This window comes from Diadema antillarum, unplaced genomic scaffold, assembly GCF_040938485.1.
Source record: "Diadema antillarum isolate AM-2024a unplaced genomic scaffold, OU_Dant_1.0 scf00000066, whole genome shotgun sequence".
Lineage (NCBI taxonomy): Eukaryota > Metazoa > Echinodermata > Echinoidea > Diadematoida > Diadematidae > Diadema > Diadema antillarum.
In genome coordinates this window covers 872862-1017040 of record NW_027270955.1, presented here as the reverse complement: position 1 = coordinate 1017040, position 144179 = coordinate 872862, and the positions used below count along the sequence as shown (strand labels likewise).

The 144179-nt window shown below is 39.5% G+C and overlaps 7 protein-coding genes across 7 annotated transcripts; 3 read left to right on the top strand and 4 right to left on the bottom strand.

The window, feature by feature from the left end:
* The first annotated feature begins 27681 nt into the window (after window positions 1-27681).
* LOC139716497 (uncharacterized) lies at window positions 27682-33295 on the top strand. Its single transcript, XM_071628039.1, has 3 exons — window positions 27682-27717; window positions 29715-30456; window positions 31662-33295. The coding sequence occupies exons 2-3, from the start codon at window positions 29721-29723 to the stop codon at window positions 33170-33172; spliced, it is 2247 nt and encodes a 748-aa protein (XP_071484140.1). The 5' UTR covers window positions 27682-27717; window positions 29715-29720; the 3' UTR covers window positions 33173-33295.
* A 17309-nt stretch (window positions 33296-50604) lies between these two features.
* Window positions 50605-70468, bottom strand: LOC139716561 (ATP-dependent RNA helicase cgh-1-like). Its single transcript, XM_071628096.1, has 10 exons — window positions 70445-70468; window positions 63894-64847; window positions 62568-62628; window positions 61529-61763; window positions 59551-59694; window positions 57735-57829; window positions 56958-57080; window positions 55818-55946; window positions 54908-55088; window positions 50605-53864 (listed from the first exon to the last, which is right to left on the bottom strand). Exons 2-10 carry the CDS (start codon window positions 64196-64198, stop codon window positions 53578-53580), a joined length of 1560 nt encoding a protein of 519 aa, XP_071484197.1. The 5' UTR covers window positions 64199-64847; window positions 70445-70468; the 3' UTR covers window positions 50605-53577.
* Window positions 70469-80043: 9575 nt separating this feature from the next.
* LOC139716496 (cilia- and flagella-associated protein 68-like) lies at window positions 80044-83222 on the bottom strand. The gene is made up of 3 exons (XM_071628038.1): window positions 82966-83222; window positions 81605-81689; window positions 80044-80213 (listed from the first exon to the last, which is right to left on the bottom strand). Exons 1-3 carry the CDS (start codon window positions 83182-83184, stop codon window positions 80044-80046), a joined length of 474 nt encoding a protein of 157 aa, XP_071484139.1. The 5' UTR covers window positions 83185-83222.
* A 4992-nt stretch (window positions 83223-88214) lies between these two features.
* LOC139716538 (ubiquitin-fold modifier-conjugating enzyme 1) lies at window positions 88215-91433 on the top strand. The gene is made up of 4 exons (XM_071628078.1): window positions 88215-88337; window positions 89448-89579; window positions 90019-90186; window positions 91281-91433. The coding sequence occupies exons 1-4, from the start codon at window positions 88215-88217 to the stop codon at window positions 91368-91370; spliced, it is 513 nt and encodes a 170-aa protein (XP_071484179.1). The 3' UTR covers window positions 91371-91433.
* A 10304-nt stretch (window positions 91434-101737) lies between these two features.
* Window positions 101738-102877, bottom strand: LOC139716495 (trace amine-associated receptor 8c-like). The gene has a single exon (XM_071628037.1). The coding sequence runs from the start codon at window positions 102875-102877 to the stop codon at window positions 101738-101740; it is 1140 nt and encodes a 379-aa protein (XP_071484138.1).
* Window positions 102878-106907: 4030 nt separating this feature from the next.
* Window positions 106908-111595, bottom strand: LOC139716537 (large ribosomal subunit protein mL41-like). Its single transcript, XM_071628077.1, has 4 exons — window positions 111388-111595; window positions 109939-109967; window positions 109102-109166; window positions 106908-108426 (listed from the first exon to the last, which is right to left on the bottom strand). Exons 1-4 carry the CDS (start codon window positions 111489-111491, stop codon window positions 108232-108234), a joined length of 393 nt encoding a protein of 130 aa, XP_071484178.1. The 5' UTR covers window positions 111492-111595; the 3' UTR covers window positions 106908-108231.
* Window positions 111596-115093: 3498 nt separating this feature from the next.
* Window positions 115094-135728, top strand: LOC139716494 (uncharacterized). Its single transcript, XM_071628036.1, has 7 exons — window positions 115094-115180; window positions 123193-127645; window positions 127857-128026; window positions 130206-130346; window positions 133116-133205; window positions 135426-135549; window positions 135598-135728. Exons 2-7 carry the CDS (start codon window positions 123316-123318, stop codon window positions 135726-135728), a joined length of 4986 nt encoding a protein of 1661 aa, XP_071484137.1. The 5' UTR covers window positions 115094-115180; window positions 123193-123315.
* Window positions 135729-144179: the final 8451 nt, after the last annotated feature.

Genomic DNA, 144179 nt, shown 5'->3' with positions numbered 1-144179 from the left:
TTATACGTTTGGTGTCCCGATATCAAGATTTAGTGGACCCGGGCTGCTACCGACAATGATGAGCCCTGATTATGTTAAAACACATGTAATACTGTATCCATGAATCATACTTAATTCAGAATAGTTAATGAACTGTATGGAAAGTGTTAAAGAAGGAATAAATAAGAACACAGGTTATCCTTTGGCGAAACATTTACAGTTATTGCTATGAAGAGAGTTTTCAATATAAAATCTATATGTCGAAATGTATGGCACATGTTCTGGAAATTGTGATAGCATATAACGTCATGTAGGGCCTACATGAAAAGTCAAATGTAATGTAATACGGCGAATTTTCTCGAAATTGTAATAGGAACACAATAGGATTGTTTAAACGGCAAAAGAACCCATACATCCTTATTTCAGAAATACGATATGAAACATTGTATATCATGGCTAGGCTGCTATGAGTAATGAAAATACATATGGAATGAAAATGCTGTGATATGAAATGATGCGACATTATGTCGTGTAATTTCATGTCAGGCAATATAATGTAACGAAAGATGAAGTTATGTAATGAAGTGTGATGTAATTTGATACGCTTTAAGAAAAATAGGTTCAACTTTGCACCTTTTGTCACACTGGAAGCACCTTGACGGGTGCAATTTTGCACCTTCCGAATCAGAAAGGTGTAAAGTTGCACCTTTAAAGTTGACAACTGGTCTGATTGAAGGTGTAACAAAGTAACACCCATAAATGTGCTCCAAGTGTGATACTGCATGGTAAAGGTGCAAAACTGAACCCATTTTTCGAAGAGAGTAGGATGTGTTGCGATGCTGATACACTTTGAAATATTTATACTGTATTTCCAAACGATTGTTATTACTGAATAGATGTATAAGTTAACTTGAATTGAATTTGAAGTGGTGTGATGTGATGTTTTGTTATGTTATGTTATGTTATGTTATGTTATGTTATGTTATGTTATGTTATGTTATGTTATGTTATGTGATGTGATGTGATGTAATGGTATATGTTGTGATGCCATGTCATGTCATGCCATTTTAAGTCATGTTATGTGGTTTGATGTGATGTGATGTTTTGATGTTGATATGATGTGATGTTATGCGGTATGACGTGATGATGTGATGTCATGTGATGTGATGTGATGCATGTGGTGTGTGGTGTGATGTGATGTGATGTGATGTGGCGTGACGTCATGTGATGTAGTGTGGTGTTATGTGATGTATGATGTGAGTGATGTATGATGTGAGTGATGTGATGTTATGTCATATGATGTGATGTGGCGTGACGCATTATGACACGGTGTGGTGTGGTGTGGTGTGGTGTGGTGTGATGTGATTCAGAATGTATGATTTGGTGGGATTTGGTGCAGTGCAAGTGTCTGATGTACTGTAATGTGGTGTGAAATCGTGTGATGTGACATGATATGATGTGATGTGATGTTATGTAATGTGAGGTGATGTGATGTGATGTGATGTGATGTGATGTGATGTGATGTGATGTGATGTGATGTGGTGTGATGTGATGTGATGTAATGTGATGTGATGTAATGTGGTGTGGTGTGATGTGATGTGATGTGATGTGATGTGATGTGATGTGATGTGGTGTGATGTGATGTGATGTGATGTGATGTGGTGTGGTGTGGTGTGATGTGATGTGATGTGATGTGATGTGATGTGGTGTGATGTGATGTGGTGTGGTGTGATGTGATGTGATGTGATGTGATGTGATGTGATGTGATGTGATGTGATGTGGTGTGATGTGATGTGATGTGATGTGATGTGATGTGGTGTGGTGTGATGTGATGTGATGTGATGTGGTATGATATGATGTGATGTGATGTGAAGTGATGTGATGTGATGTGATATGTGATGTGATGTGATGTGATGTGATGTGATGTGATGCAATGCGATGTGAAGTGAAGTGATGTGATGAGATGTGATGATTTGATGTGATGCGATGTGATGATTTGACGCGATGTGATATGATGTGATGTGATAGGATGTGATGTGATGATTTGATGTGATGTGCTGTGATGTGCTGTGCTGTGCTGTGCTATGATGTGATGTGATGTGATGACATAAAAAGAATGTGTGAAAGTAAAGGAGTAAGTCATCAATAGGCAATGTGCTTGACTGGGGTGACGACCAGGAGTAACATGATCTATAGGAAAAACCAAAATTCTAATTGGAACTGAAAAAAAAAATCACTTTAACATATACGGTTAGGATTTAAGAATATCGCTTCAATCACTTCAACCACGTGAAATCAATGAGGGAAGTTTGAAGGCATTTCTTTTATATAATGGAAGTAATTTTGAGAGAAAAAAAATAAAAGCATCATATTCGCACGATTAAACCATAACCTATCTAACATAACTTTAGTAATTATCGACCTATATGTATCACCTGGTGACATGACATTTGCTCCTGCGACAATCGCTCCGGACTTAGGGTTAGGGTGAGGGTTGTGATAGGGTTTTAGATTTTGTCTGTTGTTGGGATTAGGATTAGTGTTAGGGTTATGATTGTGGGTAGAATTAATGTTTGGCTTATAGCGTGCAGATTTTTCCATTGAGTAATTGCTGCAGGAGCAAATAGCATGGAACCATTTCACTTACTGGCCTTTTTTTCATATGTTTTGCTTCATACCATAATCAACCACCTTCTCTCGAAATCAGGCATAATGTTCATGAACCAATTCATTTCTTCTATTCTCTCGAACATCATACAAGCTTGAAATATACAGTCGTCGACTTTGTCAGCTGCAATATGCTGTCAGTTAAAACCAGTGATAAAGAGGAGGAGATAGTAAGGTAGGGGGATGTAATTCTTTTTTCTGATCTGCATAGTCTTCATAGTCATCACTTTTTACGCAAAGTCATGTAAATTCTGCATATAGTTACCGCATGAAACACACCATGCACCTAACTCACGCTCGATTTCATATAGAGCGTATAGGGCGCCTCCACTTGATCGTGTATTCATAACGATGTATAGAGCTTGTCCGCTTACATGAAGGTAAAAATGGGACAGCTTAATTGGGTCGTAATTTGCGCACGTGACGCCATTACTAGCGGGCGCTTTGGGTGCTGCAAGTTTGGTTTACGACGGTTCATGAGAAGTAATCCGCGTTTTGGTCACATGCCTTGATCGATAGTTCATGCGTTGAGGAATATTGGTATGAACCTTTTCACATGACCCCCTTTTCTATCAAATATGCAAAATGATGCATGTTTATAGACTTGTTACAGGTGCAGGCTTTCTTATCTGAAGTGGAGCCGAGGCGTCCTCTATTTTCCACGAAATGGCCGTCATCTGTCATTTTATACTTGACGTTTTATATTTGGCATATCATTAGTTTTGTAACATAATGTTAATGGAGGGATAATGGTTTATTTCTTCTTTAGTTCTGCTGTGTTATAATGGCATAGAAATAAAGATTATTGCAGGACCTGTTCAGCGAACATTGGGGCAAACAAAAGAAATAATGTCATATCTCAAAGTTTGTAACGTTTATTCATGATTTCAAATTTTAATAGTGGATTCGAGAGTAATGATGGCTTTGGAAAGAGGTCAGGTGGAGTGCCATCGATCCCCCCCCCCCCTCACCCCGCATTGATTCCATAAAGAGGAAATCCAGTCCAAATACAAGTTAGTCTGATAAAAACGAGTAAATTTTACGACTTCAACGATAAAAATTTGACTGAAATCGGATGAAATATAAGGAAGTTATGAAATTTTCAAGTTTTGATAATTTCTCCAAAACAGTTCTTGTACAGTGGGTATGAATATGCAAATCAGTGAGCTAACCATGTCATACCCTCACAATTTTGCATTGATCGTGTACAAAACAATAATGACGAAAATTAAATGTTTCTGTCATTGAAGTCTGAAACATGATGTTATTCCTGGTTGAATAACTTCAGAATAGTGATCAGATAGATATATCAGGATTTGAGCCTCGGGCATAATTGTATTTGAATGGAAAACATGGAATTTCAAAATTTTATGTACAAACTATATGGTAAGTTGTGAGGGAATGACATGCTCACTTTGCCATTTGCATATTCATATTGACTGTTCAAGAACTGTTTCCCTATAAAATAGCGAAACTTCAAAGTGTCATAATTTCCTTATTTTTCATCCGATTTCGATCAAATTTATACCGTTTAACTCGTATTATTCTACTCTGTTTTATCAGACTAACTTACATTTGGACTGGATTTCCCCTTTGAAAGGAAAGTTGTCCCATGCTCCAGGTAAAAGTTAGTCTCGAAATAAAGTGTAAAGCTTTATAAGAGCAACAGCAACAAATTTCATCAATGCCGGATAACAATTAGGAAATGTATGCAATTGTGAAGCTGTATTTTTTCAAGAAAGTTCTTTAGCAGATGATATGAATATGCAAATGAGCGAGATGATGACGTCATCACCTCACAACTTAACAAATACCCTCTGGCTGTTATCTATGTGCAGTGGAAGATCCAGGGAGGACCACACCGGGTGCCCCCCGCCCCCCCCCCTTTATTTTATTTTTTGAAACAAAAGAAATAAAAAGAAAATGGGGAAAGGGGCGCGTGAGCCCCCTTTAATTTTGTAAACGCGCCCCCTCTTTACGGAATTCCTGGATCCGCCCCTGATGTGGGTAGTTGTCATTCGTATACGAAGAGGTCACGAAGGTGAAGGCACCAGATAAAAAGACTTGTACATCATGTCACGTCTTCCATACCTTGCCGCTTGCCCCTATCAGGAAAGTCAAATCCCCATGTACCCATGCGTGCTTGTACGTGTATGGATTCAGGAACGCGTTCTGGAGTACATGAACCTCTTGCTGTTCGCATGGTTGGTTATTATTCGTATAAACATGGGGTGAGTTAGTTGTTGCCTTTTGAAAATATCGTTAGTCTACTTCATTTCTCCTTATTTGCTAGGGTGTGCGTGCGCTGACGTGCGCGCGCGCTTGTATACTAGTAATGTGTATGTGTATGTGGATGTGTGAGTGCAATGTGTCTGTGTGTGATGTTGTGTGTGTCATCAGAAATGTGCTCTATCACACACGCACATACACACACACACACACACACATACACACACACCACATCATCATCGAAACTCTCCGAGCAGAGCAACGCACTTTTGATTCGGTCAGTACACCTTCAAACAAGTGGTATCAAATTGCAACCTGGATGTGCTAATAGCCTGTGAGCTCAGTCCGTAAGACCGAGCGGAGAAATTTGTAACCAATGCTATATGAAGCGTGTTTGCAGGAATTACATGAATCCACGCCGAGAATGTATGAAGGCTGAAATACAAACACACACAAAACACACACCTGGCGTTGCCATGCTGCTATACTGCTACTTTGTTGAATTGCCATTTTCCTCACAACCATTTCAGTAGTTACACATCTGCAGTAGATTACACTATAATACCACCCCAGCGAACACATAACGTTTTCAGAACGTTTCCTAAACGTTTTTGTGAGGTTCCATACGTCTTCGTATAAAATGTACGTTTTTAAAACGTACATACAACGTCAAAGTTGGGACTTAGCATTTACCGCAAAGCACAGGTTTTTGGGAAACGTTTATATAAACGTCAATGAACGTTACAAAACGTTTTTATTATGTCTGCTACGTCGACTTTGTCTTTAATGAACGTTTAAAAAAACTTTTTATTTGGTCCGCTATACACGTGTTCGTCATTAGTTTCTTTATTATGAATATCCATGCCTATTTATGAATATTCAAATAGGAAAATATAAGATTTGAAAACTAGTGGAAATAGATAAAAGACATTGAAATCTAAAAATTTATGCTGGGTTCAAACTTTCTGTGTAAAAAATAAACTTATGCATACCTATACGTTATTGTTCAGTTATTCACAATTTCAAATTGTGTAATGAATAGGTATATTTTCATATGTTAATAGGCCTAATTAAGATGTGTGTGATCTAATTTCAGTAACCATGTCTTCATGCATTATAACATTTTGCTGGTATATGAATGAATGTGATACAGATTCATCAATTGGGAATAGGATGTAATATAGGTAAAGGTGGTATGACATTAGGTATAGGTTAGGATAGGATTAGGATTAGGGTACACTAATCCCAGATTGTGCCTGTATAATCTCAAAACTATATATATATATATATATATATATATATATATATATATATATATGTATATATATATATATATATATATATTCAGGGGCGTCACCAGCTTTTTTTCAAGGGGGGTGCGTTTTGACCCTAATGTAAGGGAGATTCTTTTTTTGACAGACATTTGGAAAAAAGGAAGCTCTCAATCCCTAGACTTTTACTGTTTTTGAGGGAAACCAAGCGGGGAAAGGGCACCGGCGTAGCTAGGATTTCATCTTTTTTTATTTTTTTATTTTATTTATTTATTTATTTATTTTTTTTTTTTGGGGGGGTTGTTAGTATGCGAGGGAGCGAGCAAGGGGGGGGGGTGGAAGTTCCTGTTGCCCCCCCCCCCTCCCACGGTGAGAACTTTTTGCATTTTGATGTTGTAAATGGTGCAATTTGATGCAGGCTTTTTGCGTGTTTTTATCGACTTGAAACAGTCCCATTTGTTTAAGGTAGCAGTACATTTTGATGGAATTTGTTGTTGAACAATGTGCCTATAAACTATATCATTTCAATAAACTTATTGTATTGATTCTTTAATACACTGATGTCATGAACGCGACCGAGCCCGAGCAAGCGGAGAGAGCGAGGGGGGATTTAATGCATGCTTTGCTTGTTTTATCGACTTGAAACAGTCCCACGTGTTTAAAGTGAAGCAGTATATTTTGATGTAGATTATCATCAAACAATTTGCCTATAAAAAAGTATCATCCAAACAAACTTCCTGTTTTAATATTTACACTGAATATCATGAACGCGGCCAAGCAAGAGCGAGAGGAGTGGGCGAGGGGGAGGATGTGGGAGGGAGTGTCCCCCTCCCACGGTGAGCGCTTTTTGCATTTTGATGTTGTAAATGGTGCAATTTGATGCAGGTATTTTGCGTGTTTTATCGACTTGAAACAGTCCCACTTGTTTAAGGTATCATTACACTTTGAAGTAAATTATTATTGAACAATTTGCCTATAAATGGTATAATTCAAATAAACTTCTAGTAATAATTCTTACACTGATGTCATGAACGCGACCGAGCCCGAACAAGCGGAACGAGCAAGAGGGGAGGTTGTGGGAGGGGGTTGTCCCCCTATAAATGGATTATGGAATGACGGTGTAAAACGACAAATTACTGGCAGCAATATCGGGAGAATGACTTAACGATTACACGCGAGCGAGCGGAGCGAGCGAGCTTTAAAATTTTTGGCATTTTTTACAGTCCCAAAACTGCCGTTAGTCGCCATATTTTGTTGCTTTGGAAATTAAGGGGGGGGGGGGCGCACCGGGCGCAACTGCAGGCAATTACTGGCAGCAACATCAGATGAATGGCATAACGATTAAATGCGAGTAAGCGAAGAGAGCGAGCTTGAAAATTTTGACATTTTACAGTAAAAAAACTACCATTTGGAGCTTTATTTTTTTGCTTTAGAAATAAAGGGGGAGGGCGCACCGGGCGCAACTGCAAGCAATTACTGCCAGCAACATCAGGAGAAAGGCATAACAATTAAATGCGAGCGAGCGGAGCGAGCGAGCTTGAATATTTTGACATTTTACAGTAGAAAAAAAAAAAACCCTGCCGTTTGTTGCTATATTTTTTCGCTTTAGAATGTAAGGGGGCACATCGAGCGCAACTCCTAGCAATTACTGGCAGCAACATCAGGAGAGCATAACGATTACATGCGAGCGAGCGGAGCGAACGAGCTTGAAAATTTCACATTTTACAGTCCTGAAGCTGCCGTTCTCAGCCATATTTTTTCGCTTTGGAAATCAAGGGAGGGGGGGGCGCACCAGGCGGGAACTGCTGGCAATTACTGGCAGCAACATCAGGTGAATTGCATAACGATTAAATGCGAGCGAGCTTGAAAATTGTATATTTTACAGTCCAAAAACTGCCGTTCTTAGCCGTATTTCTTCGCTTTGGATTTTTTTTTTTTTTTTTTGGGGGGGGGGGGGTGGAGCGCATGCCACCGGGCGCAACTGCTGGCAATTACTGGCAGCAACATCTGGACCCTGTCTTATCAAAAGTTATAATCTATTTTAAATTTCCTGAACACACAGGCTGCCATTGACTTATGATAGAAATCAACTTTATAATCAATTTTAACTCTTCATAACACAGGGTCCAGGTGAATTGCATAACGATTCAATGCGAGCGAGTGAAGAGAGCGAGCTTGAACATTTTTGACATTTTACAGTAGAAAAACTGCCGTTTGTAGCTATATTTTTTCGCTTTGGAAATTAAGGGGAGGGGGGCGCACCGGGCGCAACTGCAGACAATTACTGGCAGTAACATCAGGGGAATTGCGTAAAGATTAAATGCGAGCGAGCTTGAAAATTTTGACATTAAACAGTCCAAAAACTGCCGTTTTAAGCTATATCTTTTTTGCTTTCGAAATTAAGGGGGGGCGCACCGGGCGCAACTGCTGGCAATTACTGGCAGCAATATCAGGTGAATTCAAATGCGAGCGAGCGGAGCGAGAGAGCTTGAAAATTGTGACATTTTACATGCCCAAAACTGCCGTTTGTAGCTATATATATATATATATTTTTTTTTTTAATTTAATTTTTTTTTTGCAGTAAGGGGGGGGGGGGGGCGCACCGGGTGGAACTGCCGGCAAATACTGGCAGCAACTTCGGGAGAATGGCATTACGACTAAAATGCCAGCGAGCGGAGCGAGCGAGCTTGAAAATTTTGACATTTTACAGTCCAAAAACTGCCGTTTGTAGCTATACTTTTTCGCTTTGAAAATTGAGAGGGGGCGGGGACGCCCGGTGCGCCCCTCCCCCTGGATCCGCCACTGGTAGTCAAGGGTGTCGGTTTATGTTCATGACTGGGGGAGGTATGACCAGCGAGGTGGCGTCGAAGTGGCCAAGCATGGGAAGATGTCCAAAATCTATCTAAATAGTAAACACTGTATAGAATACACCTGTACTATACAGTAGATATGTATAAAATCAGTGCTGCCAGAACCAGGGGTGCGAATTTTTTTGCCCATGATTTTTTTTTTTTTTTTTTTTTTTTAGGGTCTGAAGGGGGGTGCGTTCGCACCCAACGCACCCCCCCCCCCTGGTGACGCCCATGATATTTAAATACCCAATAAAAACTAAACATTAGACGTTCTTAAAATGTTTTCTGGACGTTCTAGACGGATATGAAAGGTTCTCTAAACGTTCTGGAACGGGTCATAAGACTTTTTAGACGTTCTTAAAACGTTTTTGAACGTTCTAGACTTTACTGACGTCTATAACGTCCAAAAGGTTTTCTGCAGGTCCTTTAAAAATCCGAAAGGTTTTTTATTGGTTTTAGAAACGTTTAAAAAAACCTTTTTGTAACGTCCATTTGAAACGTTCTAAATACGTCGAAAACCTTCCACAAACATACATTCTAAAAACGTTTTGACAAAACGTCCAAACAACGAGCTTTGAACGTTTCAAGAATGTTCAGAAAACGTCTAAATGTTAGCTGGGACAGGACTAACTATACACAGCCCAGTCGCTTTAAAATGTACGGCGTCTGGTCGGGTTATACCAGGACGAATATAAATGGAATTTTACTTATAACCATTACTTATACCCGAATAGCATTTTAAATATCCATCTGTGTTATGATGTCTTGTTTTTATGGTCGTTAGGTGATCCGAGTATTTTTTTTTTTTGCAATTTGTAGGGTTATTCATAACTTTGACAACAGAATTACCGCAGATCGAAGAACTGTGTGGCGGTGTATCGATCACAATGATTCTAGGCCTATATCTTTTCAAAGGAAGCGTCGGTGGATATTTTTAATCATTTTGTTTTAATCATGCCATTGCAGTGATCAGCGTTCAGGGTACTAATCAAGCTAACAAAACAATTGGGTGGGGATTGGGCATACCCCTCCAATTGTAATCATTCTTATTTTTAGCTGCTCGTTAGGTGCTGATTTTTTTAAAGACTTTTTAATTTGAAATTATAGTCCTCTTATTTCAGAGGTAATTAAACGTAGTCCAAATTTACCAAGTAGGCCTAGATCACGATAATTCAGATTAAAGTTGTGACTTTTTACTTGCTACGTCTGAAAACTCGTTTTCTTACACTTAACTGATAATCTTTGCTTTGAAAATGGTAGGGGCCTAAAAATTTATACCAATAAAGTTTAGTTATAAGCAAATCTTGCGAGGAACGAGTGTGACAGACCCTATTTCGTTACAGGATGATAAGTACAAATAGATAATCAAATCATGTTAAACTCATGATAGAATTATGTATTTCTTGATACGTTAACATATTGCTGTTTTGTCAGGAAAGAAAAAGAAAAGATCTGAACATGATGAATACTATAGTGGACGGACTTAGTTCTGCAATTTTGCATTGTATCTTTACAAGAAGACCACAGAAGACCTTTTTTTTTCAATATTTTTGTATCCTCTTTGGTGAAGTGATTGCTGTGGATTAGGGATCGGTGTGCTAAAATTTAGAGCCCTTACCCCTTCAACGTGTTTTGAGTACGAAGATACATGGTACATGGTTATTATACAAAGAGCGAACCGACACCTCCTCCCATGCAGCAGTGTACTGATGGTCTAAGAAGAGCACTGAGAGCTCTCTGTTATTGGATGCTTTTGGTGCGATATGAGACTATAAAGTATGTCCCAAAAAATTACAACGGGGCCCTCCGCAATGATATCTTTAAAAATAATGAATCAATCTAAATACAAATTCAGGGTATGAAACTATAACTCATTGCCCACATCTTACATTAAACCCCATTCGATTTGCTTTAGTGGTCAAAGAGAAATGAGGAATTTTGTAGAGGATGTCGGGAATCTCTTCCGTCCAAATTCTGTCTATTATTCACACACAAGAGCATTGAATTACTAAAGTTGGAAGAATCAGACTCATGACATGCTTTACAACAATCCATATTTCTCTGTGACCGCTTAACCAAATTGCCAAATTGAATGGGGTTTTCTGCAAAATAGATCTAAAATGTGATATTTTAAGACCCTGAAGTAGCATTTAAAAGAATTAATCATATTGGGTGTTATCAATGCGAAAATCTGATTGTAATTTTTGGGGACATACTGCAGTAAGTCGCCCAAAACATTACAATTAGATTTTCGAATTGATAACACCCAATATGATCGACTTGTCTCAATGCTACTTCAGGGTCTTGAAATATAACATTTCAGCTCTATTTTGCAGAAAACCCCATTCAATTTGGTTAAGCGGTCACAGAGAAATGTGGATTGTTGTAAAGCATGTCATGAGTCTGATTCTTCCAATTTTAGCAATTCAATGCTCTTAGTGTGTGAATAATAGACAGAAATTGGACGGAAGAAATTCTCGACATCCTCTACAAAATTCCTCATTTCTCTTTGAACACTGAAGCAAATCGAATGGGGTTTTCTGTAAAGATGTGGGCAATGAGTTATAGTTTCATACCCTGAATTTGTATTTAGATTGATTCACTATTTTCAAAGATATCATTGCAGAGGGCCCCGTTGTAATTTTTTGGGGAACAGTTAGCGGAATGAAATCTGTGATCTGTATCAGATCTGATAGAGACCACATTAACCCAGCTTCTGTTTATTCGGTATGTCCGTCGCTGAAAAAGGATATATATTCACTGCAATAGTGATAAGTTGGGAGGGGGACCTCCCCCCCCCCCCCCCCGCCTGTAACGCTTGGTGACCATGATGACACCAAATGCAAAGTCGCAGATAAAATTTCGCGGGAAATCGCGAGGGCCTGCATAATTTTACTGTCACCTTCCTGAGAGGCCCTTTAACACGTGCCAGTTTAAAAAATAGTGTTTGGTAATTAGCTGGTGATGATAGCGTCATTGTGGGCCCAATTTGTGCGAGCGTTAGTCAATTAAAAGATGTATTGCCAAAATGGCGTCCCGATCACAGACTCCCTATTGCAGTGTATACAGTCGTTTAGGCATGGTGATTATCATTACCCTTTTGAATACACTGCGCTTGAAGCGCAGAGTACACTGGACATTGCTGGAATCTCAATGTACGCTGAAACATTCGTTATACAATGCACAGCAAGAAATCAAACAACAACAAATCAAGATAATGCAACAAAGAAACAGAGCTGTACCTGACACACTGTGACAAAGGAATTGAAGGAAACCAAGACCCAAAATATAAATGGGGATTGAGTAAAAGTAGCATTGTGTAGCACACATCAGTGAGCAATCAATGATGAAAGTTTGAGGAAAATTTTGGTGCCATCACTGCTGGATAAAGAGACTACTATTCTTCGTGATGTCATTTTTACAACGATATAAAGAAAATAGGAGAGTCCCATAAAAATTGTATTTCTCATGAACAGCGAACATTCCATCAACTTGATACTGACCTATTGTGTTAAGGGTAATATCATCCCCTCTTCATGCTTTCTGAAAGAGGTCAGCCAAGTGCTCTTTCATTATGCTGGAAAAGTGGAAATATGTTGATTTTTGGGTCATATTTCTTGATATTGTTGTCCATAATGAAGCCATTAAGTGTAGAAGTCTCCTTATCCAGCAATAATGGCACCAAAAAATTCAAAATTTCATAACTTTTTAATCGATTGTCCAATTTTCCTTAAATTTTCACGGATGTGTTCTAAGAATATTGCTGCTTTCACTCAGTCCACATCTATATTTGGACCTTGATTTCCTTTAAGCTTGGAAGGTATAGTACCTTCGTAATAGGCGCCTTTTCCATTCAGAAATAGATGAATTTCCAGGGACTTTATCCAGTCACTTTCGTAGCATGGTACCTGAGAAACTGCAACGACAAAGGAATAAAGCCTGGGCGTTCGTGACTTTTTAAGATGCATTATTATGCATTATGATTATTTCCCTGCACTCTTTTACAAAGTTTCAGGCAGTAACTTGCGTAGCACTGTACGTAATAAAGTGCAACTCACGCCCCCTCCTAAGCTAAAGGAATTACAAGCAAACAAGCAAGCCAGCGGGCGAGCGACCTAGCAAGCAAAGAAACCAAACACAAATAAAAACAAACAAGCAGATAGACAGACAACAAAAAAGAAAGTCGAGGATATTGCTTGGATGGGTCATTAGTGATTTGCCAAACCAAGCACCAAATATGACGGGATTAGTACTGACGTCATGAAATAGGAGTTACTGAGGCGTATCGAGCATAACGAATTGGTTTACGGAGAGAGCGATTTGTTTTTCCTTCCCGGCGTACGCGGGATCGTCGGCTTCATGTGTTCCAATTCGTCCCTACAACTCAAGCAATTCCATATCTAATCGGACTTGACCTTGATATTAGTTGGGAACCAGGATGCCGCTCGTTTTATAAAGGCAGTCGATGTGGTTGTTCTTGTTTTTTTTCCTCTCGTCTTTGTTCATTCATTAAATTTCATCAGTACTTTGTTGACTCATCTCTGATCTATCTATTTCTCATGGCAGTCCAAGAACGTTAAGAGTCAGACGTCTATTATGATTCATGTTGTTCACTATATTCGGCAGAACAAAATGCGACAGTCAATGAGCAAAAATATCTACCACAATACATCCTTTCATAATAATAATAATAATGATAATAATGATAATTATGATAATAATGACAATAATGATAATGACAATAATAACAATGATTATAGTAATAACAACAATAATGATAATAATAATAATGATAATAATGATAATAATAATAAAGATAATAATTGAAAATCAGTTTAGACATGTAGGTTTTTCCGAGGGACATTTCATTTATACCATTACGGGGTTCCATTCTGGTACATTAAGTTACTGCATGAAAATATGCCTACTTAGAAATATGTAAAAAAAAAAAATGGGTTTTTCTTCTTACCATCAAAAATAGATTTAGCACCTCTTGGAAATGAACTCTTTGGTTATAAATGAAAGTACTTTGAATCGAGACGCCTCGGCAAACTTTCCGATAAAGATAATTCCCAGTAATAATCATGATCTCATCTGGTATGAATTGTTGATGAGATAAGTAGAGGTATGGGATCTATACGAAACAATCGAGGAGGTGTTAATTGAGCACGTGACAAAAGAAAAAGCCCAACAACAATAATAACAAAACGCACTGTCGATTCTTAACAGGGAAAACAGTACTAACAGTTAACCCACTGTGTGCTAAATTATTCCTGTCCAAAGAATACAAGTCATGTGAAATTTGTGCACATTAATTTTTGACTAATTGGCAAGACTAGATTAGGTGAAAGCATCAACATAATAAATCAGTGAAAGTGTGAGGAACACTATTTCATCGATTAAAAAGATATATAGCCTACATATGAATTTTTAAAGTTTCAGTGCCAACATTGCTGAATAACAAGACTACTGCAGTTCATGACGTCATTTTGGACAAAAGAAAATATAATGAGCATTTTACTAAATTTCATCTTTCATGAAAAGAACACATTCCATCGACTCGTTACTGACATGAATAAAGGGTAATACCATCCCCCTACGTGTTCTTTCGTTATGCTATAGAAATGTGATTATGTTGATTTTTTTTACATTTTCTTTATATTGTCGTCCATGACGTCATGAAGTGTAATAGTCTTCTTATCCAACAATGACGGCATCAAAAGTTTCAAGATTCATAGGAACTTTTAAGTCGACTGTCTGCTTTTCCTCGAACTTTCACTGATGTATTCTACCATTGCTGCTTCAATTCAACCCACATTTATATTTAGGCTTTGGTTTCCTTTAACGCAGATATTTGGTTACGCAGTAATTTGAATGTATACCGTTCCCCGAGGATGTTTGCTTTCTAATGTTTTGTTTCAGCACACCTATAGAATGTGTTCTAGGATAAATATCCCTGGACAATTACCCCAGACCATTCACCTGAACGTAATTCTAATCCTGAACGTAATCCTAATCCTGCGCGAGCGTAATCCTAACCCTCACCCAAAGTCTAACCCTAAATCTAACATTAATCCTAATCTTTACTCTAACCCTGTCACTAACTGTCGGGGGGGGGGGGGGGGGGGGGGTAGGGCCTATTGTAAGGATACCCTATTACGCAAGTAGCCTGATTGATAAAGTATAGCCACACTGCAAAAAGTCCGGTGTTAAATAGTGAACACCGAGCTGGTGTTAAATTTTCGGTGCTCATTTATGGTGTTAAATTAACACCTCCGGGTGTCATTTCCTAATTTTAAACTGTTTTTTGAAGAGTTTCTTAGTAACTGCACTTCTTGTTGATTTTTAATCTAAACAAGACGATCAAGAATTTTACATTAAAATACTAGATTTTTGAAAAAATGTGAAAATAAATTTACACCACAGTAACACCAGCTGGTGTGGTCTCTTATTGAAGCTGGACGGGTGTTAAACCATTGATATTAACACCAACAAATATCAAATCAACACCATGTGGTGTCATTTTTTGATTAACACCAGTACGGTGTCAAAATAACACCAGATACAGTGTCAAATTAACACCACGAAGTGTCAGGTGAACACTTTTCAACACCATCACAGTGCATTTTCTACACCTGTGGGTGTGGTCCTAATTTGAAGTTTGATCGGTGTTAGATTTAACACCCGTGGTGTTAAATCTAACACCGATGTTTTTAAAGTGCACCTCCCCCCCCCCCCCCCCCCCCCCCTCTGGATCCATTTCCTCGTATCTACAAAATGTCAAATGTTCAGGAGAGCCAAAACACATGGCGGCCAAAGCACTATAGCAAATGGGATAGCCTTTCCTTTGATATGCCGTAGTGGCTTCATTTTTGGAGTAACACAGTTGGGATTTGGCCAGGATATCACTTAACCCATTATTTGACCAATAATCTAAAAAAGTCATCTTCACCAAAATTTCAGATACAAGGTCTTGTCCCCCCAGCGACGATAGATGTATTGAACAAGATCGGAAGCGCCTGCAGTTTCAACTTGGTGTGGAATCGCTTTGAATAATGCAGTGTGTCTATATGGCGGGGAGGGAAGGGGTCGGGAGCAGCAAGATCAGAAGAATGGTCCTTCCTGCAAGGGTAAACAGCATAAAAAACAACGTTATTGCAAATCTTTACTTTGATTCAATGAAATTCCATCACTTTATTCTTATGTAATATAATGGAGACACGGCACACAGCTAAACTAAGCACCAAAAAACGAAAGAGGAGTTACTTTTGCTAATCTGTGTTAGGATAGATTCCCGCTTTGCTCTGATATTTAGGGATTCACAGAGAATTAAGTCCAGGTATAATTTGTAAAACAAATAAATCGAAAGTTGAGGAAAGAAATTAAGAGGCGCAATCCAAGCAAAACAGTGTACAAAAATAGACAAAAGTAGGAATAGTAAACCCACGACAAATACATCATGATAAGATGTTGGAATTTTAGAAGAAAAGGTCGCCTACATTGCACAGTTTTCTTGCACCAAGGAACCTGCAAGTGGGCCATTGCCTCACACAGAAAGGCAGTAATAGGTGAACAGTGCAAGGTTTGTTTCGGCAAATGTTAAAGTAGACCTGAATAAGGAAGACCCGGTGCACAGCAGTAACAAAGCAACAACGACGACAACAACAAAACGAAACAGGAGTTACTTTTAATACAATTACATCTTCCATGCATGTTTCCGCAACAACGGCAGTGCTCGGAGATGTCTGTGTGTCCGGTGGCTTCTTACACTGTAAAAACATCGGTGTTAGATTTAACACCATGGGTGGTAAATCTAACACCGGTCAAACTTCAATAGAGGACCACACCCATAGGTGTAGAAAATGCACTGTGATGGTGTTGAAAAGTGTTCACCTGACACTTCGTGGTGTTAATTTGACACTGTACCTGGTGTTATTTTGACACTGTACTGGTGTTAATTAAAAAATGACACCACATGGTGTTGATTTGATATTTGTTGGTGCTAATATCAATGGTTTGACACCCGTCCAGCTTCAATAAGAGACCACACCAGCTGGTGTTACTGTGGTGTAAATCTATTTTCACATTTTTTCAAAAATCTAGTATTTTAATGTAAAATTCTTGATCGTCTTGTTTAAATTAAAAATCAACAAGAAGTGCAGTTACTATAAAGAAACTCTTCAAAAAACAGTTTTATATTTGGAAATGACACCCGGAGGTGTTAATTTAACACCATAAATGAGCACCGAAAATTTAACACCAGCTCGGTGTTCACTATTTAACACCGGACTTTTTGCAGTGTATATAGGCCTACCTAGTTCAGCTATGCCCTTTGGGGGATCATGCATTTCAAACCGCTCGTATGTACTGTTTTTTTTTAAGTTTGTCTTGTTTGCCTTTTTTCCACCCATTTCGTCTGTCCTCTTTTCTGCACTTTCTCCTTTGTTCCGGTTTTGCCAGGATACACGCGTCGCTGATTGATTATGTCACGTCCATCACTGCAATGTGTCCCGGGAGCGGAGAATAATTTGTAATGTGTTGCTCTTCCCATCCGCGTGCAGTACAACATTATACTAGTAGATGACAGCATAAGAAGTGAGACGAACCAGCAACCCTTTCCTATTACCCGTGAAACAACATGACATGAATCAAAACTTAAAAAGAGTCAGACGTCAAAAGGAATTCGTTCGATAGTGGTTAAAGGGACTGTACAGCACTGGTTGAGGTGGGGATTCATGTTTTGAACATTCTAAGGTGAGATAATGAGAAACTTCTTATGAAATATGAAAGAGCATGTAATTTTAAGAAGGATTCATCGTTTATTTGATGAAAATTGGTTTTCAAATGGCTGAGATAAAAAAATGATGATAATAAAAGGCGACATGCCACAACTTTATTAGGATCTCTTTGTTTCACCTTGTTTTGGGATATCTTAGCCATTTCAAAACCGATTTTCATCAAATAAACTTTTGATACCCCTTAGAATCGCATGCTCTTTGACATCTCATAGAGTGGTTTCTGAATATCTCGCAAAACGTAAAAAGCTAAATCCTCACCTCGACCAGAACTGTACACACCCTTTAAAAACATGCAATGTTGAGAAATCCCCAGCGTCTGACATCACAGCTACAGTATATAGGCCTGTATACTTGTCACATATATGTATCATATCGACTTGTTCAAACATCAACAGAACACTAAAACAGACAAACAAACAAACAAACAAAAATGCAGCAAGGAGCATGTGTTATCAAACCTTTCTGTATAGCGATGCCCTGCATGTACTCAAATTGCGTTACTGCATGAGTATTCTTCAAAGCACATGTTAACAATGTTTTCCCTGTGAAAATCTCAGTTGCAATACGTATTACCAGTGTGTCTGGTATATGTGAAAAACTTTGAAAAATTATATGATATGGGGTTGAAAATAATGTATGTGTTAGGCTTACTAGTGTACATGTTGTGTGAAAGGATTTTCTGTATGACTCAATTAACAAACAGACGGTTGAAATAAACCATAATATAGGCTCTATAATGGTTTCTTAGCGTGGAGATATTAGTATCATGTAGCATTGATGCAGTTTGGACGCCAAATTGCAGCTCGTTCGACAAAATGATTTCTGAAAGAGAGCCCACCCACCGCCCCCCCCCCCCCCTACACCAAAAAAAAAAAAAAAAAAAAAAAGATATGAAGAAAATGCACACATTATGCATCAATCTGCAACTTGGCAGGAAAGGGTTTAAAAAGGTAACTATGCATGTGAATGAATGTGTTTACATCAATGTGTGTGTGTGTGTGTGCGCGTGTGTGTATGTGTGTGTGTATGTGTGTGTATGTGTGCGAGTGTGTGCATGTCTGCGGGTGCGTGTGTGTATGTGTGTATGTGTGTGTGCGAGTGTGTGTGTGTGCGTGTGTGTGTATGTGTGTGTGCGCGCGCTCATCATGTTCTGCCTTCCATTGATGCTTTGTAATTAAAATGTATAGGTGTTTGTTTTTTTCGTATTCCCTCTATTTTTAAAATCTTATTCTATTTTGATACACTCAGGATGATCTCTCACTCATGAAATACAAAACGCAATCAATATCTACCCAGATCTCTCGCCATCTCTCCCTCTCTCTCTCTCCCTTTATCTGTCCACCTATCTATCTATTGTATCTATCTATCAACAGATATATGGCGCTATACAAGTGTTGTGGATCATCATCATATCTCTCTATCTATATTTATCTACCTATCTCTATACATTATCTATCTATCTATCTATCTATCTATCTATCTATCTATCTATCTATCTATCTATCTATCTTTCTACCTATCTATCTATCTCTATACCTTATCTGTCTATCTATCTATCTATCTATCTCTATCTATTTATCTATTTATCTATCTATCTATCTATATATCTATCTATATCTATATATCTTTCTATCCATCTATCTCTATCTCTATCTCTATCTATCTACCTACATATATTGGATTTTATCTATCTACCTAGCTGGCTATCTCTCACCCTGTTTCTTTGTACTGGTATAATGTTCTCTTTTCGCCATTGTCGTTTAACGTTCTGTTTCAAGGTTATTTGATAGCGCTTTCGGCCTCATGAGGCGATAACGAGGAGAAGCAAACATACTAAAGTCGCCATGTGAAATGATTGTCTTCGAAACCACTAAGAACTACATTGCCAACAATCACATGAGTTAGCCGCAGTCGACACACGACGCAAAGTATTAACGCCTTTTGAAGATCGCGTTAGTCTGGTGGAAACAGTCCCAGTTGCAAAGTGAGTGGCGTCGGCTCTTTCGAGAGCATTTTTGTCAGACAATAGAATCATGATCTTTGTGTTGTCGATTTCAGACAGGAAACCTGGAAGAAAGACTAGCGATGAGTGATCAGGACAAGGGGTGTTTGGCTTTTTTTCTTCCTGCTTTATATCATGAATATGTTGTCGAGTGTTTCGGAATTGTCTGCATGCTACTTAGGCACGCGCCGAATGTTTTGAATAATTTAAGCAGTAGATGCTTTGGTTCGACAGGGAATACTATTTACTGCAAACAGAGGAGAGGAATCATGCATACAAAGTGTTGAAATAAATACAGCCCTTCCTTGTTTTTTTATTTGTTGTTGTTGCTTTTTTACGATGAATGCAATACAAAACTGTCGGTTCCCACGCAGACAACGCATGGATACATTCCATTTCATGTTCATACAGTAATACATCACAATTTTGTGCGTGGTCAGTGGCGAGCATATATGCTGCGCTACGATTTGGTGTACAAGTGACGGCAACACTTGATGACTTTGATTGCAAAAGGGGGTTAAGTGCCATTTTCAAACATTCCAAAGTAATTCCATTGTAAGATGGAACATATTAAAGCCTTTCTATACCTCAATCTCTTGCTGCACCACAAGGAATATTCTTGAAATTAAGATTAAAAACGCCCCATATGTTTTTATACAATTTTCTATGCTTTGTAGCGGCTTTAATCCCAGAATTTTCAAATTGGCAAAGAATGGAGTTAGCTCTTTTTGCCATCAAACTTTTCGATTGTTTCCGTGGGTTTTCAATTACTTAATTACATTAATTACCCTTGAATATTGTGTTGTCACGTCACAGACTGCATCATACAGCAAACGTGTGAAATCCTTTTCGATCTTGTATTTGATATTTTTTTTCACACTTTTGCTTTCTTTTTTTCTCTATTCCCCGCTTCCCCAGTTTCCCGCACTCTTTGTAGTTGTAAGTTTTCACCCCATTTTCCCCCTTTCCCTCAGAGGTATCCACATGTTACAAGCTTAGTCTTTTGAGTGGGTACCTCCACCTCCTCAGTGTGTATATATAGAGTGTATGTATCTTTATTTTACTGATCATGTAGACAAGAATATGTTGTTAATCCTGTCTGGTTATATATATTTACAACGAGTCGCATGTCAAGTTCATGATATTGTTTCTTATACATTCTGTTGAAGAAAGAAAGTGAAAATAAAGTTTGAAGTTTGAAGTTTGAAGATATTACTAAAATAATAATACCACAATATTCATATCATGGTATCATTACTCTTTCAGTATTACCACCGATTTAAAAAAAAACAGAGGATGTGAATATGGGGTAATATACGCACCATAGGCGCCGGAAGTGGGGGGCAGGGGGGTGGCAAAACGCATTTTTGCCCCCCCCCCCCCAAAAAAAAAAGCCCCCCCCCCAAAAAAAAAAAATAATAAAAAAAAAATAAATAAATAAATAAATAAATAAATGATAATAATAATGATTAAAATAAATGAATAAACAGAGAAAATAAAATAAATATGTATATATATGAATAAAAGGGAAAAATATGGCTACAAACGGCAGCTTTTGGACTGTAAAATGTCAAAATTTTCAAGCTCGCTCGCTTCGCTCGCTCGCATCCAGCAGTTGAGCCCGGTGCGCCTACCCCTTAATTTCTAAAGCGAAAAATATTGCTACGACGGCAGTTGTTGGACTCTAGAATGTCAAAATTTTCAAGCTCGCTCGCTTCGCTCGCTCGCATTGAATCGTTATGCCATTCTCCTAATGTTGCTGAAAGTAATTGCCAGTAGTTGCGCCCGATGCCCCCACCCCTTAACTTCCAAAGCGAAAGATAAGTATAGCTACAAACGGGAGTTTTGGGACTGTAAAATGTCAAAATTTTCAAGCTCGCTCGCTTCGCTCGCTCGCATTGAATCGTTATGCCACTTTCCTAATGTTGCTGCCAGTAATTGCCAGCAGTTGCGCCCGATGCCCCCCCCCCCTTAATTTCCAAATCGAAAGGTATAGTTACAAACGGGAGTTTGGGGACTGTAAAGGGCTTTTTACACTTGTAAATTTTTGCTTAGCCCCGGACCAACGGTGGGGCTAAGGGGGGGGCCTTAGCCCCACCGTTGGTACGGGACTATCCTTAGCCCACTTTCTGTTTACACTCGTTTTTGCCAAAGTGGGCTAGCCCCACCGATAGTACGGTACTATCTGGCCCTGCAAAATAGCAGGGGTTAGCACCGCAATTGCGGTGCCAAGCAAGTGAGTGTAAACAGAACGAAAAAATAATCCTGGGCTAAGCGACGGAGACGAAGTCTGACCCTCACTGACCAATCAGAAACGAGGTAATCAAGTGCTGCCGGTGCGTGCGTGTACGTGTACAGTACACAGCGTAATTATGAATATTCATGTGGTTTGGAAAGTCCGGGGCTAAGAAATACGAGTGTAAAAAGGTCAGTTTTCTCCTTAGCCCCGGACAAGAGATAGTACGGGACTAATTGGCGAGTGTAAAAAGCTGAAAAAATTGGTACGGGACTAACGATAGTCCTGGGTCAGAGAAAGTCCGGGGTTAAGAAACACAAGTGTAAAAAGCCCTTAACAATCTCCATGTCAAAATTTTCAAGCTCGCTCGCTTCGCTCGCTCGCATTGAGTCGTTATGCCACTCTCCTAACGTTGCTGCCAGTAATAGCCAGCAGTTGCGCCCGATGCCCCCCTTAATTTCCAAAGCGAAAGATATAGCTACAAACGGGAGTTTTTAGATTGTAACATGTCAAAATTTTCAAGCTCGCTCGCTTCGCTCGCTCGCATTGAATCGTTATGCCACTCTCCAACATTGCTGCCAATAATTGCCAGCAGTTGCGCCCGATGCCCCCCCCCCTTAATTTCCAAAGCGAAAGATATAGCTACAAACGGGAGTTTTTGGACTGTAAAATGTCAAAATTCTCAAGTTCGCTCGCTTTGCTCGCTCGCATTGCATCGTTATGCCATTCTCCTAATGTTGCTGCCAGTAATTGCCAGCAGTTGCGCCCGATGCGCCGTCCCATTAATTTCCAAAGTGAAAGATATAGCTACAAACCCCAATTTGGGGACTGTAGAATGTCAAAATTTTCAAGCTTGCTCGCTTCGCTCGATCGCATTGAATCGTTATGCCATTCTCCTAATGTTGCTGCCAATAATTGCCAGCAGTTGCGCCCGATGCGCCCCCATTTATTTCCAAAGCGAAATAATAGCTACAATTAAAACTCCAGTTTTGGAACTGTAGAATATCAAAATTTTCAAGCTCGCTCGCTTCGCTCGCTCGCATTGTATTGTTATGCCATTCACCTTATGTTGCTGACAGTATATAATTTCTCGATCGTTTCACACCGTCATTCCATAATCCATGTAAGGAAAACTTACAATGTTCCTCAATGACTGCGTTGTTGAATGTATCACATTCCGTAATGTATTGTAGTCCCATTATTGCTTACGCACACACGCACAAGCATGCAGACCGTCAAAATTACTTTATGGTTCCCCCCATGTTTCGACCCACCGTACGCCACTTTACATAATATATATATATATATATATATATATATATATATATATATATATACATATATATATATATATATATATATATATATATATATGATAGATGTGTGTGCGTGTGTGTGTGTGTGTGTGTGTGTGTGCGTGTGTGTGTGTTTGTATGTGTATATTGTGTAACATATGCATGGTCTAATCTTGAGCCCCCTCCAATGTTTGCCCCCCCCCCCCCCCAATCCAAAACTGCTTCCGGCGCGCCTGATACGCACAAGAAATGGTGCCCTCTTCACATGTAGAATTCCCCCCCCCCCCCTCTCTCTCTCTCTCTCTCTCTCTCTCCTTGGCTGTCTCATTTCGCAGGTCATGGCATGCAGAGGAGAACAGTCACAAAGGATTCGAATGTGGTCATAGAACTTTTGATGAGAGTTGTACTGATGCAAAATATCAGTCATTAAAAGCAGGACAATAGATTGACCATCATCCAATAAAAGTGGTAACCTTACAAGAACCTCATGTTTGTTCATTTGTTTTCTATCCATGAGTGCGCCAATCACTTTTATAATTCGATTTTATAGGAACTAGATGCGATCAAACCTAAAGGGAAAGTTCAAGCCATGTTGTCTTTGACCTAGATAGACATCCAGAATAGATTAAAAAAACAACAACACAGTGTAGATTACGTTAAGATCATTATTGTAAGAGAAAACATGTAATTGTATCACAAATTTAATTCCAGATCATATGAGATGGTGATGTTCTAGATAACATCAAATAAAAGTTAATGATATTCTACAGTAGTGATAATTATTAAATTTTAGATAATTGTACTAATAACAATGGTAATGCAAATTTTGTATGGATAACCTTCCATCTTTATCTTATATCTATTTTCTTTTACAATTACACCATTTTTCTCTACTCCCTTTAAATAAGACAAGATACGATTTGCGTCTTTTTATGAGTAGAACCATGGTAAATTTGAGTTTAGTCTGCTGTACATGTTGTATACATACATGTATACGACTGACTCTTGTTATCTTGATGTTATTTTCTTGAGACCTTTTGAAATCGCTTTGGTACTCCACATCGATAGTGTGTCTTTTCCAATATACATATTATTTTGAACATTGGTTTCACATCTTTATCTGTGTATTGTTGTAATACATGTTACTCTTCTCTCCTTGAGCGTGTATCAACAAAAATGTGCTATTATTATTATCATTATTATTATCACCGTTCTTATATAGCGCGTAATACCTTTGGCAAGGTCTCTATGCGCTTTGGAGGGAGACAAAGAAACATACAAAAAAGATTAGATTGGAAATAAAATCCCACCTGAATTGAATTTTATGAGCTATCAGAAAATAGATATAAGACTACAAAGCAAAACTTCACAGCGAAAAATAAAAATATTTAGTTTGTGCTGGTTTGTCAATGTCTGTGTATAGCATAATTCAAGCAATCAATTTAGTGATGTAACATCTATTTCAAATACAAATCAATGGTTTCCAATGAGTCTGATCAGAACTAATTCCCTTCATCCTGCTCATATACCTTTTTCCCTCCTCTTTTCCCCACTAGCCTTAGGATACGCTTCCTTGCTTTATTTTGCATTACGGATGTCCGATTCTCTCACGACATCGACATGACATATTAGATGCATGATTCATGCTTTAATATACTGCCGTCGACTTTATCCACAGTAAGGCCGAAAGATTCACAAAAGGCCCGCAGCACCTCCCTTCCTCTTTCTTTCTTTCTTTCTTTCTTTCTTTCTTTCTTTCTTTTTCTTTCTTTCCTTCTTTCGTTCTCCCCATACCTTTCCTTCTCCCCCTCTCCCTCCCTCTTCTTCATTTTTCTCCCTTCATGTTCGAATAGATGCTCCAATAAAGTAATTTACTTGGACATGATGAGCGACCTTCATTTCGGCATCGGTAAAGTAAAGGTGACTTGGTTATTTGTGTACGTGTGTGCGTGGTGTGTGATTTTTAGCACACGTACGTTTGTGTGTGTCTGTCTTCATATGTAGCTGAGCGTCCTTGTTGTCTGTCTGGGTGTCCGTCTGTCCATCTTAATTAGCTTTGCCCACCCTGCTGTAGTATTGTCTATACATTCATCATCTGCAACCTTGAAAAGGTATGTTCATGGAGATACACACACCTCATACACGTCTCTTTGGTGTTAAAGTTAAATCGTTGATACGAGAACCTGCAAGTTGATACTGCAAGGAACGTGCGTAGTTACTGACCTCGTAGACCAGTGGGTGTTAAATGTACTTTCGATGACTGTACTTTTCATGTAATGTCAATATCCGTCGCTTCAATCAATTCAGAAGATATTTTAGTATCTTCTGAGACAAACGGAAAACTGATCATGATGATAACAATAGCAATACAATACGGAAATTTCCATGAAAATATCACACGTGGAAAATTAAGCAAAAAGAGAAATTGTATTATACGTATTGCTTTATCAATATTGATTGCTTTATTACTGCAATCATCATCATCACCATGGTACTTATCAGCGTTTTATCACCATCAGTTGCTCTATTACAACATGTAAAAACTCACTTGTTTCAGTAATGATCCCATTGTAAAGCATAATATGGATAATGCGCTATATTAACAGATTGTATTATTATTATCATCATTTGTAGTAGTACAGTTGTAGTATTTGTAGAAGTAGTTGTAGTATCACGGGTATTGGTAATAGTACATGCAGTAGAAGTAATAGTAGTGGAAGTAGTAGTAGTAGTAGTAGTAGTAGTAGTAGTAGTAGTAGTAGTAGTAGTAGTATAGTAGTAGTAGCAATAGTAGTAGTTTGTATAATAGTAGTATTAGTAGTACAATAATTGTAGTAGTATGTAGTAGTAGTAGTAGTAATTTGTAGTATTAATTTGTAGTAGTAGTAGTAGTAGTAGTAGTAATATAGTTGATAGTAGCAATAGTATACTAGTAGTAGTTTGTAGCAGTAGTAGTAGCAATGGTAGTAGTAGTAGTAATAGTAATAGTAATAGTAGTAGTAGTAGTAGTAGTAGTAGTAGTAATGGTAATAGTAGTAGTACTAGCAGAAGTAGTAGTAGTAGTAGTAGCAGTAGTAGTAGTAGTCATGCAGCAGCAGCAGCAGCAGTAGTAGTAATAGTAGTAGTGAGTAGTACATGTAGTGGTGTAGTCGTAAATAATACTGTAGTTGTGGTCCACGACGCGTTGAACCCCCCCCCCCCCCCATTGTCGTTTGGTTGCCTCGCTTTAATCTTCGTACATCATTTTTGTGTGGTCATTGTTGCACCTGCTCCCAGCAACATCACTGCCCATTTTCATCATCATTTATGTTTGGTAGTCCTATTGTCAGATTGTATGAAACAATCCTTTTCGGTATTTTACCAGAGAATATTATCAAAAGTGATTATTGGTTATTTCAGCATTCGAATGTGAGGAGGAAATAATAATTGTGAAGAAGTTCTTTTCATCTGTAGCAATCTAATATTTATGTCTCCTGCTTACTATCTATATCTATCTATATTTCTATCTATCAATCCATTTATCCATCTATCTATCTATCTATCTATCTATCTATCTATCTATCTATCTATCTATCTACCTACCTACCTCCCTACCGATGACTATCTATCTATCTATCTATCTATCTATCTATCTATCTATCTATCTATCTATCTATCTATCTATATCTATCTATCTATCTACCTATCTATCTATCTATCTATCTATCTATCTATCTATCTATCCATCTATCTATCTATATCTATCTATCTATCTATCTATCTATCTATCTATCATTGTCTATCCATCCCCCTTAAATTCTCTCTCTCTCTCTCTCCTCGCACTCTCGCTTCTTCTCTACCAATATCCACCTTTACCTATATACCTATATCTGTATTTGTGAGATCTCCCGCTCTGGTGCCACTTTCACAAAATATCCCGCTCCCCAGATGGAATTTTGATTTCTCCCCCTAGATAGCTGTGCATCTCCCGCTGAAGATTTTCTGATAGTATTCCTCCCGCCAAACTCCGCACTCATCAAACAAAAAACAACAACAACAGCAAACAAACAAACAAACAAACAAACCAGGTGTGTCTGAGGAAAATATTCGTAGAACACAGACAGATCTCTAATATTGTAAATCGTATAAGAGTATCAACCCGTTCTGTACGGGAACCTGGTGACCTGCGCATTAAGTCTATGGGTATTTCAGAGTTCAGAATGGACGGGTTAACACACAGATCAGTCATCGTGGTGAAAACACCACCTGACTGGCTGATTAGAGACCGACAAGGGCTCGATCTGATCCGACATCGCGTTGGAAGCGTAGAGGGCAGCATACACCCAAGCGGTCAAATCGGCGTTGCCTACTTTTACGAGTAGGACTAGGAGTTTCCTTCTCGTAATAATGTAAGTTTCTTGTCCATGTTGTTTTGTATATTACAAATCTATAAGAAGTTGTTTCAGGGTGTGCCCCAATATTGCACAGTGTATTTCCATTACCTTGTAAAATCAGCAATTTAAGCTGTTTCAAGGTAATGAAATCCATTCATTGCTAGTAATTTATTGAAGGTGCGAAGGTTTATATTGCAGTCCCACGCCTACAAAACTACGTCGTCATTGACACTACTCTCGTCTCTATGTTGTTCAAAAGTAAAATTAAATCTACTCTAACTGTTACTACTCTAGTTAGGGCCTACCATAGAAATGAGTAACGAAGTAGAGGGTGTAACTGTTCTATTCTGTTCTATAGGACTTACAGCTAGAATTCTAGGGCACATAGCCATTAGAATTAGATGTTCTATAACCCTAGTTTGGGCCCATAAAGTCTTAACAGTTACAATCTAATCAGACTGGCTATCCTATAGAGTAAAATACTCCGTTTGCGGCAGGTTAAGGGTTTTTCCACACTGTAAACAAGCCAGGCAAATTATTTTCAACCATTTCAGATATCATAGAAAAGATCATTCATTAACGCTATTGTTTTCATTAAAAATTTGACCAATGACAAGCGCAGTTTTCATGATTTACCAGGGCAAAACCCGGCACAATTTTCGTCAATATGCGCCGTAGTAGCTCTGCTTGCGGCACGATGTACAATCCCTATGCAATATGCGCGTGCTCGCGATCTTCAGCTGGGGCCCGTTTCATAAAACTTGTCATCAGTGACATCTCCCATATTTCTATGACAAATTTGCTCTCGGTTAATCAGATGCAAGGATTTCAGTAGCTCGTCACATCTATGACAACTTGTCACTGATGAATGCCTTCACATGTCTCGCGAACATTGCCTGTGCAGCTTTCAAAATTTGTCTTGTGAAATTGTGTAATCGTGATGCTGTGCCGTCTGTAGTATCTTGTGGCTATGGCATATGCAAAATAAGTTTATGAAGCTTGCAATGAGGTAACCATGGCCAGTCCAGTGTGATTGAAGTTGCGTGCCACTGTTCATACTTACTAGTCGTACTTCAATCTTGAGTCAATAACACCCCCCCCCCCCATTCACAGACTTTAAAAACAAAAACAAACAAACAAACAAACAAACAGCTCACAAAGATTCGACCTGTGCCAAATTTTGACCGCACGCAAAAGCATTCATGTAGGTTTCTATACGGCCATCAGTCATATTGTTTTAAGTGCATTATGGACTGCGTTATGGTAGAATTTATGGGTGGCTTAATTTACCTTCACAGGAATCCTTTTTTCTGTTCCTCTGACTCTTCAAACAGGTTAGAGGGGTCTGGAGACATAGTTAGAATTGTACAAATTAGCAAATGTTACAGCTGTAATATTATAATCTACTAGACTTTGCTGAAATTCCCAGGTCTTGCCAAAGAAGTCAAAGCTACTTTTTGTCAGACTTTGTTCTTTTGCTTTTAATATACACGTAGAGTGTTTGTTTCTTATACCAGGTAATCACACTACAATTATTCAAAAGAGCTTTCTCAGTTTAGGAAGATCTCATTTTTGTTGAATGAGCTATCTATGGTTTAAGTACATTAGACATCTCTTATATTCAAACACAGTGATCATATTATTTCTGTAGTTTGAAAGACCTCATCAAAACGTCTTTCAAACTTTCCCAATGCTTCACCTGAACAAGCCTTTGCATTTGCTGCTCCAGTATTATTGAATTCTGACATTTCAATACACATTGACAGTCCCCATGAACTGACACACTCAATTAACAATAAGTAAAAGTCATCTTTCTTTCTTTTCTTTTTTTTCACAAATCTTGTTAAGGATTAACCTTGTACAGTTTTTATGCAATGTCACTTTATCTCCTGCGATGCACTTTTAGAGTATCCTTTTGTGCATGTATTTAATGAGCCTGCATAATGTGAATGACTATTAGTATTAGTGTTTTAAGTGAGCACTGACAATATTTCTCTCATATCTGTGTTAAGGACAGTATGGAAGAGACGGAAATGAGCACTGGATCGGACGGAAACTCGGTCAAACAGGACCTCTTCTACTGTCGTTTCTGCAGCCATCCTTTTGACAGTCAGTACCGGCTAATGACTCACGAGCACATTCACTCGGGCAGCAAGCACCACCACTGCCCAACCTGTGGACGGGCCTTCAGCCAGCCCATGTACCTGCGGTTCCACATGGAGCAGATCCACGGCTGCACCCAGGGGGAGGCGGAGGTAATGGTGGAGAGCGCCTCCAGGATGCAGTGTCCAACCATCATGAACTCCATCACCATGGCGATGCCTCCTCTGCCTCACCCCACCGTCATCCAGGAGCAACCGCCAGCTATGGCTTCCCCAGAGCCCATCGCAGACATCATGGACTTTGCGCCGCTCTTCCACGCTGACGACATTTCCCCACCTGCGATTTCCCAAGCAAACAGAGAAGAAGACGTTAACGATGCTACAGGAGACGACGTAGCAAACAGAGATTTGATGCAGACAGGCGCAATGTCCAATTCTGAAGCTCGCGACGAGAAATTGCCAGAAGGGGAGGCAGGTCAGGGACTGGCGAGTTCGGAAAACTATGGTGTAAGAAAGATTCGCAAGCAGGAAACCCCTCTGAGAACAGTCAGCACAGCTGACAGCGGTGAACAGCATCTATTACCATTCAACTCAAAGTCGAACCCTTGGGAGTGTGTGAACGGTGACAGAGACCATCTTGCTCATTCAAACGGTAATTAATTCTTCCAGATTTGTAGATCAAGGAGCATCTTGGTCAGCTGATGCAAATTCTCTCTCATTGTGGTGCTACAGTCCACTTCAGTGTTTGTTCCACCTCATCAGCTGAGGAAATATTGATTGCATCAATTGCACTGATGGGTCTATTGCATCCATACTAGCCACATACAGTTAGCCTTGCCTAAGTCCAATCTATTTGGACTGAATATAGCATCGACTTTGAGAAAATTTGACTAAAATTTTGATTTTACAGACCGTCGACTTAGGCAATTATTCGACTTATGCAAGGTCGACGTACAAAGCAAAGTTGACCATAGCAGTAAATAAAATTGAAAGAAACAATTACACATTGAAGCATTGTCATAATGCTCAGATCTTGAGTTCAATGTGAGTATGATCTACATTTTAGGCATCTTAAAGCTTTTGTTTTTCTCTTCCTAATTGCTGTGGAATTTGTGTGTGAAATGTCTGCATCCTTTCCTTTCTGTTCACATTGTTTTATTGAGACAGGGAAGCCAATTTAATTTTTCCCCACATCAGAGCCTTTGATTTTAAAAGAAGATATATGCCATCAAATTAATAACAAAAAGTTACCCCTGAATTTAAAACCCTCTGTCCATCAGACTGAGGTCAATTTTAATACTACATGTACATGAAGTATGACCTCAGGTCTGAACACTCTGTGGTTGTAACTTTAGGACATACAATATCAGTCGTACAGTGCAAAAGTTTTGAGAGTCTGAAATACGACAAGGTAAAGGTCATGAAGTTCATGGTAAAGAGATAACATCAATCAAAGAGAATGACATTAAAATGAGGATATTTGCATCCCAAGGATAATATTGTTCTGTGACAACTTTACACAGTATGTCAACTTACTGTCTGTAAGGAGAGTATGACTGTTTCTGTGATGTATGAAATTTGTATTCTGTTTACAGGTGAGCTCTGTAGCTTCCTACAGCATAGATATGGATTGTCAAATTCACCTGCTCCCTCCAAATAAGTTCCTTCTGCAAGGCAGGAATTCACTTGCATGTAGCCTTCAGCAATTGTTACTGGTAGGGCAAGCCTCCAGCAAGCTGTGTGGCTGTCAAAGCAATATTTTGTGAACAAAGCATGCATAGAATTTTAGTACATTACCAAAACAATCTGTCAGATGATGATGATGTGTTAATCAGTTGCTTTTTACTCTCTTTACAGAAGTCGCAGATGAACTCGCCAGGCAAGGTGGAGATGGATTTGTGAACACTAATAATGGGGCTACTACTGAGATTGTCATGACAGAGAGAGTGGTTACAAATGCCGCTGCTTCAGCAGTCTATCACTTTGCATCTGAAATAAATGACAATGCGCCATCGTGCAGTGGAGACTTGCCAGACAATTCTCTGGAAGGATATGACAGCGTTGAGGACTCTTCCGCGAGTGAAGAGATGAGCTGTCTGTCTGGTGGTAGCAAGATCTTGACCTGTGAACTCTGCGGCCAGACGTTTTCCCGCACATCGTGCCTCAGGACTCACTTTAGACAGGAGCACGGGGCGGAAATTGTTGGAATCGAAAGTGACGACGAGGGTGGTGTTGACAGTGTTGGTCGTACTCTGGGGGAGGTCGCCACATCGTTAGTGCACCAACCAGATCAATTCATCTCTCTCGCAAAGACCGCGCAGCATGAGAAAGATAGAGAGGGATTAGGGATCCGTGAAACGTTGCTCTCCAAACCCCCGAAAGACAAAGTCTCGTTCTTGGAGAGTAGCAGGGGAATGAGCATCGAGGAGTTGCACAAGCGCCTGCAGGAAGCCAACGAGGCCACAAGCCAGCATGGAAAACTCATCCGAAGTTGCTTCATTAGGAAACATGAGAATGGAATGGAGCAGCTGCCTGAGCCAGGGGTACTCAGTACACTGTCGGTGAATTCACAACCATCAAGCTTATCCGGACATGCGGGATCGTATACACCATCTGCGACGTACATGTATGCAAAGGATTATGAGAATAGCGAAAGAAATGCTCCTCGTCATCTGCAGAGGTACTCAAATGAGAAGCTAGAGCCGTTCATTGCCAGCAACATTTCAAACAGAAAAAGCAGAGGGAGGCCTTCTGGGAGCAGCTCTCTCTCAAAGTGTGAACTCTGTGGGAAGGAGTTCACGCGGAAGAGTGACCTAAAGCGGCATGCACGCACCCACACGGGCGAGAAGCCATTCACTTGCCCTTATTGTGGGAGGAAATTTACAGACATCAGCCATCTACGGGACCACCAGAAACTGCACTCGGGTGCAAAGCCGTACATTTGCAAGGTCTGCGGGATGACGTTCGCACAGTCCAATGGACTGTACTCCCACTCACGCACGCACATCGACAGGCAGTACGGTTGCAAGCTCTGCTCCAAGAAGTTCACACGGAAGAGCGACGTGCAGCGGCACCTACGGACACACCCCGAGATCAAACCGTTTTCGTGCGCAACCTGCGGCGAGGCGTTCCACACCAAGGAGGGGCTGGCCCACCACAAACAGGAACACGGAGAAGATAATCCCTACGTTTGCGGACTGTGCGGCATTAGCTGCGCAGGCCCCAAGGGTCTCAACGCACACCTCAAGGTACACGTGGTGAAGATGCACGCGTGCACGGCATGCCCGAAGTCGTTCAAACGCAAGTGTGACCTTAGTCGGCACGCAAAGACGCATGCCCCAAAAAGAACTCGAAAGAAATCCCGGTGATTGTCACCTTTGGCCGTGTGCTGCCATCATGGAAAAATCTTCAGGGAGAGTCTGTCTATCATTGTCTTTACAAGTGTACTCATTCGTGTGCCATATGTGTCATCACTCCCCCTGATTCTCCAACTGCTGCCAAATGCTTGCATTTGTATAGGGTCTACCTCTTTTGAGACAACAGTCACTTGTTTTGGGCCAAACCATGACAGAATGGCATTGGTCAAGTACCAAGTTCTGTCAAGTTCTTACACAACAATGCTGGCACCATTGCCAACCCCAAGTGATACGATGCCAATATCATTTGGTATTTAGGGTTCCAACCATTTTGTGGAAAGCTTGAACTAACTTTCCTCATCAAGAAAGTTACAAGGTATGCCTGTGTGTCAGTAAAATAACTCATTGAGAAGCTCAGACTGAAGAAGCCATAGAAAGGCCCATGAGTTTCTGATGCTAGGGTGTGTGTGCTAAATTTGGTATTAATCTCATTCCTTTTTGAGATACAGTAGGACCTCTATTATCTGGCCATCAATTATCTGGATTATTTGTTATCCCGACGCCGACTGGCTGACATTCTTTCTAATATTTTCATGTATTTTCAGTGCCAAATCTCACTCAAAACAAACAAACGTTCAATCGTTATCATGCGAATACATGACAGGACTGTATTATATTCCAATCATCGCAGCGGACTGTAGCTTTTAAGTCAGTTCGTGACACTATGCCAATGACTGGTGTTGCCCTTGTCACTGGCACTGAGTGCACAGCAGTGGCTACAGTACAATGCAGCGGGAATATTTGACGAGTCACCATAGCGATGCAATTGTCGGTCAATATCAATCAAACAAACAATACATGAAAGGATATTTTACTTATACAGTGTAGGCCCATTTCATTTTATTTCCATATCAACTTATGAAGTATGAAACATGTATGAAGTACAGCGTGTATCTGTCTTATCCGGCCAAATCGATTATCCAGATGCCTGCTGGTCCCAACAGGGCCAGATAATCAAGGTCCTACTGTAGTAGCTAATCCAGCTACCTTGTCAGGGAGCAGGATTGGAAGCACAATTTGTGTGCATTCTGTTATGGACACAATATTCCTTTAAAAGTTCAGATCCTGAAAACTTTCACTTTCTTTAGAGTGCTGTGGTATGGTGGTAAAGGCTCTATGTATTTGAACATTGGTTCTTAGCTCTGAATCCTGTTTAACATGTACTCCTTTTAAAGCCACCTTTTACCATTGGGAGCAGTGATTGAAAAAAAAAAATTATTTAAGTTAACCACCTTTGATTGTAAGTGTAGTTTGTAGTTATATTACAAAACATCCTACCACATAAAGATTTTGCAATAAAGCCACAAATGTAAGGAAATATCACTAGGCCGGGGGGGGGGGGGGGGGGGGGGGGGCCTCTGAGGCCCCCCCCCCTCAACGTTCCGCGCAATGTATCGCAATCGCAAAAAGCTATCACCGCGACGTTTCATGACTTTTTTCTTTCGAGTCTCCCGCATCTTTTGACACCAAATTTGCGACGCCCGGGCTTGTGGTTCCGAAGTTACGCATGAATATGTACATGCATGTCAGACCAAAAATTGCTCAAAAACGTTAATTCATGTACAATTTCAATGCAAACTGTGCTTACTGGCAAATTTCATAAAAGCATGATTATTTTGGTGTTTTATTGATTAAAATCAATGAATAACATATTTTCTTGTTCGGAGCGATGTCGCGGACAAATTTCATCGAAAAAACAATGAAAAACATAAAGTCGAAAAAACAAAGAAATACATAAGAAATTCAAAAAAACAATAAAATACTGAGGAATTTTTTCTGATATCACAATTTTTTTTAAATTACATTTGCTAAGGACACTAAAAATAATATTTACACAAAAATTGTGCCTGTTTTGAGCTTTATTTTATGATTTATACCAATTAGTCTGATTTTATGCATCATCATGCATAAATTAGCATAATTTAGCATAAATGATGATTTTTTGAAAAATTAACTTCATGGTATTTTAGATTACATCATAGGCAATGTGTGTGCCAATTTTCGTCGCGATCGCGCGGTCGACGGCCGAGATCTGGAGGGGGGGGGGGGGGGGGGGAGGGGGGGGGGGGGGGGGGGCTTCCCAGGGCCTCCCCAGGGCCTCCCAATCAATGAATAACATATTTTCTTGTTCGGAGCGATGTCGCGGACAAATTTCATCGAAAAAACAATGAAAAACATAAAGTCGAAAAAACAAGGAAATACATAAATTCAAAAAAACAATAAAATACTGAGGAATTTTTTCTGATATCACAATTTTTTTAAAATTACATTTGCTAAGGACACTAAAAAGAATATTAACACAAAAATTGTGCCTGTTTTGAGCTTTATTTTATGATTTATACCAATTAGTCTGATTTTATGCATCATCATGCATAAATTAGCATAATTTAGCATAAATGATGATTTTTTGAAAAATTAACTTCATGGTATTTTAGATTACATCATAGGCAATATGTGTGCCAATTTTCGTCGCGATCGCGCGGTCGACGGCCGAGATCTGGAGGGGGGGGGGGCTTCCCAGGGCCTCCCAGGCCCCCCCGGCTCTATCAACTAAGTACCTGAATAGCCCGGCCTAGTTAGGGTTAACGATACTTAACATTGATTATACCAGTTGAGTAACACATTTTACATTGGTTGTTTTTATCCCTAACTCGCATTTAAGAACTATTTCAAAGCATTAAAGCTGGGTTTTTGTATCACCTGCAAAGGGTAAATGGTGGCTTTAAAGGACAAGTTCACCTTCATAAACATAAGGATTGAGAAAATGCAGCAATATTAGTAGAACACATCAGTGAAAGTTTGAGGAAAATTGGACAATCGATGCAAAAGTTATGAATTTTTAAAATTTTTGTGTTGGAACCGCTGGATGAGGAGACTACTACAGCTTGTGAGTCATATGCGTACAACAGGATAAAGAAAATGTAAAGAAAATTCAACATATTTTCACTTTTTTCGCATAATAAAAGAGCACTTGACTTGTCTCTTTCTAAAAGCAGGGGGAATAATATTACCCCTAACATATGTCGGTAACGAGTCAAGGGAATATGTACTTTTTTCAAAAGATGGAATTTTGTGGAAATTCTCTTTATATTTTCCTTATATTGTTGTACGCATGTGACATCTAAGTTATTCATACACTGCAGTAGTCTTCTCATCCAGCGGTTACTACACAAAAACTTCAAAAATTCATAACTTTTGAACGGGTTGTCCGATTTTCCTCAAACTTTCAATGACGTGTTCTCCTAATATTGCTACATTCTCTCAATCCTTATGTTTATGAGGGTGAACTTGTCCTTTAACAAAGAAATTTTATCCTAAAAGTCCTTCTTGACATGACAGAATTGATATACATCGTAGCTATCTAAGGTACAACTGTAACATTTAAGAGGCTATCCTTGCTATAATACCGTTCCTATTAAGTATGGATATAACAATAAATTCATATTTTTCTCTTATTTCCTTTGTGGTAGAAAGTGTTCGCTGACATTGTTAGCCATTGAAAAAGGAAATAGGCCATTCTTAAGAATTTCTTGTGCTGACGTTTAGTATTAGTAAACTTGAGTATATCATATTGATAAAATTTGTTTTGTTTTGTTGTGTTTCTTGTTCAGGTGGTCATTTAGAGACCTATTACTTGTAGGGCACACATGCACAATACACTGTATCACAAAACTAATAGGAAGACTTCATGATATTAAAGAAAACTGGCATACAGACAAATTTTGAAAATCCTACCATAAATCAAAGTTTATATCATTTTTTTGAAATAATTTGAAAATAAACCATAACAGTCATTATTAGTCCCTATATATTCAAGTTCATGAGGGTGATATTTTTTCTCTTTTTTTTTAACTGTGCTGCAGTGGACTTTGTCTTTTGTTTTGTATATTCATAATTTTCATGTGTTTTTTTATACGTTTATAAGTATACATAATCAAACATTCAGCACAAGGTAGATTCTCCTTGTGTGGGAGTAGGAAGTCATTTTCAATGCAACACAAAAGTTGTAACAATAGGAAGGGATATGTAGAGCATGTGTGTTGATGAGTGTTGTGATGAGAAACAAATAGTAAAGAAGAGTAACCCTCCTGGGATGAAAGGTTAGATTGTCATCTATAGTACCTGTGATATTTTCAGGCAGCGGTCCTGAAATGGCTAATATTCTAACAGTCCAGGGAAGAACAAAAGGAGATTCAGGCTCCTCCCAACTTTTAGTGATTTGCTGGCTAGCTTTAATTCACTACTGTGGACTTCTTTTCAGGCCCTGTGACTGCGCCGTTTCTCTAGCACTGCAATCACTTGGCCTGAAGAAGTCCACAGGAGTGGACGAAAGCTAGCCGGGAAATCACTAAAGGTTGGTAGAAGCCTGAATCTCCCATTGTACAGATCTCCCCAACTGATGAAAGTTTTCTGCATCAGTCCAGGGAGGTGTTACAGAAGGAGTAGAAACTGTCAGTAATCTGTGCAAACATGTACAGTGCACTCCCGTTACAACGAACACGGTTATAACGAAATTTCGTTATAACGAAGTAAATCCTCTGGTCCCAAAATTATCACCATGAAAGTCTATGGTAGAAAATTCGCTTATAACGAACACGGTTATAGCGAAATTTCTGTTATAACGAAGTCTTTTCCGAGCGCCACCAACAAAGAAAAACAAAGGAAATGTGCTCCGTTATAACGAAATGCGAATTGCTTTCAAAAATACGTAGCGGAACAAGCATTTATAGCGTCTCTGTATATGTGAACACTTCACACCACTGTGTGTTCGCTCCTTGTGTCACGCACAATTTCTGAGGGGAACTTGCGTTTATGATTGTAATACAGTTATCTCATCACATTTCACATAGCTTTCCAGTGTATGATGAGTATTCAGCAAACATACCATGATATATATACGTGGTTCCTTGTTTTCGTTATATATTGTATTTGTTCGGTTATAACGAAATTTCGTTATAACGAAAGAAAACTGCCGGTCCCGAGCATTTCGTTATAACGGGAGTGCACTGTATTCTAAAGCTTTACAGTGAGATATACTGACATTCTTCTTCGCTTTTATCCCATGCTCGGAGCCACTCCTTCTCCAAGACAAAATTTGAAGATGAGGAAAGAATTATGCATTTCATTAAAATTACAAGCTGTATTTCAAGGTGAACATTTTGAATGGAACACTAGTATTTTGTTAAGAACAGTTTAGCAAAGAATTCAAAGTTATATTTATGTTCTCCTCGTAATGTGCCATAGAAATGGAATAAAAATTAGGTCCTCTTAACCATAATATTTTTCCGTGTGATGTGCACATTTGCACAATGCATGATAAATTCTTTTCTTTTTCTTTTTTTAACTGGCACATTTGATCTTTCAAGTCAAGTACAAAGTACTGTACTTTGATTAAGCATGTTCCAGTGTTGTTTTGTTGTTGTTGTTGTTGTTGTCGTCGTTGTTGTTTTTACTTTGTGTAATTTAACACTGCATTTTGCACTTGCCGCTCCAGTTTTAAAGCCTACACATTCAGTTTTGCCAGCACATAGGAAGAGAGAGCAAACAGCAGCAGGGGAGGTATGTTCTGCTGTGAGAAACCATTGAAATTAATCAATTTCTAATGTAGATAAGCTTGAAAAAGGGCCTGCAACAAATTTTGGCAAAAAAAACAATAGAAAACAAAAGGTTGAAAAACCAATAAAATACATAAGAAATTAACAAAACAATAAAAATCAAAAGAAATTGATTTTGATTTTCGCTATTTTTTTACAAGAAAATTGTTTTGACGTGTCTTGAGGAATTCCGACACAAAAATTTAGGGATCCTTCAGTCATTTTAATGGAATCATAGATGAAAATATGATTTCATGTGTAAAGTTGCATAATTAATTTACTAAAAATAGAAAGCCAATATTTTTCTTTTGTATGACCATGTAATCTTGTAGTTGACATCCGGCTCTATCTTCAGGCAAAATTTTGCGGCGATCGCGCGATCAGCGGCCGAGATCTGAAGGGGTGGGTGGGGGGGGGGGGGGGGGTTGGTCTGAAATAGCCCAGTTAGAATAGGGTTAAGTGCATAACTTTACTGTGGTGTAGCACACAATGTTTAAGGAGAGCAATCAGTGTCTACTCAATTTGTAACACCTCCCATTTCCAGTCACATTTCTTAATCTCAAAGATTATTTCCTTGAACCCTTGATAGTGTGTAGTGTTGAGTACCATAAAAACATTAGCTTTTACACAGTGTGCAAGTTTTTCTGAGTGTCCTACAGACTACATGTAACTTTCTTTTGGGGACAGTAGCTGTCGTTTGCATATCATTTTCATGGAGGTAATGAATTCAGATTTTGCATTTCATGTTTCCACCCAGTAAATGCTCCATGAGAAGTTAAAACATGTATTAAAAGATATTCTTACATTTGTACTTTCATAGGATATTCAATGCCAATTCAAAGAACATTTTCAACTTATGACTACTGCTCTACACAAAGTAGAAGGGGGATAATTAGTCTGATGTGTGATGTAACAATGCCAGCAAGAGGCAATGGCCATATATGGTTATTTGGAGCATACAAATCTGAGTACAAAGGACTGCTGGAGTACAAATTAGGGTCTATAAAAATGGAAATACAGTGGAACCCTGTTATAGCAAGGTTGGATATAGTGAGATACTGGTTGAAATGAGGTAACCCACTGGTCCCATTCCTTTGGTATTCTACTGTTTTTATCCCTGATATTATGAGATACCCGATATAACGAACTTTCAGTATTCCAAAGCAACATTTAAGAGAGGCTCCACTATACTACTGGTAGCTGGTAGAAAATGTAGAAAAATGGCAAAAAGTGCTATGAAGGATTAACCAGTTGATACATGAAAATTCTGCTACTTCCACAAACTCCTGGGTTATTTGTGCATATGTCGCAGACTATTTGAGGGCAGAGGTGTAATAAAAAAGTGATGTACACTTTATCGGGTCAACACCCCCATAGCAAACAGCAAAGAGAGTGCATTATTCAAGGTGATATTACACTGGGTGTAGCATCAAGGAGCATTCAGTGCAGTGAGCTGCGTATCGCACATTAAAATGAACGACCGGTCGGGCAACAGACATGGTGACCTTCTTATCTGTGATGGATCAGTGAAGAAATATAATGAAGTTTGAGTAATCATTTGGCTCCGATGCTCGCAATGCCTATTAAAAAGGACATTAGTGCTGGACAAAGTGGATGGATTTTAACACCCTTCTGCTTCTCATGCAAGCAGTGGTGTAAACTGATCCCTTTTGGTGCATTTTAATGGGCAGGTCTCCGTATTTATCATCAATGCTGAGTTTAAAAGGGTGGTATAGTTTTGGCTTGGATTGGAATTCAGGTTTTAACTTTTTAGGAGATAATTAGGAACCACTTTATCTATATGTTAGGTATTAAAGAGCATACAATTCTATGTCGGTTTTGAAATGGCCAAGATATGCGGAAAGCAAGGTGAAAACAACATGGTCCTAACAAAAAGGTCTGTCCCATCTTTTCTTTGTCATGAAGTGGGCTCTCGATTACGTTGTGCACTTATTTCATCTTTTTCTTACCTTCTTTGTTTTTTAGGAGAGATACGGTCTAGACAGTGTTTTTGAAGAGCTCTATATTTTGCATCTGTCAGTGCAGTTATTTAAATGAATTTAGGGTATGTGTTGTATGGAACATACATGTATGCATATACAGCATGTGTTCCAGTTGTAAGTTATTCCAGTTGCTATGGCATCATTTTTGCAACAAGCGATTTGCTACAAGCCCTGGAGTTGTTGACTCGACTACTGCTGTAAAGTACAGTTTGTTTTTGAATGTAATAGGCTCCAAATCTCAAATGAAGGTTTGTGTTGGTTGTTCTGTGGGTTATGCCGCCGACCCACTTAGTGCTTGTAACCACATTTCTGTGATCTGATACTGTATCTTTTTATTACAATTTCTAAGTTCATAATTAGTGGTTTATGAGGTATGTATATTGTAGAATATCTAAGAAATACCTCGATGTTTTTACCCCATTTTGTTGCTACACCACTGTCTCCTAGTAGCAGAAATTACACTGATCCTCATAGTAATATATTTTAGATTTGTAGATTAGATTATACCATGTCTGTTATTTTAAATGGGAGTGCACTGTATAAGAAGGAATAAGAAAATACCTGCAGAAATGTCATTTGTCCTCAAAATGCCAAGATTCTGCTCTTTGCAGTAGATCTGCCATTTACAATGGAATTAAGAACTGATGAAATGAAGTTACTTAGACAACTACATGTAGTTTGCCAACGCTGCACACTGGCACTTGTCCGACGGTCCCTGACCAGTAAAAATCACTGTCGGACCAGTCACTTTTTCAAGAATGGACCAGTAAAGCATGGAAAAACTGGGTACCTACTGGTCTGACATACAGGTGGGACCAGTAGAAAAAATGGGCTAGTCTGCAGCCCTGTATTTGCCATGGTAATACAATTTGTATCATAATTGTCACTCTTGTAAGTATATTGTACATGCAGTTGCTGTTTCGATTCCTTTATGTGACAAGGCATAAAGGAGACAGCTTAGTCAGAAGTTATTTAAAGTCAGAGTTTTTGTGTTTCTATTTTTTGTTTATTTTGTTCCTGTTATCTCTTTGCTGATTACCATCCCGAGTGGGAAAATGACTAAACCCAAAATTGTACCAAAATAGACATCAGTGATACACACCTTGTGGTGTCCTCTTTCGTGGCTATTGTGTAATGCATTATGCCATTGTTTATGTGTGTGTGTGCGCGTGTGTGTGTGTGTGTGTGTGTGTGTGGATATGGGCATTATCGTGTGGGATTTTGAAGTACCCAAGTAAGCATTAAAAAAAAAAAAAAAAAAATCAAGAGAACTGAAACAGTGTTACACATGATGTAATTGACATAACCACCATCAAATAAACTTTTCAATGGCACTTAAAGGGGAAGGCTAGTAACTGATCAGTGGGAATCAGTGGAAATGCTGGGAGATGATTGTTCCAATCCTTACGGGATTCATTCAAGAGTTCATTGTATATCTATTGCTGTGTGAAAATGATTTGCTTCAGAATGGTCTCATATTCAAGTAATGTGCAGTTTAATGCTTCCAGGTTAGCGTCCCTGGTCAGTGACGGAGCATTAATCTGCACATTACTTGAATATGAGACCGTTCTGAAGCAAATCATTTTCACACAACAATAGGTATACAATGAACTCTTGAATGAATCCCATAAGGATTGGAACAATCATCTCCCAGCATTTCCACTGATTCCCACTGATCAGTTACTAGCCTCCCCCTTTAATGAAATACATTCCCTACATTTCATTTTCTTTCTTTTTTTCTGGATGGGGGGGGGGGGGGGGGTTGCTGATGTGACAGAATTATCACTAAGTACACCCATGGACCTACAACAACCGTAGGTCCGTGATACACCTGGTTGATAATTAAAAAATAAAGAAGAAGAATAGTCCAGGTCGCAGTGACCTTTTGACAGGGTTTCAATAAAATTACTGTACCTCTTTCCGGGCAAATCCACACACGACATGCACTGCATTCAGATTCACTGGGAATATACATAAATGCAAGACAATTGCCACCATGCAACTACTAGCTTTACAAGGAACATCGCAGCTACTGCACATGCCATATATTTAGCCAGTCTAGAGCCAGTTTAATTTTTTTTCTTTTTGTGACTTTTTAAAGACTTTGCGACAATTGCGCGATTGGTTAAATTCACGATTATGGAGTACAATACTGAACGGAAATATGCGTGCACGTCACATTCGTGTTGGAGTCTTTTGTATACAGTAGAACCAGATTCATGACAAACTTCCTTACGCTGTATGTTCATTTTGTTGTTTATGAGGGGGTGGGAGGTTTGGAATTTGATTTTGGTTATACATACAGTGTATAACGTCCATGAAGTTGAATGTAAAGTTTTGTCATAGTCAAGTTATTCTGTATGTTACACTGTACCTTCTACAAAAACAAATCACCTGTAACTTCTCTTAACAACATGCTTTAAAATGAACAGAGAACTTTTTCTTTGTTTTTTTTGTTATATTTGTTTTTGTTTTCGTTGTATTTTTTTTTTTTTTTTTTTTTTTTTTTTTTAGGGGGGTTACTTCCGTGCCCAGTCACATGAAACAGGCATATACAGGTACAGTTTCTGCTTCATTGTCCTTCACTAGAAGGGAAAGTACAGTACCAGGTAAAAATTTCGCATTTCACTTTTCTCTTCCCCCCCCCCCCCCCCCCCAAATTCTCACATTACAATCACACACACTTGTATAAGAACCAAGATCTTGCAAGACAACAAAGAAAGAATACACAGGCAGCACAAATCAAAAAGATATGCTGGTTCACACATTTCTTCCATTTTATTTATCTGATATGTTTGGGATGAAAGATTGTGACATCTGTGATAGTCAAAGGGCCTGTTACGGGTTTCGGGTTACTACTTGTTATTCTTAATACATGTGGGATAGAACTTATCAAAGAGAGCTGCAGATAAATTAACATAATGGATACTGATTTGACACATTTTTTTTTTTTTTTTTTTTTTGGTTGTTGTTGTTACTTGAAGAATGGTAACAGCATCAACAGCTGTCAGTGGAATTAACATGCACCAGCCCATGGTCTATTCACGGGTGCTGCAACGTCAAACCCGAACTTGAACAGCTGGATTGGAAACAGTGTAAATCTGACTGTTACATCAGAACCAGTGACCACAGGACAAAGCACAAGGTGACATTACTTTGTTACTAACCATACATCTCTGAATATTATAATTCTTGTACCACCCTCGGATGCTCCAGGGAAAAAAAAGAGAACATACAAATTGTAGGAAAACTGTAGAAGAAACTTCATGAAAGCAACTCCTTTATGGAAGACCTCTGCAGTATTCATGCTAGAATTAATCAAACTGGTTGGGTGCAAGAAACAGAAAAAGAAAATGTTTCTGCTAAGCAAACTAACACTGGGATTTCATGCCTGTAGGGATATTTGTTGTATTTTAAACCACTTTGGAAAATGTCAATGATTGTCAAAGGTCAAACTAAAGAAGAAACAGAGTTCATGTTCATGCTAAAAAAAAAAAGTTAAAAGTTGTCTAAGGGTTTTTGTTTCATGATCATTTGTGGCATTTCCCTGAAAAAATGAAGAATTAAAAAAGCAGCATTGCTTGGATGAGCACTTCAAGGTGTCAATATTCATGGCTTCAAACTTAAAAAGCATTATCTGCTTTTAATTATGTGAAAATACAACTCTGAATGGACAAAAGTTTAGAAATTAAGATATACCTGGTCTGCAGTATCTATGAAGAAGAATAATGCCATCTTCACATCACACGGGGTACAAATTTTGCACGATGGAGAGAATCATACGAGGACCTGAAAACCCACAGTTGTCATGCTAGCAACACAGGATGTTAGCTGCCTTCACATATAAACATCAGTGATGCATGAACGGTAAAATTGTCTTTAAAAGGAATTATTGACAATACTTGTAACTTCAGCATACATCAAACAGCTAAATTATGATAACTGAGGACTCAGGTAACACTTTGAAATTTTCGTATGGAAAATACAGACTTAAGTGCAGCTTGTAAGGAACGTCAGATGGGGAAAATACAGAAAAAAATGTCTGTCCCATCATGAATTCTGGCAATGTTATGAACTGACCATAATTCTAAAAATGAATACAAATGTATAGTAAAGGTTTGCTGGTTTATGTGACTGGCAATTACAACAGTCTCACAATCATTGTATTTGCTGTTGATTTTTTTTTTTTTCTTGTCTGTAAAGACAGAAAGACTGACAAGGCAAACTGAATAAGATTCTGCAGCAAGAGTCAAACTTTTCCCGTACTCAGAACAGATGTTCAAATTCATCCTCCCGAAGGCTTGATATGGGGAAATGATGTGACAGACATTATTTTTACAGTGTAGGTGAATCTGAGTTCTGTGTTCACTTGTATCAATGGAGAGGGAGTGGCATCTGAGAAGACTGTACAGATTGTTCATATCAGATAAATGAGACGCAAAAAAATACAATCACCCTGCTAGATGCTTTATTCCCTTTCTAAGTCTCTGCTCTGTCTTGTTGGGAGACCGTGACTTTCAGGTCCTGGAATGTGTGAAGGACAGCAGTTTAGAGCTGATTGTTGACAAATTCCAGGACAAAAAAGCATTGCTGAATTGTGCACAGCCACTAGCAGAGCTTTTGAACACTCGACAGTTGAATCTTCACTGACAGCATTCACACTGTACAGTCTACTATTAATCAACCCCCTACCATTATGGCAATTCACGTCATGAGGTTTGTGTGTGTGTGTGTGTGTGTGTGTGTTTGAAATGTATGCATATTTTGTTCTGTAATGTGTGTTCCATGTACAGTACACAGACGTATGACAGAATATCTGATGAAAAAAAATTACATTAACATGTCCCATTAAAATGGGTCTCAACAGTTACAAACTCGGTTCTGTTTTTTGCTGTGGATACATACTACACCAGTACTGTCATTCCACTCTACTTGTAAACCCAGACCAGATGTTCATGGGTTCTAAAAAGCCTAAAATGGACCACCTCAGGTTCACACTCGGTCTGTCTGATACACCAAGAAATACAGTCAGCTATCTCTTTGACTCACAGAATGCCATCCAGTGAGACAAACGACTGGACAGACATACAGACCAGAGGATGTTTCCAAGGATCAAATCCTCTCATTTCAGGAGAGTGGCATGACAAGTATTGGTGGAGGGGGTCGAGTCCAAAACTCATGGGGCTTTCAGGATAATGAAGCATACAAATTCATGTGGAACACATTTTTTTATCCATAATCTTCACACTGTGAACCAGCTTTTTTTCTTTTTTTTTTACACTTTGTTTCACTTATTCATTTTGTTAAGTCTTTTTTTTTTTTTTTTTTTTTGCTTTCAAGTTACTTGAAGTATGATGGCTGTTTCTGCAACAACAACAAAATAAAGAAGAAAAACATGAGACGGACATTCTGTAGGATTATTTGACGGACGTATTATTCAAGATTCAAAATGAGAGAACAACATGATTACTGGATTTCGTTTTGTTTTAAGTTTCACAAAAGGCTTGCCAACTATAACACTTTTATGCCGGTAAAGATCTTTTTTTTTTTCTTCTTCTTCTTCTTCTTTTTTTTTGTGAATTGTACAGTACATGTAATTATGAAAAACGATCTCACTTGATAATTAAGTACCAGCGCTAACAACACTACAACAGGACTGCCTGTTCTGGCACACATTTTTGTGGATAGGTTAAGGTTGTAGTCTTTTTTCTTCTTTTTTTTTTAGGAGGGGGGAGCATTGACAGCCATCATACCTCAAGGACAATGATTACACAACATAAGAACTTTTGAACACAAATCAAAATTGAAAATGCAATGCCTTTGCAGAAAATGATCGCCAACACAAATATTCATACACAGAAGGAAACACAAAAACATACAAACTTGTAAAATAGTCAGTGAGGTGACCTTTACTGTGTGCTTAAAGTGAGGGAAAAAAATATTTAAAATAAAAGAAATTAATCAGGCTTGAATTTGATGAAAGAACACATGGAAGGTTAAGAGGCAACGGACAAATGGGAAGATTTTTGACTGTATTTGGTGTGCATCAATGTCGTCTTACCATCTAAGAACGAAGGAGTTGGCGATCATTTTCCCAAAAGAAAACAACAATGCAACCTAACTGCACAGCGAGTGAAACAACCCAGTAATACGGGTGGTGGGGTGGGAATGTTGAAATGTTAAGGCCGCCATCATTCTCGCTGTGCAGTTTGGTGGACACTAAACAGACATTGCCTTGTGAGGGCAGTCTCTCTCATTTCCACGGCATGCGGGGAGTGTAGACATGTCTCCCAATTTTGATTTGCGCCTCCCATGAAAACCGCAGAAATGAGAGACAAAAGCAGACCTACAGAGGGCGCTAGACTCCTTTCTCAAAACATTGCTATGAGATCACCGTGTTCCTTCAAAACTGCCTCACGGGTGGGTGGATGCTGCAACTTGCACCCTGTGTTCGTGTTTAATGCTTCAATGATCTAGCAACAAGTTGAGAAAGGAGTCACAATATACCATCATAATATAGCAACTTTTACTGCAGATTCCAACGCGGACTACCCAATCTCATGTGCAGTGCCACTGAATATGGTGACTGATACAACTGAACAAATATCCTTCTACAGAACCTGCAGTGACAGTTTTACTGATGGAATTAAAGTAACAATAGCATTGCAGTCATGTTCACCATCTTTCGACTTCTCTCTAAACAAGGTATCACAATTTCCCCCACAGATCAAAAAATGCTGCACATGACTGCAAATCAGAGTAACAACATTGGTCATAAGAATTTCTACTTTCTGTTCTCGAGGAGTGGACATACAACATGAATGCAAAACCTCCAAGAGATTTTACAAATTAAGATGCAGCACTGCTTATACTTACATCAAAATTGACAACTTACACACCTGGATCTTACTTTAATGGTGTGATGACCAATGTGTTGCATATCATTTCTCAAGAGGTAATAGCTTTTGCTCCAATCAAATATTAGAGTCATTAACTCTTGTTCTTTAGACCAGACCAAACAAATCTAAATTCACTACATGCTGCTCCAAGACATTCAAAAGCACAATTGCCCCTCATTTCTGGCTCCATTAAGTTTCCAACAAACCTTCTAACTGCACATATAACTGACCCAATGACAATCTTGGCCAGATGTAATTCATTTGGTTACTGGCCTATAATCCATGCATCTTCCTTGTATTCAAGATCAGCGAAACAACATCTGGCCAGAGATACCGACATGAGGTACCCTTTCATGTTTTGCGTGCAGCCCTGGACGGGACGAGTGCGAGTTTCGTAGCCTCGATGTGCATGCGGGCTCGGAGCAAGAATCAAATTAGACTTCGTGATCGCGGTTTGTATGTAAGGGAGCAGCCTGTAGTGAATTCAGCAAGGAAAGGCTCACACAATCGGCAGCATGCAATGATCGTGTCACATGCTCAGCGGTGTAGAAGAGCCTGCACACCCCAACTTACACACTGCACCCGCTGCCGCTGGAAAGAGGAGAGCTAACTATTTCTCCCATCAACAGGGGTATGGCACTGGGCCCCTGATGAAAGTTTGGTCTGGGTGCAGCGACAACAGCTGCACAGCAGTTAGCTCTCTCTTTCCCTGCCTTCCTTTAATTTAAGTCTGTGTGTGTGTACTTCTTTTTCACACAAACACTTGCAGTATATGCACGGAAGCAGACCATACAATTACTACTAACTTATAGAAGAAGCAGCGATCTTTAAAAACACTTCTTCGTGGAACTGAACACTCCTTCCTACATTTTCATTGTTCACCAAGACCTCAAGTCATTGCATCAAATTTTCTGAAACTTGACAGAGGAACATAAAAAAACAAACTGTGCATGCCATGACATTATCTTCATGTTACACACTGTGCAACAACACAGTGACTTAGGGGCAATGCAACTATCTTGATGACAATATTGTAATGGGAGTTACTTTACTCCCCCAGGATGCATCGTGTAGAAGAATATGAAGAAAAGAAAAGAAAAAAAAAAGAACTATGTTAGTGTAGGCAAGGAGTTACTGACGGCTGACCTAGCGGTCAACACCTCCCTACATCATCACATCTGTGAAAAGGAGTGACCATTTAGGAGTGACCATTTGCTCCAGAAAGTTCATGTTTCCCTTCTGGTATTTCTTTTCTCAATTTGTTTTTGCCTTGCATGGAACATCCATTTCTCTTCTCCTGTTCAAAAACGCTTGGACACGTACAGTTGTCTCAATGCGTAAACATTAAATGGCTATATGATCACTCCTTTTTGCATTCACTCATACAGTAAATCTGTTACAAACAACAGTGACATTGGCCAAAAAAAAAAAAAAAAAATGGTCACACTTGTTACGACAAAAAGCTTTCAGAATAGGCTTTGAAGCATTGCAACTTGACAGTTTTCTCATGGTTTTCACTTCTGGAACCACTTTTCTCTTAGCCCCGTTGTATTCATGAAAGTTCTGACCAAACATCATCACTTCCGTGACACTTGCTTCAAAATCTCACATGGAAGGAGGCGAAATCCTTCCGCATTGAATGCGGTGCCTTCGTGCTCAGACGAATCAAATGTGCAAATGTCATTCCTTGACCCCCAAGAGATGAGGGCGGGGGCTAACAGAGTAAAAAAGAGACATGCCAAGTCTGAAACGTGGCAGCGACACAATGTGCTTTGTTACAGTATCGGGACTGAACAAGGAATACTATTTTGCCTTAATTTTGCTTCTGCATCACAAAATACAGAATGTATGGATGAATGCCCTTTATTGTACAAATGTGTAAAAAGAAAAAAAAAAGAGAGTATTGACGCACTGGAGTAACTCACAAGCTGGTGGTACCTTAAATCCCACAAAAATCTAATCATGTTTGGGGGAATTTTCAAAACTTCCCTGAAACAGGTGGAAAAAAACATAGGTTTGCTTTACAGGTCTGCATACTAACCACAAGCTTGTGAGCTAGTCATTACAAAAATAGTAGCAAATATATTGAGAGTACTTTGCCTTATTGTGACACTTCAACAATGAACACGTAACAAAACCAAATGAGCCAGAGGACATAGACTGGAGGGGTCTATCGACGCTAACCGACACGCTCTCAGGAGGGCTGCTCTTTTATCTTTGATGCATTCAGAACACTTTGGAAGTTCAAATTAATCTAGACTATGTACATGTAGGCACCCCACCCAGAGATGCGTGTACAGTTTCGCTGCGAGGTCGAGTTTGGTATGCACGTTCTCATCTCTCCACCCTGGGCCATACGTCCGATCATCGTCACTGTCAGCTGGGCATAAGGTCTCCGACGCGGTACGTCTCCTTTATGATGCATTCAACACCTGACTTTATGGAGGAGGGGGTTCAGTCAATTTTTCCGACCACACATTTTGATTGCGCGTGTGTTCAAGTCCTCCTACAGTGATTGTCCTATTTCCACTCTGATGTGATTTTTCCGACTCCTCAAAACTTTTAGTAATCCCCTCCTCCATTTTCTTTCGCCAGCTGTTCGTTCCTGCTACACTGGACTGCGTTTTCCCGCCAAGTCTTGCTGAAATTGCGTGCTCGCTACTCTTTTTAAAAAAAAATGTATCGTCCACTGTTCCTTCATGAAATTCGCCAGCGCAACAAAGCATCAAACATCTTAGACCTTTTGCATCTTTGCCATGTGTCTAGTGTCACTATCACTTTATGCACAGGTCCAATCAATATTTCCGTCTCCAGGGTGCTGGCATTGTGGTATCTCTTTTCTCCCGTTCAATGGCTCAAATTATCCCTTCAATCCCAGACGTACACCCGCACCATCACACTGGCAGAGACACGCTACTTTGGCTGCAACATGCAGCAAATCATTTTTTTCCACTTTCGTGAGTTTTTCGTCGGTTTTATCTCGTTGCAGCATGATAGTACATCAAGCAGTGATCATTTCTCTTTCTCTCTTAGGGTCAGCCTCAGTTCACAAAGTCTTGTCCCATTCCTGATATTATTCTTTATGCTCCTTTTTTATGGTCTTTTTCTCCTATTTATGCATTCGAAGATCATGGTTGAAAACTGATCGTTATTGCACAAGCCGTTTTGCTGAATGGACGTAATGAACTGCTTTCTATTTTTTCTTCTGTCTTTTTATTTTTTTCCGGCAAGGGCTTTCTGCAGACGATTGGAATATTCTTGGCATGCTGAACAATACCATCTCTTTGCACCGACCTTCTCAAGATCTTCCTCTCCCATTTCTGCCATCGACTTGGCATGGTACTTGTGCATACCAAACTTTCCCCAAGGTCAATATCCCCCAAACAGATGACATCATACAAACAAACAAACAAACAAACAAACGAACAAACAAATGACACAGCATGACACAGCAAGGGATGTACAGAAGGGGGGTAAAACGAAGGGGAAAAAAAACAACATTGAATATAAGCGTCCACAACAAAAATTCGGAACACTTTCAAAAATGTTCAGGTGCTGTGTGCGCTTCTCAAAGATTTCTGGGCTGAATAAAGAGAAAGGAATGGCCGAACACAGCTCACACTTTACACTCTCATACTATCAACAATCCCCCCCACCACTCCAAACACACACACACACACACACACACAATCATACACACAATCACTCACACTTATATACTCTTGCTCAAACTTACACACTCTTGCTCAAACTTACACACTTACACATACACACACCCCCAACACCTACACAACCATGCTTGCACCTCTATGATGCACACTAAATGCCAGCATGTGCACCAATGTGTGTTCCAGAACACCGACGTGCTACATACAATGAAGACTTGGACCCTTCTCTCTCTCTCTCTGCGTCATACAGAGATAAGGGCCTCTGCAAAATGGATGGCGACGCAAAGTCCCATTAATGAACTCTACTCTGCAATCCTATAACCTCAGCATCTTCGCTTGCCCGTCAATACAAGTATTCACTATAGCGTCCCTGTTTGCCCTCTTTGATCAAAATCAGCGTGATCTCCATCTTGCTGGTCTCCCCCAATTAGTTGTCTATGCCCGCCACTATTTTGGGCAGCATCATGCTATGTTTCAACTGGAGAGGGGAGAGAAAGGAATCGCACGATCTCGCGACCAACGCTTCCGTTTGTCCTAGCACACACACGAAAAAAGACAACCCTAGACAAACGGATTCACACACTTGCTAGCCCCCGGTATCTACAGATACACTTACTGATTGTAGTTATGCTGTTTTCCTATCAGGCAAAATTTTGATTGATGTCCGTGCACAGAGGGGGAAAAAACATGAATGAGAACTAAGCAAAAATTCAAAAGAACTATGCAGAAATTGCTGGTGCTGTGAACGCAGAAGGAATGTTACGAGGAAAGTGTGATTTGCGCCTTAACAAGTCATGCATCCCCCTAAAAAAAAAAAAAAAAATGCTGATGAAATTAGGTAGGCAACATTGCAACATGTGGCATCCACTCATTAGAACTTTTCATTTTCATGGCCTCGAGAGCCAATGTCACTGCCGTAATTTGGTTTGCAGATGGCACTGAAAGAAAACAGTGTATCTTCTGCCCTTTACATACTGTACCACTGAGGATCTTAATCTCTGTTTTTTCACTCAACAAGTACTTTGTGCGACATGTCATCTTCTCTACTGAATCTCATTTTCTTCTCTCTTTTTTTCTGACAGTGGACAGTGTGGTCTTTCTAGATGCCACATGACATGGAAGATCAAGCAAAACTTGTGAATGCTACGAAGAGGACTTTTTCCTGTAACAACATCTTTTTTTTTTTTCAAGTAAGACACAAAAACAAAAGCAAAACTAAGCCAGTGGCAATGTGCGTCGAAGCTTCTCAACGTAACACTAGAAATCAAAACTAACTTCCATAAACTCTGGCTATGGACAGAGAGGCCATGTCTAAATTCTTAGTCCTTCACACTTTCCTCTAGCTCCCCAGCTACAATTCACAGACCAAAACATTCTGACAAAAACTAGCCATCCATTCATGTCTTCATGACTTTCTTTCTGACATTCAATAAATCGTACAATTGTCATATTTTGTGTCACTGATTGTTAGAAAGGCACACATTTTGTTGTTGTTTTTTCTCCTCTCTTCTCAAAGGACATCACAGTAACTTTTTTTTTTGTTTGTCATTGTCTTTTTTAGAAAAGATATCTTGTGGTAAAATAACACTTCTTGCGAGGTTACACTGAAATATCATATACTTGTATCTCAGTGTACAGCACTAGGACAGCCAAGACGTCAGAAGTTCTTTACAGTTTCCCTTTGAGTCATACACATTTTGATTAAAGCAAATTTAAAAAGAAATTTGTAGAAATTGCACAAGGTTCGCTCAAATTAATCTCATATTTTCACTTCCATCCTGGCTTACGCTCTCAACAAAAAAGAAAAGTTCCCTCTCAACGGGAGTGGTATACAAAACAGGAGAATCGGAAAGTATGTGCTTGTGATTCAACATCGCTGATCAACTTCTTGAACCTTCCAAAATGCCAGGAAAAGTGCGGCACGTGTAACGCATCTCTGGTTTTTATCATCTGACATCACTGTCACGGCATTCCACAGAAAACTTGTGCGCCATGCTGTACTCTCAAACCTCGGAAGGAAACACGGCAGCTTTCCAATCCCCTGTCACTGCAGATGCCACTCATGCTTTGTCTCCATTATCAAATTAGTGGTTCGTCATATAAAACCCCCAACCCCCCTTGTTTAGTTTTGCCTTGTTTTTTGTTTTTTTCAAGTGAAGTTTCGGGGAGGACCTCTGCATTTCACAACGCACTTTAGATACTCCCGTCCGCTAGCTCCTCCTCTGTTTGGTACTCTGCCACGTACAGCCTCTTGTCAACTGGCTCCTTGCAGGGGAAGGGCTGGATCTTGGTGCTCAGCTCCTTCTCGATCACGTACATGGAGATGCGGTCGTCGCGGGTGATCATGTTGATGGCCAGACCCATGTGGCCGTAGCGGCCCGAGCGACCGATGCGATGGAGGTAGGTCTCCGCAACGCGCGGGAAGTCAAAGTTGATGACGACGTTGACCGACTGGATGTCAATACCACGCGTAAACAGATCTGCAAGTGGAGACGGGAGAGACAATGACACAAATATCACACAAACATGAATACTACAGTCCGACCTCTTTTATCTGGACATCTCGGCAAATGTCTGAATGCACGTCATTTGGGTGAAAATTTAATGTGAATACTGAACGTATATTAATTACGTTGGGAATGACATGTGAATGATGTGAGCTTGTGTAGGAATTCTGCTTGAAGTTTGAAATCCCCTTTTCCCCCATAATTATTACATTGAAAAAGAAGAAAAGTATCATTGAGAGATCGCGTCCAGATAATAGAGAGATCCGGATAAATGGAGGCCAGATAAGAGAGGCTGGACTGTCCTCATAACCCCGTAGCTGCAACAATGCCTAATGAGCAGTACCACATGTAAATGGCTCTGCAGCGGAGATGGACTAAAACAACTTATACAATATCAAATATACATAACTACTCCTAACCTCTCAGCTACAACAGTGCCAAATGTGTTGTCCTATTAGAGTATTGTTATATCTACCCACAGCTACTTGAAAAACTTCAACGGGGACAATGTAGTCCGTTCAGAGAATCAATATAATGAATATATGAAGAGTTTGTTCGCAAAAACCGATAAGTCCATTTTTGAAGATTTTGAAGTACGGTCTCTGTCACAAAGTACAAAATAATACCTTTTAAATGATATATTGGTCACTACATATAAAGGTACATTTTTGAAGTTATGGTCAAAAGAAGCAAAAATGTTCTTATTATTCTCTTTATTTTTCTTGACCTTTAATCGCAAATATCTCCATTTGGCAAATATGGACTTATCGGTTTTTGCGAACAAACTCTTCATATACACTACTCATCAACACAAAAATATAGGAGTATTACACTGTGTACACTATATGTAACACTGATATGTTAGCTGACAGGCCTCTGCTTCATCACTGGTATCTTATGCCTATAGACAGCACACGTCATCCCATCGAAATGTCGTACGGGTACACAAGCAGAGATAGCCTCAACTCCCACACATATACCACCGCGTGGCGGTGGGCTGGAGAATCCCGGCTCACCTGTGCACACCAGGTTCCTGCAGGCCCCGTTGCGGAAGTCGTGGAACACCCTGTTGCGATGCTCCTGCTGCATGCGGGAGTGGATGTAGTAGCAAGAGTAGCCCAGCTCGGTGATCTTCTTGGCAAGCAGCTCCACGCGCTGGGTGGTATTGCAGAAGATTATCGCTTGGTTGATTTGCAACTGGAGAGGATGAGCAACAAAATGAGCAAAAGAAACATAAGAGCCTTTATGATAGGTCAGCATTAGAAACATACTTGCAAACTTTACAGAATGATAATACTCATCATCTTTCTCATGAACAGAATACTATAAAAGTAGATACAGTGAACGCACAGAACATGTTTTCCTTTAAAAAAAAGAATTTCTTGTGTTTACACCTCACAATTGCATATTCTTCCAGCGGACTAAACATGGAAAAGGTAATATAAGCTCAGAGACTCAAACCCAACGCACCTTCTGATCTGGAGATTCTCCCGCCTGAAACCCCTAGCAAACGGGAGACTCCAACTTGATGTGTGCAAAGTGCGAAGTTCCTAGGGTTCTAGATGCTCTCTGGTGCTATCTAAGGCTTATTTTTTCAACATACAATAGCAATAAGTAAGAAATCCTTTCCAACGGGAGACACAGAGCCAGGGCGCGAGAACTTAATTCTCAAGCGGGAAAACGGGAGATTTTGCAAAAATGGGTTTTCGGCGGGAGATCTCCTGTCGAGAACGGGAGAGTTGGAGTCTCTGTAAGCTACTAGCATGGTTGGCATAGGGGCAAAAAGATGAAGCTTAGCACAAAGCAACTTCACAGCTACATGGATTTAACCCTTTCTGTACCAGGGACTTTGGATGGCATGTACAATGCTATAGGATGTCCTGTGCCAATCCACACTCAAAAGCACACGAAGGGTTTTAAACTTACCTTTGAGAAGAGCGTGTTAAGGCAGTGAACTTTTTGTCTCTCCTCAACAAATGCATAATACTGAGTGATACCCTTGAGGGTTAGCTCCTGCATCAGGTTGATTTCATAGGCCTTGGTCAGGTAGCGGTCCTGTGGAGGAGGGGAACGACATTCACAACTTTAGGTAAACATTTCACTCTGCTCCCAGAGGAGAATAAGTCCTCATCCAACACAGACAATCACAACTTGAGAAAGTTACTGTATACGCTTTACATGCATTTAAGTTCTGCTCCGTCAGTGCCAGTACTGATGTGTGCATGTTCTAGCTACACGCGAACGTTTTTACGAATACTATCAAGATTTCATGTCACCTAGTTAGCGAGCTAAATACATGTGCGTGTGCATATTACTATCGCTCAAGACATATTTGGAACATAATATCGATAGCACAATCGTTCGATTGAAAGAATTGGGTGACTGACTAGTCTATTTCAAGTCATTTTTGTCTTTGTTTACTCTTTAAAATTTACATTCAAACCACAATAAATAAAAATCAGAGCGACAAAATAAAAAAAAAAGATAATATTTTGCAGGGGGCATGTCTGGAGTTTATTCTACAAATATAACAAACATAATACTCAGGGTACCAGTACACTGTAACAGAAGGCAGCCCTGTCCTGCAAGGCGAAAACCAGCTTTCTGCGTTTCAATACATTTCTACGTCTTATCTTTAACTCCTGTTACAGGTCAACTACACTGAATGTTCATGTAAGTGCAAGATATTATCACACAGCATACATTGTCCCATTATCATTCCCATGACAATGTATTTTAGAATACCTGATCTGCAACTATAGACTGCCAAACATAATATTTCACAATTGTCTGATGTTCCTGGTGCCTTTGGCATAAACTATTCCAATGTGCATGCTTTGTCATGCTCTACTAATCTGACTGCTGAATTTCATTTCTCCATCATCGATGAGTGGATGGTCAACCCGCCCCAAGGCATGTCAACAGCAAGCATTGAGGTTGTCGACGATAAAACTTTGCTACAAGGCGTATGCTTTGATTTTGAATACACACCTAAGCTGGCATGTCAGGATGAAACCCAGAAAGGCGAATACATGCATGCAAGACAGAGAAAGAAAGTTGACTTACCATGAAGTTCTTGACAGTGATTGGGAAGGTGGCTGAGTAGAGCATGATCTGTCTATCTTGCGGAAGGTAACTGATGATGTCATCTAGCATATTCTTGAAGTCCTTGGACAGCAGCTTATCAGCCTGTGGAACACAAACATATACAGAAGACATTTTTTAATAGTGGCTTGTGGGAGCTAATTTCAACTGCTCATTCTTAAGTGACTGGAGTATTCAACTGTTTCTCAACAAGCTTGCACATATGTTGCAGACAAATCCATGAGGTTTGTTACAGAGAATTTTTTAGTTTGTAACTATCCTGCTTGGCACACAGAAACATAGAATTTCTCCCAACTCAACCCACACATTGTTTTTAGAACTTTTAGTTTGTGTCAGCAGTGGTCCAAACTGGATGTGAGAAAAGAGACTTTTTGTGTCTTCGCAAACCTACAATGAAGTACAGCGTCAAGGTTCAAACTGGTGACTCGCACTGTGAACATGCTTGACGAAAGGAGTAAAAACTTGACAGAAGATCTATAGAGCTATATGAAAGTGAGCGTGATGTATTTAGATGACACTGAATATTTGAAGCACATTGATTTATCATTCATGTATGAAAAACTATGTGATTTGATAGCATGGACTCGAGTGTGGGACCAATATCCCTCAGCACACAGGTGTTCTGCGTAGGAAATGGCTTGCAGCTGTCAAGTGGTTAATCCCTTCATATTTGACATCATCTGAAGGAAGGAAGAAAGGAAGGGTTATATGCTCTCCACGAAGGGATGAGAATCTCACCTCGTCTAGCACCAGTGCGCTGCATTTGTCCATCTTTGCAATGCTCTGCTTCATGAGATCCAGAATACGCCCGGGTGTAGCGATGACCAAATGAACTGTCGAGAGCGAGACAGTGACAGCAGTGTTTAACAGAGTGGTGCATCAAATGAGACAGGAGGTACTCTTTGTACTATCCAGCACATGCTAAAAATGTTTGTAGGTAAAGTGTTTGTTCTGTATAACAAATTTAACAGAACATGTATAGAGGAAACAAGAAGGTATTCAAACCTTGAATTTGCTTTCACAGATTTCCAAAACACTGCACAACATTTTGATGCTGGTATGAAAATCATCACATACTGCCATCACTGTAGGTGTTTGGTCAATTAAACATTATCACTGGACAGCAAGACATGCCTGCAAAATTCAAATCTATGTGTATGTACTATGTATTAGAAATATTCTCATTCAAATCGCAACATGCCATAATTGCAGTACAAGTATGCGTTGTGCGAATTTCTGTGATGCTGATCACAGAATATCAGTGCACACACAATCACTTTCAGCTGTACAGATCTCATGCAGAAACAGACTGGACTCGGAGGAGAAAGGGGGCGGGGACAGAGGAGGGAGCCATGTGACCACCTGAGACATGGCATTCTGCCAGCCTTACCCTACACTGCTAAAGTGGGCATAATTACCTCCGCCAAGGGAAGAGGTTATGTTTTCGTTACCGTTGGGTTGTTAGTAGTAAGTTAGTTCGTCCGTGTGAGAAATAACTCAAAAAGTAGTTAACAGATTTGGATGAAACTTGCAGGAAAGGTTTAGAATTATACAAGTACTGTAAAACATGATATATTCGCGGCACGAAATTTTCGCGAATTGGAGCCGACGGCCTTTTTCGCTGCAAGAAATTTTCGCGAATTGCCTCTTGCGTTCAATGCATATAGTGTAGATAAGAAATTTCGCATGCATTTTAATTTCGCGAATCTTGGCGCTCGCGAAATTCGCGAAATTAAAATGCACGCGAACATTTCTCGTTTTACAGTAACAGATGATTACATTTTGGTAGTGATCTGAGAATTTGGGGGGAATTTATGAAGGATTTTTTATATTTTGGCAGGTAGGGTCAATGAACTTGGGAGTTCAGGCTGCGCGTATTTGAGGTTTGCATGCGCGCACTAAATTGTGTGCTCTAGTTTCTGCTAGGGCAAGGCGCGCCGTGCAGCTGAGGGTTTATGACGTAACAAAGTCTTCTATATTGGGAAATCGGGCGACTTTCAGCACACAATGCTACAAGTACATATGGGTGGAAATCACTGATATCTCTATGGAAGAGCAAGATCAGTGGGGGAAATGAGCTGCATGCTTGGCGGAGGTCTGCGCTCTCAGAGTGTTTTTCTAGTTTTTAATGCTTCAGCATCTAGCATTACACTAAGCTCAATTTGTCTGGCTTTAGCATAATTCTAGCATGACTGTTCACAGAAAGGAAATCACCATGCATTTTGTGTACTGTGTACTTTTTTTGGTTTGTTTATGAGTTTGTCAGCGGATTTCTCGATAAAATCAACAGTAAAATGTTGTGAAGACTTCTCTTTTGTTTTGTTTGCCAGCTAATTAAGCATCAACATTGGGAGCATAGAATTTGAGCACTTTTTTTTCACATGTGAGGACCTTTTCTTTTCTTTTGCTATCCCAGCGATTGGGCACTACTATTGGTAGCAAAAAATGTGAGGAACTTTTTTTTTTCCCACCACAATTGATTGATATGATGTGACATAATTTCAGGCTGCCTCAAGTACAATTCCATTTTTTACGCTGGTCACACTGGCCTTACCTGGCTCTTCGAGCCTCAAGATGTCGTCTCGGAGACTGGTTCCGCCTGTCGTGACCATGACCCTGTGGCCGGTGTGCTTGGACAGCTGCTTGCAGATTTGGCTGGTCTGGAGGGCCAGTTCTCTCGTGGGGACGAGGACTAGGGCTGGTGGATAAACACGAAGCAGCAAACTCATTTTGAAGCAATCCTTGTTGAATGGACTCGGTTTCCCTTTTCTATCATATTCTTTCATCAGAGCTTTCCTTTTCTACCATGTTCATTCCATCACTCTTCCTTTTCTACCACATCCATTTGTCAGAGCTTCCCTTTTCAACCATATTCACTTATCAGAGCTCACCTTTTTATGATATTCATTCAGTTTTCCTTTCTACCACATGAAGAGTTTGTTTGCAAAAACCGATAAGTCCATATTTGCCAAATGGAGATATTTGCGATTAAAGGTCAAGAAAAATAAAGAGAATAATAAGAAAAATGTTGCTTCTTTTGACCATAACTTCAAAAATGTACCTTTATATGTAGTGACCAATATATCATTTAAAAGGTTTTATTTTGTACTTAATGACAGAGACCTTACTTCAAAATCTTCAAAAATGGACTTATCGGTTTTTGCGAACAAACTCTTCACATGCATTTACATGAGTTCTATCACAAATATTTGCAAATATCACAAGGACATTGCTCCTTATTTGATGCATTCTATCATATATCATGCTTTTGGGGTTCTATTTTCCATTTTAATAGTATACGAATCTAGACAACATGAAAGCTGCAGGAGTTATTGCAAACATCCTAAAGACACAGCAGAAATCAATAAGACATATCTTGGATAGAAATGGCTCTGGATAATTCAATAGCATTTTTTTTTTTTTTTCTGGTTAAGGTGGTCATATTAGTAAAACAAGTTAACATACGTTGTATTTCATTTCAACATTAATAGTTACAATTTGTTCTAGACATGTAGCGCATGAGGAGCACACAAAAAAATCACCTCAAGATATTGATGTTTTCCTACTCGCCTCACAGAAGACATCACTGATACAGCTACATACATGTATTTGACAATTAAAAAAAAAAAAAAAGATTACTTTCAGGCCAAATGTTTGGACGTTAAAAGTACTGCAATTCTGATGGCACATGTTTGCAAAGATTTAGTGGCAGTCTCCACTAATGAGCAATCAAAATTCACGTAGGAGACTAGCTGAAAATGTTGTGTTGTCTACAACCCTTTACATAAGCACATTGCCATTGATCATTGAACCCACTGCGGACGGTTTGATTTTCCTACAACACACAATTCCCACAGACGCTTGCCTGAGTATACTTGAACTCGTCCTCAACGGGTTAAGATGTGCTCTGCATATTGTGAAATTTCCATGACTTATTGAACTTCATCTTCACAGGGGTCGAAAAATGTGTCTCCTCCTGTCCATTACTGAACATACCATAGCAATGTCTAGTCAAGCTAGTCAGGCTTGGAGACTTTTCTGTATGCCCACTTTGACACTGATTTCATTGATGGATCAACAATGGCCAGCAACACTGGGGCAAGGAAGTACCGTCCACTTGTTTTGCTATTGTATTGACATTGTTGTTGATACTGCTTTTAAGCTGTTGTATAAACTTTACATTCAAACTTATCTGGTCTACTGATACATTGTAAAACTGCAAACTGTGTGAACCAGCAGATTATTCTTTTAAGAAGCCATTCTTCAAACAAAAAGGTGTCGTATAATCCCTCTGCACAATCAAGCACAATATCAAGACTATAAAACAATGTGTTCATCATTAACCTGTTGAGGACGAGTCCCGAGTACAATCAGGCAAGTGTCTATGGGAAATGCCTGTTGCAGCAAAATCAGCCTGTCCTCAACGGGTTAACATTCAAGTTAAAAGACCTTCTGCTGTTTCATTCTAAAGTTACACATCTCTGTGTCTCATTCTCTAATGCACATAAGAGGTTCTGTGCTGTTACACTAACCTTGTATAACGTCGTTTTCTGGGTTGATCTTCTCAAGGAGGGGTATGGTGTAGGCACCCGTTTTGCCGGTGCCGTTCTTGGCCCTGGCCATGATGTCGCGCCCAGTCAGGGCGATGGGGATGCTCTCCTCCTGGATCGGGGATGGCTTCTCCCAGCCCTTCTCAAAGATGCCCATGAGCAGCGCACGGCTCAGACAGTAGTCCTCAAATTCGTTGCCCTTTGTGTTTGTGACATCCTGGAGGTTGGCGAATGCAATTCAGATGGCTTGGGTTATATGCATTTCACACTGATTTCAAAATCTCAGGATTTTCTACGAAACAGTATGCACACATCAACTCGGCAGAACAAATTTCTGGTAAGTATCATTATTACAGTCTTCTTTACCCTGGGCCGCCTCTTCATAACTACTGCCGCTGTACCAGACAACCCTGACATTATCATTACCTTACACTATTATGCCAGATACCCTGCTTCTGAAGGGACTTAGTGGGTAAAAAAGAAAATCTTGTCCAATGACATAGGCACTTGGCGGAATTTGAACTCGGGACCTCAAACTGAAAGTCAGAGTTTTATACAAGATGCCATGGTTACCATAGAGACTCTCATATCTACGACTAAATCAACATGGCTCTATTATTTGTGGAGAGGAGTAAAATCTTTATCAAGTGCCATCTTGAGGTCACTGGGGTCATAAGCCTCCCTTTTTTGTTCAACTTCAGATTCCCTTTCTTGAGTGACAATTTTCTAGCATTATTTTTCATGAAAGCTGCAGTACTTTCGTAATGACCCCCCCCCCCCCAAAAAAAAAAGGAGTAACAGTTACCACCTCTGCATACAGTATGGTAAAACAAGAAATGTTTGCGTGCATGAAATCTTTGCAAATTTCACGAGCCAAGATTCCTGAAATCAGAATGCATGTCAAAGTCCCTGTCTACACCAGAAGGATGCTTTGAATACCAGTGGCACTGGTGCCAGTGGCACAATTCGCAAAAACTTTGTGCTGCAAATATTTCTGGTTTTACTGTATACTTCCGCTTACTGTTGTTTTTATTCTCCTGTCTTTCTCTGGGACCTGAAGCTTTGTCTTCCAGTCGGGATCACTGAAAAGAAAACACAGCCACCATGAAAGCATAGGATGAAGAACGTTAAAGGGATGGTATAGTTTCGGATAGGATGGGACTTCAGGTTTCTAATGTTGCTTTGAAGATTTTTTTTTTTGTTTTCTTTTTTAGATAATAAGAAACCGCTTATGAAATACATGTATGTCAGAGCATAAATTCTAAGAGGAAGTCAGTTTATTTGACGAGATTGGTTTTTAAATGGCCGACACATCCAGAAGGAAGTGATCCTGATAACAGGTGGAACCCACCTCTTATTAGGATCGCTTTGTTTGCTGTTTTTGGAAATCTCAGTCATTTCAAAACAAAGTTTCATCAAATAAAATTTGAAGTCCTCATAGAATTCTATCATTAACATTCCATAAAATGGTTTCTATAAAGTACCTCGCAAAAAAAGAAAAAAAAAAAAAGAAGAAGCTGAATCCTTATCTAAACCAATACTTAACCATCCCTTTAAGCTGGAGAACTTTTCCTGTCTATAAACATCTGTGAGGTACTAGTGCCTCCCAAATGAGTAAAAGTCCCCCACTAAAATTCCTTCATTGCACATCGTCATGTCTTAGTGTTGACAGATTTATCCGAATAAGAGAACTCGGTGTAACACCACTTCTCTCCTACATTGGTGTTTTCATGTCTGCAATATAGCATCTGACACCTCAGTGTTGATACTCTCAATGTGGTGTTATCAGGTGTTATGGTCTTCCTCCCCCAGTTGAGCAAATGCAAAGTTGGGTAAATCCGGGAAATTACATATCACCCAGTTCTAGTGCCCATGTGCGCTAGTGGCATTTTGATCCCTGAGCACGAGTGATTTGTTGTACATTGTATGTCCATGTGATCTGAAAGGAAGAGCATGATACACCTGACCCCATGTAGCTGGGTAAACATACACAATTACTCCTCTAGATCACAAGGCTATCCATTTCTGCTTTAGCCATGTCATTACACTGTTAGATTTTTCCAGTCAGGCACAATGAGGCTACAGCATTGTGAAACCACAGTTTCTGACTACATTACCTCTTTCTCATGATCAGGACACCATTTTCCAACACTCTTCAGCATCTGCAACTACTTATGATGATTCTTTGGAACAAATATGGATTCCATGGCAGTGGTTTGGTAAAAATTGAATTCAATGAAATTAAAATTCTGTTGGTAAAAGAAAGCCATAAGTTTGAAATACCAATGAAGTGGATTCTTTTTGCACCATTGGGCAATACTGTTTCTAGTTTGTGCAGAATACTTACTCCATGTCAATTGGTGCAGGCTTGGGCTGTGGAGTTTGTTTTGCCGTCGTCTTTTCAATGTCCTTCTGCCTTGAATACTGTCTGCCTTGGTAGCCCCCTCCTCTGTGGCCGCCGTCCCGCTGGTGGCCCGACCCCTCCCTGTGGTAGCCCCCCGGACCGTCTCTGTGGGGGCCTTGTCTGTCCCTCTGCTGGCCATGCCCGTCGCTCCTTCGAGAGTCATTGTTCTGGCCAGGGCCTCTGTTTGGGCTCCTTGCCCCATGATTGTTATTCATCATTCTGTTGAGTTGTGGTGCAGCAGTTGCCATGGCGATATAAGTGTCTTTTTCCACTGTTTTTGTTAGAAGGGCGTCTCTCTCTGTTGCATCGAGTTTCACAGATTCAAAGTGATTCTCTGCATCAGCTTCTCTTTTTTTTTTTTGACTTTTTGATAATTTTTCTATGAAAATTGCATCAAAATGTTTGAAACTAAATTTCAGTTCAACATGAGATACACACAATACCTGAGATGGGTTGTCAGAAATGTCTAGTACAGTTTCACAAAAAAGGCAAGTTAGTGCCGTTCAAGTTTGTCCATACAAAATGGGAGAAAAAAAAATGGTCTCTTTGGCAAATATACAAATATACATTAATATATAAAACAATCTTTACAAATAATATATTCTGCTATGAACAGAGACCTCTTGAAGAGGCCAAGTAAGGAATTAAAGAATAGTCAATTGTCCGCCAGGTGGGAAGATAACCAGCAGCAATTCATCGGCTAAGAATTCACGGGAAGTTTTCAACTTCCAGTGTATAAAAGCACGGGGAAGGTGATATATCACAGTTCGGTGTCCTATTCCAACAATGGCAATGTGAAACGTGGCTACGGAGAACGTTGCATCAGGTAGATAAAGTCAACTCGGTAGAAAGCATCCAAGACATCAAGCTATTGCAGGTTGCCATCAAACCAGCCTTCTGAAAAAAAAAGAGACAAAAACACATCAAACAGTTTCTTTTAAATGCCATTCTACAAAGTGCAATGCCATGGTACGTTATGCATATGCTGCCTTCTACATATATAATGTACATTGACTGTGATAAATAAATTTAACACTGAACCCAAAAATTGTAAAAAAAAATCATAAATGAATAAAAAATAAGTATACAGCACATGTACATTGCGGTGCTGTTTCTGTGCAGACAATAGGAGTGTACATGTCCTACATGTATGTACATGTACTTTAACAGATAAAGCACTGGAGGTAAACACAACCGAAAGTATTTATAAGCTTGTGTCAAGATCCTAATCATGACAGAATGCAAAAATGTTTATACCTGGGGCCCGTTTCATAAAACTTGTCATCAGTGACAAGTTGTCATAGATGTGACAAGCTACGGAAATCCTTGCATCTGAGAGCAAATTTGTCATAGAAATGTGGCAGTTGTCACTGATGACAAGTTTTATGAAGCGGGCCCCTGCCCAGGTACACTGTATGTACAAAATAAGGCATGTCCTGTTACCATGTACAGATGTACGTGTGTACACAGACTCATTCATGATCTTACAAATGTAAATTGAGTACTGTATACGCTATAATTTTCGCGTACATAAATTTTTGCGAATTGCCGCTGTCACACATTTTCGCGAGTGGTTAAATTCGCGATTGGGGGACCAGAGAAAATATGAAGTGGCAAAGAAAGTGTGGATTTTCAACTTACTAGCAAATAAGAATGATACTAGTTATACACTGCATGAAAAAAACTTACCAAACTCTGCGAACCAGTAAGTTAGAATTCAACATTTTTGAAGTGGATAAGTCCATCGCGCTAGATTTCTGACGAGTGATCCCCTTGCGATAATGGATTGGCTCTCTGCAGTAATCGTAAGTAGACATGGACGTGCTATATGTACGTAAACAAGCTTAGCCAGTATGGTCTGTTCGGTAAGCCGTGACATGGTAAACTAGCACTGAAATTTTCGTATCATCAAGGCAAGGGATTCATTTTGGAAGGTAATATTTTCGCGTGTTGTTAATTTTGCGAATAGCTCCCGACTCGCGAAATTCGCGAAAATAAAACCCTCGCGAAATATATAGCGTATACAGTAGTTTTTCAACAGTAGCATTGACCAGTTATGCATTATCATTTGATTCTCTTTTCTATGACTTGATTTGTCCATAAGTTACATTTTATTATGAAAACCAAAAAAGAACGCAAACGACTGTTTACGTTACAATTTAGTGTTGAAACCACGACTGATGTATGCAACCAACTGCACGATATAAAAATACAACTGCACTTGTGAAAGCTGAAAAAAAATATGGTGATGTGAAAGTTTAAATTACATGTAATATTGTTAATGTGGAAGCCCCCCTTCCCACCTTACATTTGTACACACCCCATGATAGGATCCCACTCATTCAGTGCACACACACGCACACACTCTGTGGGCTAAGTGAATCGTGAATGAGTGGGGTAGTTTTTCATAACTCTGGCAAACCTGAGCCCCTAAATAACTAAACAATAACATATTTAAACTGTAGCCTTCATTTAAACTCAGTAATTTTAGTAAAGCAAGCTGCCCATAACTTGACCATACTGCCATCTAAGATTCGATCGCGGGCTACGTGTGGAAACCTATGCTTTTGTGCAGGGTCAAATTTTGGCACAGGAGGTTGAACCATGGTGTCGTCTTTTTTTAACTAGGGAGGGTCAATCAGTCAATCAGTTGCATATCAACTTCAAAAAACAACAACAACTAGGGCGGGTCTTGAAGAAAAAGAAAGAAGAAAATGACACAGTGCACGGCCCCTAAACCCCTGGATCGCCAAATAACGATTGCAGAAGCAACCATAGCTGTGCCTGTGGTGAACAGCAGCTGCCGCACCACGGTTCCAACCTCCTGTGCCAAAATTTGACCACACACAGAAGTCAGAAGCATACATGTACATCTGTGGGTTTTACATGTAGGGGGCTCTACGAACACGTCGTAAACAACCCTGTTTGCAGCAGCCCTTGTAAAGGGTGCCTATTTGCGGCAGGGGCCGTTTCATTCATTGATGAAAAGGCCCAATCAGGTGTCACTTCCCATACTAGTAACACTTGCAAGCAACTCCTGCTTGTGTTCTAAAGTGGGACTAAGCACGCATGATGTTCATTACACTAGCTGTTTTATTGATCAATGAAACTGTCCCTGCCACAAATACTAAAACAGGCACCCTGCCACAGTTACTCTAGCCAGTGGTCAAACTTTGGACACCGTTATTGTCAAAATTTAACCCAAATCAGGCTGGGGGGGGGGGGAATCCGCCCCCCCCCCCCCTAGACGTTTCGCGCAATATCTTCGCTGCGCGATAAGCTCCCGTCGCGATGTTTCATGACTTTTTTCTTTCAAGTATCGCGTAACTTTTGAGACCAAAATTGTTGCGCCCGCGCATACCGTTTTGACGCGACGCCCGTTCGAAAAAAATTTGTCAACCCCAAAATTGCTCCAAAACGTGATTTTGTGTACAAATCCAATGCAAATTGTGTTTTTTCAGTTCACATAAAAATTCATATCTTGACTTAGAATGGACGAAATCAATTTATTTTATCATAATAAAGCTTCGAAAAATGTCTGTGACAAATTTTGGCCAAAAAACAAACAAAAACAAAGAAATACATAAGAAATTCCAAAAAACAATCAAATACATAAGAAATTAATTTCGATACAGATTTTTTTTTATCCTATGTCTCAGGAGAATGATACAAGAAACATTTTAAAAAAGAAATTAGCTTAATTAGAGCATTAATAAATTTAAACACGTGTGTTTAAATGGGCGCTCTGCATCGGTTGATTAAAACTCGATTTTTGAAAAAAAAAAAACAGATAGGATTTTTTCTTTTTTTCATCATGGATAGTGGACATGTGTGTGTAACAAAAAATCACCGTGCAAAGTTGCGACAATTTATACGTCAGATGTGAGATGAATAGAAATGAATAGGGGGCCTCATGAGGCGTTCCCCCCGGGCCTCATGAGGCATGGGGGCGGTCCTCATGAGGCGTGGGGGCGGTCCTCATGAGGCGGGGCAGTCCTCATACGCGGGAGCGGTCCTCATGAGCGGGTTTCCCAGACTGGTATGGTCGCCATTGCGGTAAGGTCACCAGACATTCACATCGCATGTAACGTGCGCTGCGATCGGAGATGACCTTGGGCGACGGATTTTCATCACTCTCAAAGTACATTCGTAATTCACCTTTTTCCTCCGTAAAAACTCAAATAATTGTAATCAAAATATATTTTACCATATGTGAGAGGTGTTCAAACCCTTTTTAATGCGAGGATGTTTTTGATTTAGAATGGATTTCAGGTTGCAGACTGAGGGAGGTTTTCAAACGCGGTGACCGACAATGCCTCCTTCATTGAAGTGTGTGTATAACACACACGCTGATAATATGTGGCAGGCTATGGGTGGCGAACTATTTCAGTGCCGATATTAGTTCGCCCACCCAGAAGTGCATAGGATTAAAAGGAAAATCTTTACACACAAGTGGCGACCATACGGTCAGTCCGGGAAACCCGCTCATGAGGACCGCCCCCGCGTACGAGGATGGTCCCTCCTCATGAGGACCTCCCCCCTCCTCATGAGGCCCCCCGGGGAACGCCTCATGAGGCCCCCCCTTCACTTCTTATTCATCTCACATCTGACGTATAAATTGTCGCAACTTTGCACGGTGATTTTTTGTTACACACACATGTCCACTATCCATGATGAAAAGAAGAAAAAATCCTGTCTGTTTTTTTTTTTTAAAATCGAGTTTTAATCACCCGATGCAGAGCGCCCATCAAAACACGGGCGCCAGCGCGTTCGCACAATGCAAGACTGCCGCACCTAGCGGCCTGATCCGACTAAATATTTTCGATGCTTTTTTCTGCGGCTCTCACCTCTCCGCGCACGAATCAGCCTCGTGAAGCTGAAGTCTGACATCTTTTTACACAAATTCGTAACGAGAAAAATTAAATCAGTACTAACCTGATCTTGTCCATATATTCCAAATTACTATTCCACACTGATAGAGTAGGTGGGTAGATGACATACTCCAGTTTGTTAGCAAAATAATCACTTTGTAGGTATGACGAGTTCACTTTCTTCGTCAATTCCGCCCACGATTACCGTTTGGGCGCTTTCTCTGGAATCATCCCACGACGCGACGTACGTCGCATCACATCACGCATCCAGCACATACCAGTCTGGTACTTAGTATGTGCTGGATGCGTGATGTATGCGACGTACGTCGCGTCGCAGGATGATTCCAGAAAAAGCGCCCAAACGGCGGAATCGTGGGCGGAATTGACGAAGAAAGTGAACTCGTCATACCTACAAAGTGATTATTTTGCTAACAAACTGGAGTATGTCATCTACCCACCTACTCTATCAGTGTGGAATAGTAATTTGGAATATATGGACAAGATCAGGTTAGTACTGATTTAATCTTTCTCGTTACGAATTTGTGTAAAAAGATGTCAGACTTCAGCTTCACGAGGCTGATTCGTGCGCGGAGAGGTGAGAGCCGCAGAAAAAAGCATCGAAAATATTTAGTCGGATCAGGCCGCTAGGTGCGGCAGTCTTGCATTGTGCGAACGCGCTGGCGCCCGTGTTTTGATGGGCGCTCTGCATCGGGTGATTAAAACTCGATTTAAAAAAAAAAAAACAGACAGGATTTTTTCTTTTTTTCATCATGGATAGTGGACATGTGTGCGTAACAAAAAATCACCGTGCAAAGTTGCGACAATTTATACGTCAGATGTGAGATGAATAAGAAGTGAAGGGGGGGCCTCATGAGGCGTTCCCCGGGGGGCCTCATGAGGAGGGGGGAGGTCCTCATGAGGAGGGACCATCCTCGTACGCGGGGGCGGTCCTCATGAGCGGGTTTCCCGGACTGCGGTAATTGACGTTAGCGATGGCCATACAGCTACAGCACCTCACTGCAGACTGGCTGGCACTGCACTATAGACATGGTATTGTACTTGTAGTGACCAGTGCAGTGCAGCAATGTACTGTACTGTACTTACTGTACTCGTTACACAGGGGGGGGGGGGGGGGGGGGGCACAGGTACACTGTATAGCAGTGACAGTGTCGACAGGACTACTGACTGGTGTGTGATGTTGGGGCGAGAATACTAACGACTGAAATGACTGTGCCATCATCATGCAACACTAACTTGTTAGTCATGTATGATACGGTTAAATTTAGCTCTGTCAAGTTCAGAGTAATGCTACTATTAGACATGGCGGTGTGGCCGTATTTTCCGAAATATTTACGTTTCGGTCTTGACCTACTTGTGTCTGAACCTGTACAAGGAACGTTCAAAGCTCAACCCGAGTAAACAATGGTAGATTCGATCCAGAGCCTTCCGGACAAGACATTTTTACATTCGTTTCTTTACCTTTCCAGCGGATATATTGGCACAAAACAACATACAACCTATACATAAGTTTCTAAATAATTATGGAGCAATCACATACTACTGAGCCCTTTTATGATTAGTACGATTGCATCGGATTTTCGGGGAGAATTTTACGATACTCACGTCGAGAAGGTTCAAAATGGCCGTCTGTACCAACACTATGCTGCAGATCGACCATAGAGGGCTGCCGTACGCGAAAAAAAAAAAAAACCCTGTGTACGTGTGTATTGGTGTACGCAGTGTGGCGAAAGGCCGTTTGCTGTGCAGTGTGAGATTTCAGTGAGTGTTGGATGGGGTAAGTACTAGTACTAGTAGTCTAATCCACCAGCGTCCAACCATCCCGTATTTCGATAATGCGTGTAGAGAACAGTACATGGACATTGCAATAGTGTAGTCTAATATCCTAGGGCCGTATTCTGAGAGGTTATTAAGTGTCTGATTAGCACTTAATTACCGAATTGGTATTCTGAGAGCATGATTAAGTAGGGGTTATATTAACTACCATAGCAACAAGCGTTTTGGCGGGAAGGACCTACGCGTTTGCGCGTATCAATGCGCGCGCACCTCTGAGAGGACTTAAAGTGAAAACTAAGTTTCGGTAAGTGCTTGAGAACCCGTCTAGCACCATTTCATTTTTGCTTGCAATATATCGAAAGAGTCCACTAAGAAACTTACCTGGCTGACGCGGTTTGCCGGAATGATAAGTCGTTTTGGAGTATTTTGAGAAAAATAATAATAGTAGGAAAACCGACTTTTATTCCAGAAGGCTCCAGACTAACTCGATCTCGGGAAAAAATACTGGGGTGGTATTCTGAACACCGTTTTATCTCTGTTGTAACTTGTGTTGTAACTTGTGTTGTAAGTCTGTGAGTTATAACACCGTTAAAACAGTTGTAAATCGGTATTCTGAAAACTGTTTTAACGGTGTTGTAAGTCATGATAACCACGCCCATCGCAATAATCATATCCAATAAGAAATATTGTTAGAAGTAGCATCTAAGACATTTCAACCAATAAGATTGCTCCCTTGGGCAAATGCGCCGTGCTTAACTCTGCGCGTTTTAAGAAGCGCTCATTCTCTGGCGTGCGCACAAATAGGACAATGGTATGCGCAGGTAAAGAGAGCCAGAGATAAAATAAAGTTACAACAGAAGCTTGGATCATTATGCCTTCTTACCGGTTTTGACGTATAGTTGGTGCAGTAGGGGATTCGCAAAGCTATCTCAGATTAAGTCTTTTTGTTTGAAATTTGTCTAAAAAATAAGAAGATATCTGGCGTTCATAAGAGGAACCCAAATTTCATGGTTTATGGGGAACTAGACGCTTCTAAATTAAGTTAAGCCCTTGCAATGCCATGTTATTATTATTATTATTATTATTATTATTATTATTATTGTTAACTTAGACTTCTAATACTTTTCTTAGGATTCGCGCCGTCCCCAGCAATAAATATTTTGAAACACCCAAAGGTACTGATAATGAATTCTTATTGGTGAAGATAGTGAAATCATATTAAAAAATATTTAATATTTTGAAAGATATTTTTGAAATGAATAGTGCTTAAAACAAGTTAGTGCCGACGGTGCCGGTAACCTTTCTGTTCATGTGTTTGTGTTTTTATCTATGTGCATAATTATGCTACGCGTATGTACTTGCAATGCTACTGTTACCAAATTTTGTATTGTGGAATGAGTTTACATTTTGTCAAACTGCTATATCATTTGTCTATCTGTACATACATTGTTTTTATTTTTTGTATATCTTTTTTATTTTGAACTCGCATACCACAATATTGAGTTGATGAATAATCTCACTATCTAACATAAGTTAAAACGAAAGTTACAACGGAGTTATAACACCCTCCACCCTGTTTTATCTCAGAAGCATAAATTTGCACAGGGCATGACTTACAACAGAAGATAAAACAGTTTTCAGAATACCGTGTAATCTAATGGGTGTTCAGGTTTGCGCCCACTGTTACGCGCGTGCGCATACCCTAAGACAATGGTATGCGCAGGCAAAGAGTGCGCAAGATAAAACACTAGTTACAACACAAGTTACAACAGAAGTTACAACAGAGATAAAACGGTGTTCAGAATACCGATTTGTTACAACAGACTTACAACAGAGATAAAACGGTCTCAGAATACCACCCCTGGCCACTGCATAATACCAAATGAGGCCTAACTGAATGGACAGGAAAGTGCGTGCTAACGTAATCCTGTACAAAACAAAACAAAAATGACAGCGCGCGGTCCTCAGCTGCTGAGACGCGCGGTCTTTGGAGTTTTTGTTGTTGTTTATCAAGCGCCTTTGGTTGTTTTAGAGGTGCTTGATAGGCGCACACTAATTTTGCATGCGCGCAAAAGAGGTTTTTAATGCGCGCGTTGCAACAACTCGGACCATTACTGCGAGTAGCCAGAACACGAAGCGCTAGTTTTTACAGGCCGCTCCCATAGGACAACACTGTACAATCAGAGGGACAACCGTTACAACTCATCCCGCCGTCAAAGCGAAGCCGAGTTATCCCCGAGTCCGAGTTTAGCCTGACCCCGTTCGGGTAAGTATGAGACTGAGACTGAACCTTTTTGGTTAATATTTCGCATTTTCGTCGTTACCCATTGAATATCTTGTAATAACATCGTTATCCTGCACATTTCCTAAGCATACGTTCACATTTGGGAGCGAAATTTGACAACTTTTGCAGGCATACCAGAACTTTGTTTGGGCTTTAATCACAGAGTTAATTACGAATCGGTATTCTGAGGGTGTAATTAAGTATGAAAGTTAATGAAAAACTTAATGATACCAAAGAGTGTTACTCCGATATCAAGCATTACATCGCGTTTTCTCTGCCACAACGATGCTTACCGTCTTCGGTAACCGAGGAGCGGTTGAATCTTGTTACCATGGTATCCATAGAATTCAGAGAAAAAAAGAAATAAAGCCGATCTTCGAGGAATTTTGTCATTTTATGTGAGCAAAGAGGTTGAGATCTTCGCGTGCGTAGGTGAGGGGTTGTAATCAAATACCTGAGTGTGCGCACGGAAAGCTCTTGGGTTGTAATTACAGGGGACGTGCAGGAGCGCGCATTGAGGGCATATTTGCGCGTATAGTCATCATTTTGGCTTCTAACAACGCGTCTGATTGGATGGAATAACAATTAGATGGGAGGGACCTAAGATAATTACAGGGGACTTAATCATGTCCTCAGAATACCGATTTTGCCCATGATTAAGGGCCTATTAACTTCACGACTTAATCACGAAGTTAATTACAGACTTAATTACGACCTCAGAATACCACCCCTAGCCTTTCAATTTTTATTCCTTCAACGTTGGATATGACTTTTCAGGGGCGGATCCAGGAATTCTATAAAGGGGAGGCACCTTTGCAAAATTAAAGAAGGGGGTGCACGCACCTCCAATTTTTTTCTTTGTATTTCTTTTGCTTTAACTACAAATAGAGAGGGCTCGTGCGCCCGGTCCCCCCCCCCCCCCCCCCCCCGATCCGCCACTGAATTTTAATCATTATTTATGAATTCATTTTGTTGTTACATATTGTGATCCAAACAAAAAATTCCACTACTGACCAGTTAAAGAGAAAAATCATGGTGATGATGGTATATAGGTGCCAAGGTCTTAAAGGTTAGACACTGCCCAGGACCGGGTTTCAGCGTTTCATATTTTACTGTCACTATATACATGTACACTGTGGGTAGGTGTGGAACCTAGACCGGCAGGGTTTTGTACTATTGAGTAGCCAAAAGTTAAGATCTTGTTTGTACACACAAAAAAAATGAGAAATTATAATAATAGTAATAATAATTACAATACAGAATATAATCATTATACTAAAATTATGTTTATTTTGGGCAAAGATATTGTAATGAAAGGAATCATTCCTAGGGGGAGAGAGCAAGAGAGAGAGAGAGAGAGAGAGGGAGGTGAGACAACATGTCTAAATATATTGAATATTGTTAGTTGTTCTTTTTTAATGTAAATACATAGGCCTATATACCTTGTGCATACTTTTCTTATTATAGCTTGAGACCTCCCTCCCATATGAGTAGTATGTTTTACTTTGTTTCATCATGAATATGTAATTTGAATTCTTTAGAACTATTTGGATTTATTGTGTTTTAATCATTTGATGTAAAACTGTTGCAATACAGCTTTTGGCTGAGAAAATATTTTTGTTTTCAAACCATTTCAATCAGCCAATCATCATACATACCCTTTCCATTAACTTCACTGCAATTACAATGCACTGTAATACGCAATGTATAGTGAATCATGTGAAACATACTAGACAACATTTGCACTTGGTATACTGGTACCACATATGATAATATTCATTATCTGCGTGTGTGTGTGTGTAACATGTGTTGTTCATGAGTGTGTATAGTTTGTGTAAAACACAGTAAGCACAAGTGTGTAGATAGATGGATTGGATAGATTTATAGACAGACAGACAGACAGACAGACAGATAGATAGATAGATAGATAGATAAATAAATAGATAGATAGATAGAGATAGACAGATGATAGGTAGATAGATAGATAGATAGATAGATAGATAGGTAGACAGATAGATAGGTAGATAGATAGATAGATAGATAGAGACAGATAGACAGATAGGTAGATAGATAGATAGATAGATAGATATAGATAGATAGATAGATAGATAGATAGATAGATAGATAGATAGATAGATAGATAGAGACAGATAGACAGATAATAGGTAGATAGATAGATAGATAGATAGATAGATATCATATAGTATTCATATTATGTGTAAGCATATGTTTGGCAGCAAGATGTGGGAGGAGAGCTCCATGGTGTATGTTTCTACATCAGTGCACTCCCGTTGTAACGAACATGTAGTTATATGAAATTTTGGTTTATGCAATGAAGTAAAAGTTCAGGCCACAATATCATCTGCTCTATGACTTTCATTGTTTATTTGTTGGGTTATGGTGAAATTTAATGAAAGAAACTGCCAGCCCCGAGGACTTCGTAAAAACAGGGGGTCGTTTCATCAATTGTCTCTGAAGTCTCTGACAATTTCAGCAAAATCCTCATGGTTTTGATTGGCCGAGATGCTCTGGTCACTGACTGTTACCATGGTATGATTGTCAGAGACTGACAACTTGTCAGCGCTGACAACTTTCATGAAACGGTACCCAGGAGTCCACTGTATAAACATCCGAAGACCTGTGAAAACAATCATCTGACAGCTGATTTTTTTTTTTTTGATCATCCTCCTCCTTCCCCCCCCCCCTCCATATTCTCTTCCCTCCTTGCCATCTCATCTACCCTTAGATCCTCACACACCCAAAAATAAAAGAAACATTTTGGTAAAGATACATATTTGTGAGGGAGGAACCACTACTTGTACTAATTCATTCATAGATATATATCTACAGGAACCAGGGCATTAATTGTACATAAGGCTGATATCCTAGCCTGATATCAAACATGGAATCCTGGATTTCACTGAGCTTTGAAGTTTTTGAATAGCTTGTGAATGTATCATGTCTCCTATTTGTTTAAATATAGATCCCTGGCAGTGCCTTCAATGTGATGGTGTTGAGGAAGGGGTTGTGTAAATCATGTCAGAAGCGCTTTGCTGACATGGTGATTATATTTTTTCATAAATATCTTAACAGCAATCACCGTTTCAAAATTGAGACGTGTTTCTTCATCTGTATTTCTTCTCACAAGACGGTTCAGCATAGTTCAACAAAATTTGATATTGCTATGGTGCCTTAGAGTATCCAAGCAAATAGTAAATTAATATGAATAGTGGATCGAAGAAACTAAAAAAGATGAAGATTCATAATATAGTACATGTACTTCATTTTTTTTAATTGTACTTTGTGCCATATGAAGAAGATGAAATATCTACAGTCAAACCTTTCTATAGCAGCCACCCCCCCCCCCCCCCCCCCCCCCCGGAAGGTGAACAAAGGGGCCAATCTAGAGAGGTGGCCATTATACAGGGCTCCACACTAACTTTTATTTTTGGTGGCCCAAAGGCGAACATCCGACCTTTTTTGGTGGCCCGATCAGGCCACTCAATTCTTCATTTCTGAAATTTTGGTGGCCCAACGTGCGTTTTTGGTGGCCCCGGGCCACCGGGCCACCGTTAGTGTCAAGCCCTGCATTATAGACAGGTTCTTTAACATCCCTTTTTTTTCTCTCATAGGAAATTGATTTTAGTGGTCATATCCAATGGCAAGTGGTTGCTATAGACAGGTGGTCACTGAAACAGGTTTGACTGTAGTGTATTTCACTTTTAGCACTGAGCTCTTACAAGTGTGCAGAGAGACTTGGAACAGAGTACGCAGACAGGCAGACAGACAGATACACAGACACAAACATGCACACACATTCTTGTATAATGCTTCACTAAATTGGGGATATGATACTTAACTCAAGGGAACTATGCATATTCCATCACTTGTTTCTATAAGGAAAACATCTATATAATATACATGTATATATGTATATACACTGTGTATATATATATTCTGATAAACTGATTAATTGAAATTGAAAACCATAAAAACTAATACTTAACTTCAGTTAAGTAAAATAAAAAATCAGGTTTCATGTAGTATAACATTATATTGTATACACAACAATCAAGGATATGTGTGAACATTTCAAATTTTCCCATTTGAATATTGTGAAAACTTTTGGCCTACATACAGGACTTGGTCCTAAATATGCAGAACAAGCAGGTGCATTATATACCCTCGATACCTCTAGGGCCTTGAGACTGCGCTTTTTCATTTGTTTTAAATACATAAAAAAACAAAAACAAAAACAAAAACAGGCATATGTGCGGTATGTAATGTATCCCCTGTTACCTGGAGTGAAATGCTACCGATTCAATATCCTCAATTGAAGCCGTTTGCCAGAACACACATCACCAGGAGAGAATATAATGTTAAAGGGACTGTACAGTATATCATGAGGTTGTGGGGATTCATGTTTTTAACACTCCTAAGTGAGATAATGAGAAACCTCTTATGAAATATGAAAGAGCATGTAATTTTGAGGATTCAACGTTTATTTGATGAAAATTGGTTTTCAAATGGCTGAGATATGAAAAAAAGTGCTTATAATACAAGGCGACAGGTCACGCCTTTTATTAGCATCTCTTTGTTTCACCTTGTTTTTGGATATCTAAGCCATTTCAAAACCGATTTTCATCAAATAAACTTTTGATACCCCTTAGAATTGCATGCTCTTTGACATCTCATAGAGTGGTTTCTGAATATCTAATTTCTAAATGTTAAAAGCTAAATCCTCACCTCAACCAGAACTGTACACACTCTTTAATTTCTATTTATGATGTAAGAATGTAAGCAAAAACTGACCCTTAATTCCTCCAATCAAATATCAAAATTCTCCTCCAGTTTGAAGCTGTAAGGGACTCCATAAACCATAACAAAGAACACACCCACCTGGCATTCACTATTATCTCAAAGACAAAATAAATGAATAAAATCCCATCAAAACTTGTTCATATCTATCTGTATTTGAGTAGAAGACACAATATAACTTGTATATACCACATCTACCAACAAAGTCATTGGGACAACACACTTCCAGAAAAAAAGAAAAGAAAAAAGGAATTAACAAAATCAAAGCTCTGTATGAAAAGAATAAGACGTGAAAGGTACGGCCAGCACAAGCAAACAAAGTACTGTAAAACCAGAAATGTTAGCGTGCATGAAACTTTTGCGAATTTTGTGAGGAGCCAATTAGAATCGCGAAACTTAAATGCATGTGAAAGTTTTTGTCTACACAATGCATTGAATGCCAGTACAATGTTGCACGCCATAACGGTCTGCAATTTGTGAAAGTTTCATGCTGGAAAAAAAAAAATGAAAGTTTCATGTCGCACATCATTCTAGTTTTACAGTACTCAGTAACTGGATGCTTTTCAACAGTGCTATACCTACTGAACAGGAAAAGTATACAGAAAGCAAAGGGAAACATATTGTGTCAAATATATACATGTATATTTATATAATGTATTTGTATTGTGTCTAACAGAGGCATAAACGAAACGTAATATTGAGTGCATTCCGCATATCTTTATGACACATATTTTCACTGCAAAGGGACATGATGACTAACTTAAAGGACAAGTCCACCTTCATAGACATGTGGGTTGAGTGAATGCAGCAATATTAGTAGAACACATCAGTGAGAGTTTGAGGAAAATCAGACAATCCATACAAAAGTTATGAATGCTTTAAGTTTCTTATGTTTATTTTTCTTTATTCTTTCTTTATAACGTTGTACACATGTGACATCACAAGCTATAGTATCCAGCCGTGATTGAGCAGAAACTTAAAGAATTCATAACTTTTGAACGGATTGTCTGATTTTCCTAAAACTCTCACTGATGTGTTCTACTAATATTGTTGCATTCACTTAATCCACATGTCCATGAAGGTGAACTTGTCCTTTAAACATGAAACAATTGAAACCACCTGGGTAGAGTGTAGGAAATGGCAGAGTTGGAAAGTGTTGCGTAACAAAATAGAGAGATGTTTGGTAACAGTTACCAGTGCTCTGACTTTACACAATCTAGTATTTGAAAATGGTCTACAAACAATAGCGACAAATCTTTCATATACAGCCTTATAATACACACAGACATATTAAGCTTCTGCTTTGTTAATATGGGTATGCTGTTTATTTTCTGAAGACTGTACAAAATTGTTGCATAGGTTTCATATTCTAAGCAAACACATGTATTCTATATAATCATCCTTTGAACTCACTCAGGGGATATGTAACAGTGGGGTGTACAAGGTAGGAGCACAATGGTTGATATACGCTGTACATAAACAGGAACAGGACCATTCCTTTAAACAGGAAGGATCTAGGAATAGAGCCTACGGAAGTGGGGGTGTTAATTTTTTTCCCCATTTTCCTTTTTTTTTTTACTCACCCGCCAAAAGTGTATTTTGCGACTCCTGCTTACTTTATTGCAGGCACACCTCATGATTATGAGAAGATAATAAATGGGATATCTTCTTCTTTTTATGTTTTCTCCTCCACCAAAAGCAGGAATCACAGTCAACGACTCATTCAGCATGATATTGTATTCTTAAATATGAAATACGGCTTTCTAGCATGAATGTTGTATACATCATCATAACTATTTATGGCACATGAAACCATGATTGCTAAATGTACATGTAACAAGCCAAAAAAGACACATTCATCTACTGTTGTACAATGCATAGATTTATGCCATTGACTAAAACTGATACAGTGACTTGATATCTCATTCTATGTAATTTTACCAATGATTCTGATGACCATAAATTTCTTCTACCCACTACCAACCCAGCATCTCTGTTTCTTTATCTTTTCCTTTTCTATTTTTTGTTTTTAAGTGGAAAGACCTACCCTGCTAACTTTCAAATAAGTGACAAAAATACTTTACAGTAAGTCATTGTTCAGTTTCTCCCATCTCTTTGATTGATGAAGACATATTTCCAGTATAAAATCATTCCACATATTTCATTTCATTTCATTTCAAGACTCAAAGTGGCTCTTAAACATGGATGAAATAGATGCTGTCACATATTCTTGGTTGGATGTGTTCCACTCATCATTTCCCTACAGTTTCTGACACATCCAATGGTGAATCTCAAAGTCCTTTTTTGAAATATGGAACAGCACATTTCATTGGCTGGCCTCGGCTGCTTGCGGGACACCCCCACCAACGGGGGACTTCCTTATCCGGGGATCCACGTACGACGCCCTCGATGTGGTTTCAAACGAGTTGTAGTGCTCCTTGATTTTGACGGGATCAAGCTCTGGCTGCGATGCAGGATAGGCTCTGGGTTCACGCGCTACAAGAATCAAACCAACAGAAATACCAAAACATTATCCACATGAACATGGCTTTTCATATTTGGCATAATTATGAACATGTTTAATTCCAATTCAGTGTACTATAGATGCAACATATCTTTGATATTTTAAACTTTTTTTTTCTTTTTTCACACAGTAGAATTCACTTTTTGTCCAATTTTGATTAACATCACGTAAAGAACCTTATTTTTCATTGTCATCCAACTTGCATGTTTCTGTGATATTAATGTGACTAACAAAAGACGTGGCGATGGGGAACATGAAAGTTATGCTGAGTCGAGAGGAAGATGCATGCCAATGTCTTTTGTTAAACATTTCAGTACTTTAGCAATGATTGACAGATGATGCCATCTGAGGAATTTTGGTTTGGAAGGATTTTTTGTGGGCGTTCCCAAGTAATCTGAAGAAAAATAGAAGAAAAAAATCGTGAAAAATATATGGAATGTTTCTAGATATTCATTTCACCGCAAAATTGATGTTGAGGGTATCATAAATCAATACAAATCAACATGCATTTGGATTTCAGGGGCCCTTTAATAGCGCTGTACTGTTTCTGGCACTGAATATATATTTTTGGCACTGAATTTGTGGTTTTGTGCTGTTGTTGTTTTAAAGAGAACATGTTCGACTTCATTTTGTACGATTCATTTAGTGTTGAAAAATCCCCTAAAGTATCAGAATTGGCTGATCAGCCATAAGTAGTCAATGTAAAAAAAAAATAAAAAGAAAAAAATGCTACAGCTCACTATTAACACAGACACAGGTGCATATGGGTACCCATATGAGAGGGATGTATGTTGTCAATGTTTTTTGTTTGATTTTCTTCTTACTTTCCTTTTTCTTTAGCTTACAAAGAGAATAACTCTGTTACACAAATACTGAAATGATAAAGACAAGGCAAGTTTTAGTCTTTCCATCATCCACTACCATCATCACCTAGAAATTGCTGATTTAAAGAGAAATTCACAAATTTTTGTATCGCATAGAGTACTGTACAGTACAGTATCAAAATTTTGTACACTGGCATTAACAGCAAGACAGTACCGACCTTCTATATATCAAGATATGGGCTAACATTCACCATTGAAATACTACGTAGTACAGTCAATTAAATACTACGTAGTACAGTCAACCTTGCTGAAGGTGACCTCACATAAGTAATTTTATCACCTAACTAAGTCAAAGTTTTTTCAATCCTCTTCTCTTTATATTCTATTGATTTTAATCCCTCATAAGTCAAACTTTCTCTAAGTTGAAGCTACATGTATTTCTTCAGTCCAAATAGATTCAACTTATAGGCAAGGTTGACTGTACCATCTGTAGTGGATGACATTCATTAGAAGTCAGTATTTTAATACAAGCAACATACCTGCCAGATGTAGTAGATGTTTGGGCACTGGCTTGGGATTGCTCACATAAGATTCCTTGTGTGTGGTGTCGAAGTAATGGTCATACTGGAGACATAGTTGAAAAGAAGCAAAGGAAACAATACATCTTATCATTTGCCCTTAATAGAGGAGAGAGAGAGAGAGATTTTATGGACAAGTTCACCTTTATATATGTACATTGTACATGGGGTTTGAATGCAGCAATAACAGCAGACCACATCAGTGAAAGTTTGAGGAAAATCATACAATCTGTTAAAAGTTATGAATTTTTATTTTTTTTATTTAAAAGTTTCTGCATAAATACTGTAGTCACTGCTGGATGAGAAGACTACTAGAGCTTGTAATGTCACATGCGTAGAAGATAAGAAAAAATATGAAAAGAAATCCACAAACTTTCAACTTTAAAAAAAGAAAAGTACATGTTCTCTCGACTTGTTTATACTGACAACTGTCAGGGGTAATTTAATATTATTCCCCGGCCTTCTGAAAAAAGACAAGTCAAGTGCTCTTTTTATGCAAGAAAAGTGAAAATATGTAGAATTTTCTTTGGCATTTTCTTTATACCATTCTATGCATATGACATCACGAGCTGTGGAACCACTAGTAGTGTTAAAAGTTTGAATCTTAGACAACTGACATGTCTAATATATTATAGTACTGCACAACAGAGTCAGGTCATGGCAATACATTCAAAGACTAATTGTGTTTTCTCTCTTCAGGTACAATGAAGTTCTGCAACATGGAACTCATAAACCTGGGGATCCTTCACTGATAGAACAGTTAGTTGTATCGCCTTCTGGCTGACTGCAGTTAGGAACTCATACAATGGTCAGAAGAGATGTACTATATTAGCCATTAATATTTCATTCCAATCTTATTTCAATAGAGTAGGACCTCCCAGTAGGCCCTATCCCCAGTACAGTAGGCCCTATCTAAAACTCTTACCCAGTAATTTCATTGTTTAAATGAAGCAAAGTTTACTTAATGTTACAGTAAACATGTGGCAATGTGCAGCCCAAATGTAAATTTCTTGTATACTAATAGTTATTAGTAATAGTAGTATAAATTTACATTTATGGATACTAATAGTATTTACTAGTATGGGATATTGTTTAGAGACAATTGCAGTGTTGGAGAAAATGTGCTAACGTTTCCAACTTGATCTGTCAGTATGAATTAGAATCTGGATTAGGGATTGTTATTAGATCAAGTACTCAACACATGATTTATTTCTTTAAAAATTTAACCATGGCCATGGCATTACAGTGCGTAATCTTCAAGCATGAAGCTGCACTTAACAGAAGAAGAAGACAAGTTGACATCGTAGATTATTCGTACATACCTGTGACGGTAACCTCTTGGGTACCCGCAACCTCTCTATATCGAACCTCTCCTCGCTCCAGTTGCCTACAAGAGTGTTAGGTGTGTAGCAATCTTCTTTGGTTGTTGTACGCCAGCCGTACTGACGAAATTTCTCGAGATCGGTGGTGTGGGTCCAAACCTCGCCGAGACCGGAGGCGCGAACCATGGACCGAAACGCAACTTCGTCTTCTGAAGCCATGACCCGACTTGATTTGAATCTCCTTTGGTTTTGCTTTACGATGAGATTTTTTTCGGTATCGATGTTCTAATGTCAACTACCGGTACTGTTGTCTCGTAAAGCACAGTAGATCTATGACTTCCAATTCTACGTGCAATTCAATGAATGCAGCTAGCCAGCGATTGCGAAGACGGCCTACAGCAGATCACGTTCGACCATTTTACCCACACTGTTTACTGGCTATGGCGAGCGAGTCGTAAACTGAGCTTGAGAAAACGTGTTGTGTGCATGCAGTGTGTTGTGAACAGACACAAAACATACTTCCGGGGTCCTGCGTTGTTATGGATACATACAGCTGAGAGCCTGCGTTGACTTGACCGTAGAGGGAGCGCTCTCATTGTCACTCGTTATTTTTGCCTCTCTCTCGGCCGGGGGGGGGGGGGGGGGGGGGGGGGGGGGGTTGCAAGAAAGATGCAAATTGCAACTGAAGAGTTCTCAAAAACCATTTTTGAAGATTTTGAAGTACGGTCTCACTCAATAAAGTACAAAATAATACCTTTTAAATGATATATTGGTCACTACATAATAATTATAAAGGTACATTTTTGAAGTTATGGTCAAAAGAAGCAAAAATTTTCTTATTATTCTCTTTATTTTTCTTGATCTTTAATCGCAAATCTCCATCGGTCTCTTATCGGTTTTTGCGAACAAACTCTTCAACTCGACTTTCTTGCAACACCCCATTTGAGGCCTCCTTTATTTCCCCCTCCCTGCCTCTCCCGCCTCCCTCCCTTTCATCCTATGGTTCCCATGACCTACGTTTTCTAACAAAATAAACAACTGAGAATGAGATTGTTACCCTTTTTCATAATCTATATTTCAACGGAGTGCAGATGATCAAGTACTATTCCCTGACTCTTCATGAAACACACTGGAGCAAAACTTATGACAATGATCGTGCATACAATGGCGAATCTTCCCTGCATGGGCTTTTTGTAATTACTGTTGGGAAATGTCACATGTTCTGACTCCTCTCCCTTCATGACATAAGATGAAGAGTTTGAACGCAAAATAGGTTATGCACCATTCTCAAATTGAAGACCTGAATGTAAGAACGACCCAAGTCCAATTTTTGGCCAAATTCAGTTTGTCATGGGAAATTGTAGCTTATGCATGGACTCATCTTGTGTGTAAATGATACATCCTAATTACCCCCGGAAGTGCCTGAAATGAATGAGCTAAATCTTATATTAATGTAAGAATGAAGGACTTGGGTCATTCTTACATTAATATAATAGCGCCCTCTCTCATCCTTCTCTCATCTCTATAGCAGAATATCATGTTGAATCAAAGAACGACCGAAGTCCACCACACAAAATGGCCTCTCCACAATTAATGTAAATGTTAATTGTCATAATAATGCATGTTCTAATTTGTATATACAATGTTGCCTTCCCATCACAGTTAGATAGAATATTATTGGACAAATAAAAAAGATATAAAGTTTTTTTTTAGTTTACTCGAAATGGTCTTCCATGGACTTGGGTCGTTCTTATATACTCAATTTTCATCATTCATCATCAGACAGACAAAAAAAAAAAAATATATATATATATATGCATAACCCGGAATATCATTGAAGTTATGGTTAACATCCCATTTTTTGTGTATTTAGTAGGTTTAATCGCAAATTCAAATCGACAAAAATGGAGTTAATTCCGTATTTTTGCGAAAAAACTTTCTGTAATAAATATGTACAGCCAGAAGTTCACCACGAAGCTATGTCTTTAAATCACCACGAACAACAACGCGTTTTGTTGCACTGAGGATAATCCGTCATTGATATTGTATAAGGTAGCTTCCAGACTTGAAGGTTTGTTTCGTGTTTGGTTCTACTCTCTAACTGCCTAAGCATTTGAAACTGACTTTAGGTATTGAAAACATTTTCGTTTCTTCAACAGTTGGTAAATTTTTCTCTTATTTCAGGCTGAGAATATAGATTTAGAGGTTGAGAAAGTTTCGAAAACTTTGAAGAAAAATCTGTCACAAGAACGTACTAGAACAAAAGATAAAATTGGAATTCTGAAAAACAAGAGGATAAGCGGAGAAAAACTTTGTAAGTACTGTGTCTCTTCGGTAAAATATTTTCAGCTCACAAGTATAAAAGCAGCTTATTATGAGATTTTTGTCATTTCTGCATATGAAATTAATATGAAATTGAAGACCTGAATGTAAGAACGACCCAAGTCCAGTTTTTGGCCAAATTCAGTTTGACATGGGAAATTGTAGCTGATGCATGGACTCATCTTGTATATTAATGATAAATCCTAATTACCCCCGGAAGTGCCTGAAATGAATGAGTTAAATCTTATATCAATGTAAGAATGAAGGACTTGGGTCATTCTTACATTCATATTATAGCGCCCTCTCTCATCCTTCATTCACCTCTATAGCAGAATATCATGTATATGAATCAAAGAACGACCCAAGTCCATATGATTCAAAGAACGACCCAAGTCCATCACACAAAATGGCCTCTCCACAATTAATGTAAATGTTAATTGTCATAATATATTCTAATTTGTATATACAATGTTGCCTTCCCATCACAGTTAAATAGAATATTATTGGACAAATAAAAAAGATATGAAGTTTTTTTAAGTTTACTCGTAATGGTCTTCCATGGACTTGGGTCGTTCTCATATTTAGATACTCAATTGTGAGAGCATGACATCATCAAAAACTTGCTGATTCGAATGCATGTATTTAAATGAATGTTCCAGAAGTGTTTTCCGAAAAAAATAGGTGAAATTTCAAAATGTCATAAGTTCCTTATTTTCTTCTCCGACTTCGATAATAAATTTTTTCACTGTTCTGCAGGGATTTGTTTCTCTTTCTTATGAAAGTATTGATACAGTGCACTCCCGTGATCGAACACCGTGACGGTCATAACAGGGGCGGATCCAGGAATTCCGTAAAGAGGGGGCGCGTTTACAAAGTTAAAGGGGGGAGGGCGCACGCACCCCTCCCCCACCCCATTTTTTTCTTTTTATTTCTTTTGTTTCAACAAAAAAATAAAGGGGGGGGGGGGCGTGCGCCGGTTGCGGTCCTCCCTGGATCGGCCACTGCATAACGAAATTCCGGTTACAACGAAGTAAAAATTCAGGCCGCACCATTATCCGCTCTATGCCTATTTTTTATTTGTTCGGTTATAACGAAATTTCGATATAACGAAAGAAAACTGCCGGTCCCGAGGACCTCGTTATTACGGGAGTCCACTGTACAATATTTTGGGGTGGATTTCTGATTTCTTTAATTAATACTAGAAGTCATCAGTAATTTAATACAGTTAAACTCGCATAAGTCGATCTTCTCGGGACTGAGCAAAACACATCGACTTAGGCGAGTTTCGACTTGTGCGTAAGTCGAAAAAAATCGACTTACAGTTACACCACGCGTACACCAATGTACATGTATGTTTTCTACTCTGGAGCCGTGAGCTAGAGCGGTGTGCCCGATATTTGCCCTTCAGCAAGACACTTTATCCACATTGAATATTACCGTTATTCATTTCCAAAATTAAGAGCAAACATCTGACATTTATTCTAGCATCTTATGGAGCCGATTGTTACCGCTGTTCATTTCCAAAACTGAAGGCAAACATCCGGCTTCTTTTTTGGTGGCCTGCACGGCGTGCGTCTTTGGTGACCCCGGTCGCATATTAACCATTCGCGAAATCGTGATTCGATTCGCGAAAAGACTCCGCTAGTATATAAAGGCATAATAGATCGCTACACTCGGCAGGGGGGATACGTTGTCTTTCACTAGGTCTGGGTAACGGAAACCAAAATCTCGCGTGAGCTCTTGCGTTACCTATCGTTTATGTCAACGAAACATCGTTAATTTGCGCTTGGGATCGTTACTCATCGTTACTACAAACCGAATTTTCCCGATCGTTAATTTGCGTTAATAACGATTCAGGTGAAACCGCTTGCGTTAATGAAACGTTAATGTTTATTAACGCAAAGTTTCTTTTGGTATATACTGTATGTAAACAAAAACTGGCGTCTCGTGATTTTGACAGTGATTTATTACACAATAAAATCTTATTCGACTTAGGCACAGTGAATTCAATGGTTTTTCCGTGAAAGTGTTCTTGGAATTTCATCGACTTAGGCGAGTATTCGACTTAAAAAATTCGACTTGTGAGTGAATTAATACACGTAAGTCAATGGGGAAAAATCGGGACTTTTTAAAATCTTCGACTTGCGCGATTATTCGACATATGCGACGTCGACTTAGGCGAGTTTAACTGTAGTAAATAGTTTGTTCTCAACTTCGACGACCAATACATCCATCACATAGTCACATACAGACAAAATTAATGCATACAGAATCATTTACTTGGATTGAAAGCGTATATTTTATTACGTACTCAAAGATAACGTTGTCGTTATAGTTGCTGATCAATAGATCCATTGCAGGCACTGTATGACACCCCCCCCCCCCCCCCTATTCATCTCCAACTTTCTCTTGAGTCGGTGGTTATGAAGTTGGCGTTTTGTTGTCCTTTATTGAGGCTGGTTCGAGCTGTTTATTCACTCTCTGAATAAAAATCAAAAGCACGAGGCCTCTTCTTAGGTTGGATGGCACCAACTGCACCAATATTAACAGAATCTTTCGAAATTGAATGTCATATCGAAACATATTGAAACATAATAAGTATTATTAGACTTGTGTAATTGCCTGAGTGATATATTCATTTTGTTAGTCGTGTTGTACTAAGTATTTGGCTGATTTTGATTATATTTATATCATGCACTATTTAGTCAAATGATATGTAACTTACTTTTGTTGCGAAATACAAGAAATAGATTAAATACAATTCAGTACATCACTACTTACGGTTAAAAGTATGCTTGTACTTTGAGGCGAATCTCCAATGCGTATCTTCGTTGTGAGAGATTCTGTGATTTTACATGCACGCAATCCCGTCAGCGTGCAGAGCGCCATCTCTTGTTCATTTACTTCCGGGTCTTACCTTCATCATCATGGTTGATGCGGCCACGAAGAAAACGCTGAACAGTCTTCCACTGCTCAAAACAAAAGCTGGCCCAAGGGACAAGGATTTGTGGCCTACACGGCTCAAAGAAGAGTATCAAGCTCTGATCAAGGTAGGTCTCAGAGGGATTCTTGTGGAAGAAGCGCCTGGTTTTGGGTGGCATATGTTCACGAAGCTGTTCGCGCTTTATCAGGCCTTGCGTCGGAGATACTGCGGGGTGGTGATTGTCGTGTAGGTGCCAGCAGCTGCAGCTGTAAACTACTGCAGTAGGTGGCCCTGCGTCTAGCATACCGACCTTGCCCAGGCCATGTAATGATGTGATGTCAGTCGGGATCCATGTCAATCTAGCCAGCCATGCGTGATGCGATGTGATGAAACTCGACTAATTCACCATTCTGCCTCTTCACCGTGCAAAGTTACTGTTTTACTGACAAATGCTAAATTAAATAGGAATAAGATTCGAAGAACATACTCAAGTACTTCACTGAAAACCCATTTATCATGCCCTGTACTTCTTGTACTGCAATATAATAATAATAATGAGTTATTTCTGACACACAGCTACCGTACAGAAGAGACAAACTGAGCAGTGCTAGAGCCTAGTAGGCCTACACTTTGCACATTGTGGCACTTGTAGAAATAACTGAGCTCGAAAATGAGGAAAAAATGTGCGGTAACATTAATTGTGAAACAGAAAGGAAACTGAACCAGCCCTAGTCCAGCAGCTTCAGGTGTTCAGGATATTTTTGTGGGCAAGTAAGTGTGACCAATGCAGCCAGAATGCTAAGCATTTGGGCTGCAAGTTTTGCATTAATAGAATCTTGTATGAGTGGTTGTATTTTGATGTGATGGTAGCAAGTCTAATTTTTTGTGAATCAGGACTTCAAGACAATTTCGCTAGTGCAGTGGTTAAATTTGCGATTGTCGAGTCTGAACAGAAAAATAATGTATGCACATCACATTTACAATGATTCATGTTGGGATCATGGTTAATATTTTCGCGTGTTTTAAAATTTGCGTATAGCACATGTACCTGACCGCCAAAATTTGCGAAAAATAAAAACCTCACGAAATATTCAGCCTATACGGTTTGTGTATGCAAGTAATTTTGGCAATGGATAGAACTCGGGACTTCTGTGTTGTGCTGACGTACGCAATTTTGTGACTTCTTGTCGGCAAACTTTACTTAATTATTTCTTTCTCTTGTTTTTCCATGATGCAGTATGTGGGAAACAACAAGGAGGCCGACAATGACTGGTTCCGGTTGGAGTCCAACAAGGATGGCACGAGATGGTTTGGAAAATGCTGGCACATACAAAACCTCCTGAAGTATGAGTTTGAACTCGAGTTTGATGTGAGTTCAGCAGTCAAAATATTTCTCATTTTTATTTATTCCATTTGGTGGCTGAGATGTGATGTCATACATTGCAAAATGCAGTCTGTCAGATCATGTTATTCTTGTAGATTGTAAGCATGTTGGTAAAAAGTCACTCAAATGAGCCCCGTATGAGATACAGTCAACCTTGCTTAAGTCGACCTCGCATAATTCAAATAATTTCCTAAGTTGAAAACAGGTCTTTTCAAGTCCTCTTCTTTTAATATATTCTATTGATTTTAATTTCTCTAAGTCAAAACTATTTCTTCAGTCCAAATAGATTCGACTTAGGCAAGGTTGACTGTAATTGAAGATGACTGACAATTTATGATCAGATTTAGATCCATACCCAGTGGGAGAAATGCAGTGCATTTGATGTGGCTTCTTAACTCTTCTCGTGTTATATATTCAATGGTAGATCCCTGTGACGTATCCGGCAACAGCTCCAGAGATTGCCATTCCTGAGCTAGATGGAAAGACAGCCAAGATGTACAGGGGAGGGAAGATCTGCCTGACAGACCACTTCAAGCCCCTCTGGGGCAAGAATGTGCCAAAGTTCGGCATCGCGCACGCCATGGCATTAGGGGTGAGTATTGCACATTTTAGTGACTGAACCCTTTAAAGGACAAGTTCACCTTCATAAACATAAGGATTGAGAGAATGTAGCAATATTAGTAGAACACATCAGTGAAAGTTTGAGGAAAATCAGACAATCCGTTCAAAAGTTATGAATTTTTGAAGTTTTTGTGCAGTAACCGCTGGATGAGAAGACTACTGCAGTGTATGTATAACTGAGATGTCACATGCGTACAACAACATAAGGAAAATATAAAGAGAATTTCACAAAATTCCATCTTTTCAAAAAAGTACACATTCCCCTGACTCGTTGCCGACAAATGTTATGGGTAATATTATTCCCCCGCCTTTAGAAAGAGGCAAGTCAAGAGCTCTTTTGTTATGCGAAAAAAGTGAAAATATGTTGAATTTTCTTTTACATTTTCTTTATACTGTTGTACGCATATGACTCACAAGCTGTAGTAGTCTCCTCATCCAGCGGTTCCAACACAAAAATTTTAAAAATTCATAACTTTTGCATCGATTGTCCAATTTTCCTCAAACTTTCACTGATGTGTTCTACTATTATTGTTGCTTTCTCTCAATCCTTATGTTTATGAAGGTGAACTTGTCCTTTAAGATTCTTGTCTTCCAGATATATTGCCCATAGGACCTAAGAATTCCCCCAACTACATTCAGTCATAATGACCTGGTATAATTTGCTATTCCAGAAATATGAAAATGTGCATTCCCTTGGTAAGTGTTGAATATTTCAGTGTGAGAGAACTCAAAGCTAGGTAGTAAAAGTCTAGTGACCTCTGAGAATGTCATCATCTTAGAGGATGAAAAGAGAACATTTCTTTCAACTTTTGCTCAAAGGTTATAATTATGCTGTTTATGTCTAAATGTCTAGAAATGATGGTAAACAAGTACTGTAGTTAAATCAAGTTTTGCCATGTTGCCATAGTTGCAGAAGAAATGCATGGAATGCTTTTGTGCCTGTCATCATGCAAGGGAACTATTAAAAAACAATGTTGCTGTGCTCAGTTATTGTCAATTGTTTTTCCTTTCTCCCCCCCCCCCTCCCCCCTTCTTGATTTCTTTCAATGTATCTCCAACACACAGCTTGGTCCATGGCTAGCAGTGGAGATTCCAGATCTTATAGAAAAGGGCTTGGTCACGCACAAGGATGACGAGGCAGCTGGAAACTCATAGGAATTAGTTATAGAGATTGCAGCATATTATTCAGTGTATGTATTTTATTAGTAAGATCTCAAATGTTGTATAAAGTGAAAGACATCATATTAGATTCAACACAAGATGCATGTGCTTGTAGAGTCAAACTTGTCTATAGCGGCCACCCAAGGGAGACGAAAAAAGTGGCTGCTATAGACAGATGGCTGTTATAGACAGGTTCTTTAACATACTTTGTCTCTCAGAGGGAATTGTTTTTAGTGGTCGTATATGGCAGGTGGCCGCTAAATACAGGTGGTCGCTAAGACAGGTTTGACTGAATCTGAATCTTGCCCCTTTCCTGCAAAAGGAATGAAATGAACCTAATGAAAATGTCAAGAACCCAAAGTGTACCATACCATACTGTACCATGCCTTGCCTAAAGTGGACCACAACCCAGTGTGCTCCAAAACTGAACCGTATCGCGCCATGCCAGAGAGCGCTCAACTGGAAAGTGTTCCAAAAGCATACTGTACCAGCTGCTGACATGAGAAAAATGTGTGCAACATGCACTATGTCATAATGCAAAGAGTTGATTCTCTTTTTTAGGGACACCTTTATGTAGCGTAAGGTAAGCATGCAAGGCAAATGTGTTGGTTGATACAAAGCATGTGACCCCTCTCTGATTCGAGTCCAAAAATAGCTCAAGAGGTACACTAGCTATCTCCAGTGCAATTGAACGCTCCAAATCTGGAATGGTATGGTACAGTTTGGTTAGGTTAGGTTAGGGTTCAGCCCAGTTCGGTGTGCTTATGAGCGCTCAAATGCACAGCATAAGTTTTATTTTCTTGTTGCTGGCCCGGAATAGTGCCCAAACTCGCCTCTTTGAATGATCTATGGAAATGTAGGTGTGGTCTTCAGTTCAGTGTCCGTCTAACCAGTCGTATGTCCACACAATATAGACTGGGGATTTGTAATAAAAGACTGCAGTAAATGCTGGCAACATATGTATTATAATCCGTCAGGTCAAACATTCCAACTAACTATGCTCGGAGAAGAAGGCCATGATAAAGTATATTGCTTGCTTCATTTTGATCATATGAGAGAGTAGATGATAATAATAGGGATGATCTTTACTGGCTTTCCTTTCTGTTCAGACAGATCCAGAAATTATATCATTGGCTGCAAATGACATATTATTTATGAAGGATAAATGTCTTGTGTGGAGTTATATCAGGCTGATATTTTCAGTGGACATGTAAAGGAAACTGAAGGAGTTTTGGATTGGCATCAATTTTAGCCTGTTTATCCTGTTTTGAAACAACTCCGGAGTTAAATTCTGTTGATTTATGCAAATGTGCTGATTGAGTGTTTGTAGATATTGTACCTACTTTGTCAAATAATGGTGTTACAGCCTTACAGGGCATTTGGCAGTCATCTATTCATCTCATAGTAGCTGATGAAATCCACTTTATACCTCGGTTATAAACTCTCTCAGTCCCCCCCCCCCCCCCAAACAAAATGCCATAATTAACATTTATGGGCAAACCCTGTTAAAGCGAAACAATCGAGACTGCAAAGATTTCTTGTTTGACAGAAATCTTGTTTAAACAGACAAATAAGAGGAATAATAACAGTTTTACCAGACAAATCCTCCCATTCTAATCTGATCTGTTTGTATCCATGTTATTTATCCCAACAGGGTTCTGCCTGTATTCACAGTTCATATTATTTCCTTTCATGTCTGCTCAGCAAATTTTATCATGTTCTGCTAATCACACTCTCATGTGCAGCCCTGTGTTTCTTTGAAGAAATGACACTTACTGCAGGCAGCAATTCTACCCTGCTTCTCATTTACAAGTTACAAATCAGGTGGTTGCAAAGGTCCTTGGTATCACAATGGACCCTCGTTGTAACAAGGTCATATAATGGTGATGTACCTGATACAGTGCACTCCTGTTATAATGAGCACAATTACAACAAAATTTTGGATACAGCGAAGTAAAATTCAGGGCCCAAAATTACCGGCTAGATACCTTTACACACCTTATTTGTTCAGATATAACGAAATTTCGATATAGGTAATGAAAGAGAACTGCCAGTCTGGAAGACATTGTTATGATGTTATTTGCCTGTATGAGGTAATTTAGCAGGTCCCATTCCATATATATTCTTGTGGTTTTGTCCCTCATATGATGAGACCCCCAATATATCAAAGATACATGTACTTTTCTAGTCCCAATCAGCTGCTTACAGCAAGGTTCTTCTGTACATCGTACCAAAATAGAGTCCAAGGGACTATTAGAAATACATATTCATGGAAAAAGTTGCATGGCAGTGTGTTGCCAAACATTAAAACAAGTGCAATATACATCGCAGGTTATGGAGGCCTATTGGATTCCTGTTATGGAGGATGTATGTGTGCCACTGTGTTATTATAGTTTGTTTGCTTTTCACACAAAAAAGAAAGAAAAAAAGAGGAGGGGGGGGGGCACAGCTGTCTGAACTTTGGTGAAATCAAATTCAAACCAGCTTCTACCAGAAGAGATTTTGATGCAACACAAACCATGATTTTCTTGTATCTGATCTGCCAAGCTGTACAGTATTCTATTACCAGTAGTTCAAATCTGTTGTTGTGCATGCTAATGATGTACAGTGCACTCCCGTTATAACGAACACGGTTATAACAAAATTCCAGTTACAACTAAGTGCAAATTCAGGCCGCAACATTATCCGTTCTGTGTATTTTTATTGTTTATTTGTTCGGTTATAACGAAATTTTGATATAACGAAAGGAAACTGCAGGTCCCGAGGACTTCGTCATGATGGGAGTCCACTGTAGTATAATGTATTTTTATTGAAACATTTATGTGTAGAATGTCCATGTATTGCACCTTTCAATGAAATACATTGTATTATATTAAAATAAATGTCTTCTTGCATGCCCAACACATGGGATCTATGATAAAAAGAACAAAAGTCAGACTGATGTCCCAATTAAGTATGAGCAGTAACTGCATTGAAAATAACTAAAAGCGTACAAGATGTGTTTGCACCACAATATTCTCCTCCTCCTTTTCCCCATCTCAAACATTTCACCATCTCCTTGATTTTAACCCATTTTCCACCCATTGCTCCCTCACTTCTTTGTGTCATCCCCTCTCCTTCTCTTCTTCCTGCTTTTTCTTAATCACAACATAACATTAAAGTCACTATTTACCCGTAGGAGCAGTGATAAAAAGAAATGTTAGAGCTATCACATTTGATGCCTATGTATAGTTCAGTTGTATCACAAAACATCCAACCGTACAAAAATTTTGCAATGAGCCACAAATGTAAGGAGATATCACTAACTTTCTCAATAAACCATATCTGTAGATGATTTGTTCTAGAAGTGATTTTGATAAAACTATTGTTCCTATTTTGTATATTCAACAATACTTAACATTGATTATACTGATTAACATTTTTTACTTTACATTGTATGGTTGTTTTTATCCCTGACTCACATTCTAGAACTATTTTGAAGCACAAAAGCTGTTGTTTTTTGTGATGTGCAAATGGTAAATAGTGACTTTAAATGAGGTAATGCTAGGAGCCTAATGTAGTCCTTTTTCATCACCAGTACAGTAACGAAGCAATGTCATGCAATATGAAATAATTGTGATTACGTAACGCACGGATATTAGATGATAATGACGATTATTGATACATGTGTACATGTAGTATTCTTAGACAAACACTCTTCCATGGATTTTGCAGATGCACAACTGAGACCTTTGTTTATTAGTATTGCTTTTCTTTGGATTTTGAACACTACAAAGACACAATCATTCTTTCCACTATGGAATGCATGAAATACACATGCTTGTTTGTTTTGTTTATTAGTTGAAATAAAAGATCAGCAGTTACTTGAAAAAAAGAAATGTTTAATCAAAATAAAATCGATCACAAATTAAGTAAACAAAGGATTTCACAAATTTGCCACATCAAACAAACGTGGCAATGAAAAAGGGCACACGTATCTGAATTGAAGAAAGCTGTTTCATAAAATGTGTGTGTGTGTGTGTGTGTGCGTGTGTGTGTGTGTGTGGTGTGTGCGTATATGTGTGTGTGATCTAAACGCTCAGCAGTTCGATCACGCCATGCGACAAATATGTAAGGTTTCTAGTGATGAGTAGAGCCTGATAATGTCAACCTGACACGAGTAAAAGAAATGCCCTAAATGTAAATAAACCTGTGTTTGCTTTTTTTTTTTACTTGTATTAGTCGAAATTCACAATAATATTAATTTGAACAAGAATAAGCACCTGTTCTCACTTGCGCTGCTGAATCACATTCTTATTTAACATATACAATACAATATTTGTTTCTTCAAATCAAACAGTGTATACAAAAGTGATTGATATAAAACTCTGCATAGATTTCAGAAAAAAAAGCTATATTGATCAACGAAGTCAAACTAATCGATATCTGCTTAATTACACTGACACTGCTGCTGAATTATATTTTTTAATGTATAATATAACTTTTTTTTTTGCAAGCAAATCATATACCATGCATAAAAAATGATAGTTCTGCATAAATCTCAGACAAACGCACACACACAAAATACACACACACGAGAATTCTATTGCATTTTTAATGGTGTAATATAACACTTGACATCCCCACGGGAGTTATGTTTTCCTCAAGAGATTATATTTTCCCGAAACACTCCGCTCTGAGGGAAAATATTGCCCCGAGGGGAAAATACAACCCCGTGGGACTGTTAGGCGTTATAGGACAACAATAAACAAAGCACTACATTTGCTGTATGATAACACATAGGCCTATACATAATTAATACACATTATTCCAGCCCTGTATGCAGCCAGTCAAAATGCTATGGAATTATATAAGATCTTACTATACCCGACGTGACGTCACTGCAGGCAATACGTTATGACGATTTCGATCCTCGCTGCATTAGTCACGTGCTTGCATTATGACCAAGCAATGACCAGAATCTTTACAGACCATTTAATATATTTGACAAGATTACACCGCACAGCGTCATCCAGCAGACACTTGCAGAGTAGATGTATATACCAGCTTTTAACAATGTGATTCACGGCGTATTGAACTATGCAGTTGCCGGTGATTGAGCATTCTCGATGTCATTTGTTTCGTTGTCAGTTATCAATATGAAAGTACCTACGGGCTTACACAAAGAATGTCACAAGTATCATAGCAACAGATAGGAATATATAATATGTCGATCATTGCAATTACTTCACCAATGCCAGAAGATCTGGGCCCCATTTCATAAAGAGTTTATTTGATGACAACTCTTTGCTGGAATGACTATTGTCATGGTAACGACAAGAATACAGCTTCCTGATTGGCTGTTTGCTGTGGAAAGTTGTCATTCCAGCAAGAGTTGTCATCCTAACATCTTTTATGAAATGGGGCCCAGTTTCGTTTCATCCTACGAATGACGCAATAATCAAAGCGCGTTCCTCTTGGGGTCGAGTGACTTTTGGTTACGTTGTGATGCGCGCAATTCGGTGACGCAACAGAGCAAAAGAGCTTTTCAACTGTGATATCATTCGCGCGCGCGAAAACGTTTCCCTTATCAACCATGTTTCCAAACAAATCGCTCATTCTGGTAACAGAACTTTCCAATGTGCAAAGGCAAATCTGCTTTCTGCTCGTTATTCCAAAGGTGTGAAGCTCATATTTCTTGGTCCGGCTGAAAAATTTGGAGATGGATTGGCGAAGTATGGTATGTCCTTTTTCTTATCGCATCTGTTTCATGTCTAGGAGATTCATGTTTACATTTTTTTATCCAGTTCCCTCTGCGTGTAAGTGACTTATAGTCATTGCTTTCTGCAAAAGCCTAAACACCACTCTTCTTCTTCTTCTCCTTCTTCTTCTTCTTCTTTTTCTTTTTCTTTTTCCATGTCTTCTTCTCCCGGTTAAGTCTGCTTCCTTAAATTACCTGAAGATTCTTGCAGACTGTGAGTTACGTCCATTCGAGTGTTATAAACAAACAGTTTATTCACAGACAGTCAATTCAATTCCATTCAAATGATGTTATATCCATAAAGAAATACAAAGTTACATAGATAACGCCTACAGACGCGTTGAATCACATAAATGCTTCAACAAAACATGGATACACTTATAGTGATATCAACTTTGTATTTCCATAAATAAACAAGTAAGCAATTAGCATTAAAAAAAATGACACACTGATTAAATTATGCGCGTTATTTTCAGATTTCTAGAGTCGATGGCTCTGAGACACATACACCCATCAACTCCAAGCTCATGGAGCTGATACCATCAGACAGAGACAAAGAGATCGTGGGCAATGCCCAAACGTGCCCTGACTGTCGCCCTCTCGCCCCGCCCGACGACGGTTACCAGGCAGACGACGAGTTCGATCCAAACGATGACCTCGCCGATAGCATCTTCGGCGATACGTCACCGACGGTTTACTTCGTGTCCTTACCTCCAAAGAAGGTGGATGCTGATACAGGACGGCGACAGATTCCACGTCCATTGCCAACACAGTGCTCATCATCTCCAACGCCGAGCATCCGCGCCAAATCACATTCACCATCAGGTAATGGAGACCAGTCACATTATTCGTACACAGGACACTCACAGGACGATAGTGACGTTCAAACGAGTTCCCTGTCAGATAGCCTTCCGTCGGAGCGATCCGAAACCCTCAGTGAAGATGACTCCAGCTCTGTCTCACTTCAAGAGGAGACTCCGGCACAACCTGGTAGCATTCCACGTCTGCCTGCGACTGAGCAAAAGGGCGAACGAAATGATAGTGACAACATTGCTCTCAGAGAAACGGCCAAGGCGATCAGCGGTGCCCTGGTTGATTTAGAAGTGTTGGACGACTTTTATCGACTTGATGGAGACGAATTCGGTGATGACTTGGTCGAAGTCAAACCCCGGGCTCTTTCTGTCTGTCCGGCGCTCGTGGCCTACAGGGACGGGAGTGGACAAATCACCGTCCCGCTAGAGATGAGGTGCAACCAACGCGCAGCGTCCATCATCGCAGACTTGGCTGCGAAATTCGACATCCCACCAACTGTCAATGCCGTGGCGGGAACACCGAGGAGTTGCCATAGCAACGGACAATATGACCTCGATGTTTTCCCGCCTCCGCCTTGGCAGGCGTCCGACTTCGAATCCAGTGATGAGGAGCTTAAGGAACTTTTCCGTGAAAGTCCTGCTCGTGGTAGAAAGCGATGTCGTGATGACATCGAGGAAGGCGATGACGAAGATAACGAAATGGACGTGGAGAATCCTCTATGTAGCCGTCAGAAACGACGACGATTGTGAGATGCCGTGACCAGCATACTTTGGACAATATTACTTTCAATTCTTTATAATAAAACTAGCAAACCAGCTAGCTGAGAAAGTAATTATTGATTTGGACTGCCTTTTGATTCCATTTCATTTCTCTTTACCAGTTATCGTTTACGTTATATTTCTCTGGGCACTGCTGGGGTTATGATTGCGTTTCTTATTTCGTTTAACTTGAAATACATGATGGCCGATTCTAAAGCATTTGTTGTTAATAATCAGGTAATATCGTGAATATATAGAGGGGTAATAAAATGATTGTTACCAATATGAAAATACACTGATGATGGAGAAACAATGAAAATAGAAACCGTCTCTGTCATAGTTCAGGTAAAATAAGGAAATACATGCAATGCTGTATTTCAAATATCATGACCATTCCTTTGTCAAAATGCCTCCTTATTCAAAGGGATGGTAAAGTGTTGACTGAGGTGAGGTTTCAGCTTTCAACTTTTTGTGAGATACTTAGAAACCACCTCATCAAATGTTAAAAACCATACAATTCCAAGAGGAATCTAAAGGGATTGTATAATTTCGGTTGAGACCTAATTTCAGGTTTCTAACATTTTTGGTGAGATAATGAGAAACCTCTTATGAAATATGAAAGAGCATGTAATTCCATGAGGAATTCAACGTTTATTTGATGAAAATTGGTTTTGAAATGGCTGAGATATCCAAATCAGATCGATTCTAATGAAGTGTGGGACCCACCTTTTATTGCGCTCGCTTATAGTTTTACTTTGTTTTTGGATGTTTCAGTCATTCCAAACCCGATTTTCATCAAATAAATTTTGAATTCCTCTTAAAATGGTAGGCTATGTACTATTTCATAAGTGTTTTCTTGGTATCTCGCAAAAAGTTAAATGACCAATTCTCATCTCCACCAAAACTGTACCATCCCTTTAAAGTTTATTTGATGAAAATCGGTTTTGAAATGGCTGAGATATTAAAAAAAAACCAAAGCTATCCTAGTAAAGGGTTGGTCCTATTTTGTACCCCTTTTGGGATTGCTTTGGTTTGGATATAATTTCTCAGCCATTTCAAAACCAATTTTCATCAAATAAACTTCTTATTCCTCTTAGAATCATATGCTCTTTATTTCATAACAGTTTTCTCTTTATCTAGAAAAAAAAAATACACTGTATCATCAAATACCATTGGAAACCTGAAGCCCCATCTCAACCGAAAGTGTACCTCATCCCTTCAATGTCAAGATTCATTATAGTTTCAAATTATTCAGTTGGCATTGTTCTATTTTGATTTTGCTCGGCATCCGATGACACTGTTACGTGTATGTGTTATGTTTTTAGATAAACCCAATTGTGCAAACTCAATGAATACTAGTATACCATCGTTTGTTCAGAGTGCAGAGTTCTGCGCACTATCTTACAGTAATCATACCATTTTATTATATCATTATATCATATTATTTTCAAACTGGCATGGCTTTCGTAATATCATTCCGTCACACACACACACACACACACACACACACACACACACACACACACATGCACTCACATCCGCAACATAATGAAATGGGGAAGACATGGTACTCATGCAATGAAGGAAGACTGTAGGTATAAATGGATGCTAGACAACCTTAATAAACAGCAACGTCATCTCAAAATTATTTTCTCAACTGCTAATGCTGATTTAATATCATTTTACATCTACAAACTTCGATACGAATACGCTATACATAATTATGGCTTACAATAGTTATTTTCATGTACAGAACGTCACCCGAATTAAACTATTATCCTCCTCATAAGCTTAGTCACAAAAAAATATCGTCCCTTGTCCCTCTCGTTTGATCCACATAGAACGAGAGATTGGACTTCGTCACTTTCAGACACTTCCATCACTTATAACATTAAATTGGGAAAAATATAAATTTGAAACATCGACCAAAATTCGAATATACGCTGGATCGTCAAACCACCGGCGATTTGGAAACTTGTTCGCTCGTCCTTACAATAGAACCATCTTAAATCACTGGGTATTTCGCGCTCATTGTGTCCACAGATCCAACTATTACTGCATAATGCATACATCATTTTGATATAAAGCGCGCGCGCGCGCACACACACACACACACACACAAACAAACATACAAAAAGGAAAACAAAAACGGAAAACCAGGTCCGTCGGGAAAATCATCAATTTAATTTCCCTTACGGCGATTGGTGAGTGTACAATCTCCGCTTGCCATGGTTCACTCCATTTGGTTGTATGTCAGAAATTAGTACCATTCTACATGCTCATTTCTATCAGCTTGCTGGGTGGCCCGAGTTACATACGAGGACTATCACCAGACACATTGCCAGAAAAAAAAAAAAAAATCAAGAGGAAAAAGAAGAAAAAAAATTAAAAAAGAAGGAAAAAAAGAGGGGAGGTCTAGTTCCCCCCCCCCCCCCAGCTACCAAGGAGGGGGATTTCTCATGAACTTGTTGCTCCATCTTCCTTACGGCAAATCAATTTGTTACAATGTCTATGTCCCTTACTTGTGTTCACGGTTTAGGCCCGAATTCACGAAGGTGGTACAAATGAAACCATGGTTTAAACCATGGACAAAAACCATGGAGAGCCAAGTGTCGCATGGAATATTTCGTTACAAAATCAGTCATTTCGTCGATGAAATGATTATTTTGTAACGAAATGACAACATTTTGTAACTAAATTAATGAACATTTCGTCCACGAAATGATAATTTCGTTAACGATACTCTCACTTTGTCGACAAAATGACCAATTTCGTAACGAAATATTCCATGCGACACTTGGCGCTCCATGGTTTTTGTCCATGGTTTAAACCATGGTTTCATTAGTACCACCTTCGTGAATTCGGGCCTTAATGTTGATTCGATGCCTTTGACACGATTTGCAAAAGTTTCCACAGTCTATTTGGAGCAAAAAGTGTCCAATTTCAAAGATAGAAAGTCTACTGAAAGATACGCGCAAAAACATGAGACTAACCAGCAACCATGCCCTTACTTTCAACGACATTTGGGGGGTGGGGGAGGGTCGTTAAAGCTACTGGCACCTGAGCAAATTTTTGGCTGCATTCCGCAACGGTGCGTTAGTTATGACGTATACTATGACGTTCCACCAGCACGCGCACAAGTCGACCGCCAGCGCGAAGAAGTAAAATTCTCTTGACACGTCCATAAATCCACCTGACGACTGGATAACAAAGAAAACGGTAATTGGGATCCATGAAACGTAATAAGCAATTGTCATGACAATAACAGTGCGGAGAGTTTTCAATTCCAGGGAGTTTCTGCGTGGCTTTCGCCTTGTTCTGGTGCCAGTATGTTTGGGCGCGTCTCTTTTAGGGTCGTTGGTTGAGGACGTATCGGTGCGAAACCGCGACGGACTGGTAGACGCAGCGTCTGCGATGACAGCAAGGTTGTGATTGCATTTCGGTTTGACGCGCTTGCGCTGTTTGAGCGCAGCGCGCATCATGCAGGTATTTGCGATCGTCGTCGTGAACAGCGGAATTGCGATGAAGACGAAGAGCATTCCGACCCAGGCGAGATCGGATCCTCCAATCTTGAATGCATTTCCCTCGCATCGATCTTCCGTCGACTGGCTGAGGGGAAAACCATCTATGGGGAGAATCGGCACGAAGGGACAGAAGGAGAGGGCAAGGATGACGCCGAGACCAAGCTTGGCGCGTTTCGGTGTTACTATCGTAGGATATCGCAGTGGTAGGGTCACCATCAAACAGCGATCTAGACTAATGCAACACAGGACCAGGGCCGACTGGTACAGGAACAGAAAGTGGCCGCGGAGCAGGATCGAACACGAGATCGGGTCATGCGGCCATACGCTGGTGGGACCCATGATGATGCCATAAATCGCTCCGCAGAGTCCCGCTAACATGTTCTCCACGGCCAGCACCTTGTACAAGAATATTGTGGTTTTGTCGAAGAGTTCTTGAGTGCGCTTGAGTAATGCCAATGTAAAGATATTGCAAGAAATGACCAATATTGTCAGAATGGCGTAGGTAATACACTGGACAACTCTCCTGACACCTAGAAGATTGTCTACATCCATTTCTCCTGATTCAGTCACTGCCAAGCCATCCATGACACTAACGGGGATCTTTTCCTCAATAGACCCTTCTTCCATCCCAGGAAACGTCTCAAACCCCCCAAATTGCCTCTTCATCTTTATCAGTTTCGGCAATCGCAACAAATGTCCTTACTGCGATTGTACACTGAAATGTCTCTACACTTCATTCTTGTCCATTATAAGCGCAATGATATCAAGTGGTTTCTGAAGAGACGAGTTTCATGCTGTCTGATGTCGCTAAATAATTGTCGCGGGTGACGGCTTTCTATAAGCCTTTGCACAATAATCGAGAGATGATATCATTCGCACTCATGAGTAGTATGAAGGAAAGCATTCTCAAACCGTTGCCTCGGGAAATGGCAACTTCCGACTTAGTTGATACATGGCATCCCGGTTCATGTAATTAATAATGATTTAAGTTAAGTTCAGATATTGTGCATCCAGTGAAGAAGATACGACTGATAGCTTTTGACTCTTCATACGTACGAAGCTGGGGAAGATAACTCTTTCACAAAGTTAAGTTCTGTAGAAAATTAAGTTTTAAGGTGTCTTGTTTATTTTATACCACGGCATAATATTATTCACTATCTCACTGAATGGCCCACACCTGTAAATCACCGCCTGTGATGTCCAAGTACAATCTCGTAAAGCCTTTGTCTGGCGATGAGAACTGGCGGAGAGAAGTAAACTATAATACAGATCTAAGAGTAAGTGCACCGATGTTCTCCTCTCGCATCGCATCTCAACTCTTGGTCAAATCGCGCTTCAGCTTGGAGAAAGTCACTTAAGTCGACGTTTACTGCAAATGACGACGGCTCTATGCTTATTATCCAAGTGTGGCATCTCATCGTTTTCGATTAACTGTAATGAAATATCTCAGACTTCCAAAGGATATTTAGACACAATTCTGTGATATTTTCTATGTTTGCTCTCCAATGGCCAAGACTGGTAGTGTGGTATAAGGCGTTTTACACTCTGAATGTACGAGACACGACTCACTCGCTAATATTATGTCTTATGTGCAATATCGACTTGGACTGTAAATGCGACGTCATCTTAATTAAGACGCAATGTTTACTTCGATGATTCTACCGCGCTTGCCATAGGGTCTACTCGAAATCTCGGTAAAGTGGGTCGCGTTGAAATTCATCCGGGCGTCACGGTATGGAGGTGTTAAATCAAACAGTTTTAATAAACAGCGGTGTGGACTTAATTAGCTCTCTGTTTGCGCGAGTCATTAGCAAGGTAAAGTTGCATACTGGGTGCTCTCGAGTTATATACAAGAAAAATGCAGCACGGCCGAGTTCCACAAAGACCACGAGCAAGCTATACCAATTAAGATAGCGGTAGACGGTATCTTCAAAATATTCTGTTCATATAGCTACAATGTATTATGTATATCTATCATCTTACCACATCATAAAACGGCAATGTTTATTTTATTTTTATTTTATTTTTGGGAGGGGATTCGCCAAATCGCTCTATAACAATTATGAATGTTTGAAAGTTTTGTCTTTTGGCATCAAGATTGAATAAAGAACATAATGAAGTAGCGATAAAATGTATGAGAGATACAGATCATTGAATATTTCAAGTAAAGTCTGCAGGAATAACTGTTGTAATGTCAACATTGACTTTGCACATTAGGTGAAGGACACCCATGAGTCATACGGCCCACGAGTTCGACATTGAAAAGAAAAAGGTCCATGAGTCATACAGCCCATGAGCTCAACACTAGGCAAGAATGGCACATAAGTCCGATAGTACGCAAACAAGACCAATGAGTTCAACACAAGGAAAAATATGGCCACGAGACTGACATTACATCACGGCCTGTTTTGCTTAGTGTCGAACTCGTGGACCTTGCTTACCTAGTGCAGGACTCATACTGTTAGGCCTGGTTTACCTTATAATCTGGGTGCCATTTTCGGCCTTACCCTGTTTTACCGTCCACCCAATGTTTTCCGATGGTCTTACCCTATTTCGGGGGTGCTGAAACCGAATCTGGATGACGCAACTCTCGAATCCTTGGGGGTTTTGTGATAGTATCCAAGATGGTCGTCACAATGGCCGCCAAAGACAGATACAGTATATCTATGTGTTTCCATTTAAATGGTGAACAATCGAAAACAATACAATTGATGGATTTATCCTATTTCGAGGGTGCTGGGTCATCAAGATTCGGATTCAGCACCCTTGAAATAGGGCAGAACCATCTATTATTTTCAATTTTTACCATTGAGAAGGAAATACATGGAAATTTACATTTTTGGCGGCCATATTGGCGGCCATCTTGAATATCTTACACTCCTAAAAGAATGCAAGAGTGAATCTTCCAGCTTCGGATTCAGCACCCTCGAAATAGGGTAAATCCATCAATTGTTTTTAAATTTTCACCATTTAAAAGGAAGTACATGGACATTTCCATTTTTGGTGTCCATATTGGCAGCCATCTTGAATATCTCAGAACCTTCAAGGATGCAAGAGGTGCATCATCCAGAATAGGATTCAGCATCCTCGAAATAGAGTACAGAAATCAATCGATTGCTTTCAAATTTTCACCATATTTAGAAGGAAATACACATGTACATGAAAATTTCCATTTCTGGCTGCCATATTGGTGACCATCTTGAATATCTCAAAACCCTAAAGAATGCAAGAGTTGAATCTTCTAGATTAGGGTTCAGCACCCTTGAAATAGCGCAATTCCACAAATTGCTTTCAAATTTTCTCCATTTAGAAGTAAAACATGGAAATTTCCGGTTTTGGCTGCCATTTTGGTAGCCATCTTGAATATCTCAAAACTCTCAAGGATGCAAAAGTTGCATCATCCAGATTTATGATTCAGCACCTCCGAAATAGGGTAAAACCATAAAAAAACAACAACATTGGGTGGACGGTAACACAAGATTCAGGCTTTGGCACCCAGACTATAATGTCGGACTCATGGGTCTTAATATTGCCTACTGTCAAGCTCACGGGCCGCGTGACTCGTAGGCTGTATGACTGGTGGGTGTCGAACTCGTGACGTGTTCCCCTGAGAGCGATGTTCCGTTATGAATAGGGTGGATATAACAAAACCCTTGTTAACTTTGCAAGTCACAACTCTTAACATATATGTATCTTTGTTTGTGTACCGAGAACCTGATATAAAAAGTAACTTTCATGGTTTCTGGGGTCCTTGTTATAAGGAGGTCCCTTTGCACTCATTTTTAAACAAAAAGCATGTTTTATAACTACACTTTCAGGAGTAGAAATCCTCTTTGTGGATCTGCGCAAAGTATGTCACAATTATTCAATGACCTTTATTATTTTGAACAAGATTGACTCCTTCTTCGACATAAAGTAAAAGCTATTTTCATTATACCTTCAAATAACGACTGGTGCAACTCTATAAGCATATGTCTCAAAGGATGGAATTTGATACTGCAACTTTCATAATACAGTATAAGTCCAATAATGCTCATAACTGCATCGATTTGTTTGGCTTCACTATTGTCAAAGTTAGTGAAAGAAAGATGTCATACACAGTTATCTTGCGACTTGATTTTGTATAAATATAATACAATTGTAAAATCTATGATATTCATGAAACAGTTAACCTTACCCAAGTCTAATTCATTTGAACTAAAGAAAACATTTCAACTTAGAGAAAATTTGACTTATGAGGGATTAAAATCAATAGAACTATATAGAGAAGAGGATTTGAAATGACCTTTGACTTTGATAGGCGATTATTAGACTTATGCGAGAATGACTGTATATATACATATATATACATCATAGAGAGAGACCTATATGTCTGGACTATGTTGATAAATTTATCTTACAGGTAATGCTTGGACTGTGTCTATAACAAATTCTTGGATACTGATGTGCAATATTGAAATCATAGAGTAATTTCAAATAATACACGACAATATCACAAGCAGCATATTACAATCATACCTACTTAGTCTTCATATGATCACATCACACACACACACACACACACACACACACACACACACACACAGACACACACACAGACACATTTCAATTTACACTGTGGTTCCCATACATACTTATCCTACAGTGGAGGCAGGAGAAATTTATGAAAGTGGTCGTGACATACCAGAATATGATCATCATTTACATAGATCATTTATTGCATACTTGAAACAACAAGATTTCCTCTCATATTTCACATGCATCTGCATGGTTGTATGCATATGTCCAGTTCTGCAACATGTTCACAGCTTCCTATCGACATTTCAGGATGGGAGGGTTGTAGTCAGTATCAACATTTCATGCACAACTTGAGAATCAATGATTTTCAGCATTAACCATCGTCCTAGTCCTTGTCAAAGGTCCTTCCACCATACTAACTGCAAGGGAAGCAAGTAGAGGGTCTGCATGCAGTTCAGCTCCAGAGCAGCAGTGAGAGGATTTTGGGGGATTCACTTGAATTTCTTGAAGGAACTATGCACCACAAATGCGCATAGACTTTTACTGATTGATATCCTCAACATCACTTATGTGGCAAAATGACTTCTAAATATGTGGCATATACCGTATTTTGTGATAATTTGTCTATTTTTCTTGAGTACACTTGGATATGTACCCCCCCCCAAAAAAAAAAAGGCTTCCAATTCAAATTCTGCTGAGGACCATTATCTGCCAATCATTGCTGTAGTGCTAACATGAGTAACAAACGACATTGGAGTGCACCTTGGGGCTTCCCCTACAGACCAAACATAACTTACTTGTTTCCCCCACACAATCTTTTGTTAATTGCATTTAATGCAGAAAACTTCATGTTCCAGTATCATCATCATTTAAATGTATGGTGCAAATTTACCATCTGTTACAACATAATTTGATAGTAACAACAAAAAAAAACCGCTGGTCTGAAGGACTTCACTTGAAAGAGAGTCACCTGTAGCACAATATGGCCATTAGACCACAGACCTCTAAAACAAATGCCTTCTATGGAATATCTACATTACATAGCATATTGTGGATTGACAAAATGGCATACACAAGACATTGTGCCATCTAAGAAGTAAAGGTGCTGCCACTGCAAAAATTGAAAATAAGAATAAAATGTGTTGCAATGCTTGTCCACATGATGGCCAAATGTCCTTTAACCCGTTTAGGACGAGTCCCGAGTATATTCGGGCAAGTGTCTTTGAGGGAAATGCATGTTGCAGCAAAATCAGCACGTCCTAGACGGGTTAAGATCGCAGTAAGGACATTTGGGATGGCTCCGCCTGTAATGTGAATACTAGCTGAAAATGGCCTTGGGATGAAATCCATGATACCTTATATATAGAGTCTGTCTGCCAACAGTGATGTCCATTCCAGCAGCCACATGATCAAAGAAGCCACAAAACTGTACTTGATTTTGAGAGAAAGCTTATCTTCTTTAAATGGTGAAGTAGGCAAGAAAAGAAGCACAGTCGCTCTTATCAACCCGCTTTTCCACCGCTGTGACCGTCATTGCCTTCATCCACCACCGAAGATGTCACAGGCGACGCCTGATCATACTTTCCAGCCTTGAAGTCCTCGATGACTTTGGGGGCAACGCACTTCTCGAATATTTCCCGTGGAGTCAGAGGAGCTTCCTGCGAATCAGGAACTCGATAGGACACGTAAGCCTTCAGCTGAGACATGAATGCAAAAACAGATCAAGAAGTTTGGCCATTGTAGAAAGGTGCAAGGTATTTCAGGGATATGAGAGCACATTTGAAAAAAAAAATCTGAAGAGAACCCCTGAAACTTATGAAAAAAGGGGGTCTGTTGTGCATTAAACTGTGAACATTTCAATGTATTTGAATTGCTAATATGTCTGCAAAGTAGGATTTGGTTAGAGGAAGAAAAAGGCTTATTTCAGACTGGACTCTTAACTCTCATATCCCTGTACTGCCCCTTTTTTCTTAATGAATATGTAAGACAATTTCTTCAGTAATTGCATTTTGTGTTACAATAATACTGATGTACATAGAAAAAAAAAAATTCAAATAAAGTGTGTATTTGCTATTTATCCAGAAATATTCAAATCCTTGATGCCTAAGTGACAATGTTTATCTGACAAGTGTGAATACAGAATGGCTGACTACATCATCTCAGATATCTTACATATTTGAAATCTTTTTCTATGATGCATTATGATTTAGCCTTCGGGCTACTACTTCGCATGTTTGTTTCAAATTGATAAATCATTATCAAATCAAATCATGTCATATTTTCTTGTTTTTCTTCAATACAGGTTTTTGAATAGCTATTTATAATCATATAAGAGCTGTCCGAGACTAACAATTTAGGACACAAACACTCACCGCGAAATCCTTGAGATCTGGTACAATGATTTCAGGAACCATTTCCTTGACATTCTTGAATCTCACTATGAAGGAAAGAAAAAAATATTGGTTAATTTATAACAAACCTTTACAGTACCATATTCTGCACTGAAAGGGAAAAACATGCTTCGTTATACAAGGTTAATTGCAATTGACAGTGAATGACACAGGATGTTTTGACAGAAGAATATGATACAATGTTATTCCCAATTAATGATTTTGTTTTGATAATACAACTGTACATGCAGATATTTCTCTCTAGCTTGTTCGTTATTTTGTTCTCTCTTTAACTCTATAATGGATTTCCTATGTTACATGTACATTGTACATGTAATGCATTATTGCTTGATTGAAAATAAATTGCACAACTTACGGTAATGCACTTCAGACATAAAATGTCATCGACTGACAAGTCTGCAAGGTGCAGAAGAAAACCACTAGTATAGTGGTAACAAAGAAGACTGCATTGATTGATTGAAAAAAAAAATTGTCTCCCCTACTATTATTTACAAAGGAGATCATATACATTGCACATTATAAGCTCTTGAAGTACTGGTATTCCAACACTTTAAGATCAAAAGGGTACTGTAAAATTGGATATTTTTGCAAGACTAATTTTTCAGGCTCGGCCCGGTAAGAAGAGTTTCATGTGTTTTCAATTCCGCAGAATCAAGGTATCAACTACTAGAGTATTATATGGCAAGCAAAAATATTTGCATGCTTTTATTTTTGTGGCAGTTTCTGGATGCGCAAAATGCACGAAACTTTCCACTTTTACAGTAAAAGGTGTGCAAAATTTCAGTCAAATATACTCACAATTTAGATTGTAGCCTGTGCCCTGAATCCTTGATGCTGTAAGAATGAGAGAATAATGCATAAGTAGCAGAAGTGCCGATCACAAAATTATTTCATACAAAATTTCTACACAGTGTACAAACACATATGATGTAAAAAACACACAATCTAGAAAACACAAATGAGCAATGTTAAAATTGTCTGAATGGAGATTAATTGAGCACTCTAAAAGAACAAAATAGGAGCCTTGGTTGTAATAGACCTGGTTACCAGCAACTTTGATATTCTTGCTTGTAAAACATTCATACTAGCATGAATCAATGGTCTATTTAATGATTGCATCAAATTGTGTGCAAACGATGTGTCTCATTTCTCTGACATTCTCCAGCATGAAAAGATTAAAACATGAAAAAAGATAAACAATTGAAATGTTCTGCAAGAAGAAGCAGTCTCAGCCAACAAAGTCAATCAGTTCAGGTCTGTAGAACTGTCTCAAAAAAACAAAACAAAAAAGCACTGGAAGCACTTGAGTGGAAGTATCATCCATTGAAGAACACACTATATCAGAGACCAACACCAGAGATGAGGGACACGTGTAAGCAGTATACCCAAGAAATTAAGTGAAAAAAAAAAAAGGCCTAGCCTGCAACTGGTTCAGCAGAACATGCTTATAATTACGGTACACACAGTTACAATTGTATATCTAGCCCTACGCAAGGGAGTAGGGAGTGAGCAACAAAGAAGTTCACACTTTATTTGTTGCTTTTGTAAGCATCAAGGCTTTGGTGGATTAATAATAATTAAAAAAAAATACTCAAACATACCAGTACAATGTACATCTCATCTGGTATCACGCAATCAAAATTATTACATAGCCAATAGTATACTGTAAGCTGTAGTACTATCATTTTTATAGTATAGTACCGTACTCAGAGACTAGTGATATCCAAATGCTGGTTTTCTCACTGACTTACCCTGTGTTTGATTTTCTGCAGTGACTTTTAGTTTTGTTAACTCTCAACTCTTATGCAATTCAACAGGGCCCTTGCACAATGAATTCACCATGTTCACATTTCTCTTAAAGTCAGATATGACATCCTGCAAAAGCAGAGAAGTTTTAATATGTGAGCACAGGGTCTAAATTACAATTTATACAAAGCATTATTTCATACAAAAATTCGGCTACAGTACAAATTGTAATTTACACTCTCACTCCTCAGTGCATGGACTTTAAATGGTCATGCGTGGAATAAATGGATATGTCATACTCTAGATCTAGATCTAAAAATATCCATTTGTTGAAATGGTCATGAGTCATGCCACCGAGTAGATTGTGCTCTATCTAACGTTATAGACTGTCTAGATTTCTGAATTTAAAATTCAATTGGCAATTGCGCACTGTCACTGAGGCTGAGTGCTGATGTGTCATCGATATCATCCCATGGCCATGGATTTTATGTTTGATTCTACTCACTGTTTGGATGAAAATGTTTATTGCCCCTTTTGCTGGTCATCTCTTTGTGCCTGTTTGCACCTCTACTGATACCTCGTAAAAGCTGCCGTAAAACTGGCATCTTCGGCGATTTGCGATTAGATGATCTTTACTTTCAAAGATAACATTTAACACCACACGTGGGACTGGGCAGTTCCTTCCCTGCTAGTATATTTGTACCGTTCCTTGCTGTGGCCGTGCACGAACTCTGACGTACGTGCGCGTTGCGTCACACTGGGCATTACAGCATTATCATCGAGCTAGCTAGCGAAAGAGTACATTGTACTGGCGTGCGCTTCTGCCGTGCGCTTCTTTCCCCGTACTTCCTTATAGAACGCCATGTGCTGCAAAATGCAAAAACCCGTGATCACCGGTTTCAAACCAGCAGCTGTGATCGGTACCTAGTATAAATTTGTTTTTTGTTGTTGGATGGTTGTTGTTTTTTACTCACTGTGTGCCTGCAAAATTAAAAGTATAACTAATGATAAGAGGTTTTTCTTTTCTCTTTCAAAGTAAAAACTACTGTTCAGAGGTTTCTAAATCTGCACGAGCAAAGAAAGATCTAAGATCAGTAGTTTTAACTCTGTACACCTCCGCATGATTTTCAGATTTTTACATTTGAGCAACAATAAATTAGTTATACTGAGGACAGAGTTTCAGAATTTGTGAGAATTGGGATGAAGAAGTAGAATAGTTTCAAAATTTAGAACAAATTTCAATGAACAAGGATGATGACATGGCAGAGTCACCATAAGAATGCATGAGTTGGGGCTCAAGAAAGCAGAACAAAAGAAGAAGGCATGCCCATAGATTATGCACAGGTGAACTCGCAAGCAAGCGGTATTGTAATGGAATTACACTGCTACATTTCTGAAATATGTGAACCTGCTATGTCATCATCCTTGTTCAGTGTAATTTGTTTAAGGTTTTTCAAAGTATTATTTCTCGGCTCAAGAACGACAATAAATTCCACAAATCTATACATGGAGTTGTCGATTTATGTACTACATGATGTGAAATTATGAAAATCGTCTGGAATGTCCCTTTAACGAAACCTGTGATTGGTAGGGGCTTAGTTTTATCTCTCCACCTGCGAGATGAATATCTGTTTAAGACAGATGCGTATATTTAGGGGAAACCAAGTAAATCTAGTTAACGTGTATAGATTCTTTGGCTGCACTGAATTGCAGTCTTAGCACCTGAGATGATGCATACAATGTACGCCCCCATTTTTCTTTTTTGTTTTAACAACAAAAAAAAAAATAATAAAGGGGAATGCGCCCAATCAGGTTTAGTTGTGCATGCAGAGCTAAAGGGCACTCCAGACGATTTTCATAATTTCACATCATGGAGTACATAAATCAATAGCTCCCTGCATAGATTTGTGGAATTTATTGTGATCCTTGAGCATAGAAATCAATACTCTGAAAAACTAAAATCAAATGACACTGACTAAGGATGATGACATAGGAGCCTCACATAATTATTTCAGAAATTAGCAATGTAGTACAATACCACGTGCTTAACAAGTTCACCTGAATAGAATTTATGCATGCTTTCTTCTTTTGTTCTGCTTCCTTAAGAGTCCTTATTCTTGCATTCTTAGGCTGCGTTCATGCGAAACTAGAATTGCGTTTCTAAACACGTTTAGTCGCTAAACGTGTTTAGTTGCGTTGCATTCATGCGATTTTTCCATTTAAACGCGTTTCAAAACGCCGATCTGAAACGCGGAAAAAAGGGCGTTTTGAATCATGATTCTGCCAGAATCACGATCGCAGAAGCCGCATGAACGCAACCGTGATTTCAATCATGATTCTATGATGTCATTGTGCGCTGTGCGCATGCGTGTCTCATGGGGTATCCCACAGCTTCTTGTTCTGCTCGCGCGCTCGTGTACGTGTTATGAATCGTGTGTTCTTCTTCTTCTTCTTCTTCTTCTTCTTCTGATTAAGTCTGCCTCCTTCAATAGACTGAAGATTCTTGCAGACTGGTGCTATTTACATTATAATACAATTTATTTACAGATATTTACAAGCACATAGAAAATATGACGAAAATAACTAGCCACTGTGATCAACCGTTAGACGGTTTCGAAATGATCCCACAGATGGCGCTGAAACAATTTCGCTGTTTCGGTACCATACTTGCATATGTTGGTTTAAATCAACGCCATACACCGATTCTAAGTTAATATCTAGCTGTTTAATATAATAATACATGTAATTACTCTCCGATTGAGTTGATGATATTAATAGTAATGGCTGCAGCGCTGTGCCTACCAAGGGAAACAATTGGAGAGACGAAGAATTAAGATTTTTCGATCTGTGGGCAGAGCCTGAATGCCACATACAGCTTATTGGAACGTATTCACCGAAATATAAACGTAAAGGCCCTTAGTGAGGCTGCCAAGCATCATCCTAGCATGGCCGGCCCGGCGCAGCCGTGGGGGCCGTGGGGGCTCGGGCCCCCACACTTTTTGTGCACCATACAAGGGAATACATAAGGTGTCATCACTTTGGGCCCCCACACTTTTTTCAACCCGGAAGTACGTAAGTGGCACTAAAAGCGAAATAGATAGAGATCAATGAAGACCTTTTTTTTTGCTTGTCAGCTGAAAACACCCGGAAATGGGAGGGGAGAGAATGAGCTGAGGACCTTTTCTTTTTTTCTTTTTTTTTGCTTGTCAGCTGAAGAAACCCGGAAGTGGACGGGGAGAGAATGAGCTAAGGACCTTTTTTTTTTTTTTTTTTTTTTTTTTTTGCTTGTCAGCTCAAGAAACCCGGAAGTGGACGGGGAGAAGAGATGTGCCGACGTGTTTTGTTTTGTTTTGTTTTGTTTTGTTTTGTTTTGTTTTGTTTTTTTGCTTGTTAGCTCATGAAACCCGGAAGTGGGCCCCCACACTTTTGAAAACGCTGTGCCGGCCCTGCCTTGTACATTGTGATTATTTCAGTTATCAATTTTGAAAACATTCTTACTCCTCACTCCATTCATTATAAATTCTGAAAATCTGTACCCAGAATGACTAATTCAAATAGTTGTTCATATAATGTAAAAGTCTGGAAATCATCCTGAGGACTCCTTTATAACAACTGATCACAGGTTCGAGCTGAGTAGGCCCGGTAGTGTGCAGGCAGGTAAAACTAATCAGAGGTTTCGGGCTGTGTGTGGAGAGTTAGACTACTGTTCAGAGTTTTTTTCCCCTTTGCTCATGCAGAGCTATAAGAAACATCTGGGCCCCATTTCATAAAAAGTTGATATAGCAACTCTTGCTGGAATGGCAATTGTCTTAGTAATTCTGACAAGAATCCAACTGAATTCCTGATTGGCTGTTGCTATTGGAAGTTGCCAATCCAGCAAGAGTTGCCATCCTAACATCTTTTATGAAATGGGGCCGTGATCTGTAGTTTCTACTCTACACGGGAAAAGAGAAACCCCCGAAGTAACGCACTGAGTAAAAACTCGGGGTAAAAATCTCTGATCACTGGTTTTTAAACTCTGATCAGAGTTTTTTCCGACTTTTGTAGCACATGGCGTTTCATACTCTTCGCACAAACGCTTCGAAGGAAGAGAGGCCATACAGCTGTACAGGGCAGACAGAGGAGGAGGCCGAGCGGAGGGCCAGGAGAAGGGAGGAGATTGGCATACTCGTGTCAAAGGTGCCTAGTTACAGTATGTAAATAAGGCGACAACAACATGGAGTTTCGAGGATGATGGGAAGAGAATAATCCACGGATCGGAGTTACGATGAGCTGTACTGGATGCATGTGTAGGGTGGGTATATACGAACATTGACTTCCGAGAGACAATGGACACTCCATAACACTTATCAAGTTACTATAAGAGTCGTGTTAGATGAAAAGGGCCTCGGGCGGATTAGGGATTGGTAGCGTTGCGTATCTATGGTAGATCTTTAGCGGGGACAAGTACGACGACACACACATAATACACGCGCTGGTCCAATTTTACCGGCGACGCGATCGCGCGATGATGGGTCTGGTGTGAGCGTGAACCTTTACCACAAATTCGGAAATAGTGGTCTAAATACGTGCCATAAATCAACCGTTTGTGAACCCGAGTGATCCGACAATTTACAGTAAAAGTAGACAACATATACGTAGGAACATCCTGCCAGGGGAGGAGACGTGGCAGCTGTTTTTTTTTACGTCACAGGAGCAAAGAATGCGGATCATAAAATTAGTTGTAACGTTTTACTTTAGACGGACTACTCTGTCAACTGACGGGACTGTGCTGTGGCAGTGTAGCCACTCAGCCTGGCCCTGGCCTGGCGTATGGCTGGCTGTGACACAGCAGCCCACAGCACAGGTTTCTGCCGTGCCGCAAAACAATCTTGGCCTTGCCTGGGAAGCTAAGGTAATTAACTGCCTGGTCTGTTTGTTAACTTTGTAGTTGCTAGAACGTAACTGCTAGGGGAAAAAAAAACTATGCAAACTGTGACACCTTTTGCAAACTGATGTTCCCTACTGCGTAGCACTGGATCAGTGTTTTTTAGTAGTAAGCCATGATACATGGGCGTACACTCGAGCAGGATATCCTGATACCGGAAGGCGTGCACCGAGCTGTTGATTTTTTTTATCATGGCTACTACTAAAAACACTGATCAATTCAGTCATTAACATCCCCCATCAGCACCGAATTGATCAATTCGACAGTAGACGTTTAAAAAAAACATTGTCCAACAGTAATAACACGTTACATGTGATGTGTGTAACCAAGAGGTTCCACTGCACTATCACTAAACCATCACTAAACTTCTACCAGGGAGGTGTGAGAGAGAATCACACCTCCCTGCTTCTACTACTAACGTTAGGCCTACAACTAGGGTCTAAATTCTGCTATTTTCCTAGAGTACATGTACTAGGCACCTACTACTAACGAGACCACTCGTAATTGAAAGATTGATTCAAATGACTACCAATCGATCGATGAACAGGCACGGACCTACTAGCATCGATGGATTAAAGTAAAGTAAAGTAAGTAAGTAGACCACCGGTCTATGCCCTACCCTAGTTGGATTTGCCTGGATGAAATATAGTTTCGAAGTCTGCTACTGTACTCGTCGACCACCTAATTTTTAGATCAACCAATCTAACGATGGATACAAATCAAGAGATAATTAGGGGGATAGGCTAGTAGTACAGATAAATATTAACATCTGGAAACAGGAGGAAAAATAAACTGCAGAAAATCCTCATGAGTAATAGTAGGATATTGTTAACAAGTATTTGCCCATTCACTGGATTTACATGCTTTTCAGTGGGAAAACGGGCAGTCGATTAAATTGATGAGCTTGTGCCGATGTACAGACTAAGTATACAAATGATGCACAGGATAGAGAGCGTTAGTGGAGATGTAGCACTCTCGAGGGTATTTACAATTGTGAAACATGCAGGAGGCGAAGCCGAGTGCATGTTGCACTACATTGTAAATACCCGAGAGTGAGCTGCATCTCCACTAACGCCACGAAATAATCCTGTGCATCATTTGTTTTATAAAATGGGTTGAAAACTAACAGCATTTTTCACATACCTTTGTGGGTCAATACCAGTCAGCTACATGTAGCACTAGCTCAAGTCAAAAAGTCAAGATGTCCGAAGATGTTCGTCCCAAACATATTACGCACGTCGCACTCGGAAATCCCGCACATATAAGTACTGTGAGCATGTACGTATACGTATAAGAGTATACATACGCCACGTGTATGCACAAGGAAGGCCAGCTGGCAGCCCGAACTAGAAGTTGTTTACAGGATTGACAGCGCGTATAGTAGCGCGCAACGCACTTGTAACAACTGATTGAGTGCGCACTGCTAGTGTAAACATTGTGACGTCAGGCCATGCATGTTAGTGAGAAATTAGTGCACGCACACGTGACTCATTTCAGCGCTTCCAATTGGCTACATTCTTGAACCCATTTTATAATAAACAATAACGTCACTTGTGTTCGTTGACTATAATTCCGCACGTATGTACGGTACGACTACGACTCTACGAGTCAACAATCTGAGCCAGGGACATGACTATGAGTCCGCAGTATTTTCTGCCTCGAGTGGAATGAAATTTAGGTGAAACTGAGGGATATTTTCTAAGATACAAGGTATTAAATAAAAAAGTAGTGGATGAGTACAGTAGTGGATATACACACTATTAAACATAGTAACAATTTAAAGACATTTGCTTTGTATTTGCCCCTCAGCTCAGTTAATTCAGTGCCTCAGCCCAACACCTATATGGGCATGCATGGCTCAGGGGCAATCTTGACTTGGGTTTTAGGGTGCTAAATTATTTTAGGCTTCTAACTTCAGCACGGCAATATGCAATTTACCCCCGCTAAAATTAAAAAAAAAAAAAAATCAAGCGATATGTATCTAAGTATTAAATACAGTATAAGGATTTAGGCAGCTTTCGGGTGTAACAGGGTTAATCAAAGTTTAAGGTTTAAAAAAGGATTAGGGTTAGGTTAGGGGCTGTGCTGAAGTTAGAAGCCTAAAATAATTGAGCCCCCTAAAACCAGGATAGCCGCAGGGCCTAATATTGTACACTATTAGTAAAGAGTAGCATTAGGTGAGACTGTGTAGACTTCTATTTCTTTGCACAAATTTGTTGTTGTAAAATCTATTTAAAAAAAAACCAATGATTTCTATGGGCTGTAGCCTGAAGGGTACCTTCTTGGTCTTTACTACTAGATGCAGGCTCATGGCTAAACTTGGACCTATTTGGGGATAGCATTCATTTATAGCTGTTCCACCAAAGATGTTCCCTCAAAGACAAAGTGAAGTTCCTTACTGTTCCCATTCCCCCCCCCCCCCCCCCCCCCACTTACTTGTAGGTGGTCGGTCATCTATAAACGCAAGCCATCCATAGTTTGACTGTAACGTCATCAACCTGCTATGGTACAGTATGTAAAAGCTAGATGCCTTTGCATGTGGTCAAATTTTGGCACAGTAGGTCGAACCTTGGCAAAGGTTTGTTACTGCATGCGTGTTCCTGATTTTTCAGGAAAGGGATATATTTTGGGGGCTCATATTGGGGAAGAAATCTTGAAGAATCATTAAAATTGGGGGTCTTTTAGTATACTTTTCCTGAAAATTGGTAAGAGGGATTGTAAATTTTCAAACAATATTCTTTGACTTGAAAAAAAAAGATATTTATTGAAATTTGAACATTTGCTAGTGTTTCTACTTAATGCCCTGATATTGATTAGAAAAGATGATTGGAGGCCTAAAATTCTGTTGAACAACTCTGTGTTTCCATATTTCGACTTGACGATGAGCATAATCACAGTACATATAGGCGTACATGTTACTTGGACTGACAGACCATGTAAATGGCTTTCCAACTGTCCGCAAGTAATTAGATCTATATACCCCATGTTCAAAGACATTGATTTATAGAGAAAAAAAAGAAGAAAATCTTGTCATCATGGGTAATCTATGATTTATGGGCAATTGAAATTACAGTACGTATACACTGTACAGTACAATGTATGTATATATTTTGGGCATATGATGCATCACGCGTTCCCCCGTTTACCGCGTTGTGTAGCGCCACCTCACGTCCACTCGAGGACAGCCAGAGAAAAATGCATGCACTGTGTGTGCGTGTACATAGTCATTCCCATGCCACTGCATGTTATACTATGCATGCATGGCACGCTGTGCTAGACCACTGGCGTGTGTTTAAATGCAGTACAGTGCAGTGGCTAGCGCGCACTAGCTCCAGCACCAAAATGATTTACTTCTTTTTGGCACCCAGGGTACAACCTTTTTTAAAAAATGAATAATTCAACAAAATGGCTGATTTTTATTTGGTACCCTGGTTTACCATTTATGTTATCATATCAGAGCTACCAAGTCTCACGCATTCTGCGTGAGACTCAATCATTTAGGGGCCGTCTCACGATCTCACGCATGGCACCCATTTTTCTCACGCAATCGGCGAAGTCTGCAACTTGGGCCTATGATAATGATTATAGCTCAAAGAATTTCCCTTTTGTCTGTCAAAATAAGTAAAAAATAGTAACTTACTTGTAAGTATGTACCTGATCGCACCATTAAAAGCTAAAAATTGAAAAAGCTCCCTACCATGGGAGGGGGGAAAAACCCCTCCCACACCCTCGCTCACACGCACATTCGCATGCCGAGATGCCGAGTCATGAAAATCTCACTCATGAATTTTTTTTTAACTTGGCATCCCTGTCATATTGTTGGGAGTCACATGAATCTTTACTGTTGAAAGAAGGGTAACATTCGTACAACTGTATGTACATGTTGTGCGATAGTGATTTTTGTTGTTCTTGTTGTTGTTGTTGTAAAGAACAAGACAGCAAAGAAAATAGATCTAGAAAACCCCATGTCATATTGAAATGTTCCCCTTCTGTAAAACACATCAATTCTGGTTATTAATTTTTTTTTTTTTTTCTGTATACAACTGCATGACAGTCAGTAACAGAGTGATTGTACCTGCGATTGACCAATAAATCAAATAACCAGCACATGAACCTACAAATTGTAAAGTGCAGTTATAGAATGAGGTTTTGTTGTGAGTAAATATTGGGAATTATACGAACAAACAGAAATAAAGTAAACAGTGGTAAATTATGATAGTTTGACAGTTCATCAGATGTTAGTTTGGAAATGATTACACACAGAGCAGCCATTGTGTCAGCAGAAGACTTAAAAATAGCTGTGCCGGTTTTGTTTAGTGGTCTACACACAAATACCCGGTACAATGTACAGTGTATTTCATTCTCCTTAAATTCAAGCAAATCTAACTCCATCTGTCTGGAAGGATCTGTGCAGTCATGTGTAGAATTGCTTGGACTCATATATAACTAAAAAGGGGAAAAAATGATTAAAAAAATGAAAGTAAAATTTCATTCTGGTGATTTATAGATGTATTGCTTTATGACCAAATAACTGTTTTAATGCGTAAATGTGATAGATTCTACAGTGTATGTTGCATTGTACTAAAGTACTTGAAAATCCCTTTTTATGGCAGGCTGCCTATGTGTATTTGATGCAGGAGCAGTTTCATTCACCAATAAAACAGGTCTACGTTGCAAAGAGCATCAAGTATCTGCTTTCACACAGCAGGAGTTACTCACATAAGTGTTATGGGAAGTGAGAGTAAGTACTACAGTGTGTATGTATGTCACCTGATAGGACCTTTTCATCTACGAATGAAATCGCCTCTAATAGGCCCCCTGTCTCAAACAGCCTGGACATCTGCATACTCTGGGCTTGATATGAAAATCTGTCTAAAATTCATGACATAACTTGTATTTATTGGTTAATGCCAACTTCTTGGTCCTGTGTCCTTTAAACAGCTTGTAATTTAAAGCAATTGTATCAAACACAGTGTTGCTCAATTTTAAGTGAAACAATCTTCTGTCGAGTCAGTTGATCCAAACGGAATTTTGTCTCTGAAAGAAAAAGAAAAATGGGTATTATCGGGTTCCTAAAAACTACTGGAAAACTACATGTAGGTACTACAGTGTCCATCGTATTCTATCTGTAGTGCATCAACCCAAAACATGAGGTTTGGGAGGGTTGGAATATAGACCACAGTTGTGACACTTTTCATGGATAACTAAACTGATTAAACATCTTTGGTGAAAAATCAAAGTTTTTCCATTATATGCTATATTTGATTTGGAGATCTGTGGGATTTCCAATCAAAATGGGAAGGGGTAGAGTTGTGGCATACATGTACGTATGGTCTTTGTAAAATGTGCAGTCAAGTCATATACAGTGATGACAAGAATTTTCAGGGAATAATTTTCAAACTCAAATTTGATTAGCAATTGCAGCTGATGAAAAATATCTTCAGTGATATCCTGTACACTCCTGTAAGAAAACTGCTGCACAAAAGTTAGTTTGTGTAGCAGTGATGTAAAAATGCGTAGCAAATTGCGATGCGATACCAGGAAAATTATTCCCTGATTTTACTCTTGCCAATATGCATGTAAACTCATTATGGTATTAAAAGCCTCTTTAACCCATCCCTAGTACAACTTTTACAGATGATATTCAGTTAAACAAACAAAAAATAGTGCATAACAATTTTATAACCCAACATTACATTAGAAGATTGCAAGAGACTTTATACACTCTGTAGTGTTACTATAATGATACACATGATATTTGACAACAGTAGTTTTTTTTTTTTTTTTTTGGGGGGGGGGGGGGAGAAAGAAAAAAAAATGCCCTTTGAAACCTGTTTTAGTTACAAAAAAAAAAAAAATAATAATAATAATAATAATTTCAATAGTCTCCTGTCCATATGCATCAACTGTTACAGCATGCCACAGTATCCTATATGGAAAATTCAAATTTTCATGTCAAGAGTTTACATTTCATACACACTTCTGGAATTAAAGCACTTTCATTTCCCAATCATGTGATGAGGCACTATTTACCGTGTAATGTGTAGCTGTTATCCTTGTGAAGAATAATAATAATTTTTAAAAAAACTGTAGCAGACAAAGCTGCTGAAAAAATATTTAGTATCCTACAGTGGCAAGCAGTGGAATCAAGTGGTGTCAAACAGGGGTCTGTTCTTTCGATCCTAGCAGAATATTTGTTAGCTAAGCAAAAGCATTTTGGTGATTTTACCTTAGACTATTCTGTTGGATTAAATAGTCATTTTACCTCTGATGAAGATTCTGCTGTAGTCAAAAACTCTGGCCTCTTCTGACTCCAAGAGAAAAAAAAAAAGAAGGAAAGGCCAATGGGAAGGGATATTTATAACTGTGCATTACAGCATGTCATTCTGTTGGGAAGAGCCTTTGTAGAACATAATTGTGAATCAACAGGGAGAGTTTGGAAAAGAGGCTTACTGCTTTTGTAATAGAAAGAAATGTATTTTTATGCATTATTACTATAGAATAGAGCATCTCACTGCAAAATCATCAGATAGTAATTGCCTTTAAAAAAAGAAAAAAACAACAAATCATTCTTTAATACACGAAGCCTACTCCCGCGAAGCCCTTTGACTGTACATGTATAGTATGATAAACAGGATCACAGCAATATGACATGTCAGACATTTTCAGAAGGGGTTACAGTACATGCACCCTTGTAGGATTTGTGTATACACCCCATGCGATTAGCATTACACAATACCTTGGTTCCTTGGAGATATTGATTTTATCCCTTTGCAGGAATTATTGATTTGAAAGACCACTGAGATGGCATACTTTGGTATTGTGTGGCTGACTCCCTCCCAACCAAAGCACCTAACAATGGGATGGGTTTAGAAGAAACGGCCTAATTCACAGTGGCCAACTGGTCCGACTTGTTTTCAAGCCCTGTTAATAGAAATGGAATATGTTCGAGGAACTTGTGTTGGAAACTTACTGTATGAAGGTGTACGGTAAAAAAAGAATGTATTTCATCTTCTGTGAGAACTTTATTGTATGATTGATGGAATATGTGCAAGCTGTCTTCATCAAGCTCAGGAAATTCACTATCACCTGGAGAACAGGTAATTTGAAGACGCGCGTGTCTCATGAAGTGTCTGTTTTATACAATAATAGTGGTGTCCCTGTGGGAATGACATCAAAATTCAAATATTTTGACTGTTTGGAAACTTGAGCAGTGGATTTCTGTCATATTGTAAGTGATAGTTTTGCCCTAGACATGTGTCTACCCTATCAGCTATCAAGAGATTTGTCCATAGTCATGTAAAACTTTATAATCGCTTTTGAACATAGGATTTCACCAAGGTTATACTGACATCTGTTTCACTTTTCCCCCGTTACAGGAACATGGCATATGTCACAATGGATTGATCAACCTCAAGTGATTGACACCTGATACAACTGTTGGATTCCAAAGGATGGCTGCTGACACTAGGAAGTCTTCACATATCTGGAGTTCGTGAAAAATGGGAGATGTAGATGCACCGTCGCCTAGGACATCAGCATCGGGGAAAATCACAGCTCACAACCTGCATCTCCTCATGGATGATGAAGAAAACCAGGATGCTGGCAGGGAGAATGGCGGTGAGGAAGAAGCGACTCCTCAAATGCCTGACGATGACCTGAACCTGCGGACAGCAACGGCCGACAGCTACAACTCTTCTGCTGCGAGTCGGAAGCTGGATGATTCTCCCGTAGGAAGCGACACGCAGAATCCTCCCGCTAACCTTGTGGAGGAGACGAGGTATCAGGAGGAGTTGCGTGAGCGTGTGAAGAGATCGTTTGCTGACCTTGGTATTGAGCCTGAAGGTGTGCTATTGAAGGACAGCTTGGAAGAAACACCCAGGGACTCACTAGAGATAAAGGAAGAACTGCCATATGACAGCAATGTGGAGCAGGGAGAATATACTGCTGAGAGGAGAGTTCAGAACAATGAGGATGATGATACCGTTGAAGCAAATGGTGACAATGCGGGAGAATTTCTGAATGAGGGAAATGATGGTGACAATGACACTGGAGAAATACAAAATTCTGCAGAACCACCACATGACACTGAACAAGGCAATGACCTCAGGGATTCTCTGGAAGAGGAAAACGTAGAGCCGGAGTTACAAAATCTTAATGAGTCAAATCAGCAAGCAGATGGTGATGACAACTTTGGTGTCGCTGATCCTGAAGGAGAGGAGGAAGAAGAAGGTGTAGATGACTATGTTGCAGAGCAGAATTCACCTGATGGTGAAGGTGAAGTAGGCAATGTAGAACTGCAAGAAGAGAACCCTCAGAACAATGATTTTCGTGATGCAGAAGGTGAGAATGATCCTCAACTTGTCGATAGTCTCGATGCTTCTGATCAAAATGGGGCATTGCCTAATGAACAAGACTCCACATATGATGCAAGAGATGAGGTCCCTGACAATTCTGAACAGGAGCAGGCAGTTTATGGTGACAATGCAGCTGAACAAGATGAAGAGGTGCCTGCTGGAGACAACCAAAGTGAGCAAAGAGACAGTGTTTCACAGCCTTTTCACTTAAACAATGATGGAAGTAACTTCCCCCTCCCTCAGCAGAGTGATGACAATCAGCCAAATCCAGAAGATGACTACGCAGATGCTCTGGCTGATGAGTATGCAAATGATTTGGGAGATGATGAATACGCGAACAATTTAGGTGATGATGAATATGCGAACAATTTAGGTGATGATGAATATGCGAACAATTTAGGTGGCGATGAATATGCTGATAACTTAGGTGCTGATGAGGATGCAAATAAACCAGCCAGTGATGAATATCCAACCAATCCAGGTGATCAGTTTGCAAATAATGCTTTAGGTGGTGATGAATATGAGAATACACTGAACAATGATTTTGGTGGAGATGACCAACAGATGTACAGTGATCCTGCTGCAGAGGAGAGTGCTGAGCCGTTGCAAAATCAGCCACAGAGTATGAGCACTAGCAGACCTTCCTCCAAGAAGTCCTTTCGTTCAGGGCGAGAAACGTACATAGCAACAAGAGATGGGCAGGCGAATGGAAGTGATGGAGATATAGCTAGTACTCCGCAGCCAGTGAGTTTACCACAGTCACAGTTAAATTCTAGGAGTCGGGCGGGCTATTCTGATCGTCAGCAGTCAGCAAATTACTTGAATGCCAATAACAATGCTGATTCTCCCGATGATAAACCTCCATCTGGAAACTCTGTGCGATCTCATCAAAGTAGCACCAGAAGTAGGAGTGGAACTAGTCAGAATCGGCATCCTGGTTCCAGCAGGCACAGTTCAAGAGAAAGGGGGTTGTCGTCTCGGTCAAGACAGGCGTCTTTAGAGAGAGAGGCATCCCCTGCCTCAAGGCAGCACTCGGGTGAGCAGAGGAACATGAGCAGCGTGAGGAGGGGTTCTGCGGGAAGGGAGGATTTAGGGATAAGAAAAAATGCAAAGGATTCTCCCCAGAGGGGTTCAAGTCACACAAGCCGCAGAGGTTCCAATGAAATAACCATCCCGCGGTATGCAAATAGAGGTATGGGCAACCGCAACGATGGGGAAGAGAATTTCCCAACAGTCTCACAGGTTCCAAACGAGCCAGATTCTAGTAAGTCACAAAGAACTTTGTCAGGGTCAAATCATGTGCACAGGCAAGATCCAATTGGTGCTGCTGAAGTCCCAGTGGCAGACGGGAAGCCACCGTCAGGACTAGGTGGGAGGCTGCAAGCCTCACGTATAAGTAGTGCAGGGTCTGGAGCGACACAAGCCCTCCTTGCAAGGAATAATGATCCTAGTAGTCACACCTTGCCTGTTCAACAGGATGATACTAAAGCTAGTCAACAGTTCTGGTCCGACATGCATAAAGCAGGTGTTCCTCACCACATTGGACGTTCTTCGGGTAAAAAGTCAGCCAAAAACATTGAGAAACTCAGGTCTGGGGAAAAGGTGAGGGTTGAGTACATCTCGGATGACAGCGGTGATGAAGATCTCCACTTTGTTGATGAGAAAGGAAGTCCTATTGATGAATTGGGTAGACCATTGTATAATCCTAAGACCCCTGATGTTGTCGATATGAGAATCATGTACCGAATAAAGCCATCCCCTCCAAAGCAGAGCTCAAGTATGAAATCCTCAAGTGGGAGGCAGCGATCAAGAGATATTTCAGCCGCCTCGTCAAAGTACAGTGCCCGAATTAGATCAGGGTATACATCTACTAACTCATCGGCACATGCGTCTTCCAAAAATTCAGGAAGGAGATTAGTTGACAGACAAGTGTCTCCCATTGAAGATGAAGTCATGCAGGAAAATACTCAGCAGCAGGGCGATCTTGATACAACTCTGCCGCCTCCCCAAAGTCGGGAGCAGTCTGTTCGGGAAAGACCGGTCAAGTCAGCTGCCCTTCAGACAGGAGACATAGAAATGACCCCGTCAGATGACACTAACCACACACAGAATATTAAGAGTCCCGTTCGAGAAGCCTCCATACAAACTACTGAGCGCGAGACTGCCATTCAGACCTCCGATGAGCATGTGACTGGTGAAAGTGAAGCCACTCTTCCGTATCAAAGTCCTTATCACAGCCCGCGGGAGAATGGACCATTTGGTCAAGTGAGAGTGACCCCCTTGCAAAGACAAAGTCCAGGATTCCAGATGAGGTCTCCCCGAAATGACCCGCATGGCCAATACCAATACCCAGGAGATGCATTTGCCCAGCCAGTGCCTGTCAACTATCCCAGCAATCCGCATGCACACTGGCAGCCTGGAGTGAGCCATCCGGCTTTCTCTCATCCCGGCCAAGTCTTTGCAGCGCCTTTACAGCCGCACTTTGCCAATCCCATGGTGAGCCACCAGCAGACACCCCCACAGATGATGGCTCCGCAGATGATGGCTCCGCAGATGATACCCCTACAATCTGGTCCTCCACAGCAGCATTATCCAGGTCAGAGCATGTATCCAGCCCCACACCAGCACTTTCATCAAGCTCCATTTCATTCAGAGCCACCACATCCTGCAATGCAGCCACCACATGGCATGCAGTACTCCTATCAACCTGAACAAGTGAGTCAGGGTGGACAATTCATCGGTCATGATATTGATCCAGCTCAAGGGGACGATGCTGAGAACGTGCCGGAACAAGAGGAGAAGAAACAGCCTAGTGGGGGAAGGCGTCCGCCTCCAAAGCCAAGACCTAATTTCATTGACATCAATAAAACATCTGCGAAGCTCAGGCGAGACCCGCCATCCAAGAAGTACACAGATGCTCTCGGTCAAAAGAAAGGATTCCGATCACCTCTGAACAACAAGAATCCGTTGCCTCAGATATCTCGGGAAAATTCTCAGGATGAAGGACAGCCCGTCTCAACTGGGTGGACTCCTCATGGAAGTGCGACAAGTCGTGCAAATGATCTCTGGGCCCAGCAAGTTCTCCATGAGCAGCAGATGGTCTTACTAGCACGTGGCATGTCAGACCCAAACATCTACGCCCCAGGCCAGATGCCGGGGCCTCCTCGTCGGCATGAGTCAGTTCCAGGGAACTATCCTGGTGTAGCTGGTCAAGGTGGTATGCATGCCAGTCAGGACGCCATGCCCCATTACAGCAATGGACAGCCATACAGCTGGTCAGCAGACCGGGCCAACACCTATGCTCGGATGAACGGCATGCAGCATGCAGAGCAAGGGGCCTTTGGAGGTCAGCCATACCCGGGTCCCATGCAAAGCTTTGATCAGAGCCCAAGGGAGAGAATGGCCTACACTCACCCGATGCCCAAGCGGACCAGTCCATACCAAGTTCTGCCTGACATATCGGGTCGAATGAGTGGTAAGTAATGGGCCTTTGTGTAATTTCTCTAAAATGATTGATTCTGTACATTATGAGTAAATCTTTGTGAAGTATAGATGATGGGCTTAAATATACCATGATCTCTATTATATTTTCTATACTATTTATTCCACACACAAGCCCAGGAAAGAAATCCTAGGTTAAAATCCATTATCCTTTGACGCACTGTTATCTCTGATGTGATTTGCAGGGGAGGATTCTGAATTGAGGACAAGTGACCCTGATGGATACGTGATGCGACTTCAGAAGCAGAAGCAAGGTCCCCAGTACCGACCCTACACTCTAAAAGACTTTCAAAACCTCAAAAAGGATTTCAAGCTGGGAGGGCTTGGACCAGATAAGGACTCCATCAGTGTAAAGGTAAGGATGGCCCCCCCCCCACCCTGTTCTTGCTCAGATTTCTGTCACCTTGATTTCACTTAAATGTATGAATGTGCAGTTGTGAGATATGTTTTTTTTTTTTTAATGTTCGTTAGCAATCCAGCCTCACAGGTAAGGGTGCGAGTGACCGATGTAACGTTCATAAAGACAGTGAGGCTCTACGCTATACAACAGGGCAGGAAGCAGCATAATATAGTATCAGTATGCAGTGTACTGAATTGGGTTACTCATGCACACTGGATGTTTAAGGAGGATGTAGAAGATGCTTTGAAGTCAACCAATGATGCTGTATGGATGGATGATGGTATCTAATCATCGTCACCATCCAGTTTTGATCTGGTTTGTCTAGTGATGATGGTGGCTGGCTACTACAGGATGCGTATGAAGTTTACTTTGAATTTGAAATCTATGACTTTGTGTACTTGTCATAAATATGAATTATTCACTTTTCAAGTCCTAGTGGACAGAGGGGTACGGTAAAGGGATTCAATATACCAGCTGCGATTTTTTGTAATAAATGCACAACAGCACGTCCTGCTTACTCCCCTCTAGACCTCCAACCTCAAATCTTAGTGATATCAATTACAAGAAGGTTACCCACGGGACTTAAAAGAGTTGAACCATGAGCCTAAAGGCCACCGCACACTACACGATCAGACTGGTCTTAAAGTCTTATTAAAGCCAAGCTGGGTCTTAAGACCAGTCGTATGACCGGACACCGCACACTATACGATCGAACCTTACGAGTAGGCTTATGACTGTAAAGCGTGCGCAGTGCGCACTGCGTGCGCTTCCATTTTACTGTATCTTGATTGGCTGAAAGCCCACGACCGGTCTTAGAAATTCAACATGTCAAATTTCTATGACTAGTGCTAAGACGCAGTCGTACGACTGGAAAATGGTAAGACTGTGACATCACACTGCTAGTGTTAAGGTCTTAAGGCCAGTGAATCGGGGCAAAATCGTGTAGTGTGCGGCGGGCTTAAGCATGCTCTTGCTGATCCGTTCTGTCAACGCCTACACATCATTTGGCATCTTTTTATGCCTCCGCAACGAAGTGGCCGGAGGCATTATGTTTTCGGGTCGTCCGTCCGTCCGTCCGTCCGTCCGTCCGTCCGTCCGTACGTACGTCCGTACGTCCGTACGTCCGTCCGTACGTCCGTCCGTACGTCCGTCCGTCCCGTTTTGTTTTTGTCGATATCTCAAGAACCATGTGGTGGTTTTACGTCAAACTTGGTATGAGGGTATATCCTTAGGGGATAATACTTTGTGTGGATTTTAGGGTCACAGGGTCAAAGGTCAAAGGTCACAGGTTATTTTGTGAAAAAAAAACTGAAATTTCATGTTTTTCTCCATATCTTACAAATGGTTCAAGGTATCTTCATGGAACTTTATAGTATATATGCTTGTACCGATGGGCAGTGATTATCTAAGGAAGTTGGGGGTCATGGGTCAAAGGTCAGGGGGTCAAAGGTCAAGGTCAGCTCCTCAAAATATCACCACTTTCCTTAAAATGCAATATGCCTGAAGGTTTTTTTTTTTTTTTTTTTTTTTAACTTGATGTATGGCATGTATTACCCAATATATATTTTGGGGGAAGTTTCTTGCCAAAAGGTCAAAGGTCAAAAGGTAAAAGGTCAAGTGGAAGTGCTAAATTGCACTTTTTCCTCCATATCTTGAAAGTAACTCAAGTTATCATCATGAAACTTACATATTTATGCATGTTCAACCTAACAGTGATTCTCTTTGGAACTGTGAGGTCAAAGGTCAAAGGCCAGGTTTAGATAATGCTATTTTCCCATTTGATACTGAAATTATACTTTTTCTCAATACCTTCAAAATTACTCAATGCATAGACTTATAAAAGGGTCAAAAGTCAAGTAAAAATCATCAGTTCCCCAAATACCTGCACTCTGACATTTTAATCATTCATCCAATTGAACCTAGTTCTAGGAAAGTGAACATTCAGCACATTTGTGTCAAACCTGTCATTTTAATATTTTGCCAATTGTGTGAAACTGTCATCACACATTGTCAAGACATTGTACTATAGACCTATTAGGAGAACCATGCATTATGGCGGAGGCATATCAGTAGCCGTAGCGATATATCTAGTTAATCATTCTTTCTTCCCCACTTGTCTCCTTCCCCATTGCAGCAAGACAAGGCAGCCAGGCAGCGGGAGTACGCCAAACTGGTCATGCAGCAGAACAAGAAAGTCTTTCAGCACAATCCCAACACCAGCAGGTCCCCGTCCGACAAGGATAGCTCCAATGCAGAGCCATCCAAGCGAGACCTGGTGAGTTGAAGCCCAGCTGGAAGCATCGAACCTTCCATGATCTTAATACAAATATTATCTGGACAGTGGGAGATACAGTGTAGGTCCACTTTGTTTGTTTAGCTTATGGTGGCAGTTTGAAGAAACAGTGAGGTGATTGCTCTCCTACAAAGCCAGGTTTTCCTGGGAAATGGCTAAAATTGACATACTGTGGTATTTACAGTACGTAAAGAAAAAGTTGTTCTTGCATTTCATGTTGATGGCAAAGGTTCAAGAAGGGTAATCTTTTATTTTTAATCTTCTCACGTAAATCATTCTTAAAAGACCCCCCAAAAATAAATTCTTAGTGCAGTCTTTGTTCTGAAGCAGTGGGCAAAGTCAGTGAAAACAGCTAGGAATGTCAAGCTTGGAAGGATTAGCAGTTAATGAATCGCACAATGTGTGGGATAGAATAGAATGCTGTGTTTTAAGTATGTGGCCAATGTGATACCCTGCAAAGGAATTGCCTCACTGGCAAAGAAACACAGTTTATAGCAGGTGCAACACTCTTCAAGTATCAATACCTTGTCACATTGGAGATGGTTGGTATTTTAGTGTATGATCTTACAAAAATGGGCAGGTTATTTTAATATTCCATTATGCTGAACCAGTTGCTCAGGCTTTCAATGATTACAACAGGGAAAATTATGATAGTGATGATACGTAATCATAATTTCCAGTATGACACTGATGAAAATGTGTGTAACATAGTACAATTGTTACAATGATGAGCTCAAAAAGAACATAAAAGCATGAGATCGGATTCTCTTTGAAAATTGATGCTGAGAGTGTTGAGCTGAGATCCTTTGGCATTGTGCTAAATCCAGGTTGCCCATTAGTACTACAACTACATTGAAGCATCTGCATGTAAATGAGTGCATGATGCAATAATCAATAACCAGCTCTCCTGCTATACTTGGTGCCCATTTTGAAACAAATTTACATACTTTCTAAAAGACATTGGTCTTCAATCAGAAAGTTGAAGACCATAAAAACACTTTTTTTGATTGCTGTGAAAGGTTGGCCTGTGCTCGTGATTTGCAGTACATAGGCTTTTGAATCTGCATGTGGCACCTCTGTATCAAATCCTGTCAAATCTCTTTCAGGCAGTAAAACTCACCTTATTACCCCAGTGTGTTACCCCATTGGCAGTCTTCTTTCCCGCAAATTTTACATTTCATAATTGGGTTTCTGTATTGGTGTTTTGAACCTAAAGATACTGCCATCACTCGTTTCATGTTAGAGTTGTAAACACCGTTGATGGCATATATCTATAGGCCTGTCCATTTGTCAGAATTCACCTCAAATTGACCCCAGAAATCACTGTATACTTTCATGTCTGCATTCACTGTCAATGCACTGTTGGTGGACATGCAACATTTGTACATTGTGTAGTCTTTATATGTTTCAACAGGTGTAAAGGGACCTTTCGTCTTATCTATAAGCTAGTTCACAGTTAGCTCATCCCTATTTGCACATTGGTACAAATGACCTTTTACTTCTCAGTTGTGTGGGCACTTTGCTTGTTTTTAAAGCGTCATTATACATTTAGCTTGCCTGACATAACAATTTGTGGAATTCATGTTCAAAGAAAGAATGAATTGCGTGCAGACCAGGTGACCAGAATGGTCTGTCAATTGACAATTCGGCAGGCATTCATTTCATTGCTTTTTGTTGGATGCACGTTTAAACTTTTTCATGAACATTACAAAATACCAGGCTTGCTGTCGGGTAGATGTGCTCTTAAGCTTCACTTTTAGAAGGATCATATGAATAATCATTACGTCACTTATAAATGCTAAATATCTTGGTGATTCTGAGAACCACATGTGCGTGATTGTACATATGACCTTTTTCTGCTAATGCACAAAATGGAGCTGTGAACCCCTTATTGTGTCTGAAAGTTAAAGGTGTGATCGGTGCATTTCAAAGGTGCTGTACTGCTTTCTCTGATGTGCGGATCACACCTCTATTTAAACTTTTGGGCACACACACATATTTTCCACCATCAATGTTGCCGTTACCTTCAGTAAGCTGTCTTTTCTTCCCACTACCATGCTCTCAGAGCAACTCATTCCCCTTGGGGTCATTTAGATGACATGACCAGCAGACTTTTCACAAGTAGACAAAAACAAAACAATTGGTGAGAGTGCAGGTTTTTTTCCTTTTACATTTCCTTGTTTATTTTTCCCATAATACTCTTTGAATGATGTTGACATGCAGTAATGATTTTTTTTCCCTCCTGCATACATGTGTATTTTAATAGCACTCTAACAATCACCAATTGTCTTTTCCCACGAAATTCAAGTGGACTAACCCTCCTACAATGAACAGAGCGTGTGAGTGAAGAAACTGAATCAAAAACTAAATCATGAGGGAAGGTTAGGTTGTTAAAAAGAAGAATATTTTTTTTGCTCAGTCATCAGGGACTGTGCAAGGATCATGCATGATGTAATACAGTACACCAGTAAGCCATGTCTTTGTCTAATAAAGCAAACTTGGTCCAGTGCTGATTTGAGTAGTCAAATATGAAGCAAAAGTATTGTTTCTTTCAGTTACATTTCTCTCTTCCACGCATTGATCAAGCTCAAATATCCTGCTCTTTCAAGGATGTGTAGATCATTCAGTCATGAATGCATTTTTCTTTTTGATCTCTTTCTCTCCCATACTACGACTTCCCTGGCTTTTTCTCCTGGTTACAATCGTCTGTCCCCAAATCACAAAACATTGTGGGCAATGTACCTCCCAAAGATGTTGGCATACGCCGACACCGTCCCCCTCCCTAGGATTTCAGAAAATCGGAATCCCGACGATGACTTCCCGAAAGACTCGCGCACCATGGTTAGTCCATCTTGACGTGGGTTTGGTCTTTGCCCCCTATAATAATCCCCTAATGTGCACACTAAGAGATTGATTGCATATTTGAAATTTAATCACTCTGATTTTAATAGGGGAAAACAGGCAGTGCTGGGTTTTTCTTGCAGTGACAAATAATGTGCCCCTAATATCAACTAATATCAGTTCTTCTGTTCTTGTTCATTTTGTGAACCAACTGGTCTTGTGCTATTTCACATCTCTCATGACCTGTAATTGCAGAACTGTTTTTATCATTATATTACATTTAAAATGTTATTATCATCATCATACATATTATTACTGTCCACCCATAGTGTGTTGCTTTTGCTTTGCACAGGCATTGGTAATAATCAGCAGTCTTATACCTGTTCTGATCCCCTCCCCCCTTTCATTGCACCTATTCACCAGAATACATAGCAAAGGCACAAGTCTCGAAATTACATCTACAAGGCACTAGGACCCTCTGTTTGCATTGGTGGTGTAAAGATCAAGAAATTTATTTTTTCCAGAGATTGAAACATATAAGTAAAACATTGGTCATTTCAAGAATGAAGATCAGTATACACTAGAATAGCGACCTGTCTTCTCATGGAGTTGTTTTATCCTGTAAAAGTATTCTACCTCAGTAGGACTTGTTTGCATTGAAATACTAGTAACTGTGTTTTTCTGCCTCTTTTTTTTTTTGGGGGGGGGGAGGGGATGGGGAGGCACTCCAGATTAAAGTAGAGTAAATCTTTCATAAATCCATAAATCAGTGAGCAGTGAGCATTTACTCGTACTCAAAATTTGCATTATCTGTGGGTGAAATCTACACTACATGTAGTACGTACCTTTGTGAATTATGGTCTACCCCACATTTGTATGAGTATCACTGATTACAGGTATTGTTGTTAGAGATACAGAGAATGAAAGGATATTTGACTCCAGGCTTTCTTTTTTTTTTTTTTAAAGCAATCTGTAACAGCAGACCGTGCAAGGAGCATGACTCATTCACATTAAATGCATCAATGCACTTGACATGATCACACTCACAAGTACTCACAGTGCAGTGCTCTACAAGCATTGTATGCTCAACTTGTTGCTTTTAAATGTTTTATAGGCATAAATGCTGACACTGCAGAGATTGAACTGCAGTGCTGATAGTTCTTTGTCTTTTCTCTTTTTCATAGCCAAAATATAGTTGTTGACAAACATGTGCGGGGCAGTTCTTAATAGACAGATTTCTGCAATCGGAGCCATTAAACACTTATACCGACAATAGCAATCTGCCAAATTTAATTCTTGCACAGATGTCTGACTTTCAAAAAAGAAAAGAAATTAGGTTACATAAATAGAGAGGGAAAAATGAAAACTAATTTTTACATTTCTGGTACAAAAGGTTTGCTTTATTCCAAGTTTACTGTCTTCAGGTGTCAAGCTATAATCTATGGCAGATGCGGAGGGCAGTGTCCATTGCACAATGAGTGATTTCACTGTTTCAGTTTTGCAGTCAGTGGCACATTAAAATCCTCACAAGCTCTTCTAACTCTGCACAACACATGATAATAGTGATAAAGTAGAATTGTTACGATTACCTTTATTTGTATTTAAAGTTTCTCCATAAAACATATTATTATTATTATTATTATTATTATCATTGTTATTATTATTATTGTTATTGCTATTATTATTATTATTATTATTATTATTATTATTATTATTATTATTATCATTGTTATTATTATTATTGTTATTGCTATTATTATTATTATTATTATTATTATTATTATTATTATTATTATTATTATTATTGTTATTATTCTCCAGGTGCTGTCTGTGCTCACACAATGAAAGCCAGAACTCCATGCTTTTTATCTTTAACCCAATATCATTTCTCCCATTCTATATTCAGTTAAAAAGAAACAATGCTCCCTGCCAGGATTACTCCCTTCCAGGATTACTCCTTTTGGCCACTGTCTTGTACATAGCTACCTTGTTTTCTTGTTTGGGATGATGGGAAGATCTGGAGATGTCCTCCGTTAAAAAATTGTGTGTACAGCAACTTTCATTTTGGCATCAAAATATCAAGTTTTTGCATTTTATCTCCTAAAATCTCGTGATTATGATATTGACATTTACACACAGCATTATGTGCATGGCTGTTGCTAGTTCTGAGTTATGAATAAACCGTCTTTATATCCCATTGCATTTTCTGTTGATATGCAGGCACTGGAATATGCTAAGCACGTCCCCAAGCCCCGCATCCCAACCCCGCCTGAAATCCTCCACGACCGCCTGTACGGGAGTGGATCAAACTCACGGAACTCGCAGGGCTCGCGGAACTCGCAGGGCTCACGGCAGAGCTATGGGGGCCCCAGCACCCAGTCAGGCCGGTCAGCCTCGGCTGAGAACGCTGCTCGACATGCGGAGAACATGGCTGAAGAGATGGCGAGGCTCCAGGACCTCACGGAACGGCATCGGCAAGAGAAGGAGGAGCTGGACCGCCTCAGGAGGGAGATCTCCACGTGAACAAGGGAGATCTCCAGATGAACAAGGGAGATTTCCACATGAATGAGGGAGATCTCCATGTGAAAAAGGGAGATCTCTGTGTGAACAAGGGAGCTCTCCATGTGAACAAGGGAGGTCTCTGTGTGAACAAGGCAGCCTTACACCACATGCAGTGGGTCCCTCAAGGCTCCCTATCTGTCTTTATTTCCATGTGCACTAGGTAGCCTAACACCCCATGCTATGTGGCTCCCTCAAGCATCTCTGTCTTTCTGTCCTTATGAACAAGGAAGCCTCACAGACCCTATATAATGTCTCCCTCAAGGCGCCCTCTCTCTCATCAGTTGCAGATTACCGAGGGCGATGACCCCTCCCAGCCCAACCCTACGGTCCTAATTACTCTTGTCATAGTACAGTGCTCATGATCTTCACAGTCTTGGTTACTCAACATTACACATTTTTTAATAAAGAACAGATTACGCGATCATTCATATACATAACTACAATTTAGCATTATTCATGCTTGCTGTGAAGATACCCTGGCATCTTACTCTATTCGATCATAATTGCTACAAGCATGACTTTTGGAGTGTAACCGTTGCCTAGGTAACCCAAAAAGCTAAAAAATAGGCAATTGATATCTGTTGAATTGGTCACTTTACTTGCAAATAGATCAGTTTTTGAATATTTTGCCTCAAGCCAATCATGCTGTCACTGATGTGGCAACAGCTTGGGGTTGATTGGCCTTGATTTGTGTGCTGCACGAATCATGCTCCTTTATCTGTTAAAACAAAGTTCCTTGGACTGGTTGTTTTCTTTCATTTTATCGAAATTTTGTTCTATCAAAACAGAGATAGAGTATAAAGATGTAAAGATTATAATTTTGGGACTGAGTGTCGATTTTGTTATAACAAGAATTTTGTTAAAACTGTGTTCATTATACGTAACGGGAGTGCATCGTTTACCAATTTCATTCTGGAGGATTTATCAGTGTCACTCTGAGGTCAAAGCCATGAATCCAAACTTATGACAAGCTCACTTAATGCATCTCCACTTTAGTGAGATCGACCTTTAACACATTGCAGTTGTGTGCTCTCAGGGTTTCCCAAAGGAAAGCTACCTAGTTGCAGAGAATAAACATTCCACTGTTCTGCATGCAAAAGTCATGGCTTATAACAATTTCCCCTCAGATTTATTCATTCCTTTATGTAGAATTACCTCAAATATTTCCAGTATGGCAAACCTTTTCTTTTTTTTTCCTACCATCATGGGCATTGTGAAAAGTCTCTTGCCATTTCAATATGTCTGTCAGAAAAAGAGGAGGGGGGGGGGGGGACGTAAATTGGCCAAGAAATGAGCTTTAGCTATTTGAGTGTGCTCTCAGTGTGAAACAGCCATGTTTTGATAACCTTTTGTAACATGTCATTTTTGTCATGTTGTAATGAGCTTGAATTCTTTGCATAGTGGGGTTGATATTACCTCAGATAAGTTATTACAGAAATTTGGAATCTACCAGTAGTCCTCTGTGAATACAATTAAACATGTATATTTGTATACACTGTAACTGTTGCATCAGGATATTATATTATACATTGTATCAGCAGTACATACTGTATCTTACTTCCTGCAGATTGCAGGGAACTTAGTGGGCCATTTACATAGTGCTACCTCCTCTTACTACTATTCTTCCTTTGATCATGAATTTTCATGCTCTGTTGAACCAGCCACAACACTCTCAGAATGTTGACACTGGTTTACCACTTCTGAGCCATAGGTGAGTCACAATGGTAATGAAAATCTCATGCTATGAGGACACGAACAAGTCTTGCCATGACCACAGAGACATAAAAGTACAGAGGAAAAATATTTGATTTTGAGATGGTTCAAATATTTTTTTTTTTCAATAGAAACATTTTGTTATATCAGGGTTTTATGAGAGAATTTACACCTTGAATTACAGTCAAACCCGTTTATAGCAGCCACCCTTGAGAGATGAATAAAGTGGCTGTTATAGGCAGGTGGCCACTATAGAAAGGATCCTCCACATGGCTTTTCTCTCTCAAGAAATTGTTTTTAGTGACCGTATACAGCAGGTGGCCGCTATTGACAGGTGGGCGCTAAGGCAGGTTTGGCAATAAGTAGTGCATGTCGCAAGTTTTGCTTTTAATAAGTGTCACACAAAAGTTATAACCTCTATCTCTGATCAGCTTGTTCGTGAGAGATGTATGGCCCAATCTTTTATTTTCTGTACATTGTATTTGTGCTTCATTTTTCCGTTTTATCTTACAATCAATACAATATTTAGTCGACACAGCACTAGTTTTGTATCTTGCCACACTGCCAGATAATTCCATTTTTGTTGATGTTTTTGTGTCTCGATTTTCAAGCTGAATTGATGGCTATTGATATTCTCTTGGATTAAATACCCTGGGTAATGATAGTGTGCTTCGTAGCTAATGTTTTGCAGCATTGTAGAGGTGTTAATTTCAATCAAAGTGTCTCCTTGAAAATCTTTTTTAGTTGTTTTGCTTTTTGTTAAAAGACCTGTGCATGCAGCTATGTACTGCTCATCAGAGATGAATAGTGTGTTCACTCGAGGTACGGATGAAATGCTACCATACAAATGTGAAAAAACGCATGTCTCAGATACATCTTAGCACATGGTCAGATGAAGAATAATTGTCCCTGGTGGTTTTTGCTTTTCATACGGGACAATCTGTGAACGCTTGATTGTCTAGAGATCATTCAGGTTTCCTATACCCGCAACCAAAGTTTCAGTGACATAAAAATAAGTTACTTTTGCTGTTGCTGTTCCCTGCTATTATCGACAAATGTAGTGGCATGTGTGTGTGGGAGCTTGAAGTATTAGCGACCTCTAGTGGCCAATGGACATATATTGTGTGCATTTTACTGAGTTTGCTCACGATTCAACATTCTTGAAGCAAAGTATCATTATTCCTATGTTTGTATTTTGATGAGCATCTAATAACACTGTGTGCTGTGCTTGTATGTGATTGATTTTACCAGCAAATAATAGATAATATTATACAAAATATAGATTTTGATGAATTTGATATACAACAGTAGCAGGATTGCATAATGAAATGATGGCAATTGTCTGGTGAAAATGAGATGTTTAAAAAGAAAAGGAGAAAAATTGGTTTGGTGTCATGGCATGAAATCTGCACCAATTGTCAGCTTTTAAGACTAGTGATTATGGGATGGAAGAACCTACATGATAGTAAAATGGGATTTGGTATAAGAAATGTATGGCAGGGGGTGTATCTTGTGTGGTGATTCAGCTTCTTGCTTTTGGAGTGCATAGAGAAGGGGGTAGCGACCACAATTAAAGATAGTTGTACCTGATATGCATGCCGTCTTTTGCCTTAGATCAATCACCATTCAGCCCATTGGCATTCTAATGCTATGACATTAAAGGACAAGTATACATTGATATACATATGGATTGAGAGAATGCAGCAGTATTAGTAGAACACATCAGTCAAAGTTTGAGGAAAATCAGACAATCCGTTCAAAAGTTATGAATTTTGGAAGTTTCTGTGCACTGACTGCTGGATGAAAAGACTTACAGTGTATGATGTCACATGTATAGCAAGGATAATATAAAGAGAATTCCATGAAATTTTAATTTTGAGAAGAAAAAAAAAAACACATTCCCTTGACTTGCTAGTGAGGTATGTCACGGCTAATATAAAGAGAATTCCATGAAATTTTAATTTTGAGAAGAAAAAAGAAACACATTCCCTTGACTTGCTACTGACGTATGTTACGGCTGATATTATTCCCCCGCCTTCTGAAAGAGGCAAGTCAAATGCTCTTTTATTATATGAGAAGAGTGAAAGTATGTTGAATTTTCTTTTAATATACACTGTAGTGTTCTACCCATGCGACATTACAAGCTGTAGTAGTCTTATCATCCAGCAATATGGCAGCACTGAAACTTCAAAAATTCATAACTTTTCAATGGATTGTCCGATTTTCCTCAAACTTTCACTGATCTGTTCTATCAATATTGCTGCATTCTCTCAATCCTTATGTATATCGAGGTGAACTTGTCACTCAACCTGTTGAAGACTAGCCCCGAGTGTACTCGGGCAGGTGTCTATGGGAAATGCGTGTTATAGCAAAATCAAATCGTCCTAAACACTTTAAGTGGTAGAAATCACTACCCATTCCTCTTCCTGTCTCCATTTAATTCAGCTATTTAAATGCACGGATATCTTCGTTTGATTCCTCCTAAAAAAACCCCAATCCCAACAACCTTGTTATTATCTTGAATTGTGTGCACCATCTAAGCGTGGAAGTGTGAAAATTTGGTCTTTGACAATAGAGATTACAGTACGGTATTCATCACATAACATGTACAATGTATCTATTTTATCATTCCTGAATAGGTAGAAAGGTTCTTATTTCTGTCTTGCTATTGGAGCTCTGAACTGGTTGTGTGATCTATGCAAAATTCACACTTCCTTGGCATGCCTGCAGTTAAAGCTTTTGTTGTTGTTGTTCCAGAAACGGTGACAGTGAAAGGGAAGATTTGTTTTGAAATATATATTATAAGATGTGCCATAGGTTTTACGTGTACAGAACATTGAATGTGTATAATAATACTACTGTATTCAAATGTAGATACAAAATAAATATGTTGGTATGAACATGTGAATTCTGGGTGAATACTGTGTTTCATTTTTAACTTGGAGAATTCTGTAAAGCCAAACAGGCTAGCAAACATTTATGTTCTTATGGTTTGAAATTACATATAATTTGTTTCACCTAGGCCCAGGCCCGATGCAACATTAAATTGCTGATTATTTTCCATTAGAATTGGCTAGAATAGTGTGTGGAAAAACATACAACACTAGTTTTTATAATTAATGTTGAGTAATTTGTGTAGGCTAAGGGGATTCATCGTCCAATAATCAGATAGTGCAGTGCACGACAGTAAACTACATTGTATAACGAATTCATTGAATGTCACCCAGTACTGTATAATAGTTTGACCAATCCAAAATCTTATTACGAATACACTACACGTGTACTTACTAAAGAGATACACTAATGATAATAGATATAAATAAATATTTATATATATATATATGTATATATTCATCTTTTTATTTATTTATAAACTAGTAACTAGTATATATATATATATATATATATATATATATATATATATATGTGTTATATATATGTATATATGTAAATATATATATATATATATATATATACACATATGAAGGGTTTGTGTGCAAAAACCGATAGGTCCATTTTTGAAGATTTTGAAGCATGATCTTTGTCATAAAGTACAAAATAATACCTTTTAAATGATATATTGGTCACTACATGTAAAGGTATATTTTTGAAGTTATGGTCAAAAGAAGCAAAAATTTTCTTATTATTCGTTCTATTTTTCTTGACCTTTAATCGCAAATATCTCCATTTGGCTAATATGGACTTATCGGTTTTTGCAAACAAACTCTTCATATATACATATATATATATATATATATATATATATATATATATACATGTATATATTTAGATTTATTTATTTATTTATTCATTTATTTATTTATTTATTTATATATATATTTATTTATTTATTTATTTATTTATTTCATTTTATTTGGTAAACCAAAGAGAAAAAGAAGAAAAACGCCATTCCTAGACCAAGGGAACCAGCAGTCATTTGCTTTAGCGCCATCTACCGTTGGTAGAAATGACAATCTGCACGTAAGATTCCAGACTTCCAACCATTCTGCATTTCCAATAGGATGAAAGAATCTAAATTTTGACCATTGCCAGCTCTTGTTTCAATACGAGTTTCCGATTTTCCCCTGACAATTTGACTGCACACTTCTATGAGAATTGTTCTTTCATTCCTACTTTTGAGCCAAATCATCCTTTTTCTAGTTAGTCGGTTGGGAGGTCTGCGATTCGTTATTCTTTTGAGTCGAACTTGTTAAACTTAACGATATTACGACAAATTTATTCCGTTTTTAAAACGGTAAGACAAAAATACCCCCCTACCCCCCCCCCCCCAAAAAAAAAAAAAAAAAAGGAAAAGGAAAAGAGACCAAGACGATGCTGCGCTGGAGTTAAGACCGTCCCCTGGCAGGACAATAATTCTGGGGTTTCCCGTATGTAGACGTAGTTATTTTTGTGAAAGGGGCTAAGGGTGAAAAATATCATATTACAGGATTGTTGTTGTGTTGTTGTTGTTGTTGTTCCACTTGGTAAGTTTTCAAGGCCGGAATGTCCATTTAGCCAGTTCTCATAAATGTGAGTGTTTTGTTTTTAGGATATTTCCGGCTATTTTCTTCCTCTTGATTAGACAAAAAGGTGTAGTGTGGCGCGCCCGGGCCTATCTGTCGGTATACGTAATAATGAACAGGTATCCCTAGTACATCTTTTTTTGCAAAATTAGTCAATACACACAGTGTGAGATTGCTTGAAAACAAGGCAGAAGGACCCATCTCCAGATGCACTCTTTTGTCAAACATACACGGGTAAAATGGATGAAAGATGAGCAAAAGGGTGTTTGTCTATAGATACATCCTTTTACCAAATCAATACACCGAGTGCTCGGAAACTGCGCAAAGTGCTTATCTCAAGAAAGGCTTACACCAATACGTTTCAACTTGCCAATTGATCAGAAGGGCTTATATCAGCATTTTGTAATTTATTGTTAAGCCTTTCGGCATAAACAATCCCACAAGAAAGCATTGCTCATGATTAATTTGCCAGAAGTGTGCATGTTTTTAAAAAGATACGTTCTTTGAGTCGCTTGAAAAATCACTCCAACCTTGCTTGCTACACAATCACATGTATATTGTATATTGCCAATTTATTAATTTGGCAGAAGGGCATATCTGTAGATATAGTCCCTTCTACGGAATAATGGGTTGCAGCACCCATTAATATGGGTTTTCCCGCCCAATTTCATCAGATTTGCTTTTGAATTCACGAAACGGCGTTCTAATACAAGCGATTTTGGTTACTGCTCTCCTCTCGCTGTTCATTTTAATTCTTTGAGTATTCAATTTCATTTCATGTCATTCCTTTTAGATTTTATTTCATTCAATTTAGAGAGAAATTCATTCGATTTTAATAACGACTCAAAGTTGGCATTCAATTTCGCGCCAGCTGGATAGACGTTCAAATTCGTGCCAAATACCAGTTTCAATTTCATTTTTATAGGAACACAACTTCGTGCTTTGAACGTTCGAATTCAATCAACATACACAACTTCTACAGGCCTTTTTTTCACTGTCATACGATTGGATGACTCAATTTCATTTTCATTTCAAAGTCTCATCACTGGTGGATGTATTTCTTTCCTGTCGACCTTTCTGTCACTTTCAATTAATTCCTAACAGTATGGACGTAACTTTTAGGAAAGAGCCATATCTCAGAATTTTATATCTTGTCGGTCCTACGTCCAAATCCATATTGATCCATTTTGATTCAATTCCTTAGTTCCCCGTGTCCATATCATAAGCTGCCGCAATCGGATCAGCTGTAGATAGACCTATTTCACCAAAGGATTGTATATCGCCAGTTTTGCTGGTTGTCAAGGTCATGCTTCATCCAATAATTCTGTCCGTATTCAAGATGTTTACGCATACTCTGTAATGTAGCAGCGGCTAAAATCGTGTATGAATAAAATTTAAATGTATGTGTTTGAAAGTGGGGTTATACGAGTTATTTCATGATATATTACGTTTGTATATTCAAACAGCTGAATAACTACAAAGAAGAAAAGTAGCAACGAAAAAGACTGCCCATACTTATTGTTTGCCTTATCGTAAAGTTGAATTCCTTAACGCTCTCCACGGCGGTGCTGATGCGAATTTGAATGCGTTGCACTTTAATTTGAATGCCCTTTTTACACCTTTGTGTCTGAAATTCATGAAATCGCATGCTGATGAAATTAAATTGAATGAACTAGTTACCTTTTTGAATGTCGATCTCGGCGATCATTCAAATTCATATCAGGTAAAATGGGGAATGTGAAAAAAGTTAATTATCTTGAAGTATTTTGCTATTTTGAGACAAAAAACCCCCCAAATGATAAGATTGGAGGTGTATAGGACAATCTAGAGGGAAACTGACGTCCCACTCAGTCTAATGACTCTCCAATACCAAAACTCCAAGGCCAGTTTTCTCGGCTTTTTAGTTATTCTAGGAGGCAGATACAGACAGGCCATGTCATCGCAACATTGCCGTAATAGGAGCAGGAGGAGGAGCAGGAACAAGTACCAAGTGATAAAGAACTTTCACCAAGATATTGGCCAGGCAACGTCGCTGTGTCCTTATATAGTCGCCTTAATGTCTCCAGAATGTCACGAAGAAGCCAGAGCGGAGATGTCGTGGAAATCTGACGTCGCGGAGACCTATAAGGAGACTGAAAAAGGCTCCTGGAGGAATCAAACGTGTTTGAATTTCCCC

Bases quoted from the DNA above. Each gene is read 5' to 3' on its own strand.
- LOC139716537 (XM_071628077.1), bottom strand. From the start codon at position 111,491: ATGCCAGTTTTACGGCAGCTTTTACGAGGTATCAGTAGAGGTGCAAAC. The intron at 109,968-111,387 runs GTAGAATCAAAC...TACAGCATCAAG, and splicing joins CATTTTCATCCAAACAGTGA to GATTCAGGGCACAGGCTACA. The intron at 108,427-109,101 runs GTGAGTGTTTGT...TTCATGTCTCAG, and splicing joins CAGATCTCAAGGATTTCGCG to CTGAAGGCTTACGTGTCCTA.
- LOC139716561 (XM_071628096.1), bottom strand. From the start codon at position 64,198: ATGGCAACTGCTGCACCACAACTCAACAGAATGATGAATAACAATCAT. The intron at 55,947-56,957 runs GTAAGTCAACTT...CCTCCTCCACAG, and splicing joins TCACTGTCAAGAACTTCATG to GACCGCTACCTGACCAAGGC. The intron at 53,865-54,907 runs GTGAGCCGGGAT...CTCCACTTGCAG, and splicing joins CAGGAACCTGGTGTGCACAG to ATCTGTTTACGCGTGGTATT.
- LOC139716538 (XM_071628078.1), top strand. From the start codon at position 88,215: ATGGTTGATGCGGCCACGAAGAAAACGCTGAACAGTCTTCCACTGCTC. The intron at 88,338-89,447 runs GTAGGTCTCAGA...TCCATGATGCAG, and splicing joins AGTATCAAGCTCTGATCAAG to TATGTGGGAAACAACAAGGA. The intron at 90,187-91,280 runs GTGAGTATTGCA...TCCAACACACAG, and splicing joins CGCACGCCATGGCATTAGGG to CTTGGTCCATGGCTAGCAGT.
- LOC139716496 (XM_071628038.1), bottom strand. From the start codon at position 83,184: ATGGCTTCAGAAGACGAAGTTGCGTTTCGGTCCATGGTTCGCGCCTCC. The intron at 81,690-82,965 runs GTATGTACGAAT...CTATGTCTCCAG, and splicing joins CCAAGAGGTTACCGTCACAG to TATGACCATTACTTCGACAC. The intron at 80,214-81,604 runs GTATGTTGCTTG...TGATTCTTGTAG, and splicing joins ACATCTACTACATCTGGCAG to CGCGTGAACCCAGAGCCTAT.
- LOC139716497 (XM_071628039.1), top strand. From the start codon at position 29,721: ATGGAAGAGACGGAAATGAGCACTGGATCGGACGGAAACTCGGTCAAA. The intron at 30,457-31,661 runs GTAATTAATTCT...CTCTCTTTACAG, and splicing joins CCATCTTGCTCATTCAAACG to AAGTCGCAGATGAACTCGCC.
- LOC139716495 (XM_071628037.1), bottom strand. From the start codon at position 102,877: ATGAAGAGGCAATTTGGGGGGTTTGAGACGTTTCCTGGGATGGAAGAA.
- LOC139716494 (XM_071628036.1), top strand. From the start codon at position 123,316: ATGGGAGATGTAGATGCACCGTCGCCTAGGACATCAGCATCGGGGAAA. The intron at 128,027-130,205 runs GTAAGGATGGCC...TCCCCATTGCAG, and splicing joins AGGACTCCATCAGTGTAAAG to CAAGACAAGGCAGCCAGGCA. The intron at 135,550-135,597 runs GCTCACGGCAGA...CAGGCCGGTCAG, and splicing joins GGGCTCGCGGAACTCGCAGG to CCTCGGCTGAGAACGCTGCT.